General features: G+C 45.6%; 3 protein-coding genes across 3 annotated transcripts in view; 1 reads left to right on the top strand and 2 right to left on the bottom strand.

Moving 5' to 3' along the window:
- LOC140319796 (aryl hydrocarbon receptor-like) overlaps positions 1-32,543 on the bottom strand; it is a 42,477-nt gene extending 9,934 nt beyond the window's left edge. Inside the window, exons 1-6 of the mRNA XM_072397583.1 lie at positions 32,027-32,543; positions 25,756-25,943; positions 9,970-10,067; positions 2,756-2,845; positions 731-863; positions 233-366 (exon numbers count right to left, since the gene is read on the bottom strand). Of these exons, the coding sequence (XP_072253684.1) occupies positions 233-366; positions 731-863; positions 2,756-2,845; positions 9,970-10,067; positions 25,756-25,943; positions 32,027-32,067 (684 nt within the window). The 5' untranslated portion in view covers positions 32,068-32,543. The remainder of the gene's footprint in view (positions 1-232; positions 367-730; positions 864-2,755; positions 2,846-9,969; positions 10,068-25,755; positions 25,944-32,026) is intronic.
- Positions 32,544-46,044: 13,501 nt separating this feature from the next.
- Positions 46,045-88,565, bottom strand: LOC140319797 (aryl hydrocarbon receptor-like). Its single transcript, XM_072397585.1, has 11 exons — positions 88,119-88,565; positions 80,585-80,775; positions 61,016-61,122; positions 60,278-60,367; positions 60,087-60,201; positions 59,830-59,957; positions 59,547-59,743; positions 59,304-59,413; positions 58,426-58,567; positions 54,538-56,134; positions 46,045-50,246 (listed from the first exon to the last, which is right to left on the bottom strand). Exons 1-11 carry the CDS (start codon positions 88,175-88,177, stop codon positions 50,190-50,192), a joined length of 2,793 nt encoding a protein of 930 aa, XP_072253686.1. The 5' UTR covers positions 88,178-88,565; the 3' UTR covers positions 46,045-50,189.
- A 9,946-nt stretch (positions 88,566-98,511) lies between these two features.
- ndufa10 (NADH:ubiquinone oxidoreductase subunit A10) lies at positions 98,512-104,065 on the top strand. Its single transcript, XM_072397586.1, has 10 exons — positions 98,512-98,677; positions 99,367-99,535; positions 99,612-99,827; positions 99,907-99,993; positions 100,066-100,187; positions 100,750-100,829; positions 100,977-101,031; positions 101,110-101,195; positions 101,267-101,375; positions 103,893-104,065. The coding sequence occupies exons 1-10, from the start codon at positions 98,603-98,605 to the stop codon at positions 103,959-103,961; spliced, it is 1,068 nt and encodes a 355-aa protein (XP_072253687.1). The 5' UTR covers positions 98,512-98,602; the 3' UTR covers positions 103,962-104,065.
- Positions 104,066-144,179: the final 40,114 nt, after the last annotated feature.

Here is a 144,179-nt window from a genome sequence, read left to right on the forward strand (position 1 = left end):
TTTATTTTCTTGGTTTAAACTCAGACGAGATTAAGAAGCAACTGGTGTAGTTTTAAAGGAATATTCCTTTAATGCACTTTCTGAGCTGGAAGCACCTTTTCCTAAGCTGTAAAAAGGTATTTAGGGTGGAAATCAGGCTGAGTTCTATCTGTGCCATGAGCAGGATGAACAGCACCTGAGCTAAACCAAGCAGGCAGCTGCAGCTTTGCTTCGCAGGCTGTCAGAAACTCACCAGGAAGCCGGAGGAGTTGTCCAGCAGGCAGCGGAAACGACACACGAAGCTCCTCTCCAGGAAGGAGGAGTTCTCCGGAGGAAGCTGCTCAGGGTTGTAGGTGACCAAAGCCGAGCTGCTGTCAGGTTCCGTCTCTGTGTGACAGAAACACAACGGGCCACATTAAAGCCAGCGCTGCTGCCGCCTCTTACCTGGAGCCGACATTTTACCGCCGACCGCAGCCAGGTCAGAGTGTTTGGATCTGAAACAGGAACCAGTTCCTGAGAGCTGGACTGTGAGTGTTAGCCTAAACACACACAGCATCTTAAACCCAGAGACCTGAGGCAGGTCTTAGTTTAACACTGTTGATGTTTGGCTGTGTGCTCGCTAAAGAAGCTGAAGACACAACTTTAACTTGGCTGAACTTTGGATTAAGACTCTGAAGCCTGAGCTTAGAGCTTCGGACCGAATTAAAGCGGCAGATTTTTTGCCTCCTACAGAAGGACAGAGGCAGACCACCTTGAGGGGACTCCTGGGAAGCAGAAGATGCTGCAGGAGGAGGAGGATTCAGAGCCCAGTGCAGGTTTCTCCTGAGCTCCTGCTGGTCCTCCGTATGAACCAGTTCAAACACACTCTGGTGCATGACGTCAGTCTGAGGAAGAACAAGAGGAGGAATTAGCTTCTGCAGAAAGGAAAAAGTTACACAGAAGTAGAGAAGATTACACACAACCGCAACAGAACTACATGATTCTATAAAGTCCTCATTTCTTTATAAACTTCCATAAAAACAGGAAGCAGCTGCAGAGATTCACTGAAACATGTTAAATATGAACATAAACCCAGAATCTGAGGCAGAAACAGAGTTTTTTTATCAGTTCTCAACAGCTTTAAAGTGAATCTCTGGTCTGAGCTCCTTTATTCTCCAACACAGCCTGAACCCTCTGAGACAAGCTTTCTGTCATTTCTTTAAGGAGTCTTCAGGAATAGTTCTCCAGGCTTCTTGAAGGACATCCCAAAGCTCTTCTTTGGATGTGGGCTGCCTTTTGTTCCGTTCTCTGTCAGATGATCCCACACTGCTTCAATAATGTTGAGGTCCGGGCTCTGGGGAGGATTCATCCCTCCATAAGACCTGTTGCCACTGATTTTCAGTCCACTTCTTGTGTCATTTGGCACAGCTCAGCCTTTTCTCCCTGTTTCCCTTCCTTAAGAACGGCTTCTTGACAGCCACCCTTCCATGGAGACCATTTCTGATGAGGCTTGGGCCAACAGTAGATGGATCAGCTGAAGGTCCAGATGCATCTCTCAGGTCCTGTCAGGTCACAGCTGGATTTTTTCCTCTTTCTTAAGGACATCACTTTCAGATCCTGTTCATCTGCTGTAGATAGTTTTTTAGGCCTGACACTTCTTCTTTTGTCCTCCACTTGTCCAGTTTCCTCAAATGTTTTAAGGACACACTGCACACCATGCTGAGATATGCCAAGTTTTCAGCTAATAGCTCTTTGGGAATCACCTTGTTGCTGCAGAAATCCTATTTTCTGTCTGTCAAACTGTGTTTTCTTTGCTGTTTTTCATAGATGCAGCTAAAGAAATGGGAACAAATGATGTGTCTTTGTAACAAAGTGCCTAAAGATCCAGTTTAAAATGGCTTCTTTGCTAAGTTGTCTGTTCTGTGTCGACACAACACTGGTTCATCCCTTGAGTTAGGAGCCTTTTTTCTGCCTGAATGCTTCATAGCTCAGAGTTAAGTGGCTGAACAAAGAAAAAACACTGAAAATGCTCAGGAACAAGGACTGAAGATGAGGGAAAAAGCAGAAAATGTCCAAAGAAAAACTGAAAGAGCTTCAGAAAGCTGCAGAACTGTTGATCAGGACACTTTAAAGGTTCCAGGAAACAGATATAAAAGCTGTGCCCGTCTCTCCTCTTTGATGAACTAATGATTACAGAATAACACAGACACTGATCTCAGGACTTTATCAGTGTGTGGCGTACATCCCCTGCTCGCTGCATTATGTAACACACTTTTTACGGTGGCTGAATTCGTGCTACGAGGTCGAGGGTCATCAGCCCCAGCAGCATCACGCAGAGCCGGTCTCACGGCAGTCTGAGCTGGGCTGCAGCATCGTGTTGCTCTCTGCAGCACGCCGCTGTGACCGCTGCTTTCCACAAAAGGCCAACCTAATAATAGGCGAGGTCTCGTTGCAGTTGTCTAAGACGAGGAGGTTGCAGGAGACAGTGGAGACCCCTGAGCTGATCCTGCCACATGTTGCACGCAAACATCCATCTACACCCAGCCTCTGGTTGAGCCTCTGTGGCGTTTCACCCGTCTTCTGCCTGCAAACCTTTACACATTTCACCTGTTTTTAGGTTTACTTCCTTCCTGTCTGAGGCTGATCTGCTGGAGCCTGTAATTCATGGACTTTTCTGGGGTCTCAGTCTGTGATTTTCACCACATCAGGAGTGATTCTGTCTGAGTTATTCTGATTTTTACAGTTGAACTGAGGTCAAACTGAAGGTGAGTGGGGGGGGGTGCAGAGGACCAGATACCTGATGGAAGCCCAAATAGTCCTGGATGGTGTGGGAGGAGTAGAAGATGGCCCCACTGGCAGTGATGACCAGGACAAACCCATTGAGAGCCTGTGAGACACAGACAGACCCACACATTAACTACAGTTTCTGAATGAGATCAACATGTAGAGGTGATGGGTGCCTCCTCAGAAGGATGCTGCAGTTAACTCGAGCACGACCGATTTAAAGAGTCTTAACTAGAAACAACCTGCAGAGTTATTGAAATAGTTTCTGCCCCAAATCTACAGTTTAGGTCGGCTTTACAGACAAAAACTTCACTGTAATTCACAATAATTGTTGTGGACACACAGATGTATTAACCTACTGTGGATTACAGAGTTTTTACTGTGAATTATACAGTTTTTACTGTGGATTATATAGTTTTTACTGTGGATTGTACAGTTTTTACTGTGGATTACAGAGTTTTTACTGTGGATTATACAGTTTTTACTGTGGATTATACAGTTTTTACTGTGGATTGTACAGTTTTTACTGTGGATTGTACAGTTTTTACTGTGGATTGTACAGTTTTTACTGTGGATTATACAGTTTTTAGTGTGGATTACAGAGTTTATACTGTGAATTATACAGTTTATACTGTGAATTATACAGTTTATACTGTGAATTATACAGTTTATACTGTGAATTATACAGTTTATACTGTGAATTATACAGTTTATACTGTGAATTATACAGTTTATACTGTGAATTATACAGTTTTTACTGTGGATTATACAGTTTTTACTGTGGATTATACAGTTTTTACTGTGGATTATACAGTTTTTACTGTGGATTGTACAGTTTTTACTGTGGATTATACAGTTTTTACTGTGGATTGTACAGTTTTTACTGTGGATTGTACAGTTTTTACTGTGAATTACAGAGTTTTTACTGTGGATTATACAGTTAAATAAAATAATACAATAATTTGAACTCCTGTCTGGAGGATTTCCAGATGAGAAGGCAGAAACCTGAATAAAATAGCAACATTAGCTCATTTCTTAACGTTTCTCATGAGTCTTTTATGATTTTTTATCATCAAGTTAATCTTCAGTCCTGCTTTCTTTTCAAGGGACAGAAACATTTCAAGACCGAATGGATGAAAACTGAAAAACAAGAAGTCAAAGCTGTGATAGAAGCAGGTGAAATATGGCATCTTTATCCTTCCAGGGGACAGTTGGACATCCACACAAACCTCATAGATAAGTTCAACTGAATCACATCATATTGGAGCTTTTTAAAAGACTGAAACCTGAACCGTCTGAACTCAGGAGACACGGATCAGCCACAGCCGGGTGGGTCCTGACCTCATGCAGGTGAGAAGGTCTGACCGGCCTGCAGCCAAGACTAGTTTTTAAGGTTAAGTGATCTGTACATGAAAGCGTGAGCAGGAATCCTCCATCACATCAGCAGGCAGCTGCACTCAACTGAGAAAGCTTTGAAACCTGGTTTTACAGACCAGGAACCCACCATGAAGTCACTTCTGCTGAAGCTGCTTCTACAGGGGGTTCACTTACTTTTTCACACCCTGCTTCTGTGTTGTTCATCTGAGGTTGGATTTACCCAAAGTTCAGAGCTTGTTTGATACAAATTATTGAATCTTTTCCCATGACTTTGGCTTCTTTTAAATCTCTCCTAAAGACTCACTTTTGTCACCTGCCTTATTTTAATTTTTGTTTTATTTTGTTGTGTGATTACGATGTTGTGATGGATGTTTTGAGTTTTTAATCTCTGTTGTTCAGCACTTTGCTCCATAAATAAAGTCATTAGGATTCTCTCTCAGAAGGATAACAGTCAGTAAAATCCTCTGATGAGCAGCACTCTGACATGACGCCTGTTTCAGGTCACATGATGCTAACGGAGGAAGCTCAGAGCAGCAGGTAGAAACAGATAATCAGAGAGCTGCCCACACACAGTAACTGGGTGGTGAGGATCTGACAAAGCCTGAGCTGAACAAAGGAGCTAATATACTGAGGGAACTAACGAGGAAGTGGCAGCAGCTGTGACTGAGAACCAAGCAGAGAAACTGAGGACACACGGAGGCCAGAACTCAGGCGGGGAACTCAAAGGAAAAGATGAAAAAATGCAAGAAGAATAACGATAAAAAGACTAATTAAGACAGAATAATCTAAACCAATAACTTCTAGACAAACCCTAACAGCTAAAAAGTCTAATTTCAGATAAAAATCAGACAGACGATCATCACATTAATCATTTCCCACGATCAGTTTGGGATAGAACAACCTGGGGTTTTCCTTCCTTTACAACCCATAAACCTCTCAGAACCGAGTCATCGGCGTCAGGAACAAAGCTGCTCCCCAGAAACCACGGAAACATCAAACATGCTGCTCCTGTAAATGACACAATGAATGTGACTCTGTGCAGTTCCTCCTACATTTATAATGCATCTCTGCAGCAGTCGAGCGGAATAACGGCTGGATTAAAGAATGAAGGAGAGAAGGAAAGAAGGGGACAGTGGAACAGCTGCTGCAAAGCTTCCATCCCAGTAAATGTGCTCAGAAACAAAGCCACGAACATTCACCAAAGTGCAGTCCGCAGGGGAGTGACTAAGGCTGCAGACGCCATGTTTTTCCTTTAGATAATTCACCAGTGAGCTGCTATAATTATCTGCCACACTTCCTCCGCAGTAAACACAAACAACCAAATGTCAAACGGCCTCAGAGTGGATCTCAGCGACACGCTTCACCAGGTGAGACGTGAAGCGAGGCCGCCTCAACCCCCCGGTGCACCATCGGATCCCAGGTAGCACGGATGAGTTCTGCCAGGTTTCCTTCATTTTCTGAGTGTGAATAATTGATGCTCTCAGCTCTTCTATAATTCACAGCCATCTAAAGGTAAGAAGAAGTGGCTCAGAGGCCGAGGAGGGGCAACATTCACCTCCAGACTCTCATTACCCACGTTGGACACTAAGAGGAAACCTCCGTGCTGCAGCCGGGGGAAGAATGGCGAGCAGCCCGTTTCCTCTCATGGAACGCCACATTGGAAGGAACTGGACTGGAAAATCAATGACTGCAGCAAACCCCAAAAATATCTGGCAGCCAGCGAGCGCTCAGCCACACATGCACTGCTCAGGAAACAAAGCTCGTCTGCTGATGGGGTTTTCTTCCAAGCACCTTGGAACTGTGCAGGTTTAGGAGGACAGAGCCAACATCTGGATGCTGCTGTTACATTATCACATGATGACAAGCAGCGAAAGCTGAGCCTCTGCTTTAATGTGCAGCTGGAACTTATCCGAGGGGATTTTCTCCCACTCAGCCTCAGGGGCATTAGTGAGGCCTGACGTGGGCGGAAAGCACCGACCCACGAAGGAACCCACAAAGGAACCCACGAACCGACCCACAAAGGAACCCACGAACCGACCCACGAACAAACCCACAAAGGAACCCACGAACGGACCCACAAAGGAACCCGCGAAGGAACCCACGAACTGATCCACGAAGGAACCCTCGAAGGAACCCACAAAGGAACCCTCGAAGGAACCCACGAACGGACCCACAAAGGAACCCTCGAAGGAACCCTCGAACGAACCCACAAAGGAACCCACGAACCGACCCACAAAGGAACCCACGAACCGACCCACAAAGGAACCCTCGAAGGAACCCACAAAGGAACCCTCGAACGAACCCTCGAACGAACCCACGAACGAACCCTCGAAGGAACCCTCGAAGGAACCCACGAACGGACCCACAAAGGAACCCTCGAAGGAACCCACAAAGGAACCCTCGAAGGAACCCTCGAAGGAACCCTCGAAGGAACCCACAAACGGACCCACAAAGGAACCCTCGAAGGAACCCACAAAGGAACCCTCGAAGGAACCCACAAAGGAACCCACGAACCGACCCACGAACAAACCCACAAAGGAACCCTCGAAGGAACCCTCGAAGGAACCCTCGAAGGAACCCTCGAAGGAACCCTCGAAGGGACCCACAAAGGAACCCTCGAAGGGACCCACAAAGGAACCCACAAAGGAACCCACAAAGGAACCCACGAACCGACCCACGAACAAACCCTCGAAGGAACCCTCGAAGGAACCCACAAAGGAACCCACAAACGAACCCTCGAACGAACCCACGAACGAACCCTCGAAGGAACCCTCGAAGGAACCCTCGAAGGAACCCTCGAAGGAACCCTCGAAGGAACCCTCGAAGGAACCCTCGAAGGAACCCTCGAAGGAACCCTCGAAGGAACCCACAAAGGAACCCTCGAAGGAACCCACGAACCGACCCACGAACCGACCCACGAACAAACCCACAAAGGAACCCTCGAAGGAACCCTCGAAGGAACCCTCGAAGGGACCCACAAAGGAACCCTCGAACGAACCCTCGAACGAACCCACGAACGAACCCTCGAAGGAACCCTCGAAGGAACCCTCGAAGGAACCCTCGAAGGAACCCTCGAAGGAACCCTCGAAGGAACCCACGAACGGACCCTCGAAGGAACCCTCGAAGGAACCCTCGAAGGAACCCACGAACGGACCCACAAAGGAACCCACAAACGGACCCACAAAGGAACCCACGAACCGACCCACGAACAAACCCACAAAGGAACCCTCGAAGGAACCCTCGAAGGAACCCTCGAAGGAACCCTCGAAGGGACCCACAAAGGAACCCACGAACCGACCCACGAACAAACCCTCGAAGGAACCCTCGAAGGAACCCACAAAGGAACCCTCGAAGGAACCCACGAACGGACCCACAAAGGAACCCACAAAGGAACCCTCGAAGGAACCCACAAAGGAACCCACGAACGGACCCACAAAGGAACCCGCGAAGGAACCCACGAACTGATCCACGAAGGAACCCTCGAAGGAACCCACAAAGGAACCCTCGAAGGAACCCACGAACGGACCCACAAAGGAACCCTCGAAGGAACCCTCGAACGAACCCACAAAGGAACCCACGAACCGACCCACAAAGGAACCCTCGAAGGAACCCACAAAGGAACCCTCGAACGAACCCTCGAACGAACCCACGAACGAACCCTCGAAGGAACCCTCGAAGGAACCCACGAACGGACCCACAAAGGAACCCTCGAAGGAACCCACAAAGGAACCCTCGAAGGAACCCTCGAAGGAACCCTCGAAGGAACCCACAAACGGACCCACAAAGGAACCCTCGAAGGAACCCACAAAGGAACCCTCGAAGGAACCCACAAAGGAACCCACGAACCGACCCACGAACAAACCCACAAAGGAACCCTCGAAGGAACCCTCGAAGGAACCCTCGAAGGAACCCTCGAAGGAACCCTCGAAGGGACCCACAAAGGAACCCTCGAAGGGACCCACAAAGGAACCCACAAAGGAACCCACAAAGGAACCCACGAACCGACCCACGAACAAACCCTCGAAGGAACCCTCGAAGGAACCCACAAAGGAACCCACAAACGAACCCTCGAACGAACCCACGAACGAACCCTCGAAGGAACCCTCGAAGGAACCCTCGAAGGAACCCTCGAAGGAACCCTCGAAGGAACCCTCGAAGGAACCCACAAAGGAACCCACGAACCGACCCACGAACCGACCCACGAACCGACCCACGAACAAACCCACAAAGGAACCCTCGAAGGAACCCTCGAAGGAACCCTCGAAGGGACCCACAAAGGAACCCTCGAACGAACCCTCGAACGAACCCACGAACGAACCCTCGAAGGAACCCTCGAAGGAACCCTCGAAGGAACCCTCGAAGGAACCCTCGAAGGAACCCTCGAAGGAACCCACGAACGGACCCACAAAGGAACCCTCGAAGGAACCCTCGAAGGAACCCACGAACGGACCCACAAAGGAACCCACAAACGGACCCACAAAGGAACCCACGAACCGACCCACGAACAAACCCACAAAGGAACCCTCGAAGGAACCCTCGAAGGAACCCTCGAAGGAACCCTCGAAGGGACCCACAAAGGAACCCACGAACCGACCCACGAACAAACCCTCGAAGGAACCCTCGAAGGAACCCACAAAGGAACCCTCGAAGGAACCCACGAACGGACCCACAAAGGAACCCACAAAGGAACCCTCGAAGGAACCCACAAAGGAACCCACGAACCGACCCACGAACAAACCCACAAAGGAACCCACGAACGGACGTCTGACGGGCTTAAAGTTCGGCTGCACAAACTTTGTCCAAAGTGGGACAGAAGTTACCTCAGAGTAACAACACATGTTACACTGTGCCATTAATCATTAAACAAAAACTAAGTGAACCCCATCCTTCTTCCACAACAGCGCCGCCCTGCTGGCAGCAGACTGAGTCTTTCTTTCATCTTCTTCAGATTTTCTGCTGAGCTTTTTTCTGTGAGAACAGATTTCTGAAGCATTTCTGTCCATGTTGTCTGCTGAGAGTTCACCTGAGTTACCTGCTGTGTGACATCATCAGCTGAGTTGTTGCTAAGCTACAGAAACAGCAGCCCAACCCACTGATGGAGACCTCTGAAGGTTTCTACCTTCCTCTCTGCTGCACTTCAGCTGATTTATATTTTATTATCTGTAACAGCAGCTGATCTTTAATAATAATTAATGCAGCAGTGATTTTATCACAAAGAGTGCTTCAGCTCATTGAGGTTTGCAGCTTTGGTTTCTGCACAGCTCTCTTAAGGTCCCACCACAGCATTTCAGTCAGGCTGAGGTCTGGACTCTGACTGGACCATTGCAGCACCTTGATTCTTTTCTTTTTCCCACATTCTGCTGTAGATCTGCTGCTGTGTTTGGGATCTTTGTCCTGTTGATGAGCCAGTTTCAGCCCAGCTTTAGCTGTGGGACAGATGGCCTCACATCTGACTCTAGAATACTTTGGTATCCAGAGGAGTTCATGGTGGACTCAATGACTGCAAGGTGCCCAGGTCCTGTGGCTGCAGAACCAGCCCAGATCATGTTTCTGTTTGACCGTCTGTCGGGTTTTAAACTGCTTTTTTAGTTAAATACGGAAACCATATCAGACCAATGTGGTTAGAAACCAAAAGGCTGAAATCTTTTAGGGTAAATTGTCGTTAAAAAGTCATAAATGACTAAACAGCGAGGTAATGATTCATCAGGGCACAAATGTTGAGTGGCGTGCTGCTTCGTCTCTGGCATCAAACGGGTGCTTGTCCCATTAGAAAAGCAGCCGCCTCTGGCCTGGAACTAAGGATGAACACAGTAAAGATGGATCTCTTGTCAGGTTTGGTCAGAAACTGACCTGCAGCAGGAGTTCGCCCTCCGGGATCTTGCTTTCAGGCGCTGCCGTTCTGTTGTCATCATCGTGCACGCCGGCTGCGTTTCGGCTGGTTAGAGCGACTGTGGAGACACACAAACACACACGTATGTAAGCATGTTTCAGGCATGTTTGCACAGCAACGCGGCGACTGTCGGGACGCTTAATGTTCAGCAGCTCATGAAACATTCAGCACACGCAAGCTGAAAGTTTAACATGTTAGAGACAACAGAGAGACACAAAGCTGAACCACTGACTGACTGTCCTTCACTTTAAAGATGTTTAAAGAAACCAACACAGAGCAGTTTTTCCCTTCTGGGTCGTATTCGAAGCTTTAAAAGGAAGGATTGCTGTTATTTGGTAACCATATACAGCCTCCTTCACACAGGTTCTGCTCTCCAAGGTGTCGCTGTGCTGTTTAAACAAAGCAAACTCAAATCTTTAACAGACACCAACAGAAGAAGGGTGAGGACCCACAGCAGCCCAGACTTACAGAGCAAATAACAGACGTTATTTATACGAAACCTGGAAAAAAAAGGACTAAATCACAGAGGAAACCAGACCAGCAGGGAGCAGAACTACAGAAAGGATGTAGAGAGAAAAGGTGAGAATCTGGCAAAGACTGAGATAAACAAAGGAAATAAATACTGAGAACAGCTGAGGAGCAAACAGGGGATGTGAGACTGAATAAACCTGAAACTAAACTGAGACCACAACAGAACCGAGGTCCAGGCCAGGCTGAGACTGATAGATAGATATGAGACAAAAAGGCTAATAAAGAACAGACTGATGCAGACAGAATGAATCAAACCCAGACCTCCAAAATACAAGAAAACACAAAAAAACGAGTTTCACTCAGAGGAAACTGAAGTGATGAAACAGTAACAGAAAAAAAGAAACCAAGAACAAGAAGGTAAACCAGAGTTTAAATACTGAGATGAGCCAAAGGATGAGACAGTTCAGAGAGGAGCTGACGACCCAAACAGGAGGAAACTGGAAGAATGACCAGAGAATAAAACACAGGAAACACTGAAAACATCGACTGAAACCATGAAAACACGGGAAAATACTCCGAAATACTCCAGAATATGACACAAAGACAAGGAAATCCAACCCAAAGAAACAGGAAAAAGCCTGACGCTGAGCAGCTGTTCTGTAAATAGATCATTAAACTTTTTACCTTCAACAAGCAGCTGCAGCTCATAATTATCATTTCTCAGCTGTTTAAAAGTGTTTAAACTGCTTTAATCCTCTGTTCTGTCACTATTCTGCACACTCTGATAGCTAAATGTGGCGCTGAAAAGCTGAAAAGATGAAAAGATGAAAAGATGACTCAGACGTAGAAGCAACTCGAAGCTTTACTGTTTGTCTTTACAAAGTCAGAAACTTTCTTATGAAACTGAAAATAAAAATACAGAAAAAGCTTTGATAAACATTGCATTGTCAGCTTAAAACATGGAGTTACATGTTGCATACAATGAAATATTTATTTTAACCAATATGTCCAAAGTATGAAAAGGACAAATATTATATAATTAAATTATATTTAACAAACTCACAAACAAAGCTTCTCCGAGGCTCAGCGGTGGTGGATGAAATAGATCAAAGAAAAGATGCTGCTCTGGAGAACATTAACAGTCTTTATAGAGTTCAAGATGGCCGACCCCACCTGGGACTTTGCCCAGGTGACTTTAACAATCAGTGAGAAAAGCAAGAAGCTTCAAAATAAAAGAGACCCTTTTAAAATAAAACTCAGAGTCACTGCTGAGCCACAATGATGATATCAATGAAATATCGATGATAATATTAATGATAATATTAATGATACTATAGATGATAATATTTATGATAATATAGATGAAAATATAGATAATATTGATGAAAATATAGATGATAATACAGATGATAATATAGATGATAATATTAATGATAATATTGATGATACTATAGATGATAATATAGATGAAAATATAGATAATATTGATGAAAATATAGATGATAATACAGATGATAATATAGATGATAATATAGATGAAAATATAGATAATATTGATGATAATATAGATGATAATATTAATGATAATATTGATGAAAATATAGATGATAATATAGATGAAAATATAGATGATAATATAGATGATAAAATTAATGATAATATAGATGATAATATAGATGATAATATAGATGTTATTATGAGGGATATTTACTGAAATGCTGTGTTCTTTCCTTTTGGAGACGCTGGCTGATAGTTTGTGGCTGACAGTAAACATCAGAGATCATCAGATCTGTCAGATGCTGCCAGTCATGACAGAATTGCTCCTCTCCTGAAGTCAGGTGACCACCGGGTGTGATGTCATGAGAAAGCGAGCAGTGATCTGTGAGCATTAATCTCTGACCCCCGCCGGAGCGCCGCGCCGCGACCCGTGATGACCTCTGAAGGTGACGAACGATATGATTGGATGACGGATTCTGGGTCACATCTTTTGTTTCCTGCAAACGGGGTTAACGAGGAGTCCATCTGAGAGGCGGCGAGATGTTGGGAGTGTCAGAGCAGAGGCTGGGAGTCTGACGGGGGCTTGACTTTGGTTCGCTGACCTCATTCCCAAACAGACATCTCAGATCAGCTTCTGCAGGAGGACAAACGTCCATCGTGGCGAGGAAAGAGGGCGAGATAAACACTGCACACAGCTCACAGCTGGAGCAATAATCAATGCTGCAGCAGCTAAAAGCATAAATAACTGGGTTAGCTCTTTATCCAGCTGGATTGCTTCACATGAAATCAAAGACAAAACTCAAACTGCTGGAAACAAATCATGTGTTCATCAACCGAAAACTAGGAAAGTTAAAGTCACATATCAGCCTCCAGCTTCTGTGTTTCTGCTCGTCTTTGTTCCTTCACCACTGCTTATTTTACTCTGTCAGACTGCATTCTTATGAGTAAATAATCCACATTTTCACATACATTTTACTGGTCTTTATGTTCTGCAGCAACGAGGTGATTCCCAAAGAGCTATTAGCTGAAAACTTGGCATATCTCAGCATGGTGTGCAGTGTGTCCTTAAAACATTTGAGGAAACTGGACAAGTGGAGGACAAAAGAAGAAGTGTCAGGCCTAAAAAACTATCTCCAGCAGATGAACAGGATCTGAAAGTGATGTCCTTAAGAAAGAGGAAAAAATCCAGCTGTGACCTGACAGGACCTGAGAGATGCATCTGGACCTTCAGCTGATCCATCTACTGTTGGCCCAAGCCTCATCAGAAATGGGCTCCATGGAAGGGTGGCTGTCAAGAAGCCGTTCTTAAGGAAGGGAAACAGGGAGAAAAGGCTGAGCTGTGCCAAATGACACAAGAAGTGGACTGAAAATCAGTGGCAACAGGTCTTATGGAGGGATGAATCCTCCCCAGAGCCCGGACCTCAACATTATTGAAGCAGTGTGGGATCATCTGACAGAGAACGGAACAAAAGGCAGCCCACATCCAAAGAAGAGCTTTGGGATGTCCTTCAAGAAGCCTGGAGAACTATTCCTGAAGACTCCTTAAAGAAATGACAGAAAGCTGGTCTCAGAGGGTTCAGGCTGTGTTGGAGAATAAAGGAGCTCAGACCAGATATTCACTTTAAAGCTGCTGAGAACTGAGAAAAAACTCTGTTTCTGCCTCAGATTCTGGGTTTATGTTCATGTTTAACATGTTTCAGTGAATCTCTGCAGCTGCTTCCTGTTTTTATGGAACTATGGGAAGAAATGAGGACCAGTTGTTACAGCATTACTTTAAGATGCCGACGTGTCTCTTAACGCTCTCACAACAAACCTCAGATACAGAAAACTAAACATTTTTGAATCTGGAGAGACGGGAGGACAGAATGGAGAAAGCATTTCTCTGCAGTAGCAGTTTGATAATCCTTTAAAATGGTTTTATTCATGAGCAAAACTCCTCACAGTGTTTATTAGTCACCGCTGGTATACGATGGTTGTCTGATTCTACGCCTGAAGAGAAGATGGAGCTTCTGAGTGGTTAATCACAAGTTTCAGTCTCAGCTCCGACAGCAGCAGCGGAGATAAATCCCACACCCACTGAACGTCTCTCATTGTATTCCTGGCCTCACTGTTACCATCAGGCCTAAAAGCAGCTCAGCAGAAACCTTACGGGACACTGAACGCAGCTGATGGTTTTACCATCACTTATCGCATATTTCCTGATCATGAGAGAGTAAATTCTGCTGCGTTAGGTTCACTCGACGAGGCTCTCTGTGCAGTGGCAACAGTTCAGCCTGATGACCAGAGCCACTCTGAGAGCGTCGGTACTTCCCACATCAGAAACCAGGTACTCAGCAGCAACAACAGCGTAATCCAGCCAGAAAAAGTGGGCCAACACAAAGCCTCATGGATGGCCAGAGGAAGACAAAGAGCAGATCTTGTTATTAAGCTTCAGTGGGCACAAGTGTACATAATGAAAAATTCAACTTCACACAGCACCCACATACATGGAGTGTAACACCCAGAGGCACTTCCGATGAATTAAATAGAACAGCTTGACTTTCCCATGCATGCTTATCTTAGCATAACAGAGCTGGAACGTTCGAATGCACCATCCTTTTCCTCCTCCATCTATCGCTCCGTCCAAATCTGTTCGACTCAGTTTCATTCCCTGTTAAAACAGAGCCGCTCTGGTAGAAACCGCCAACGTTTCACCCCTGAGCTGCACTCTGAACACAGAACATTAAATGCAGAAACTCCAAAAATAACAAAACAACTCGATTTTACGCTACAGAAAGTACGAACACTAACACTCGATATGTGAGACAGCAAAGTGCCGCATTCAGCTTGTTTACTGCAGATTAAAAGACAATTATCTTCATGGCTGACGGAGCCTCGGATAAAAGAAGCCAGAGAAAGGCATCCAAAATAAACACACATGCCTGAGTCTGAACACAGACGTGAGGAATCTCACATCTCTGAATCACGCACTCTGCCCACAGCGAGAGAAACGAGTCGAAGCTTTTCACTCAACATCTGTGACGGCAGCAAGAAATAACCTGAAATCTGCTTCAGCAACAAACTGTTGGGTCCCACAGATCAGCCAATTATTGCCCTGCTTCCTGGAAGAAGGATTAAAACAGGATGATGTGAATGTTGTCAGAGAAACGGGGCGTTGTGTTCAGGTGCCGTGCGATACGTGGGAATTAAAAACTAAATAAACACAGGTGGATGGTGACTTTTCTATCCTCAGAGCTCTGATTTCATGGCTTCCTTTGGGGCACGGCAGTCAACCCCCCCGCTGCGGGGGTTTCCTCCACTGGGCCCCATTCGGGCCCTCAGCTAACGCATCTGCTCCAGACTTGACTGATGAAACCCGACAAACCAGCAGTGACCCTGAAAATCACACAGTTCCACATACTTCAGCCGGCTTTGGGGGGAAATCTTACTGCTTGAAGGTAAAACCCAGCTGGAACCGAGAGGTTGATCAGGATTACATAATAAATGACGTCAAGGCAAATTCAGGATCATGACTCTTTGCTTTTACGGATTAAAGTGGCTAAATATTGAGCAAATTCATCTCTGTGAATGTTGTGCGTCGGCCCATTTTGACCTGAATCCTCCATCACTGGTAAGTCCCACAGTTGGACTGAAGTGAAGTGCGTCATTCACAGAATCAATCGGCGCTGAGAAGAGACCAAAACCAGCTTCTTTTTAACAGAAAAACATTTTAAAAAGACATTTAAATGGACATTTCAGTTAAAAAGGTGGCGGCTTCTCAGTCAATCAGGAGGAAGGAGATTCCAGAGACTCACTCGATAGAATCAGGGGTAAAAAACACATGTTTGGGGCAGGACTTACATTTAGATAAAACATCTGCCCATCATGTCACATGGATGCTGCTCGACACAAAGGTGCATTCAGGTCAAACAGGTCAAAAGGACTCTGATGCTTATGGAAGAACAGCCTTTAAAGGGGAACTCCGGTGTTTTTAAACCTTATTTCTGGCATGAAATACGTTCATCTGCTCACAGAGAACAGTTTGGTGAAAGCCGGCGTCCTTCTGAAGATATTTAGATAACTGGAGATCCATATAACGGAGTGAACGGGGCTTAGAGGATGCAGCCTCTAAATAAGGCATTATCTGTCTTTATTTCACCAATACTTTAAGAAGAATGAATGAATGAACGTGTGCTATAGCTCTGTTAGCTCATAGCTGCTGTGTTGTTGTTATAGGAGGCTATCGGGGGGCTTATAGACTGCAGCACAGCTCATTCACTCCGGTAAGAACGTCCATCTTACTCAAAGTTGTCGTTCACGTCGTCTAAATCTGATAAATATCCTGCCATGTTGCACAAAACTATCAGCAGCAAACTCTGTGTGAAGTTAGCCGACTGTCACAGAGCACGGAGTGAATAAACTGTGCTGCAGGGGGGCGTGTGGATGAAGTGGTCCCAGTAGAGTGCCTGTGTAGAAATCCCTCCATTAGCTCTCCTATAGCCGCAAGTAGCCACATAACAGCAGCTATGAGCTAACAGAGCTATGAGCTAACAGCAGCTATGAGCTAACAGAGCTATGAGCTAAGAGCAGCTATGAGCTAACAGAGCTATAGCACACGTTCATTCATTCATTCTTCTTAAAGTATTGGTGAAATAAAGACAGATAATGCCTTATTTAGAGGCTGCATCCTCTAAGCCCCGTTCACTCCGTTATATGGATCTCCAGTTATCTAAATATCTTCTGAAGGACGCCGACTTTCACCAAACTGTTCTCTGTGAGCAGATGAACGTATTTCATGCCAGAAATAAGGTTTAAAAACACCGGAGTTCCCCTTTCAGGCTTTTCCTCCAGTCGGTGGGTGGAGTCCAACCAGTCAGCATCCAGCTGCATCACCGGTCAGCTGAAACCGGTGGGTTCACTTTCAGTTCGATCACAGCTAAATCAGATCGTTTGAGCAGAGACTTTCATGTTCAAAACTCCATCCTGAACTGGAGTGAACTTCAACATCAACAGTTCCCTCCAAAGATCCTGACGGGACCGTTTCAACACAGCGTTTAAGAACCGGCTGAAGAACTGCCAAATCAAATCAAGAGCAGAAGACTGAGAGCAGGATCCAGCTGGTCCTCCAGCATAAAGCAGAGACAGACGTTGGCTGGGGATTATCTTCCAAAGAAAAAAACACAAACACACTCAGCGCTCTGCAAATATTTATCAAATATTTGACCATTTTCAATTTGTCCCTTCATGCTATTTACAACAGGATTAACTGGACTTTATGTGCTTATGCTGCTTCAGTTTCCAGAAAAATCCCTACTTTCATCTGGGAGCAGTGCCACAGATCACCGTGCATCACACACACACACATGCACATGAAGCAGCTTGTGCACGGCTGTCTGTCCCTGTCTGACAGATGTTGTTACGCGTTCACACACATGTGCGTGCGCAGATGCTGATGGAAGCCGGCGGTTGATCCGCACCACTCCATGCATAACATCCTGTCAGGTGTCATGGCTCCTGTGCACAGTGTATGTGCGCTTAAGCCAGCGTTTTAGGGCTGGGGGGGGGGGGGGGTACAGAGCGCTGTGCTGCTCAGCTGCTGCGTTAATGCTCAAGATTAGACGGCGGGCTCCGCCCACAGACTGAAGGGAGGTCTGTTTTAGATCCTTTTTGTTTTACTCTCATGGACTCGAGGACAACGATCTCACAGCAGATTCTGTGCATCGAGCGCAGCTCAACAGCTATGTGTGAAACATTTGTTTCCTGCTTTTTGAAGTCAAGCCGAACGCGTTTTCACCAGGTCAGACTTCTGTCTGCAGCTCAGAAGCCTGGAAAGTCTTTGGACTCCAGGCTGGTGTTTGTGTGTAAAATAAAAAGCCAAACTTCCCTTTAAGCTTTAAAGAATAAGAGCTTCTGAGGCATCCTTTCACATTTAAAGATGCTACAATCATCATGAGGCTGCTCTCCAGAAACTAAAGCCTGTGTTTTCTGAACACGTGAAACATATTTCAACCTCAGTAGAGCAGCACATTTCTGAAAAGGTGGGCGATACGGCAAAAATATCACAACACGATTTTTAAAAAATAAAATCACGATTTCGATTTTATCACGATCTTAAATCGAAAAGTGACAAACAGACAGTGATGCAAAGTATTTTGGGCTGGGAGCTCGTACCGCGGGAACGCCTCCTTTTCTACGTCTTGAACGGTACCGATACTTTGCAAGATAAAAGGAAACTGCTTCTGTTTCCTCTTTCTATCGCTTGCTTGACTTGTCATAGGAGTGTCTTTGTCAAATGTTAATGTCTGTTTTGGTCTTAGCTGGCTGCTGCTTACGCTAGCTGCTGCTTAGGCTAGCCGCTGCTTACGCTAGCTGCTGCCTACGCTAGCTGCTGCCTCCCCTGCGGTGCCGCCGGGCCCCTCGCTGTTTGGCTCTCAGCATACTGTTTGGGATGCTTCTTCTTCAACTGATTGAACAGGTTCGTCCTGTTGCCACCCGACATGTGAACCGTTTCTGTGCAAACTTTGCAAATTACATTTGTTTGCGCTTGATCAGTTGCGTACAATCCAAACCAATTCCATATAATGGAGGCGTCCAGAAAACCACCAACTCCTCCGTTTGGCTTTCAGCCACGGCTCTCCATGCAGCTACACACAAACAAGGAGGCGGGTAAGAAAGCGCATCACTGCCCGTAGTTCGCTGTGATTGGTCGGTCAGGTTGATGATGTAACACGTCTGGTGCGTCGGTGCATCAGCATAGAACTGCAATTTATAAATGTGCCCGAGACGATCCCACGATCTCTGCAGTTTGACAGATCGTTATGGATCGTTTTCACTTTGCAATCGTTCACGATTTAATATCGTCACATCACCCCTAGCAGAGTCCAAAGTTCATTTCACTGCCATAAAAAACTAATTAAATCAGTTGAAAGGGTCATGTCCCACATGGATAAAACAGTCTCTGTTAGCAGGAATGAATGACTGGTTTAACGAGCCTCTTTAGACTTTAGACAGCAGGGATCTGGGAAGAGTTCTGCTCAGCTCAGGTGTTAATCTGGACCTGCTGGCAGCCGCTCAGGAAGCTGATCCAGCATCAAACATTAAAAGAGCAACGGGCTGCACGTCCCGATCAGCCGTCAGGGCGTTAAAAGCTGGAGGACAGACGGAGGGCGAGCCTCTGGGGTCGTGAAGCTGGCAGCCCACAGCCAGGAGGTGAGGCGGCGTCTCAGATAAAGCGTTGCTGTCAGGGAGAGTTTCATCGAAACAGATAATCTGAGCCGTCACGAGACAATCACCGCTTATGTAAGCGGCTGTGGAGCCGCAGCAGGATGTCGCTCCACCAGATATTTACAGCTCCATGCATGCAGGGGCCCGGCTGAGCTGGATGGTGTTAATTAACTCAAACAGATTTCTCTGGCCTCGTTTTGTCTCTGCAGCCACACTCTGTGAACATAACTCAGCTGATGTAACTTCAGAGGGTCTGAGGAGAGGCTGGAGTCAAGGCGAAGCGCTCAGTCTACTGCTCCATCTTTGCTCCAACCCTCACCTGCGCTCACAGATCTGGGTCGTATCTGAAAGAATTTAGCCTCCTTCCTGCGTTTGGGTCCTGATGATTCACACAGAATCCTACCGGGTTCAGGGTTCTGTGTCCTGATTATTGCCTCAGTTGCTCCTGTGTCTGTGGATAAAAGCACTTTTAGCACCTTGCTTGTGGAAAACTCATCTGCAGATTCATGATTTGGGACCAGATGCCGATTTCCCCATTTAGTAAATCTGGGCCTTTGCAGGACGTTTGCTGTAGTTTCATAAAAGATAAAGTTTTTACGGCCTGAAGCGATCATTTTCTTTTTCATTTGATGGATTGTTCACAGTAAATATTAGTGGCGAGCATCAAACATTGTGGACGTCAGTTTTAATATTTTCTCTGACCTCCCGCTCACTGCAGGTTCGAGCACGGCGGCCTCACGTGCGTCTCAGTGAGCTGTGGTTACGCAACAGCAGTCACATGACGCCAGGTCGGATTTGTGGCTGTAAAAGTGAGGAAACCTCTCTGCAAAAACATGAGCGGATCAGGTGGAACGGAGAGGGACACGGAGAGGAAAAAGGTCAGCAGAGGAGCCTGTCTGCAGGCGGTGACTCCTCCATGACACCTGGGAAAGGCTCTGTTGGCATAGTTGTGTCATCCAGGATCTCATCAGGTCTGCAACAGCTTCCTCCAAGGACCGAGGCTCAATATGGAGAATCATCACGGCTCATCTAACGAGAGGAAGCAAAGCGAAACAGTGGCCCTGCTGCTGTATGTAGGTCATGCTTTAAGGCGTCAGACCATTTTCTTCAGTCTTTGTCTCTGAGAAGGATGACAAACTGAGGTGCAGTTAGGTGATGAAGGAGGGGAAGAGGCTGGACACTGATTCCTGCGGCCTGGCAGGCTGTGAGCTTCCTTTAACACTGGCCAAAACAAACAGCCTCTCAAGTGTCCGACACACTCATAAGCTGCTGTTTTAACCCTCAACACATCTCCTGCCAAGAGGAGCATTTCTGAGCCGGTCCGTTTGTAGAGCAGACCGTGTGGTCTGAGCCTGATGCCAAGGATGAAAATCTGGATCCTGATAAATCTCTTCTGCAGTGGGCAGAGCTCCAACTCTGCCACGATTTTCATGCAGAACTTTCTGAGTTTAGCGGCTGAAAAAGCAACCGAAGCACGGATTGGAGATGGATGTGGTGTCATTAACGGAAGTGCCAACGATGGAACATCTCCTTCCACAGAGGTTCAACTTATCTCATAAAACACGGAGCTCTCTGTCTGGCTCGGCTGCTTCCTTTGGACGCGCTCCAACTCCTCGCTAAGTTTCATGAAAGTTGACTTGGGAGCATAATCCTGTTAAGGGACTTCATCCAGTTCTTAAGCTGCGCTTCCATCACAAGAACATTTTCTGTTTAGCTCACCAAGAACCTTCTGGGTGGGGCTTGCAATGCCAAAAATGTCCGATTGGTCGAGTGTTTGCAGCCTTTTGTCGTGTAAAATCTGCTGATTTTCAGAGGTACAAACTATTCAAACTCAGATCAGTTCAGATTCAACCAGCTGAGAGCTCAGAAGCTTTAATCTCAGGAACTGTTAGGTAACATGAAGCGTGTAATCTCAACAGCGAGCAACAAACTTAAATTTGCCTCATTTAAGTTCTCTTTCATGCTTTTTCTGTTGTTTCTGGGACTTCCCTGAAATAAAAGATGAACGTTCACAACAGGAAACCAAATATTGGACAAAAAGTCGCAGATGCTGCCAACAAGGTGCATAAATAAAGTCTGAAAGTTGCCTGTGAATCCTGCCAAAGTTTAAACGGTCTTTAAAGGAAGCTTTTTGGAAGATATCACAGTTCTGTAGAGGTGCTCCGGCCCAACAGGACCGAGCCTCTCACAGGCACATCCCTGGTTCTGCACGCCACGGCAGCAGGAAACGCTGCTCCTTCAGTTCAGAAAGGTTTCAAAGCTCCAGATGAAGCCGTCAGAGCAGGTTTCACAGCTCAGAGGAGCTTCTGAATGCCGAGGCTCTTCTGAACCAAACGGATCCCGTTCAGGGTTCAGGGTTGCATGAAAAAGACTTCTTTCAAACAAATCCCACGAGGGAAACGAGTTCCTTTGAACTGATTCTTACTTTTCTAATCATCAGAAACCAAAAAGAAAATCTTTAACAAAGAACGGTCGGAGTGGGACAAAAACAGAAGCCTTTCTTCGTCAGAGACGGATGAAATTTACTAGATTTATGAGCCATTCTCTGATTCTTCTCGGCTTCTTTTCAAGTAACAGAAGTTCTTAATGAAATGTACTCTTTGATTCTTTAGCAGGAGTTCTGGCTCTGAACAACACAACAATCCCTGTTATCATGAAGCTAACCTTTCTAACTTTAACGTTTCTCATGTTAACAAATGGAAAATTCTATCAGATTTGGATCCATTTCTTTTTCAGTTGTTGACGTCATTTTCACTTCAAACAGCTTTTTTTTATTCTTAGATCCACGATTTGTAAAATGAGTTGAGATTAATCTTATTTGTAAAATCCATCTATCCATCCATCCATCCATCCATCCATCTATCTATCTATCTATCTATCTATCTATCTATCTATCTATCTATCTATCTATCTATCTATCTATCTATCTATCTATCTATCTATCTATCTATCTATCTATCTATCTATCTATCTATCTATCTATCTATCTATCTATCTATCTCTCTCTCTGTCTCTCTCTCCATCATTAGCTCCTACACAGAAATGATCCAATGATACAGCAGTATGATGACGGTGTCCTACAGCTGATGACATCACACCTACAGTGAGGTCCCCCCCCCCCCCCCCCCCTTCATACAAGCTAACTGACAACAACAAAGATGGCAGCCTGGTGGGATAATACTGTCAGCCAGATTAGCAGAGCTTTGTTCATCTCCTGTGATGCATTCAAAGACAGGCGCATGTTTTCCCACATTCTTGCATCTTAAAAGTTTAAAAGGCCCTCGCTGCTCTGCCCCCCCCCCCACTTCTGCTGCTTCTGACAAGCAGAGTTTGTGCTGTTTACATACAACAAATTACAGTCGGGCACAGAGGACGCCTGGAGCCACAAAGAGCCACAGGGGCCGCGGAGCTGCTTCCTTAATGCAACAGCGATGAGCTCGCTAATTACTCTGAGACGATCCAGGAAGTAGACTGATGCAGACAGACGTGTGTCTGCAGGCGACGCTTTGACCATCACCAGCATGGAGAAACATGCAGCATGACGGCTGCAGGATTCACTGTGACAGCTGCAGGATTCACTGTGACGGCTGCAGGATTCACTGTGACGGCTGCAGGATTCACTGTGACGGCTGCAGGATTCACTGTGACGGCTGCAGGATTCACTGTGACGGCTGCAGGATTCACTGTGACGGCTGCAGGATTCACTGTGGCAGCTGCAGGATTCACTGTGACGGCTGCAGGATTCACTGTGACGGCTGCAGGATTCACTGTGACGGCTGCAGGATTCACTGTGACGGCTGCAGGATTCACTGTGACAGCTGCAGGATTCACTGTGGCAGCTGCAGAATTCACTGTGACGGCTGCAGGATTCACTGTGACGGCTGCAGGATTCACTGTGACGGCTGCAGGATTCACTGTGACGGCTGCAGGATTCACTGTGACGGCTGCAGGATTCACTGTGACGGCTGCAGGATTCACTGTGACGGCTGCAGGATTCACTGTGACGGCTGCAGGATTCACTGTGACGGCTGCAGGATTCACTGTGACGGCTGCAGGATTCACTGTGACGGCTGCAGGATTCACTGTGACGGCTGCAGGATTCACTGTGACGGCTGCAGGATTCACTGTGACGGCTGCAGGATTCACTGTGACGGCTGCAGGATTCACTGTGACAGCTGCAGGATTCACTGTGACGGCTGCAGGATTCACTGTGACGGCTGCAGGATTCACTGTGACGGCTGCAGGATTCACTGTGACGGCTGCAGGATTCACTGTGACGGCTGCAGGATTCACTGTGACGGCTGCAGGATTCACTGTGACGGCTGCAGGATTCACTGTGACGGCTGCAGGATTCACTGTGACGGCTGCAGGATTCACTGTGACGGCTGCAGGATTCACTGTGACGGCTGCAGGATTCACTGTGACGGCTGCAGGATTCACTGTGACGGCTGCAGGATTCACTGTGACGGCTGCAGGATTCACTGTGACGGCTGCAGGAACGTGCAAACAATGAAGCTCTAAAATGTTTGGAATGAATCTGGCAGCTTTGCCTCGTTTCTTCAGGGCGTCTGATGAAGCCAGCAGCCACACAGCAGAAGGATCCAGGCTCACATCAGCCCAAACTCTGCCTCCATTTCATGAATTCTTTAAACTCCACAGTTTCTCTCAATTATTCATGCTAAAGAGCATCAGACGGCCGCACTGCAGCATCCTGTCTGAGAGTTCAGCACCTGAAATAAGATCCATCCATCATCCATCCATCCATCATCCATCCATCCATCCATCATCCATCCATCATCCATCCATCCATCCATCATCCATCATCCATCATCCATCCATCCATCCATCATCCATCCATCCATCATCCATCCATCCATCCATCCAACCATCCATCCATCATCCATCCATCCATCCATCCATCCATCATCCATCCATCATCCATCCATCATCCATCATCCATCCATCCATCATCCATCATCCATCCATCCATCCATCATCCATCCATCCATCATCCATCCATCCATCCATCCATCCATCATCCATCCATCATCCATCCATCATCCATCATCCATCCATCCATCATCCATCATCCATCCATCATCCATCCATCCATCCATCCATCCATCATCCATCCATCATCCATCCATCATCCATCATCCATCCATCCATCATCCATCATCCATCCATCCATCCATCATCCATCCATCCATCATCCATCCATCCATCCATCATCCATCCATCCATCCATCATCCATCCATCCATCCATCCATCCATCATCCATCCATCATCCATCCATCATCCATCATCCATCCATCCATCATCCATCATCCATCCATCCATCCATCATCCATCCATCCATCATCCATCCACCCATCCATCATCCATCCATCCATCCATCATCCATCCACCCATCCATCATCCATCCATCCATCCATCATCCATCCATCCATCCATCATCCATCCATCATCCATCCATCCATCATCCATCCATCATCCATCATCCATCCATCATCCATCCATCATCCATCCATCATCCATCCATCCATCATTCATCCATCATCCATCATCCATCCATCCATCCATCCATCCATCATCCATCCATCCATCATCCATCCATCATCCATCCATCATCCATCATCCATCCATCCATCATTCATCCATCATCCATCCATCATCCATCCATCATCCATCCATCCATCATCCATCCATCATCCATCCATCATCCATCATCCATCCATCCATCATTCATCCATCATCCATCATCCATCCATCCATCCATCCATCCATCATCCATCCATCATCCATCATCCATCCATCCATCATTCATCCATCATCCATCCATCCATCCATCCATCCATCCATCCATCATCCATCCATCATCCATCATCCATCATCCATCCATCCATCCATCCATCCATCATCCATCCATCATCCATCATCCATCCATCCATCCATCCATCCATCCATCATCCATCCATCCATCATCCATCCATCCATCATCCATCCATCATCCATCCATCCATCCATCCATCCATCCAACCATCATCCATCCATCCATCATCCATCATCCATCCATCATCCATCCATCATCCATCCATCCATCCATCCATCCATCCATCCATCCATCCATCATCCATCCATCATCCATCCATCCATCATCCATCCATCATCCATCCATCCATCCATCCATCCATCCAACCATCATCCATCCATCCATCCATCCATCATCCATCCATCCATCATCCATCATCCATCCATCCATCCATCCATCCATCCATCCATCCATCCATCCATCCATCATCCATCCATCCATCCATCCATCCATCCATCCATCCATCCATCCATCCATCCATCCATCATCCATCCATCATCCATCCATCATCCATCCATCCATCCATCCATCCATCCATCCATCCATCCATCATCCATCCATCATCCATCCATCATCCATCTTCAGATGTTTTCACACCATCAGCAGAGGTGAAGAAGGAGGGATGGAAGGCAGCGATGTGCTTTAACTCATTAATCTGCTGACTGAGCTGATCGGGTTCACTGTTGGTTCCTGTGAACTCACCAGAGAAGAAGTTCTTGGCTCTCAGGTAGCTGACGCTCAGGCGGAGGATGGACAGTTTGTCCAGACTGGCGGTGACTTCCTCGGGGAAGGGCAGCAGACTGGCCAGCCGCTCCAGCTCGCCGTTCAGACGGTCCCGGTGCCGTTTGGACGGGTTGGATTTGGCCCCTTCGGCTGGGGGCGGCTTCACCCTGATCATCATCGCAGAATAAGAGAAGCTTCAGCATCAAGCAGCACATTTAGGAGTTAGATATAACAACAATATCATTTTCAATCAGTAAATATTAAACCTGAGCAGTTTAAAGATAACTGACCCAAAAACACCAAGGTCAGAAAAATCATTTCTTTTTCATTCTGTTTAGCTATAAAACAACTTTTCGTCACCCTTCGGTTCATATTCTTGAACCTCAGAAGTCACAGACGTGATAAGACTCTCAGGTTTCTGATCGTTTGCGGTTAAAGGAGGTTGAATAACGAGGTTTGAGCTGTTAAAGAGGTTCAGGGATCCAGCAGGAGATCCCAGACTGGATGTTTGAACTGTTTTAATCATCTTTTTCATCTGCACAGATGTGAAAACTGTGTGTCCGACAGGTTTTTAACTTCACAAATTACCACAAAATCAAGTGTAACACAATGAGGTGAGTTACTGAGGACTGATCCGCTGAAGTTATTCAGACATTTCAGAATGAGGGCTGATGTTCTTCCTGTGTTGTGGCTCCAGGTTTTTCTCTCTGGCTCCAAGCGTCCTTCTGACTGGATTCATCCAAATAAGTGAAACCACCTGTGAGCTTGTTAATAATACTCCATAAATCAGTCTGCAGATGAACTCCCAGAGGATGATGTGACCTTCGGTTTTCACAGATTCTACAGAACCAAACGTCTTCCCTTCATAACAAACCAGATTTCATGTAAACTGGCTCGAAATGAACCAGCTCCCAGTTTGGATGAATGACTGAAACGTTTTAAACCTCCAGAGAAGTAAAAAAAAAAACACGTTTTATTAGAATCTGCCAAAGAAATACCTGCGATTGAGCCTTTAAACGTCTCTGTGATCACTTTTATGCCACCGATATCATACAAACCGACCAAAGAGTTGATAATTCACATAATCCTGGAACACAGTCCTGGAAAATAAGGCAACATGTTTCAGGTCTTTAAACTCAAACTGCACCGGACAGAAATGACATGCTGACAGCAGCAGATGGTTTAATGAGATGATGTCGTTCAAATGGCTTAAATCTGATTATCCGAAGTAATCATCATATGATTAATTGATAATATTGTGGCAATAAATTCAGACGCAGTCGCCTTAATCAGCGCTGAGCAGATGTTACATCAGCAGGTGGTAAAATAGATTTAACCTCCTAAAAAGACACTGAACTTCACATGTTGACTGAATAAATAAATATTAAAATAATTTAAAATGATTCTTTTTTCAGTGTTTAGGAGACTTCCATCAGATTATTGAAAAGGATGTGAAAGACATCAGAAAACAGAGAGTCTGAGAGAGTTAAAGCTCCAGCCAATCACGTGCTTTAAATGCTGGCAGTGGGTGGAGCTTCGTGCTGATTGGATGAGGGATCAGCTCCTCTTCTGACATGTTTAGAAGCAGAAGGATGAAGAAGAAGAAGAAGAAGATGCCACCTTCAACTGATTTAAGCAACAATTAAGTCTGAAACGTGAGGCTTGAAAATATAGATTAGGAATAAAAACACTTGAAAGCAGGTGTTTTAAACTCGTTTAAAGCGTGAAACTAGAACCATGACTAGAACCATGACTAGAACCATGAATGGGACCATGACTAGAACCATGACTGGGTTACAGACTGGAACCATGACTGGGACACAGACTGGAAACATGACTGGGTTACAGACTGGAACCATGACTAGAACCATGACTTCAACCATGACTGGGACACAGACTGGAACCATGACTGGAACCATGAGTGGGACCATGACTGGAACCATGACTGGAACCATGACTGGGACACAGACTGGAACCATGACTGGAACCATGACTGGGACACAAACTGGAACCATGACTGGGACACAAACTGGAACCATGACTGGAACCATGACTGGAACCATGACTGGAACCATGACTGGGAAACAGACTGGAACACAGACTGGAACCATGACTTCAACCATGACTGGAACCATGACTGGGACACAGACTGTAACCATGACTGGGACACAAACTGGAACCATGACTGGAACACAGACTGGAACCATGACTGGAACCATGAGTGGGTTACAGACTGGAACCATGACTGGGACACAGACTGGAACCATGACTGGGACACAGACTGGGTTACACACTGGAACCATGACTGGAACCATGACTGGAACACAGACTGGAACCATGACTGGAACCATGACTGGGAAACAGACTGGAACCATGACTGGGTTACAGACTGGAACCATGACTGGAACCATGAATGGAACTATGACTGGGACACAGACTGGAACCATGACTGGAACACAGACTGGAACCATGACTGGAACCATGACTGGAACCATGACTGGGAAACAGACTGGAACCATGACTGGAACCATGACTGGAACCATGACTGGAACCATGACTGGGACACAGACTGGAACCATGACTGGGTTACAGACTGGAACCATGACTGGAACCATGAATGGAACTATGACTGGGACACAGACTGGAACCATGACTGGAACACAGACTGGAACCATGACTGGAACCATGACTGGAACCATGACTGGAACCATGACTGGGAAACAGACTGGAACCATGACTGGAACCATGACTGTAACACAGACTGGAACCATGACTGGAACCATGACTGGAACCATGACTGGAACCATGACTGGGACACAGACTGGAACCATGACTGGGAAACAGACTGGAACCATGACTGGAACCATGAATGGAACTATGACTGGGACACAGACTGGAACCATGACTGGAACACAGACTGGAACCATGACTGGGACACAGACTGGAACCATGACTGGGAAACAGACTGGAACCATGACTGGAACACAGACTGGAACCATGACAGGGTTACAGACAGGAACCATGACTGGAACCATGACTGGGTTACAGACTGGAACCATGACAGGGTTACAGACTGGAACCATGACTGGGACACAGACTGGAACCATGACTGGGAAACAGACTGGAACCATGACTGGAACCATGAATGGAACTATGACTGGGACACAGACTGGAACCATGACTGGAACACAGACTGGAACCATGACTGGGACACAGACTGGAACCATGACTGGGAAACAGACTGGAACCATGACTGGAACACAGACTGGAACCATGACAGGGTTACAGACAGGAACCATGACTGGAACCATGACTGGGTTACAGACTGGAACCATGACAGGGTTACAGACTGGAACCATGACTGGGACACAGACTGGAACCATGACTGGGAAACAGACTGGAACCATGACTGGGACACAGACTGGAACCATGACTGGGAAACAGACTGGAACCATGACTGGGTTACAGACTGGAACCATGACTGGGACACAGACTGGAACCATGACTGGGAAACAGACTGGAACCATGACTGGGTTACAGACTGGAACCATGACTGGGACACAGACTGGAACCATGACTGGGACACAGACTGGAACCATGACAGGGTTACAGACTGGAACCATGACTGGAACACAGACTGGAACCATGACAGGGTTACAGAATGGAACCATGACTGGAACACAGACTGGAACCATGACTGGGAAACAGACTGGAACCATGACTGGGTTACAGACAGGAACCATGACTGGGTTATAAACTGGAACCATGACTGGGACACAGACTGGAACCATGACTGGGTTACAGACAGGAACCATGACTGGGTTATAAACTGGAACCATGACTGGAACACAGACTGGAACCATGACTGGGAAACAGACTGGAACCATGACTGGGTTACAGACTGGAACCATGACTGGGAAACAGACTGGAACCATGACTGGGTTACAGACTGGAACCATGACAGGGTTACAGACTGGAACCATGACTGGAACACAGACTGGAACCATGACAGGGTTACAGACTGGAACACAGACTGGAACCATGACTGGGTTACAGACAGGAACCATGACTGGGTTACAAACTGGAACCATGACTGGGACACAGACTGGAACCATGACAGGGAAACAGACTGGAACCATGACTGGGACACAGACTGGAACCATGACAGGGTTACAGACTAGAACCATGACTGGAACCATGACTGGGTTACAGACAGGAACCATAACTGGGTTACAAACTGGAACCATGACTGGGACACAGACTGGAACCATGACAGGGTTACAGACTAGAACCATGACTGGAACCATGACTGGGTTACAGACAGGAACCATGACTGGAACACAGACTGGAACCATGACTGGAACCATGACTGGAACCATAACTGGGTTACAAACTGGAACCATGACTGGGACACAGACTGGAACCATGACTGGAACCATGACTGGGTTACAGTCTGGAACCATGACTGGGTTACAGTCTGGAACCATGACAGGGACACAGACTGGAACCATGACTGGAACCATGACTGGGTTACAGTCTGGAACCATAACTGGGTTACAAACTGGAACCATGACTGGGACACAGACTGGAACCATGACTGGGTTACAGTCTGGAACCATGACTGGGACACAGACTGGAACCATGACTGGAACCATGACTGGGTTACAGTCTGGAACCATGACTGGGACACAGACTGGAACCATGACTGGAACCATGACTGGGTTACAGTCTGGAACCATGACTGGGTTACAGTCTGGAACCATGACTGGGACACAGACTGGAACAGTCCTCACAGTTTAATCTGATTCTAACTCATGTTAAATCTGTTTACATCAGGCCTTTAACATCAGAAAAACTCAAATATCCATCCATCCATTTTCTATACCGACAGTTACATACATTCATGTTTTTGGATGGTGGGAGGAAGCCGGAGTACCTGGAGAGAAAACTCAAATATCATTAACTCAAATATCATTAACTCAAAAGTGTCTGTCCTTCAGATACAGAAACAACAAAATGAGGGGATGAAAATTATTATTACCCTTTATTTATGCATCTTTCATTCTTTAACAGAGAGCTAAGCTAACCAGAGAGTGATGCTAATTCTGATTCTGACCAAATTCATCTGTTTTATTATTCATAACTCTGAGATTAACTTTTTTTTTCAGGTTTCCTGGAGGATAATATAATATAATATAATATAATATAATATAATATAATATAATATAATATAATATAATATAATATAATATAATATAATATAATATAATATAATATAATATAATATAATGTAAGGTAATGTAATGGAATAGAATAGAATGTATTATAATATAATATAATGTAATAGAATAGAATAGAATAAAACACAATACAAAAGAATGTATTATAATATAATGTAATGTAATATAAGATAAGATAAAATAAGATAACATAATGAATTGAACTGGGATTAAATGTAATGATTTGATTATTAAAATCACACTCAAATCAAACACTGAAACATGAATTTAGAGTTTAAATGGCGGCGTGCACGCGTATCGCTCAGTTTATGGGTTAATGAGTGAACGTGTTTTCCTCCTGCAGCTGATTTTTAAAGCAGCCTTTAATTTATAATTCATCTGCAGTTTAGCTTCATTTTATTTTTCACTTATTAATTATTTCATCGGTAAAATGTTGAGTTTGAAGGTGCGTTTAAAAACGTTTCTGAATTATTTAAAGCAGCAAAAACACGCAGTTTTCACACATTATGACTTAAATCCCAAATAAACGTGTGATTTTACACAAAGATTCAAAGCAGCAGATGAAAAAGAACCGAACGGGCCGGCTGATCCTCTGCGGGGCGTCCAGACAGAAAATGGCGCAACAGCCGCCGGGGGGGTCCCGGTAAGGAGGCCGCGGATCACCGAGAGCACGATAACATTATATCTAAAAGCTTTAACTGTTGTATGGTCTGTTTTCAGGGGGAATGAGCAGGTTTTTAAAGGGAAGGAAAGGAAGCAGCGCTGCGGCTTAAGGCCGCTGCGGGCCTCTGAGACCCGAAAACATCCAAATTTACCCAAAAACCTGCCGGTTCAACCACTTCTCTGAGCCCCGAAAGCAGAAAGGCCTCCGAAGGAAACGAAATATTCACACAAAACCTGTTTTTAACGTGAGAAACAACACATGGAGGTTATTCCTGGAGCGGATTCACGCTCCTGGAGGATTTAAACGGTTTGATGAGAGTCAGAGAATGAAAACTGAGGTGACTCACGCTCTCTGGACGGGTTTTCTCCTCTTGCGTCCCGCATACATGCCGCTCCTCTTATATAACCGCACACAGATCTTTCAGAAACACGCACGTCCCGCTACAATCCTCCAGTTTTGCACCGTGAACTCATGCTGGAAATAAGAGAAATCACTGAAAACAGGAATGCGAGTCTCACGCGGGCCAAACTGCGCTCCTTCTGCGGCACGAACAGCAAGTGACGCAGCGGAGGAGCAGAAACGCGTCAGATTTGCACCTGATGAAGTTGTTCAAGTAAAGAGGCGCTGTTGGATCTTCATCCTGAGGAAGAGGAGTGCGCGCTCCTCACAAAACAGGTGCAGTTTGCGCCAGAATCTTGCGCATCTCACATCAGCATCGCGCACAAGGTTTGAACGTGTCACATCTCCGCTGCCTCCACTCCAACCGGCCCCGGACCGCAGATACGGGCGCGCGCATTCCACTGGCGGGCACGCCCGACACAGTTTTCTGTCGGGAGCGCGCTCAGTAGGCGTGTCAGTATTTGGGGCTCGGGACAGTGGACGCGCTGGCTTCATTCGCGCGGGCACGCGACAGAGTCTCCTGGAAACATAGGTTTAGCGTGTCCATGCGGGCGCGCTCCCGAGAGGGTGTCTCCGTCCAATCAGCGCGCAGATGGAAGATGGAGGCTCAGGCGGCAGAATGTGGGTCAGAGGTCAACCTTTAAATGATGAAGATTCATCTTCATCAGGCCCAAACAAGAAGGATCTACTTCAGGCGGGTCTGATCCGGGTCCTGAGGCCGGCCCAGGGGCCCAGAGGCCCCGACAGAAGCCCAGGGGCCCCGACAGAACCCCAGGAGCTCAGGGGCCCCGACAGAAGCCCAGGGGCCCCGACAGAAGCCCAGGGGCCCCGACAGAAGCCCACGAGCACGCACGGGTCGGGTGGGGTTGGGTTTTAATTTATAGGCCCGTTGAAAACCTAAACAGGATATAAAAATACACTCAGCGGCCACTTCCTGCTCAATTAACACAAACAGCTGATCAGCCAATCACGTGGCTGCATTTAGGCATGTGGAGGTGATCAAAACAGGTTTCTGTTCAAACCGAGCATCAGAATGTGGCCGAAAGGGGATTCAAGTGACTTTGAATGTGGCTGTTGGAGCCAGACGGGAACTCGTTCCAACCCAGGACTGCAGAACAGGTGGAGACCTGGAGAAGATGGGCTGCAGCAGCAGGAGATCTCACCGGCCGCCGCTGCTGTCAGCTGACAGCAGGAAGCTGAGGTCAAAGTTCACGCAGGCCCACCAAAAACGGACAACAGAAGACCGGAAAAAGGTTGCCTGGTCTGACGGGTCTCGGTTTCAGTGGAATTAATGACGGAAAAGTTCTGCTACCGGGTTCATTTGCTTTAATTTAGAGAGAATTAATTCAGACGTAATTAAAAATATTACTTAGAATTTCTCATTACTCATGTTTTGTTCGAACAGATTTGAGTTTAAGTGTTTTTTCTAAGTTTAAAAATGTTTCACTGATTGAATTAAGTACGATGCAGAATTATTTTGTTAAAAAATTATGCAAAAGTGATTCTAACGAACTAAGGCTGAAGGATCCAGATTTATAAAACTTAGTTTTGCATCTGTGATTATCAAAGATACTTTCAATGCATTTTATATCATTTTAAATGATAAATTCATATAGTTTACAATATAATGCTGAGGGGAACACAAGCTGTGTTGTAGACTTCTGCCTCTGTTCTCATCAGTGAGTCCTCAAATAATAAATCATTCATTTATGAAATATAAAAACACGCTTACAGTCGCCTCAGAGCCAGAATGTGTGCAAACAGTGATAGTTTGAGCCCAGCTGTGTTTAGACAGCAGACAAAAGCAGATATGTCTCCGTGTGCAGCCATGGGAACGCGTGCACCGGGTCACATGACCAGATCAGACCCTGCAGGACGCAGAACACTGGGTCACATGACCAGATCAGACCCTGCAGGACGCAGAACACTGGGTCACATGACCAGATCAGACCCTGCAGGACGCAGAACACTGGGTCACATGACCAGATCAGACCCTGCAGGACGCTGAACACTGGGTCACATGACCAGATCAGACCCTGCAGGACGCAGAACACTGGGTCACATGACCAGATCAGACCCTGCAGGACGCAGAACACTGGGTCACATGACCAGATCAGACCCTGCAGGACGCAGAACACTGGGTCACATGACCAGATCAGACCCTGCAGGACGCAGAACACTGGGTCACATGACCAGATCAGACCCTGCAGGACGCAGAACACTGGGTCACATGACCAGATCAGACCCTGCAGGACGCTGAACACTGGGTCACATGACCAGATCAGACCCTGCAGGACGCTGAACACTGGGTCACATGACCAGATCAGACCCTGCAGGACGCAGAACACTGGGTCACATGACCAGATCAGACCCTGCAGGACGCAGAACACTGGGTCACATGACCAGATCAGACCCTGCAGGACGCAGAACACTGGGTCACATGACCAGATCAGACCCTGCAGGACGCAGAACACTGGATCACATGACCAGATCAGACCCTGCAGGACGCTGAACACTGGGTCACATGACCAGATCAGACCCTGCAGGACGCAGAACACTGGGTCACATGACCAGATCAGACCCTGCAGGACGCAGAACACTGGGTCACATGACCAGATCAGACCCTGCAGGACGCTGAAACCCCCACAACCACATGTAGGGGGAAAAGTAGGCCAACATGCCGGCAGGTTGTGTTCATTTATTTCATGTCTGTTCGGGCTTCTGCTCGTCATGAGGTGTTAAAACTCAGTGAGACCGAGCTCAGATAAAACAACATGACAGATTACACCGTGTCATTAATTATGGAACAAAAACTGAGACAAAACACAGAAGCAGTGTGTGAAAAACTAAGTGAACCCCATAGTTCTCCCAGAACAGCAGCTCCGGACAGATCGAGTCTGGATGCTGTTGGAAGGACTTCTGCTGGTTATCACCATGGCAACAGGAAAGCTGTTAACCTGCGGGAGCAGCTAACTGAGCTTCCCAAAGACCAAGTAATGCCTGGCATAAGAGCTGAAGAGGAGACGTCTGTGCTGCAGAGCAGGAACAACATGGAGAGAAAGGAGGAGGAAGTTCAAACCGTTTCTTCCCCCGATCATCAGTGGAAATGTGAGATCTCTGGTGGATAAAATGGAATAAATAAAGAAAAATAAATAAAAAACGTGTTCCCCTTCGACTCAGTGGCCTACTCTGTGGCTCCTGTGTCTGAAGGACTCGTTGTTCTGCTGGTTAATAATATTTCCCCGTCCTGGCAGGTGACTTTGCTTTAACCATCCATTTTCCCCAGCTGTGCTCTGCTGGCTTCATGTTTAACACAACCCTCAGAAAAACGTTTCCAGTCTTTGAAGCCCGTATGAATGAATCTATCCTCATGAGCTGCTGCAGGTAAATGACGACAAGACTGGCAAAGAACAGCATCTCTCGAGACTTTTGAGCACCACCTGAAACTCCTAGCTTTCCCCGATATGTGTGGGTTTGGGCTGGTTTGGAGGCTCATCTATCGATGGCAGGTCCAGCAGAGGTTGTGACGGGTCTTCGTGGGGAACAGTGTTGGTGCTGAACTCTGTCTCCTTTAACACATAAAACGCTATCATAAGTTACCTCTGCCTGCTGCCAAAGTAGGGAAATGTGAGATCTCTGGTGGATAAAATGGACGAGCTCGGAGCCCTGATGAGGACAGAGCAGGAATATCAGGCAGAGACCTGGCTGCAGGAACAGCTCTAACAGCTCTCTGCTCAGCTTTAAGACTATCCGGGCAGACAGAGACTGCAGACAGAGCGCTAACAGTAAAGGAGGAGGATCACAGAGCTGGTTAACAACAGATGGAGGAATCCTGGACCTGGCTGCAGGAACAGCTCTAGCAGCTCTCTGCTCAGCTTTAAGACTATCCGGGCAGACAGAGACTGCAGACAGAGCGCTAACAGTAAAGGAGGAGGATCACAGAGCTGGTTAACAACAGATGGAGGAATCCTGGACCTGGCTGCAGGAACAGCTCTAACAGCTCTCTGCTCAGCTTTAAGACTATCCGGGCAGACAGAGACTGCAGACAGAGCGCTAACAGTAAAGGAGGAGGATCACAGAGCTGGTAACAATAGATGGTGGAATCCTGGACCTGGCTGCAGGAACAACTCTAACAGCTCTCTGCTCAGCTTTAAGACTATCCGGGCAGACAGAGACTGCAGACAGAGCGCTAACAGTAAAGGAGGAGGATCACAGAGCTGGTTAACAACAGATGGTGGAATCCTGGACCTGGCTGCAGGAACAACTCTAACAGCTCTCTGCTCAGCTTTAAGACTATCCGGGCAGACAGAGACTGCAGACAGAGCGCTAACAGTAAAGGAGGAGGATCACAGAGCTGGTTAACAACAGATGGTGGAATCCTGGAGCGTCTCTGCAGCCCAGATGTTGAACTGCTGGCTGTGAGTTTCTGTCCATGTTGTCTGCTGAGAGTTCACCTGAGTTACCTGCTGACGCTGTGTGTGACATCATCAGCTGAGTTGTTGCTAAGCTACAGAAACAGCAGCCCAACCCACTGATGGAGACCTCTGAAGGTTTCTACCACAGCTTCGTCTCTGCTGCACTTCAGCTGATTTATATTTTATTTTATTATCTGTAACAGCAGCTGATCTTTAATAATAATTAATGATGATGGAATAATGATTAATGATACAATAATTTGTTCTTGAACTGAACTTTTCTCCAACACTTAACAGAATGCAGTGAACATTTCTTCCTGTATGGAGTCATTTTCACATTGACATGCCTGAAAAAAGCAAATAACAGAAATATGTGACCCAGCTGTAGCTGAAACACAAACTGAATAACATCTCTGTGAACCTGTGAGATGTTCCTTTGACTTTGGGCTGAGCTGAAGCTGCTGATGTGTGTTTTTCACACCTCCTGGAGCTCAGGGTGGATTGTTCTGGGCTCAGAGAGAGTCTCTGTGTTTGTTTCCACCCTGAGTGTCCTGTGGGACAGCCTCTCACCACTGCTGTAAATGTGTTTTTCATGCTCTGAGCTCAGCAGAACGATGGGGGGGGCGAAGAGTGGCTGCTTTAGGTCGTCCATTCAGGGGTCAAGGTTGTCCTGTTTGACAGCAGAGGCTTCACTCTGATCAGATCTGTCACCCTGCTGCTCTCAGCATGAAGGAGAACTCAAAATCAAGTCAGATATGTTGAACGTGAAATAAAAGTGGAGCGTTTCACTGTCGGCTCATCCTGTTGGTGTCCATCCGCCTCCCTGTGCTCAGAAAATAGATCTCTGTAACATTTTGAAGGATGTTTCACTTCCTAAAAGTCACCTGGAGGAAGATTCTCTGGTTTTATAGGGACTTTGACTCATTATCTGCAGAGATCATAAATGGACTCTCAGATTTAACTGACTGTAGTTTAAAGGCCTCCGCTTATTTATCACCCAGGACAGCCCTCTGATGGCCCCTGGACCAGGGCTCCTGGACCAGGGCTCCTGGACCACAGCCCCTGGACCACTGCCCCTGGACCAGAGCTCCTGGACCAGAGCTCCTGGACCACTGCCCCTGGACTAGAGCTCCTGGACCAGAGCTCCTGGATCACAGCCCCTGGACCACTGCCCCTGGACTAGAGCTCCTGGACCAGGGCTCCTGGACCACAGCCCCTGGACCAGGGCTCCTGGACCACGGCTCCTGGACCACAGCTCCTGGACCACAGCCCCTGGACCACTGCCCCTGGACTAGAGCTCCTGGACCAGGGCTCCTGGACCACAGCCCCTGGACCACTGCCCCTGGACTAGAGCTCCTGGACCAGGGCTCCTGGACCACAGCCCCTGGACCAGGGCTCCTGGACCACAGCCCCTGGACCACTGCCCCTGGACTAGAGCTCCTGGACCAGAGCTCCTGGATCACAGCTCCTGGACCAGAGCTCCTGGACCACTGCCCCTGGACTAGAGCTCCTGGACCACAGCTCCTGGACCAGAGCTCCTGGACCACAGCTCCTGGATCACAGCCCCTGGACCACTGCCCCTGGACTAGAGCTCCTGGACCAGGGCTCCTGGACCACAGCCCCTGGACCAGGGCTCCTGGACCACAGCCCCTGGACCACTGCCCCTGGACTAGAGCTCCTGGACCAGGGCTCCTGGACCACAGCCCCTGGACCACTGCCCCTGGACTAGAGCTCCTGGACCAGAGCTCCTGGACCACTGCCCCTGGACTAGAGCTCCTGGACCAGAGCTCCTGGACCAGAGCTCCTGGACCATGGCTCCTGGATCACAGCCCCTGGACCACAGCTCCTGGACTAGAGCTCCTGGACCACAGCTCCTGGACCAGAGCTCCTGGACCACAGCTCCTGGACCACAGCTCCTGGACCACAGCTCCTGGACCAGGGCCCCTCACTGAAGGTGAATTAGCTGTTTGACCTGAGAAAGACCAGCTTGATGCTTTCATTGTGCTGCTGAGAACTTTGTGATGAGCTCTACGAATAAAGGAACATTACATGCAACACATGAACAGCGTGCACGTTATGAACAGCGTGCACGTTATGAACAGCGTGCACGTTATGAACAGCGTGCACGTTATTGGCTGATTCCTTAAAGAGTTTGGAGTCAGTCTTGTGCCAGAAAACAGGAATAATCAGTTTCTATGTATTCACCTTTTAAAGCCGCATTAACAAAGTCTTCTTCAGTTATTACAGCTGCAGGATTAAATCATGTAAAGGGTCCACAGGTTGAGTTTTAATTAGATTGTCTGGTTCTGTGTTGTTATTTGGGCTGCTGATGCTTTGGCTCTGGTGGTTCAGTCTTTGTTTTTCTTGCTGTTTTCAGCCATTTTCCCTCGATGGCCCGAGTTCCCACCATGCCCCCACCTGTTCCTTGTAATTCTCTTTAATCTGTCTGTAATTCATTCTCCTCACCCCCCCTCCCAGAGAAAAACAAACCGAGCAGAGCAACATGAGGCCCTGACACTTCCTGAAAGAAGCAGGGAGCTTAAAGGGGAACTCCGGTGTTTTTAAACCTTATTTCTGGCATGAAACCCGTTCATCTGCTCACTGAGAACAGTTTGGTGAAAGTCGGCGTCCTTCAGAAGATATTTAGATAACTGGAGATCCATATAACGGAGTGAACGGGGCTTAGAGGATGCAGCCTCTAGATAAGGCATTATCTGTCTTTATTTCACCAATACTTTAAGAAGAATGAATGAATGAACGTGTGCTATAGCTGCTGTTAGCTCATAGCTGCTGTTAGCTCATAGCTCTGTTAGCTCATAGCTCTTAGCTCATAGCTGCTGTTAGCTCATAGCTCTGTTAGCTCATAGCTGCTGTTATGTGGCTACTTGCAGCTATAGGAGAGCTAACGGAGGGATTTCTACACAGGCACTCTACTGGGACCACTTCATCCACACGCCCCCCTGCAGCACAGTTTATTCACTCCGTGCTCTGTGACAGTCGGCTAACTTCACACAGAGTTTGCTGCTGATAGTTTTGTGCAACATGGCAGGATATTTATCAGATTTAGACAACGTGAACGACGACTTTGAGTAAGATGGACGTTCTTACCGGAGTGAATGAGCTGTGCTGGAATGAATCAGACAAATGTGACTTAAAGGGGAACTCCGGTGTTTTTAAACCTTATTTCTGGCATGAAATACGTTCATCTACTCACTGAGAACAGTTTGGTGAAAGTCGGCGTCCTTCAGAAGATATTTAGATAACTGGAGATCCATATAACGGAGTGAACGGGGCTTAGAGGATGCAGCCTCTAAATAAGGCATTATCTGTCTTTATTTCACCAATACTTTAAGAAGAATGAATGAACGAACGTGTGCTATGGTTACATGCTGCGACACTTAATTTTTTATTAAACGTCCCGCCATTCCGACACTTTTTTCCTCCTATGGTCGGAATGGCGGTATGTTTTTTTTTTTAACATACCGCCATTCCGACAGTTCCTTTTAATAGCCTATGTTTTACCCAAAACATTTTACACTAATGATATGCCGGCGCGCGTATTTGCGCCGACATATCAGCCTCGCAAACAAACTTTAATAATCTATTATCAAAATCCCCTGAATTTCAAATATAAAAATACAGATATTAATGTAACTCTGGTGAGACTGAAACTGATTAAGCAGAAATACAGTGTCAGTGAGCTGTCACAGTAGCCAGCTGGAGCGGAGCTCTCCACAGAGCCCATGCGTCTTTTGCACGCTGTCATCATATGCAAAAGTAATAATTGCAATAACAGATCACGGCTACTGCACAGGACACAGTTGCGAGCACTCTGCCTTGCCTTGCCAATAGGAGAAGAGAGAAATGACAGCATAGAACGGAACGTATAAAACACAACAAAATGCAGTAAAAACGTTTATTCATGTTATTCACGTGATTTATGAACTCACTCCAATTATGGGAAGCGCGGATGGGCTTTGCGCATTTGGCACAAACACACAGCCGTTGCGCAAGGCTTTATACTGCCTGTTGATATCTTAAGGACCTAACTGGTCACACCTGGGAGTAAATGTCATGTAGAGATTGTTTTTACATGACATTACAGCTGAACATATAGCTTTCATCCACAAACCAACGTGGGAGAGCCCGAAGACGCATGTGCCAGACGCACAGAGGCATGCGTAAAACCAATTTTGACCACTTCATGCTGTTTATTTGCTTTCTTTTAGTTAACTTTCATTTCTTTTGGATTCTTGTGCGTGTTATGGAGCCGTTTCGGTCCATATTTGTAAGCCTTTTTTTCCTGGATTAAATTTTCGGAAGTTGAAACAAGTGGCATTGGAGTGTGTGATTGAAAACCACCGCGGACTGCTTCTCCTCCTCCAGTTGCCCAGACTTTGTGTTTTTAATAACGTTTATCTGTAAACATGTGTTAAACATATAAATTGCATGAACAGAAAGAAGGGACTCACCTGTTGAGTAACGCACATTTCCTTAAACTGAAAGCCTTGTCGGAATGGTGGGATGTCGGAATGGGTGTTGCCACCCGTGTGCTATAGCTCTGTTAGCTCATAGCTCTGTTAGCTCATAGCTGCTGTTAGCTCATAGCTCTGTTAGCTCATAGCTCTGTTAGCTCATAGCTCTGTTAGCTCATAGCTGCTGTTAGCTCATAGCTCTGTTAGCTCATAGCTCTGTTAGCTCATAGCTGCTGTTATGTGGCTACTTGCAGCTATAGGAGAGCTAACGGAGGGATTTCTACACAGGCACTCTACTGGGACCACTTCATCCACAGGTTTAAAAGTTCCCCTTTAAACACAGAGGAGACACTGGTGAATGAACAGGTAACACAGGTGAGTGAGCAGAGCAAAAGACCAGAAGAAGAAGAGAATTAGAAACTAAACTGAACAATATCAGACAAACTAGCCTGATTAAAAACAAACCCGAACACCCAGTTAACCCGAGTCAGCTCTAATTAATGCAGCTCACAGATGAAATGTGCTGGATTTAATCCGTTAATCATACTTTATTTTGGACATTTTCATTAAAATGCTGTTAGAAGCAGCGTGATGTGGGTCTGCAGCTCTGAAACTGCAGATGTTCAATAAATTAGCTTCAGATTACGCTGCATCATGCACATAATTTCAGTATAAAAACACCAAATATCACATTATTATCAGGAGTACAAAGGACAGAGAAAGACTAAAGAGAAGGAGCTGCCTGCTGCCCTCTCACAGCTACCTCCTCTCATAAAGGATGGTCCGGTGAGCCCTGAAGGCAGCACCGAAGCTCCTTTCAGGTACAAGAAGACTCGTCTGTGACCTTCCCTGACTCCAGAACAGCCAATCAGATGTCAGTATTCCCGTCTGAGTCTTTCTTTCACGTCCTTTAGATTTCTGAAACGTTTCTCTGAGCCGGTTTGGATGCTGTGCTGCTGGAAGATGAATAAAGTGTCGTTGAACTGGGAAGAGAAGGCTGTCGCAGCTCTAATAAAGCAGACCTGACCATGACCATCAGCTTCATGTTTCTGCCTCCATCCTGTGAAATCTGAACAGAAACACAGCTGATGACCTCAGTGTTTGAGCTCCTCTCTGCTGCTCATGTCTCAGGAAACGTCTGTAAAACCAGCTGAGCTTCATCTTCATTCAGCTGGAGAACAGAAAGGAAAACTGACACCAGATGAAATACAGTAAAGGTGAACAGAAAAGACGGTGAATCGGTTCTGAGACTAAGGAACCGGCTCAGTGTGGACGCAGGCAGCGTTTCAGCTCATGATGGACAGTGTTCAGGCTACTTCCTGAAAGGGTCACATGGCTCCTCGTGGTTCCTGGATCTGCGTTATCCTCCATCCCAACACTCCAAGCTCCCTGAACTCACTTTGTGAAGAGATGGGAACCGACAAAGCAGAGTGGAAAATCCGATGGTACAGTCAGCTGGATGTAATATTCCATCTGCACGCAGGCTCTCTGTCTGCTAACCCCAGAGTGAGTCTGCAGAGGACGAAAACAGGAGTTGTGGTTCAGTGAGCCATCCTTTGGATTGTGTTGGAGCAGGAGGAGCCTGTGATTGTACAGCTGCAGTAACAACATCTGGACTTCATCATTATTCTTCTCATTTTACACATAAAGCTGCAGTACGTCAGAAGTCCCTCCAGGAAGTAGTCAGATCCCTTTCAGCCAGGCTTACGGTGTGGGGCACAAAAAAAAGTTCCTGTTACTATGTGCTGAGGTTAGATTCATGGAGTCATCCTTTCACTGGGAAACATTCAGGCAGGAGAGTATCCGCCCCGGCTCTACTTATTATGGATGTCAAGCCTTCATCTGGCTGATATCACAGAAAGCTTCAGGTTCCAAAGAAGAGCTTTGGGATGTCCTTCAAGAAGCCTGGAGAACTATTCCTGAAGACTCCTTAAAGAAATGACAGAAAGCTGGTCTCAGAGGGTTCAGGCTGTGTTGGAGAATAAAGGAGCTCAGACCAGAGATTCACTTTAAAGCTGCTGAGAACTGATAAAAAACTCTGTTTCTGCCTCAGATTCTGGGTTTATGTTCATGTTTGATCATGTTTCAGTGAATCTCTGCAGCTGTTTCCTTGTTTTTATGGAAATATAAAGAAATGAGGGCTGGATCAGGACTTTTTGCTCTTCCTGAGTTGATTCATTCTGATTAACAACTAATTATTTACACAGACTGATGTTTTTAGAATCTTTAAACACGTTTAAAGTAGGTTTTTCCTGTTTTTCTACAATATAAACAGGAATATTCTTCCTCTGTGGAGTACGTGGAGGAGGGAGCCCCCTGCTGGACACGGGGAGTAATTTCAGCTGCGACTTTTTTCTCTTTACTGTGTCTGAAGAGACGAAACATTCTCCTCTGAATAAAGTAAAAACAGTATTTCATGTTGTAGAATAAACCCCAAACCTTGTAAAGCAGCGGGGCAGGTCCCACAGAGAGCTGCTGGAAGTGTTAAAGCCTCTTCCTCTGAATTTAATGTCAACTTTTCATAAAAGAGCTTTAAAGAACCAAAGAGCTCAAACTTGAGCTTTTGGTGGATGAAAATGATGAAATAGGCCCCACATCTGACTTGTTCTTCTCTTCTAAAGAACATGTCACAGTTTCCACATGATTTGGTAAACATTTTCTACTAGTTTTTTTAGAGTTTTATGATCCTCGTTTCCAGAAAACTGAAATATGTCATTTGTTCATTGCTTTGAACCTTTATTTAGCAGAAAGTAGAATCTGAAGCAGCAACACTCAGTGAAAGCTGTTCTGGAGCCAAAGAAAGACAGAAAGTTTATAGAATCTACAGCAACAGCTTCTGGAGCTTCTCCAAGCAGCAGGTTACCTGCTGACAGGTGAGGGTGTCAGGATTGGGTATAAAAGCAGCTTCCACCAAAGGTTCAGCCTCTCCAACAAGGATGGGTCGTGGCTCACCGCTTTGTGCCAAACTCCATCAGAGAATCATCAATAAGTTCAGGAAATATTCCTCAGAGTCAGACTGGAAAGAACTTTGGTCTTTCAGCATCTACAGAGCAGGATATTGGGAACAGATTCAGGGAGTCTGGGGAAGTCTCAGTGTGGAAAGTTGCTGTGAAACTCACCCACGGCTGCTCAGATGTGTGTTTTATTACTTTGGTTTCAAACTTTAATTTGCTTTAAACGCCAACAACGAGATAAAAAACCCTCAGAAACACAGTTAAAACAGTAAAAAACAATCAAAAACGAGCCCCAGAGTCAGACACAGCAGCAAGAAAAGTGTCACAGGAAGTGAAGAAGAAGAGAAGGAAGTGAAGAAGAAGAGAAGGAAGACAACAGGAAGTGAAGAAGAAGAGAAGGAAGACAACAGGAAGTGAAGAAGAAGAGAAGGAAGACAACAGGAAGTGAAGAAGAAGAGAAGGAAGACAACAGGAAGTGAAGAAGAAGAGAAGGAAGACAACAGGAAGTGAAGAAGAAGAGAAGGAAGACAACAGGAAGTGAAGAAGAAGAGAAGGAAGACAACAGGAAGTGAAGAAGAAGAGAAGGAAGACAAGAATAAACATCAGATGCTGGAGAGATCAGAGGAAAAGATGCAGAGAGAAAGAATTCTTTCTTCTAACATAAGCTCGAACCTTATCGTCTGTTAGCTCCAGTTTTATCTCATTTCACTCAGAAATCTAGTTTTCAGCCTTTCTAAATGTTCTTTCCAATCTCACACTGACACATATCGAATGAGAGAAAAACATTTCATCCTCCTGTTTTGTCTTTTCTGAGCAGGTTTAAGCTGCTTCACTGACCAGTTTCTATGTATTTGGAAAATCAAAAGAAATTAGTTTAATGCAGCAAAACACTCTAAAAGCTGCTGTAGAGTCAAATAAAGACAGAAAGTTTACAGAATCTGCAGCAACAGCTTCTGGAGCTTCTCCAAGCAGCAGGTTACCTGCTGACAGGTGAGGGTGTCAGGATTGGGTATAAAAGCAGCTTCCACCAAAGGTTCAGCCTCTCCAACAAGGATGGGTCGTGGCTCACCGCTTTGGGCCAAACTCCATCAGAGAATCATCAATAAGTTCAGGAAATATTCCTCAGAGTCAGACTGGAAAGAACTTTGGTCTTTCAGCATCTACAGAGCAGGATATTGGGAACAGATTCAGGGAGTCTGGGGAAACCTCAGTGTGGAAAGGCCAAGGACAGAAAGCCCTGTTGGATGAGCTCGGAGCCCTCAGGCAGCACTGCAGGAGAAACCGTCAGGCCACCATGATCCATACAGCCACATGGGCTCAGGAGGAGCTGGGAAAAGCATTTCCACTCAACACAGTCCACGGCTGCATCCAGAAATGTGAGCTGAAGCTGCATCACACCAGGAGGAAGCCATATATCAGCTCTGAGCAGAACCACGGCCCAGTTCTCTGGACTCCAGCTCATCTCAGAGGGACAGAAAGACAGTGGACACGTGTTCTGTGGGCAGATGAGTCCACGTTTCAGCTGCTTCTGGGGAAAACTGCTGAGAAAGAGCATCCAGCTGTTCTCAGAGACAGGTTTCAGCTGCTTTCATCCAGAAATGTGAGCTGAAGCTGTATCACACCAGCAGGAAGCCACCAGGTAGAAATACTACTTTCATTTCACATTTTCCTGCTGTGATAACTTCTTTTTTCTTAAGGCTTCTTTTGTTCTTCTCACAGCTTAAATACGAATAAACCTGAAAATAAAGACTGAAAAAGGATTGTTGTTTTAATCTCTGCATTATTTTCTTCATACAATAAAAGTTATTCATCAGTTTAACTTCTGAGTGTTTTTGCTGCAAATTCTTTTAATGGTGAAAACATTTAAGTTTTACTTTCATTTTAACCTCAGATTTCTCTGATCTATCGGCTTATTGACGGATTATTGATCCATTTATCTTGGTATTTATCGTGTATTTTGTCAGTTTCTGTTCAACATAAAAAACAACGACATAAAAATGTTAAATTAAAACGATGAGACGCAGTCAGACGGCAGGAAGGTCCCAGAATGTTCTGATGGGTTATGGATCCTCTCAGGGACAGATGTGGACAGATGTGGGAATGAAAGGAGCCAGACAACAGTTGAATGATTGCACACGTGTTTATGAAAAAGCATTTAATAGAACACAAAGGCTGGTTACTGAGTAACATATATTACGGTACAGATATAGTTTAAGTACTTGGCTAAATAAAAGTGAATAACGTTGAATTTTTTTCTCTTTTCTTTCGTTTTTTTAAACAAACAACAGAAATATGACAGCTGTCAGACTTTGAATCTAACGTTTGGCTCCAGGTTTTTCATAGTGGCTACAGTCATCACACGTCTGCTTCACAGTCCAACCCGCTGCGGGGGGTCGGGGGTCAGGGGTCGCAGCACCGTGGGCGCTGCAGTGAAGTCGTGACGGGGTCAGAGGAAATACTGAGTGGCGTCCTGCGGAGCGGCAGGACTCCACCGAAGCTGCCGTGTTGCTGCTGATCCAGCTTCATGAAACCGTCCACGCTGCCTCTGTAGTGATTAAAGACCCAGAACTCTGCCGGGCTCATTGCATCCAGCCGGGCTCGACTCCAGATCCCTCGCTTAAAGTGTCTGTGATGGAGAACCGACGGATCAGCCGGTGCACCTCAGAAAGTCCAGTTGGTTTAGTCAGAACCATGAGAGCTGCCGGTCCAGCCCGAGGCTGCAGGAGGAGGTCGGGTCCGAGCGTGTTCAGGTCCGGGGGGTCGGGTCCGAACACGTGTTCAGGTCCCGGGGGGTCGGGTCCGAACACATGGGGCGTGTTCAGGTCCGGGGGGTCGGGTCCGAACACGTGGGGCGTGTTCAGGTCCGGGGGGTCGGGTCCGAACACGTGGGGCGTGTTCAGGTCCGGGGGGTCGGGTCCGAACACGTGGGGCGTGTTCAGGTCCGGGGGGTCGGGTCCGAACACGTGTTCAGGTCCGGGGGGTCGGGTCCGAGCGTGTGGGCGTGTTCAGGTCCAGTTTTGCGTTCAGGTGAACCGAGGAGATCACAGCCTACATGACCTATGACATCATGACCTTTACAGCTAAATGCAGGAAGAAGTTTCCACCCTCAGGGAAATCCAACTCGTTTTATTCTGTTTCTGACTCTAAACGACTTTAAGTGCCTTAAAACTTTATATAAATGTAAAAATGATGTTTTTAGAGCTTCCCTTTAGCTGTTTTCATTTCATGAATCATGTGTCACATAGTTAGAGTGTGTGTGTGTGAGAGTGTGTGTGTGAGTGTGTGTGTGAGAGTGTGTGTGAGGAAGTATTTTTTTTCCAAGTCCAAGTAAAGTCTCAAGTCTTTGAGGACCAATAAGAAGTCGAGTCTGAAATGGCTGAAATGATCGTTTCATCAGACACATTCGGTCCAGATGAGACTTTGCTGCATGTTCTGAATTATCAATCGATGCAACATCATGATACGCTGCAGGATCTAAACCGATCGGTTACTTAAGAGGACTGTTTCAATCCAAAGGGAAGAAACGCCATGAAAGCTTGAAGTATAGAAATGTGTTTGGAAATGTGTGTGCTTGCTGTGCACCACAGGATACATCAACAGACTTATTAATAACTGGCTGTGCAGCCTGAACTTCTCATGCAAAACATTCTATCAGATTGTAAAAGTAGGCTATTTTAAAACAGCAGTTAGATTAACGTTAAGCTACATCCACGTAGACTTAGCTTAAAGATTAATCTGCTAACTGTTAAACTAAGCTACTTAACTACAGTCCTTCCCCAATTTCACAGGCTGCTGCAGATAAATCAGCAGCGCTGTGAAGTGAACAACGAAGCTATGATCTGCGTATGGTTTACAGTTTACTTTGATTAGCTTGCTAGCTGTCGCTAAGTTTCCCTTCTGCTGACCGTGTTTCAGGTGCCTGATGAAGCTGGCATAATCCATCCTGATACCACACACCGGCCGCTTGTTTTGTCTTGTTGTCTGCGTGAACGCTTTCTAACCAAAGACATGGATCCAGGTGAGCGTTGCCACGGTTACGTAGTAGTTTTGATATCAGAGGCTGTGTGTGTGCGTGAGGCGACGCTCAGCCTGCCGTCAGCCTTCATACATCAGAACTAATTAAATAAAGACAATTTCATGAAATGAAAACTGTTTACCAGTCCAAGTCAAACCTCGAGTCCCAGTCAAACCTCGAGTCCCAGTCAAACCTCGATTCCGAGTCAAGCCTGGAGTCCGAGTCAAGCCTGGAGTCCGAGTCAAGCCTCGAGTCCGAGTTAAGCCTCGAGTCCGAGTCAAACCTCGATTCCGAGTCAAACCTCGAGTCCGTGTCAAACCTCGAGTCAGACTCAAACCTCGAGTCCCAGTCAAGCCTCGAGTCCGAGTCAAACCTCGAGTCCGAGTCAAGCCTCGAGTCCGAGTTAAACCTCGAGTCAGACTCAAACCTCGATTCCGAGTCAAACCTCGAGTCCGAGTCAAACCTCGAGTCAGACTCAAACCTCGAGTCCCAGTCAAGCCTCGAGTCCGAGTCAAACCTCGAGTCCGAGTCAAACCTCGAGTCCGAGTCAAGCCTCGAGTCCGAGTCAAACCTCGAGTCAGACTCAAACCTCGAGTCCCAGTCAAGCCTCGAGTCCGAGTCAAACCTCGAGTCCGAGTCAAACCTCGAGTCCGAGTCAAACCTCGAGTCCCAGTCAAGCCTCGAGTCTTTGTTTGTGTGACTTAAGAGGCGTGTGAGTGTGTGTCTGTGTGTGTGTGTGTGTGTGTGTGTGTGAGTGTGTGTGTGTGTGTGTGTGAGTGAGTGTGTGTGTGTGTGTGTGTGTGTGAGTGTGTGTGTGTGTGAGAGTGTGTGTGTGTGTGTGTGTGTGCTGCTTCAGTTTACGCGAGGCAGCCGGTGACGCTGTGACCTTCAACCAGGAAGCTCTGGCAGGTTTGGCAGCTCCTCCCGGCTCACCTGAGGGCTTCTTTTGGAAGTAACTGCACTCTGAACAAGGTCAGCATTTACCTGCTGCCACCTTCAGGGTTTGACCCCTCGTCATCTTCTGCTAAACTTTGACCTCTCTGGGAAATGTCACGAGGTGAAGGGACGATGGAAGGAGGAAGCACATCGAGCACTAAACTTAACAGGTTAAAGTGTTTATAACTGATGCCTAAAACATCATGACCAGGGCCGGTCGTTTCAAAGCTAAAAGGCCGCCGTCCTTTTATTTATGAATCAGTCAGTTCAGCTGGATGGAAATGATCAAGAGAAGCTCGGATTTGTCTCCTTTCTTTCAAAAAAGGACGGTCCAATGTTTCCTAAAGGAGATAAAATCACGTGACCGGCTGCATCATTTCACTCGGTGAGGGTTGGAGCCTAGTGGCTGTTAGTGGTATTGCACGTTAAGGCACTTCCGTGTCAGCCTCACGTCTGACGGTGAAGAACTGCATCCTTTTTTTTATCAGTCTGTGGGAACAAAGGAGGAAATCTGGGCTTTAAAACCCTTTTAAGTGTTTCCAGCAGAACCTGAGAGCGGGAAACAGGAAGAAACATCTTTTCACGTGCTCCTGCTCGCCCTGAGCAGGCTCTGAAACGTTTCCTTCCTGATCGCTTTACCTCGTGTCTCCTGAGTGTTTCCTGGCTTCAGAAGAATGAGCAGACGGCGTGCGGCGGGGGGGGGTTTGGCGTCCGCATCATTCAACGGTCCCGCAGCTTTGGTCATCAGTTAGTTGCAGGATGAGCAAAGACAGCGAGGCTCAGAGTCTGAGGGGCGCTTTGCACACTGGGAAATAATCTCAATAACGGTCCGTTTATACTGCATACAGATGGAGGCGTGCACGGTGCAACGTGCACGGTGCAACGTGCACGTGTCGGGTTTCAAGAGCCGAAGCAGATCAGCACATTACAAAAGATAAATATACACTTAAGCAGTTCATTTAAAAGACACAGATGAGTTCATCTGGGATGATGCTCATCTGAAGGCACAGCTGTTTATTCCACAGATTCCTTCCAGAGCTCAGAGTGATGGCGTCAAACTCCGGTTTCCCTTATAAAAACGTCTTTGGTTGCCTCCGTCCAGCCGGCGGCGGCGGCTGCTTCCAGGTAAACGCACTTGTGAATTTATACTTCATTCTTATCAAGGTGTATCTTTGCTAAAGCAGCAGCTGAAAGCAGAGCAGACAGCGGATATGGTACACAGGGATATAATGTGTGGTAATAAGACAACGTAAGCGGCGTGGAAAAGCACCGATTCAGGCCAACTATACTGGATCTGAGCGGCGCGGCGGCGGCGCTACTCCATCAGGTACGCAGCGACGTCCAGAGCCGGAGCCACAAAGCCTCGGTTGGTCTGAGGGGAGACAGAAAATACAGAGTTTACCTGTGTGTGTGTGTGAGGTTTACCTGTGTGTGTGTGTGAGAGGTTTACCTGTGTGTGTGTGAGGTTTACCTGTGTGTGTGTGAGGTTTACCTGTGTGTGTGTGAGGTTTACCTGTGTGTGTGTGTGTGAGGTTTACCTGTGTGTGTGTGAGGTTTACCTGTGTGTGTGAGGTTTACCTGTGTGTGTGTGTGAGGTTTACCTGTGTGTGTGTGTGTGTGAGGTTTACCTGTGTGTGTGTGTGAGGTTTACCTGTGTGTGTGTGAGGTTTACCTGTGTGTGTGTGTGAGGTTTACCTGTGTGTGTGTGTGTGTGAGGTTTACCTGTGTGTGTGTGTGAGGTTTACCTGTGTGTGTGTGAGGTTTACCTGTGTGTGTGTGTGAGGTTTACCTGTGTGTGTGTGTGTGTGAGGTTTACCTGTGTGTGTGTGAGGTTTACCTGTGTGTGTGTGAGGTTTACCTGTGTGTGTGTGTGAGGTTTACCTGTGTGTGTGTGAGGTTTACCTGTGTGTGTGTGAGGTTTACCTGTGTGTGTGTGTGAGGTTTACCTGTGTGTGTGTGAGGTTTACCTGTGTGTGTGTGTGTGTGAGGTTTACCTGTGTGTGTGTGAGGTTTACCTGTGTGTGTGTGTGAGGTTTACCTGTGTGTGTGTGTGAGGTTTACCTGTGTGTGTGTGTGAGGTTTACCTGTGTGTGTGTGAGGTTTACCTGTGTGTGTGTGTGAGGTTTACCTGTGTGTGTGTGTGTGAGGTTTACCTGTGTGTGTGTGTGAGGTTTACCTGTGTGTGTGTGTGAGGTTTACCTGTGTGTGTGTGAGGTTTACCTGTGTGTGTGTGAGGTTTACCTGTGTGTGTGTGTGAGGTTTACCTGTGTGTGTGTGAGGTTTACCTGTGTGTGTGTGTGTGAGGTTTACCTGTGTGTGTGAGGTTTACCTGTGTGTGTGTGTGTGAGGTTTACCTGTGTGTGTGTGTGAGGTTTACCTGTGTGTGTGTGTGAGGTTTACCTGTGTGTGTGTGAGGTTTACCTGTGTGTGTGTGAGGTTTACCTGTGTGTGTGTGTGTGAGGTTTACCTGTGTGTGTGTGTGAGGTTTACCTGTGTGTGTGTGTGAGGTTTACCTGTGTGTGTGTGTGAGGTTTACCTGTGTGTGTGTGTGAGAGGTTTACCTGTGTGTGTGTGAGGTTTACCTGTGTGTGTGTGAGGTTTACCTGTGTGTGTGTGAGGTTTACCTGTGTGTGTGTGTGAGGTTTACCTGTGTGTGTGTGAGGTTTACCTGTGTGTGTGAGGTTTACCTGTGTGTGTGTGTGAGGTTTACCTGTGTGTGTGTGTGTGTGAGGTTTACCTGTGTGTGTGTGTGAGGTTTACCTGTGTGTGTGTGAGGTTTACCTGTGTGTGTGTGTGAGGTTTACCTGTGTGTGTGTGTGTGTGAGGTTTACCTGTGTGTGTGTGTGAGGTTTACCTGTGTGTGTGTGAGGTTTACCTGTGTGTGTGTGTGAGGTTTACCTGTGTGTGTGTGTGTGTGAGGTTTACCTGTGTGTGTGTGAGGTTTACCTGTGTGTGTGTGTGAGGTTTACCTGTGTGTGTGTGAGGTTTACCTGTGTGTGTGTGAGGTTTACCTGTGTGTGTGTGTGAGGTTTACCTGTGTGTGTGTGAGGTTTACCTGTGTGTGTGTGTGTGTGTGAGGTTTACCTGTGTGTGTGTGAGGTTTACCTGTGTGTGTGTGTGAGGTTTACCTGTGTGTGTGTGTGAGGTTTACCTGTGTGTGTGTGTGAGGTTTACCTGTGTGTGTGTGAGGTTTACCTGTGTGTGTGTGTGAGGTTTACCTGTGTGTGTGTGTGTGAGGTTTACCTGTGTGTGTGTGTGAGGTTTACCTGTGTGTGTGTGTGAGGTTTACCTGTGTGTGTGTGAGGTTTACCTGTGTGTGTGTGAGGTTTACCTGTGTGTGTGTGAGGTTTACCTGTGTGTGTGAGGTTTACCTGTGTGTGTGTGTGAGGTTTACCTGTGTGTGTGTGTGTGTGAGGTTTACCTGTGTGTGTGTGTGAGGTTTACCTGTGTGTGTGTGAGGTTTACCTGTGTGTGTGTGTGAGGTTTACCTGTGTGTGTGTGTGTGTGAGGTTTACCTGTGTGTGTGTGTGAGGTTTACCTGTGTGTGTGTGAGGTTTACCTGTGTGTGTGTGTGAGGTTTACCTGTGTGTGTGTGTGTGTGAGGTTTACCTGTGTGTGTGTGAGGTTTACCTGTGTGTGTGTGAGGTTTACCTGTGTGTGTGTGTGAGGTTTACCTGTGTGTGTGTGAGGTTTACCTGTGTGTGTGTGAGGTTTACCTGTGTGTGTGTGTGAGGTTTACCTGTGTGTGTGTGAGGTTTACCTGTGTGTGTGTGTGTGTGAGGTTTACCTGTGTGTGTGTGAGGTTTACCTGTGTGTGTGTGTGAGGTTTACCTGTGTGTGTGTGTGAGGTTTACCTGTGTGTGTGTGTGAGGTTTACCTGTGTGTGTGTGAGGTTTACCTGTGTGTGTGTGTGAGGTTTACCTGTGTGTGTGTGTGTGAGGTTTACCTGTGTGTGTGTGTGAGGTTTACCTGTGTGTGTGTGTGAGGTTTACCTGTGTGTGTGTGAGGTTTACCTGTGTGTGTGTGAGGTTTACCTGTGTGTGTGTGTGAGGTTTACCTGTGTGTGTGTGAGGTTTACCTGTGTGTGTGTGTGTGAGGTTTACCTGTGTGTGTGAGGTTTACCTGTGTGTGTGTGTGTGAGGTTTACCTGTGTGTGTGTGTGAGGTTTACCTGTGTGTGTGTGTGAGGTTTACCTGTGTGTGTGTGAGGTTTACCTGTGTGTGTGTGAGGTTTACCTGTGTGTGTGTGTGTGAGGTTTACCTGTGTGTGTGTGTGAGGTTTACCTGTGTGTGTGTGTGAGGTTTACCTGTGTGTGTGTGTGAGGTTTACCTGTGTGTGTGTGTGTGAGGTTTACCTGTGTGTGTGTGTGAGGTTTACCTGTGTGTGTGTGTGAGGTTTACCTGTGTGTGTGTGTGTGAGGTTTACCTGTGTGTGTGTGTGTGAGGTTTACCTGTGTGTGTGTGTGAGGTTTACCTGTGTGTGTGTGTGTGAGGTTTACCTGTGTGTGTGTGTGAGGTTTACCTGTGTGTGTGTGTGAGGTTTACCTGTGTGTGTGTGAGGTTTACCTGTGTGTGTGTGTGTGAGGTTTACCTGTGTGTGTGTGTGAGGTTTACCTGTGTGTGTGTGTGAGGTTTACCTGTGTGTGTGTGTGAGGTTTACCTGTGTGTGTGTGTGAGGTTTACCTGTGTGTGTGTGAGGTTTACCTGTGTGTGTGTGAGGTTTACCTGTGTGTGTGTGTGAGGTTTACCTGTGTGTGTGTGAGGTTTACCTGTGTGTGTGTGTGTGTGAGGTTTACCTGTGTGTGTGTGTGTGAGGTTTACCTGTGTGTGTGTGAGGTTTACCTGTGTGTGTGTGTGTGAGGTTTACCTGTGTGTGTGTGTGAGGTTTACCTGTGTGTGTGTGAGGTTTACCTGTGTGTGTGTGTGAGGTTTACCTGTGTGTGTGTGAGGTTTACCTGTGTGTGTGTGTGAGGTTTACCTGTGTGTGTGTGTGAGGTTTACCTGTGTGTGTGTGTGTGAGGTTTACCTGTGTGTGTGTGTGAGGTTTACCTGTGTGTGTGTGTGAGGTTTACCTGTGTGTGTGTGTGTGTGAGGTTTACCTGTGTGTGTGTGTGAGGTTTACCTGTGTGTGTGTGTGAGGTTTACCTGTGTGAGGTTTACCTGTGTGTGTGTGTGTGAGGTTTACCTGTGTGTGTGTGAGGTTTACCTGTGTGTGTGTGTGAGGTTTACCTGTGTGTGTGTGAGGTTTACCTGTGTGTGTGTGAGGTTTACCTGTGTGTGTGTGTGAGGTTTACCTGTGTGTGTGTGTGAGGTTTACCTGTGTGTGTGTGTGAGGTTTACCTGTGTGTGTGTGTGAGGTTTACCTGTGTGTGTGTGAGGTTTACCTGTGTGTGTGTGTGAGGTTTACCTGTGTGTGTGTGTGAGGTTTACCTGTGTGTGTGTGTGAGGTTTACCTGTGTGTGTGTGTGAGGTTTACCTGTGTGTGTGTGAGGTTTACCTGTGTGTGTGTGAGGTTTACCTGTGTGTGTGTGTGTGAGGTTTACCTGTGTGTGTGTGTGTGAGGTTTACCTGTGTGTGTGTGTGAGGTTTACCTGTGTGTGTGTGTGTGAGGTTTACCTGTGTGTGTGTGTGTGAGGTTTACCTGTGTGTGTGTGTGAGGTTTACCTGTGTGTGTGTGTTGTTGTCCAGGTAGTGCTGAATGTTGCGTGGGTGCTCTGTAGACGCCATCCCGGGCGCCGCAGTCAGACGGCCGATGTTGGCGTTCTCTGGGATGATGGCTGCTCCCCCCCCAGACTCGCTGCGACTCCACTGAGAGAAGCCGGGCCCCTGAGGACTCTGATCCAGAGACACGTTGGCGCCGCTGATGCCCGCGGCGAAGCTCTGCTCGTACATGCAGCTGCTCTGAGCGGCGGCCTGAGGGGCGGCGTGACCCCCCCGCTCAGCGTGGTTCAGTCTGGGGACGTCCTGCGGCCAGAATCCAGCATATGGGAATGTTTGGCTCTCTGGGTTTGGGCCCTGGAAGGCAGGCAGCGTCTCATGTCCGTTCTGCAGGACGCCGGCGTGCGGCGGCTGGCTCTGAGGCCACTGCTGGAGCGAGCCGTTCAGGAGCCGATTCTCCTGAAGGGGTGGAGTCGGGAAGCCAGCGGGGACCGTAGACGTGCTCGGGGAGCTAAAGTCTCTGCGAGGACCCGAGGGGCGCAGAATGTCAGCGACGGCTGGAGCTGCACTGGCTGGTTGAGCAGAGCTCTGCAGCAGCTGGTTTGGCTGCTGGACACGAACAGAACCGGCCTGAGGGCGGCCCGTGGGCCTCAGCGATGGCTGCTGGCAGGGCTGGAAAGTGGTGAAATCAGCTGATATGTTCGGAACCGTGAGCTCTGGCAGCTCTATGGACGGGCTGAAGATGTCCTGCAGCTGCAGCTGCTGCAGCGGCGGCAGGCCGCCGTCAGCCTGACCCATCGACTCTGGAGTTTGGGGGGAGGGTTTGACCAGGCTTTGCCCTCGAGTCACGGCTCCACCGGCCGCGACCTGCTGCTGCTGAGCGTAAAGGCCGTTCGCCGGGGAGAAAGCGTGATCAGAAGCTAGAGTCTGGAAGAGCTGCGGCTCGCACAGGTCGGCGGACGGGAAGCTGTCGATGCCCGAGAGGCAGCCGGCGGAAACGTTGCTCAGACAGTCCTCCCCCTTCTCCTGGAAAAACGTATCAATATAGTCTAAAATGTCGTTTGTGAAGATGCTGTCCAGCTCGGATCCCACGCTCCTCTGCCGATCTTCGCCGTGACTGAATCTCTTGATGGCATTTTCCCACTCCATCAGCTCCGCATCGTCCATTTCCAGATGATCCAAAACCGCATCAAAGTCACCGTTCCGTGTGCATTTCTCCAGGCTGTCGAGAAAAGCCACGGTGGACTGCTTGGCCTCATCCTTCACCACCACGGGCTCACCTGCTGGGGCCGCTGCCTCGCTCTCCTGCCACGAGTCGCTGGCAAAACTGACCAAGGCGCGGCTGTCCATGAACACCTGATCCACGGGCAGCGGAGAGTCCGCCGCCTGCGTGTAGACGCTCTGATCCTGAACCAAGAAGCAGTCCAGCAGAGAGCTGGGCATCGTGTCCTTCTTCATGTCTTTGCCGCTGGACGTTTTGTTGGACTCGAACTGCGTGACGCCGATGGTGGGGCCCGTGTCGTAGAGGATGGCCTCCCCCGTGGCGCAGCTGAAGGGCAGCTGCAGCCTGCGCTGCTGCAGACATTCCTCGCCCTCAGCGTTCCTGCAACACAGTCAACATCACGCGTTACATCATGGTCATCTCCCGCCTTCACTACTGCAACGCTCTCCTAACTGCTCTCCTAACTGGTTTCCTAACTGCTCTCCTAACTGGTTTCCTAACTGGTTTCCTAACTGGTCTCCTAACTGGTCTCCTAACTGGTCTCCTAACTGGTTTCCTAACTGGTCTCCTAACTGGTCTCCTAACTGGTTTCCTAACTGGTCTCCTAACTGGTTTCCTAACTGGTCTCATAACTGGTCTCCTAACTGCTCTCCTAACTGGTTTCCTAACTGCTCTCCTAACTGGTTTCCTAACTGGTTTCCTAACTGGTTTCCTAACTGGTCTCCTAACTGGTCTCCTAACTGGTCTCCTAACTGGTTTCCTAACTGCTCTCCTAACTGGTTTCCTAACTGGTTTCCTAACTGGTCTCCTAACTGGTCTCCTAACTGGTCTCCTAACTGGTTTCCTAACTGGTCTCCTAACTGGTCTCCTAACTGGTTTCCTAACTGGTCTCCTAACTGGTTTCCTAACTGGTCTCCTAACTGCTCTCCTAACTGCTCTCCTAACTGGTTTCCTAACTGGTTTCCTAACTGGTCTCCTAACTGGTCTCCTAACTGGTTTCCTAACTGGTCTCCTAACTGGTCTCCTAACTGGTTTCCTAACTGGTCTCCTAACTGGTCTCCTAACTGGTCTCCTAACTGGTTTCCTAACTGGTCTCCTAACTGGTCTCCTAACTGCTCTCCTAACTGGTTTCCTAACTGCTCTCCTAACTGGTTTCCTAACTGGTCTCCTAACTGGTCTCCTAACTGGTCTCCTAACTGGTTTCCTAACTGGTTTCCTAACTGGTTTCCTAACTGGTCTCCTAACTGGTCTCCTAACTGGTTTCCTAACTGGTCTCCTAACTGGTTTCCTAACTGGTCTCCTAACTGCTCTCCTAACTGGTCTCCTAACTGCTCTCCTAACTGCTCTCCTAACTGGTTTCCTAACTGGTTTCCTAACTGGTCTCCTAACTGGTTTCCTAACTGGTCTCCTAACTGGTCTCCTAACTGGTTTCCTAACTGGTCTCCTAACTGGTTTCCTAACTGGTCTCCTAACTGGTCTCCTAACTGGTTTCCTAACTGGTCTCCTAACTGGTCTCCTAACTGGTTTCCTAACTGGTCTCCTAACTGGTTTCCTAACTGGTCTGCTAACTGGTTTCCTAACTGGTCTCCTAACTGGTTTCCTAACTGGTCTGCTAACTGGTCTCCTCTGGTTTCCTAACTGGTCTGCTAACTGGTCTCCTAACTGGTTTCCTAACTGGTCTGCTAACTGGTCTCCTAACTGGTTTCCTAACTGGTTTCCTAACTGGTTTCCTAACTGGTTTCCTAACTGGTCTCCTAACTGGTTTCCTAACTGGTCTCCTAACTGGTCTCCTAACTGGTCTCCTAACTGCTCTCCTAACTGCTCTCCTAACTGGTCTCCTAACTGGTCTCCTAACTGGTCTCCTAACTGATTTCCTAACTGGTCTCCTAACTGGTCTCCTAACTGCTCTCCTAACTGGTTTCCTAACTGGTCTCCTAACTGGTCTCCTAACTGGTCTCCAGCCTGTGAAACCTCTGCAGATGGTCCAGAACGCGGCGGTGCGTCTGGTCTTGGATCAGCCTAAAAGAACACGCCCCCCCTCTGTTCATTGAGCTCCTCTGGCTGCCCTTAGCCGCCCGCATCAGATCCAAGTCCCTGATGTTAGCTACAAAGAGCTTAATGGAACGGCTCCATCTGCTTGGATGCTCTTGCAAAGGCTTCTGTCCCAACTGGGTCCCTCCGTTGGTCCCAGGATTGTCGTCTAGCAGCTCCTACACCACGCCTAAGACAATCCAAACTCTGTTCATGTGTCGTCCCACGATGGTGGAATGACCTACCGAGCGCTACCAGAACAGGGGCGTCCCTGTCTATCTTCAAGAAGCTCCTGAAAACCCAGCTCTTCAGAGAGCATCTCCTATCCCAGCACTTACCTTGTACTTCCCTCCCCCCTCTATCTCTGCACTTTATCTTTCTGCACTTCCTTCTATGCCTGCACCCTATCTCTACTCTGTCCCCTCTGACAGAGTCGGACTCCTGGGTTCCTTCTATGGAGCTTATTGTTAGCTTTTTGTTAGCTTATTGTTAGCTTTTTATAAAGCTGTTATATATTCAGTTGTAAGTCGCTTTGGATAAAAGCGTCTGATAAATACAGAAACAGAAACATCAACACCAAGGTCCAAGCCTCCCTGAGTCCTGGCAGCTGCTGTCGAGTTTATTAAAAGTCAAACACTCACGTCAGAGCCCTCTGGTACGCGATGATGAACTCGGGTCTTCCTCCTTTGTAGATCAGCTTGGCGTTGGACTTCACCCACACCCAGGTTCCCACCTTACTGAGGAGTCTGAACATAGTCAGACCGCTCTCACCTGTTTTAATCACTGTAAACACACACAAACACACACAGATGAAGGAAACACCAACTCTCGCTCATGTTTACGTCGTTTCACCTGCTAATTAGCAGATTTCTGACAACAAACAGCTGCTAAACACCAAGAATAATATGATAAAATACTCTTTAAGCATGGAAAGAAATCTGCTCTCCATTACAATAAAAGTCACACCAATTTATCAAAGTGGAGATAAAACTTCTTTCCCAGTTCTCCCACATGTTAGAGAAGGTGTTCTTACACAGGCTCGATGAGTTCAAAGGCTGTAAAAAGACTTAATAACAAGGAAAAAAGCCTCCGACACCATCGATCAGGGATCACTGATGAAAAAGATGGACGAATGTGACCTGTGGGGTACCACAGGGCTTCGTGTTGGGCTCCAAGCTGTTTGTATTGTACATAACGATCAATGTGATACGTCTACGGTGTCAAAGTTCATTTATTTGCTGATGACACTGATTTATTTTGCTCAAATAAAACAGCTTTTGAGTACAGTGGGAAAATAAATCAGCATATTTAGTCAAAATAAGGTCAAAATGATGATGAATAACGAAGAAACAGGAACCGGATTTATAGGTGTGATAACTGACGACAAATTATGTTGGAAATGTCCAACACCAGATAAAACTAAAGATATTTTCTATAAAACATCGTTAAACGTGCTGAATACGTGTCTGAAAGGCATTGGCTGCTGGGTTTCCCTGTGAGTTAAAGCTTTAAAGCTTACTGCGGAGATGGTTTTCAGCGCAGTACATCATATCAGCGGCATGGATGAACTGGTAGCCGGAGCCTTTCGTACACAGCTCAGTCTCTGAATAACCCAGGATGATCATCCCCCTGGAGAGACACAAAAAGACCAAACCTGAGGATGAATTTACAAGAAACGCACTTTGATTTCAGCTCATTTTCAGCCAATCAAAACCCGGGAGTTCATCAGGAGTCTTTGGAACCTGAGCCGATAAGAACTCACCTGCTATCCACACCGCAGGGAGTGAAGTCCAGCTTGTGCTTGGTCTGAAAGAGGAGCATTTTGGCTCTGATCTCCACGATGGACGGAGGCTGGACGGGTATGGCGATGGCGAACAGTGCCAGCTGATGCCGGCTCCCGTTGTCCCTCGAAAGGTTTTGGCCGTGGAGGTACTTCAGTCGCCCCTGAAACTTCATCGCCTGTTTCGGACAAGAAGACGCGTCACAAACTGTGTCGTTGTTGGTCTTATCTGTAGTTATTTTCCATTTGTTGAGTTCAGACGCACCAGGAAGCCGGAGGAGTTGTCCAGGAGGCAGCGGAAACGACACACGAAGCTCCTCTCCAGGAAGGAGGAGTTTTCAGGGGGAAGCTGCTCAGGACTGTACATCACCATCTTATCACAGCTCTGCGATACTGAGAAGGCAGGAAGAGATAAAACATGAGCTGCAGTCTGACTCCTGCTCAACTGAAGACACAAACATCAGATTTAGATTCTAATGGGTCTGTAGGATGGGTTAAACGACACGGAAGCAACGCCTTTACCTTCTCCGTCCACCGCCACAGGCGTAGGGTTCAGAGCGAAGTGCAGCTGCTCTCTGAACAAGGTCCGATCATCGGTGTGGATGAGCTCGAACACGCTCTGGTGGACCACGTCGGACTGCGACAGCAGAGCAGAACCTCAGCAACTAAACCCCAACTCTTTTGGTGGTGAATGCAGACGTGATGAAACTCACCTGGTGGAAGCCCAGGTAGTCTTTGATTGTGGGAGAGGCGTAAAACACCAGCCCGTCCGATGTGACCACGATCACAAAGCCGTTCAGGGCCTGAACAGGAGACACATGCACAGGATGAGTCCAACGGGCTTCTGCCTCCAACTTCTTCTACTTTATCGACTTTTAGTGGCGCCTTTGTGGACTTCTTCAGCACCATCTGAGAAAAACGTGCACTGTGACAGCGAGGCCTTCTCTTTGCTTCCTCTCTGTTCAATCCCGTGTTTTTTCCACCAAAAACACTCACAGTTCTGGTTCAGAGCCAGGACCGAGTTCAGAACCGGCCCTTTTTGCTTCCTGCCTCCAGGCCCAGAAAGGGATGCTTCAGCAGAACCGACTCTGGACCAAAGAACCGCTCAGATGGAGTCCAACCAAACCAAAGCTGTGACCATTAAAAAGCAGAGACAGCTGTCTCGTCTGCTTAATTCAAGAGAGAACAATGAACAACGGAGCTGGAAGATGAGCTCAGAGCTGCAAGTTGATGCTTGTGAACTTTCTGAAGTAGTTTCAGCAAAACAAGACAAACACTCGGTATTTTACTCAAAAATCTAATTACTGAGTCAGTCTGACTGAGGCTGGTGTTAAATCTGCTTCTGATTCACAGTAAAAACGTGTTCTGAGAGCAGAAGGAAGCAGCTGATGCTGGCGTTTGGAGCGTTTCCAGCTGTTTCTAACAGAGTGACGACATCAGGAGGATCATACCTGCAGCAGCAGGTCTCCTTCAGACAAAGCGCCGGCGTCCACGTTCTTCCCGTTCTGCCCGTTCACGCCGAGAGACAACCAGCTGCTGTTACCGCTCTTCATGGTCGCTGCGGGGAAAGAAAGAAGCCGTCAGCACAGCAGCATCCAAACATCTGCAGGACGAAAAAGCCAAAAAGCTGCGGTGGGCTGAACCGGGTGCTGCTCACAGACCTTAATCTGTTCCACCTCTTCACATCTCTAAGTTTCACTCTGAATTACATTCACATTACAGGAGGGTTCCACTGTGTAGAACCTGCTATATAACTCCATTTTTAACACGTTTCATCCCTGAAGCAACGTCTTACCAATAACTGCTGATTTTTAAGCTTTTCAGGGTTTTCTCACAGCTTGAAACAACCTATTAAAAGTGAAGCTGAGCATCAGAAAGAGGAAGAAGGTGCAGTGAAAAAGAGAATAAGCTCAGACTGGCAACAATAACCAGGTTTTTACACCAGATGTGTGCAGAGGAGCATCTCTGAGGGCACACAACCTTCCACGTGAACAGAAAAACGATCACGTGGTCTCAGCTGAAACATCAGCGCCCACAGCCTTTTCTTTCTTCCCTCGGATCCTGAATCAACTTCACTTGAAACAACAAATAAATGTTCTTCTCTGTAACTGAGTGCCACTCAGGAAAAGCCATCTTTCTTTAGTCTTTATTAGTTCTGTCTGCGTCGCAGTCCTTTGAACTGCTGGTGAAGAAGTTTCCCTGCAGGGATCAATAACTCTGTGTTCTGGCCCAGTTTGGGGTTCTCCTCGTCCACATCTGGAGGGGAAACTGTTCTCCAGCCACCGAAAACACCTGAGACAAGTCCGGTAACTTAAAGAAACGGCACATCGGTGAGCTGCCGGAGAACAAAGCCAGTTTAGACGACCGGCGTCAGGTACTGGATTACAGAAACCTGGCAGCCTTCTCGGGGCTGTGTGAGCTAACCGATACTCTTCCAGCGCCGTTTGTTCACTGTTTGCTTTGGACCTGCCTCGGCATCTCCTGAAAGCGCAGCCTATCAAACGGGGAAAGCCGCCTCTCAATGTTCCTCATTGTTCTCCGACATGCCAGGTCACGCTCACAGAGGAGCTTTGCTGTTCCGCTGCAGACGGCGGACAGGACGCCAAACACTATGCTGCATCACAGAAACTGCAAAGCAAGCCTCCACTGTTGCCCCCCCCAGAACAGGCGCACACACTTTATCGGGCATCTGCCTTTGGGGGAAGTTTTACAGGCAACAGCCACCAGGAGCCTGCCTTATCTGGACGGCCACGGCAGGAAAATCCCAGGATACGGCCTCTCCCAGCTCAGCCTCCGTGCAGCTCTGTCACGCAACGTCTTTCAGGAGGAAGGGGCCCCGAACGCTGCTCCTCACAGTGTTTACACAAGGCTCAGCTCAGCGGCCTGACACACTGCAGAGCAGCCAGAACAGGTTAGCAGCCATCTCACAGAAGAGTGGACTCTGTCAGAATACAGCTGCATGCAGCCCACTGCACTGTTAGATCTGCTGCTATCTGAGCAGGTGAGCCACTGGTTATCAGACAGAACCAACACCTGAGACAGATTCTTCATCAGGTGGCTCTGACCTTCAAGTCAAATCCCAGCATGTCATCAGACTGGAGCATCGAACTGGACCACAGGACCACTGAATCCAGTTACTGACTGGGGCTGCCTCTAACCTGGTCCATCTGAGTCCAGCTGAGCGTTTCCATGCAGCAGGGATTCAAACCCAGCTGGATCATCTGGGTGTGTCAGTCCAGCACCTTTTCATGCATTTTAAAATGCCCGATATGTTCTTGCTCCGCCCATTTTACCCACCTGGGGTGGTCCCAGAATGCACTGCGCTCCAGACAAATAAAACTGATGTTGGACCTGGATGATTTTAATGCAGCTGTTTAACCTTCCAATACGAGTTAAAGTCCATTTAAAATTCAGCTTTGATGTTTTCAGTCCTGCTGCTCAGCCTCATTTTGGATTATTTCTCTGTGGTGACCTGAGATGGCATTGGTTGTAATTTGGCTCTACAAATAAAACTGAACTGAAGTGAACTGAATTGAGTTGAAATGAATTGAACTGAACTGAACTGAATTGAACTGACTTGAACTGAACTGAATTGAACTGAATTGAATTGAACTGAATTGACTTGAACTGAACTGAGTTGAGTTGAGTTGAGTTGAATTGAACTGAATTGAACTGAACTGAGTTGAATTGAACTGAATTGAACTGAATTGAATTGAACTGAATTGAACTGACTTGAATTGAACTGAACTGAATTGAACTGAATTTAATTGAACTGAACTGAACTGAATTTAATTGAACTGAACTGAATTGAACTGAATTTAATTGAACTGAACTGAATTGAATTGAACTGAACTGAATTTAATTGAACTGAACTGAATTGAACTGAATTGAATTGAACTGAACTGAACTGAACTGAACTGAATTGAATTTAATTGAACTGAACTGAACTGAATTGAATTTAATTGAACTGAACTGAACTGAACTGAATTGAATTGAACTGAATTGAACTGAATTGAATAGGACGGTAAAACAAACCAACAACAACAGCATCTACCATCCGGTCCATTTTAAATGTTTATTTCTTGGTTTTGTTCTCCGCTCACTAACAACAAACACGACCACCTTCTGCTCATTTTGCCGCCATCGGTCCCTTTAAAAGCATCGATATTAATCATTAACTGTAATGTGTTTAAAATGAAAACGCTGCAGATGAAGCTGAAGTAACAGCCCAGTTTAGCTTCGTAAACTTGGTCCTCGGCGTACTTTGGAGGCCTGTCGCTTTCAAGCTGGAACTAATTCTAAATAAATAAAGCAAGAACCTCTCAGAAAGTCCTGAGTTCCCACCTTGCTGAGGTGAGGAGTCTTATTTCCAGTTACCGGATCATCACCAGGCCTTTTCTGCACTGTGTCTGTTGACCTTTCGCTGCAAAAGGTCAAGGTTGCTTCTTCCATCTATAAAAGGCAGCAACGAGCGTAAAAATCAAAGAAAGGCGGCACCTGCCAGGTAACCCTGGTAACCCTGGTAACCCTGGTAACCCTGATAACCCTGGTAACCCTGGTAACCCTGGTAACACACACCTCCTCTTCTGTGAACCGACTCTGGAGAACAAACCGGTGTCACACATGTAAAAGCGAAGCAGCAGCGCCTCCAAACCTTTGTTTCTGCTCACAGAAACGCTTTCAGGACATTATTCAGGCTTGCTGCTGGAAGCTCCGCCCCTTCCTGCACATCTGCGTGAGAACAGAGATCTCTGTTCAGGATCTACTGGAACTAAATGTTTTCAAATCAAGATAATATTCCCCCGTGCATCGCTGGCATGCTTTATACTACTTCTCTGAGTCTGGCAGCCCTCCAGCCCGTGACAGCATTTCCTTTTTCTCTCCTGAGTTTTAGCGCCTCGACTCTGCAGCACATCCTAAAACCTCTGCAGCATTTTACTTTTTCCTTTTTCACCCGTTTCTCAAAAACAGCCCAAAATGAACGAGTTTTTCCAGCTTTTCTTCAGGTTTTACAGACACAAGCTTCACTTCTGAGTCAGAGCAGAAACCCAATGAAACCCTGGAAAGCTTCGTCCTCTTTCCTTGAACGAATCGAGATGTTTGTCCTGCATCAAAAGCCTGCTCTGCACTTCCATCCATCCCATAATGAGCCAAAACAGGAAGCTGCAGTTCGATGCTGAAACGGGCCTCTCTTGGTGTCAGGTTACACCGACGTTTGAGGAGGAAAATCTGGAATCTTTGGGTTTTCTGCTGTACTCAGACAGCAGAACTGACTGCTGTTTCTGTCTCTTTATGGGATTTAGGGGATGAAGTTGTGATGAAGTCCAAAACAAACACAGATGTCAGAGAATAAAGCAGCAGCAGCGACTGACTCTGGTTCGGTCGGGGCAGAACCGGAGCAGAACCGGAGCAGAAAGGCTCATTTCTCTGAGAGCCCGGAAGGAAAGCTGCTTGTGCAGTGAAGGCAACACGGAAACGTATCAGTTAAATCCTCCTGATTTACCACAGACCTTCAGGCTGATCCGTTCTACATGTCCAGAAGGCAAAGCTGCTCGTTGAAGGCATCAGCTGCTCAAAAAACAGCAGGAATCATAGGAATTTACTGACATTACAAAACATCCAGCCGCTGTGACGATTTATGCAACAACAATGTGCTGAAATACGAGTATTTATACAACCTGACGGGGTTTTTATGTTCATGTTCCTCTACGACCAAATGAAATGACTTATTACAAGGTTCCGTCTGACATGTGTAGAAAATATTTACACAGAACTGATCTTTGTGGAGATCCTTTTGTTTATTTATAGTTGGTAACAAAGTTCTTTCTGCATGACAGAAACCACGGTTCTGTTGCTGTGTTTGATTCATATTTAGAGAAGAAGAAAAGGTTCATAAAAAGGAAGAGAAGAAGAAAAGCATCAAAAAGGAAGAGAAGAAGAAAAGCTTCAGAAAGGAAAAGAAGAAAAGCTTCATAAAAAGGAAGAGAAGAAGAAAAGCATCATAAAAAGGAAGAGAAGAAAAGTTTCATAAAAAGGAAGAGAAGAAGAAAAGCATCAAAAAGGAAAAGAAGAAAAGTGTCATAAAAAGAAAAGAAGAAAAGTTTCATAAAAAGGAAGAGAAGAAAAGCGTCATAAAAAGGAAGAGAAGAAGAAAAGCTTCATAAAAAGGAAGAGAAGAAGAAAAGCATCAAAAAGGAAAAGAAGAAAAGTGTCATAAAAAGAAAAGAAGAAAAGTTTCATAAAAAGGAAGAGAAGAAGAAAAGCATCATAAAAAGGAAGAGAAGAAGAAAAGCATCAAAAAGGAAAAGAAGAAAAGTGTCATAAAAAGAAAAGAAGAAAAGTTTCATAAAAAGGAAGAGAAGAAGAAAAGCATCAAAAAGGAAAAGAAGAAAAGTGTCATAAAAAGAAAAGAAGAAAAGTTTCATAAAAAGGAAAAGAAGAAAAGCTTCATAAAAAGGAAAAGAAGAAGAAAAGCTTCATAAAAAGGAAGAGAAGAAGAAAAGCTTCATAAAAAGGAAAAGAAGAAAAGCTTCATAAAAAGGAAGAGAAGAAGAAAAGCTTCAGAAAAAGGAAGAGAAGAAGAAAAGCTTCATAAAAAGGAAGAGAAGAAGAAAAGCTTCATATAAAGGAAGAGAAGAAGAAAAGCTTCATAAAAAGGAAAAGAAGAAAAGCTTCATAAAAAGGAAGAGAAGAAGAAAAGCTTCAGAAAAAGGAAGAGAAGAAGAAAAGCTTCATAAAAAGGAAGAGAAGAAGAAAAGCTTCATAAAAAGGAAAAGAAGAAGAAAAGCTTCATAAAAAGGAAGAGAAGAAGAAAAGCTTCATAAAAAGGAAGAGAAGAAGAAAAGCTTCATAAAAGGAAAAGAAGAAGAAAAGCTTCATAAAAAGGAAAAGAAGAAGAAAAGCTTCATAAAAAGGAAGAGAAGAAGAAAAGCTTCATAAAAAGGAAGAGAAGAAGAAAAGCTTCATAAAAAGGAATAGAAGAATAAAAGTTTCATAAAAAGGAAGAGAAGAATAAAAGCATCAAAAAGGAAAAGAAGAAGAAAAGCTTCATAAAAAGGAATAGAAGAAGAAAAGTTTCATAAAAAGGAAGAGAAGAAGAAAAGCTTCATATAAAGGAAGAGAAGAAGAAAAGTTTCATAAAAAGGAAGAGAAGAAGAAAAGCATCATAAAAAGGAAGAGAAGAATAAAAGCATCAAAAAGGAAAAGAAGAAGAAAAGCTTCATAAAAAGGAAAAGAAGAAAAGCTTCAGAAAAAGGAAGAGAAGAAGAAAGCTTTAAAAACTCAGAATAACCCAGATATTCTCCATTTTCCTCTTGTGGAAGTCCACCACAGTTGTCGTTGTTTTTCCTCCTCCAGCTACTTCTTCTGCTGAATTACAACCACCAGCAACGCAGCCTCAACACGCTCCACCCGGTTTATCCACTTCACTTTTCTGAGGGTCGCCTCAAATTAGCTGCGACGGTCGGCAGAAAAGTGACGAACGAGCTGTTAAATGTGGGTTTTCTGTAAAAATGACGAGGAACAGACGAACACGACGTGAAAACCGTCATGAAATCTTCAGGGAAAAGGTTCCATTTTGATGAGTTTTACTCCTGGCTCATAAACTCTGTCCTGAGGTTTAAATCCATTTGTTTTATGTTCATAAACTCCTGAAACTGACAGAAATAACTGGAACTGACAGTAAATCATTCATCAGCCATCCTGAAGCACATGGCTTCAAAAGATAAGAATGGAACATCAGTCCAAGAGGGTTCACCGGGTTCCTCTGCAGCCGAGTATCTGTAACCACGGGGGCGGAGCCTGCGGCGCCCGGATCCTCTGCCCACAATGCATCAGCCCCAGAGGGTGGGGGGCAGGTGAGAGCTACGCGGCGAGCAGCAGACCGATGACGAGGCCCCAGTAAACGCCCTCTCTGCTGTCATCGGCCACATCAGCAGCTGCTTTTCAGTCAGAACCCTGAACTATTCCTGGCTTTTTAAGTGTTCAACTGAGCTCAGAAACACACGAGGCTGGGCGCCGGGCGCTGGGCGCCGGGCGCTGGGCGGGGCCCACTTATCACCCACGAGATCCTTATCGGGCTCCCGGAGGTCAGTGAGCGCGCTCAGACGGGGGAACCGTCAACATCAGCTTCACTTTCCACATTTAGCCCCACAAACGGGTGTTAAGCTGCTGGATGAAGTGCGATCAACTCTGAGCCGTTTCAGCCGAGGTCCAATCAGACCCTAAATAAATATCCCGTGGTTCTGATCCACCGGCCAAGCTCTGAGTGGGACGACAGCTGATTCTGGTTCAGCACATAAACAAACAAAGCTCTTCTGGAAGAGCGTAAATGTCACAGAGAGCGCGGGTGGGCCAGCGGGGAACGGGTTTGAGGGGAGATGGAGCGCTGCGGTTCACAGCTGGAGCGGCCCGGATCAAACCTTCCAGAGGAGGGAAACCAGAAAGCAGGATTAAATCTGTCGGGTCTCACGACAGGCTGAGAGGCGGCCGGCCAGCGGCTCTCAGACCCCAACAGCCTCACCTGTCCCACCCACAGACGCCAAAACGCTGAACCACAGCCAAGAAAAGCTGTCGCGTTGCCGCGGCAACTGTGATTGCTAACAGGCCCTGGATGTTTTCCCTGGACTTGGAAAGTTACTCCACATTTTTCTCAAATTTCTACCAGCGTCACACAAATATGTCAGCAGCAGCAGCAGCGAGCCGCAAGCTTTCCAAAACACGCAGCGCGGCCTCAGAGTCACGCTATGGGGCCATCAGCCGCTTCCAGGCAGCCGGATAATGTTTCACTATCTGCTCTGGGAATCGCACCCCCGAACACGGCCGTTTGTGCCTCCCTCTGAACTCTTTTCTTTTACCTGACGGTTTGCAGGATCCCTATCTTGAATTCCCGGCATGCCCCCACTTGTGCACCCAGCGCTGGCTGCTGTGCCTGGGAGGGGCCCCTGGGAGCCCAGCACAGGGCTGCATCCCTGCTGCTGGTGCCTTCACGGACAGCCCGCCGTCAGGGACTCACACGTTTGATCCGTCCTCTGAAACATTACTCATCCATCCCAGCATGTTTTCCACATGTGGACAGAAGTCATCCATCATGTCTGCAGCGATAAATGAGCTGAAAACAGGGTCTGAGGAGGACTTTAACACAGCTAAAACCACTCAATCACAGCAGGAAGTAGCTTAAACCTGAAAAACTAAACCGGTCTTTGATTTCATGAACATTTGAGAATCTTTCTGACATGAAAACTGAGCTCCCGACTTGGTCCTATAATAATCTCATGAAGTGTGAGTCCATGCCGGTGCCAACAGGCTGCAGCTGGCTATATTTAACTGTTTTCAGTCCATATTTAACTGTTTTCAGTCCATATTTAACTGTTTTCTGTCCATATTTAACTGCTTTCAGTCCATATTTAACTGTTTTCTGTTTTCTGTCCATATTTAACTGTTTTCAGTCCATATTTAACTGTTTTCAGTCCATATTTAACTGTTTTCTGTCCATATTTAACTGCTTTCAGTCCATATTTAACTGTTTTCTGTTTTCTGTCCATATTTAACTGTTTTCAGTCCATATTTAACTGTTTTCTGTCCATATTTAACTGTTTTCTGTCCATATCTAACTGTTTTCTGTCCATATTTAACTGTTTTCTGTCCATATTTAACTGTTTTCAGTCCATATTTAACTGTTTTCAGTCCATATTTAACTGTTTTCTGTCCATATCTAACTGTTTTCTGTCCATATTTAACTGTTTTCTGTTTTCAGTCCATATTTAACTGTTTTCTGTCCATATTTAACTGTTTTCTGTTTTCAGTCCATATCTAACTGTTTTCAGTCCATATTTAACTGTTTTCTGTTTTCAGTCCATATTTAACTGTTTTCAGTCCATATTTAACTGTTTTCAGTCCACATTTAACTGTTTTCAGTCCACATTTAACTGTTTTCAGTCCATATCTAACTGTTTTCAGTCCATATTTAACTGTTTTCTGTTTTCAGTCCATATCTAACTGTTTTCAGTCCATATTTAACTGTTTTCAGTCCATATTTAACTGCTTTCAGTCCATATTTAACTGTTTTCTGTCCATATTTAACTGTTTTCAGTCCATATTTAACTGTTTTCTGTTTTCAGTCCATATTTAACTGTTTTCAGTCCATATGTAACTGTTTTCTGTTTTCAGTCCATATCTAACTGTTTTCAGTCCATATTTAACTGTTTTCAGTCCATATTTAACTGCTTTCAGTCCATATTTAACTGTTTTCTGTCCATATTTAACTGTTTTCAGTCCATATTTAACTGCTTTCAGTCCATATTTAACTGTTTTCTGTCCATATTTAACTGTTTTCAGTCCATATTTAACTGTTTTCTGTTTTCAGTCCATATTTAACTGTTTTCTGTTTTCAGTCCATATTTAACTGTTTTCTGTCCATATTTAACTGTTTTCAGTCCATATTTAACTGTTTTCTGTTTTCAGTCCATATTTAACTGTTTTCAGTCCATATTTAACTGTTTTCTGTTTTCAGTCCATATTTAACTGTTTTCTGTTTTCTGTCCATATTTAACTGTTTTCAGTCCATATTTAACTGTTTTCAGTCCATATTTAACTGTTTTCTGTTTTCAGTCCATATTTAACTGTTTTCAGTCCATATTTAACTGTTTTCTGTCCATATTTAACTGTTTTCAGTCCATATTTAACTGTTTTCTGTCCATATTTAACTGTTTTCAGTCCATATTTAACTGTTTTCAGTCCATATTTAACTGTTTTCTGTCCATATTTAACTGTTTTCAGTTCATATTTAACTGTTTTCTGTCCATATTTAACTGTTTTCAGTCCATATTTAACTGTTTTCGGTTTTCTGTCCATATTTAACTGTTTTCAGTCCATATTTAACCGTTTTCTGTTTTCAGTCCATATTTAACTGTTTTCTGTTTTCAGTCCATATTTAACCGTTTTCTGTCCATATTTAACTGTTTTCAGTCCATATGTAACTGTTTTCTGTTTTCAGTCCATATTTAACTGTTTTCAGTCCATATTTAACTGTTTTCAGTCCATATTTAACTGTTTTCTGTTTTCAGTCCATATTTAACTGTTTTCTGTTTTCAGTCCATATTTAACCGTTTTCTGTCCATATTTAACTGTTTTCAGTCCATATGTAACTGTTTTCTGTTTTCAGTCCATATTTAACTGTTTTCAGTCCATATTTAACTGTTTTCAGTCCATATTTAACTGTTTTCAGTCCATATTTAACTGTTTTCTGTTTTCAGTCCATATTTAACTGTTTTCAGTCCATATCTAACTGTTTTCTGTCCATATTTAACTGTTTTCAGTCCATATTTAACTGTTTTCTGTCCATATTTAACTGTTTTCAGTCCATATTTAACTGTTTTCTGTCCATATTTAACTGTTTTCAATCCATATTTAACTGTTTTCAGTCCATATTTAACTGTTTTCTGTTTTCAGTTCATATTTAACTGTTTTCTGTCCATATTTAACTGTTTTCAGTCCATATTTAACTGTTTTCAGTCCATATTTAACTGTTTTCAGTCCACATTTAACTGTTTTCAGTCCACATTTAACTGTTTTCTGTTTTCAGTCCATATTTAACTGTTTTCAGTCCATATTTAACTGTTTTCAGTCCATATTTAACTGTTTTCAGTCCATATTTAACTGTTTTCAGTCCATATTTAACTGTTTTCTGTTTTCAGTCCATATTTAACTGTTTTCAGTCCATATTTAACTGTTTTCTGTCCATATTTAACTGTTTTCAGTCCATATTTAACTGTTTTCTGTCCATATTTAACTGTTTTCAGTCCATATTTAACTGTTTTCAATCCATATTTAACTGTTTTCAGTCCATATTTAACTGTTTTCAGTCCATATGTAACTGTTATTCCAGCTCTTTGGATGAATCTACCGAAGCTATCTGCTTTTCTTTTCTTACACACTCTGTAAAAGCTCATCTGCTGTATTCAGACGAAGCACCTTTTAGTTTTTATCCGGCTGATAATGTCTGCAGCGAAGGATGCAAACATTCCAACAGATTATGTCCAGAAAACCTAATTCCAGCTCCTCCCCCTCAGTTTTCATTCCGACATGTCGGGCAGATGCAGCTTTTCTTTCGGGGTCTGTTCTAACCATCGAAATGCTTCCCAACACCAAAGAAATGAGGCAGCTAACCGCTGCAAACAGTTTAAAGCACGAGTCCAAGAAGCTTCTTCTTCTGCAGCCAAACCCAAATATCAACAACTGTCACATCTGCCAAGTTGTTTGTTCTCAAAGTATAACCAAGCACAATGTTCGAAGCAATAAACCACCGTAAAGCTCCTGAGGGCCCCACCGTAAACCTGCAGAGGGCCCCACCGTAAACCACCCGAGGGCCCCACCGTAAACCTGCAGAGGGCCCCACCGTAAACCTGCAGAGGGCCCCACCGTAAACCTGCAGAGGGCCCCACCGTAAACCTGCAGAGGGCCCCACCGTAAACCTGCAGAGGGCCCCACCATAAACCTGCAGAGGGCCCCACCATAAACCTGCAGAGGGCCCCACCATAAACCTGCAGAGGGCCCCACCGTAAACCTGCAGAGGGCCCCACCGTAAACCTCCCGAGGGCCCCACCGTAAACCTGCAGAGGGCCCCACCATAAACCTGCAGAGGGCCTCACCGTAAACCTGCAGAGGGCCCCACCATAAACCTGCAGAGGGCCCCACCATAAACCTCCCGGGGGCCCCACTGTAAACCTCCCGAGGGCCCCACCGGGGGCCCCTCCTGTGCAGGTAGCTGCAGCTCCACGCTGGCTGCGGCCCCCGTGGCTCCAACACTTTGAGATGAAGCTAAATGCCGTTAAAAGTCCGTTTCCACACATAAAGCTCCACAGTGCTGCGGTCCGAGTTCTGAACATGTTCGGGGATTATTCACTTCTGCAGGCCTCAGGCCTCAGATTTCAGACCACAGTGTAAACTGCTGGATGACGCATACCAAAGACTCTCTGCTAGCTGTGGAAACTCAACTCATCCATTGTTTTCTTATTCTGCACCATTAAGCTAACAGCTCACTTCCTGTTCTCCCACTGAGGCTCAGAAACTATCTTTTCAGTAAATACCCATTTCAGCACAGAAAGCAGAGAGCAGAGAGGTAACCACGGCTGTGTGGAGACATCCTGCCCTTTAAAGGCCAAATATCATGAAAAATTAACCTCTTTCTCTGCTTGGGAGCAAATATTTAGGTGTCTGAAGCGATTACCAAGCCCCAAAAACCCAAAAACCTCCCGCTTTGTTGGCTATAAACACTTAGAGGAGCTAATAATGCTCCAGCAGATCTTTGATCCTGACAGAATAAACATCAGATTCATACCAAACGTCCTGATCTGCAGAGACAATCTGCAGCTGGTTAATTCAAAGCGTTTAAAGTGAGTTTGTGGTGAAAATGATGGAACGAGAGGCCCCAACAGCTCGCTGTGAAGTAGGTCAGCGAGTTGGTTTCCCATGAAGAGCCCAGCAGAAGGAAACGTGGCTCGGTTTCTCTGCTTCTGCTTTTGTGTGGTTGAGTCACATGTTGACCTCTGACTGGGAGCGATGGAGAGCTTCGCCTTCGCCGGCTGCAGCCCGGCAACAGACTGCTGAGAGAAGCCGATTCTGCAGGAAAACGGAGCTTCAGTGCTGCAGCCCGGCAACAGACTGCTGAGAGAAGCCGATTCTGCAGGAAAACGGAGCTTCAGCGCTGCAGCCCGGCAGCAGACTGCTGAGAGAAGCCGATTCTGCAGGAAAACGGAGCTTCAGTGCTGCAGCCCGGCAACAGACTGCTGAGAGAAGCCGATTCTGCAGGAAAACGGAGCTTCAGCGCTGCAGCCCGGCAGCAGACTGCTGAGAGAAGCCGATTCTGCAGGAAAACGGAGCTTCAGCGCTTCAGCCCGGCAACAGACTGGAGCTGCTGAGAGAAGCCGATTCTGCAGGAAAACGGAGCTTCAGCGCTTCAGCCCGGCAACAGACTGCTGAGAGAAGCCGATTCTGCAGGAAAACGGAGCTTCAGTGCTGCAGCCCGGCAGCAGACTGGAGCTGCTGAGAGAAGCCGATTCTGCAGGAAAACGGAGCTTCAGTGCTGCAGCCCGGCAACAGACTGGAGCTGCTGAGAGAAGCCGATTCTGCAGGAAAACGGAGCTTCAGTGCTGCAGCCCGGCAACAGACTGCTGAGAGAAGCCGATTCTGCAGGAAAACGGAGCTTCAGCGCTTCAGCCCGGCAACAGACTGGAGCTGCTGAGAGAAGCCGATTCTGCAGGAAAACGGAGCTTCAACGCTGCAGCCCGGCAACAGACTGCTGAGAGAAGCCGATTCTGCAGGAAAACGGAGCTTCAGCGCGGCAGCCCGAAGGTTCAGGCTGAGCCGGTGGGAGTTTACGCCGGATAGCATGAAATATCCTGTTCAAAGGAGCAGAAGAGCTGGCAGACAGCCTGATGTCTGACCTCTGACCTCCAAATTCTTATCAGGTCAAGTCCAAAAGCCTGGAGCCTGCACCACGTTCACAAGATAAAGTCACTGGAAACCCTGCATGCTCTGGATGTTCCCTCCTTCAACACAGCTCACTCAGATCGAGGCTCCGGTGTGTTGGAGTCAGCGTACAGATATCCTACAGATATTCTACAGATATTCTATAGATATCCTACAGATATTCTACAGATATTCTATAGATATCCTACAGATATTCAGACACATTCAGCTTTTTATGTGGCTCCACAGCTTCATGCTTCAGCTGCCGGAGGTTCAGTTGGTCACGCAGCCCTCTGCCTCCTAAACGCTCGCCTCTGTGCTTTGCTACCGCAGACCTGGAGGATTCTGCAGCTGCCACAAACCGACAAATACAGACATTAAAAGGAGATCTGAACCGACACAGCACCTCAGAAAGGAATAAAACTTTAAAAGTGGAGCTGAGAGCAAACGTAGGATTTTATTCACCACATTCTGATGATAAAACTATGAAAAAGAGGAACCAGGTGAGCTGATTAATACCTTCAGGTAGGCACAACAAGGATTTTATAGACCCGCGTTTCCTTCCCTCAGCGGCCCAAACAGCAGCATGTAAAGGTCCAGTCTGTGTGGAACCGGTTTGGTTCTTCAGACCTGGAAGCTTCATCCTGTCCAGGTGCTACAGACACCTGCAGGTAACCTCAGAGGGAGCACTGTCAGTGTGTCCGTATGACAGGGGGGGGGCAGTGGGAGGAGCTTACAGATTAAAGACCTGTTGGACATTTATACGGTGGAAAAGCCGGGTTTATCCTCAGGATCAACACTTTGGACCCAGGTGCTGCCAGGCAGGAAGTTGGAAAAGGCTCATTTCACATTTTAAATGTTAGAATCTGGATCTGCGTTCAGGTGAAATAAAGGAATACTCTAAAGTAAAAGTCCCAAAGAGGAAGGAGGAGGAATCGATGCTGCTTCACAGCTCCTCTGCAGCGATCTGCCCCAACATGCAGACGGAGTTACTCAAACAGAAGCCGAGAGAGAGATCATGTTACAAGTAAACAGTTAAATTCAACATTCACTGCGATAAACGGTGTCGGGGGAAGTCCTCCCGATGGGACCGGTAAAGAAACGCTGAAGACGTTAACTGCACCGAACGATAAGGAATAAATCAGAAATAAAATGAGCCGTCTGCTCCCTCCGTCACAGGATGACTTCATTATTTCACCTCATCTGTACCTCAGACTGTTCCTGAACACCTGAGCAGAGAAATAAAGGTGGTGGTTGCTGGGTTACAGTCATGTGACGTCAGCTCAGAGGGAAACAAGCTACATCAAGACTGAAAAATATGAAGAAAAAAGATCAATTTAGAAACAAACATTTCTGTGTATATTTCCTCATTCACTTCCTGATTCAGATTTATTCTAATGTGTGAAGCGTCCAATCACAGCAGAGCTCAGATCGCTGCAGATATAAAAACATCCAATCAGCTTCCTTCAAATTCAGGCTTTTCTTCATGATGCAGAAGGAAGTTTTAACCATTTTCCTGACATTATATCAACAAATATCCTTTTTATCCACAGTCCCCCTCAGTTCAGGGTCCATAATGTTTGGGCCAGGTGTGTTCCAGGTGTGTTCCAGGTGTGTTCCAGGTGTGTTCCAGGTGTGTGTGGTTCCTCAGGTGTGTTTCACTGCTTCATCTGTGCAGGGACAAGATACCTCAGCTAATCTTTACCGTGACAACGGATCAGAACCAGCCTTCAGGAGGCAGGTGTGTCTCTGTCAGAGACGACTGTCCACAGAAGAGGCTGCGCTGCTACATGCTAACCGCTAGTTAGCCACTGCTACATGCTAACTGCTAGTTAGCCACAGAAACAGGACACATTACAGTTTGCCTAAAAGTCCTTAAAGGAGCTGCAGAGTTCTGGAAAAAGGTGTTCTGGACCCAGATGAAGCTGCATCAGAGTGATGCAGGAAGAAAGTGTGGAGACCAACAGGAACCAAAGTTACACAAGCTGCAGAAGGCTCGTCTGACGGTGTCCATTCACACTTCTCACACGAGGCATTCTGCTGCTCGTCTTCTGCTTTCATCACAGTCATCGCCTTACTCTGCTCACTTTGCAAGCCTCTGGAGGCATCTGACGGGTTTCAGATGTGGCAGCTTCATCCGTCACCGGTGAAAAATTAAAGATCGGACAGTGAGGATGTTCAGTGCCACATAAGAGATCTTCCTCAGGGTGGTGACACATCGTGACATTTATGACTCTCACATGACTTCAGCCTCAACGTTTGATCCTCACAAGCGTTGTGGAGGCTGTGGTGGGAGGTCAGAAATACCTCAAACTTCTCATTCTGCTGTCATGTGTCAGCTCCAGAGCCCAGTGAGAGTTCCCCTCTCCACACCGACCCCACCCTGCTCACATGACTTCATCCACAGTCATCACACCCATCATAACACACTGTGTGCAGGAAAGATGGAGAAAAAACTCTTGCAACACTTATTTTTCGTAAATATTTCAACACTTCATCATTCACATGCATGTTTAGTAACAACTTCCTTTCCTGCCTCTGTTTCCAAGCTGTTGAAAGCAAGAAAAGAAAGGAAAACTGAAGGGTGTAGAAAAGGCTGAAAGAAGCGAGATGAAGGGTGTAGAAAAGGCTGAAAGAAGCGAGATGAAGGGTGTAGAAAAGGCTGAAAGAAGCGAGATGAAGGGTGGAGAAAAGGCTGAAAGAAGCGAGATGAAGGGTGTAGAAAAGGCTGAAAGAAGCGAGATGAAGGGTGGAGAAAAGGCTGAAAGAAGCGAGATGAAGGGTGGAGAAAAGGCTGAAAGAAGCGAGATGAAGGGTGTAGAAAAGGCTGAAAGAAGCGAGATGAAGGGTGGAGAAAAGGCTGAAAGAAGCGAGATGAAGGGTGTAGAAAAGGCTGAAAGAGGCAGCGAAACACGGCCGGAGTCTGAGGGCGGAGCAGAGGAAAGAAGCAAGATGAAGGGTGTAGAAAAGGCTGAAAGAAGCGAGATGAAGGGTGTAGAAAAGGCTGAAAGAAGCGAGATGAAGGGTGTAGAAAAGGCTGAAAGAAGCGAGATGAAGGGTGTAGAAAAGGCTGAAAGAAGCAGCGAAACACGCCCGGAGTTTGAGGGCGGAGGAGAGGAAAGAAGCAAGATGAAGGGTGTAGAAAAGGCTGAAAGAAGCGAGATGAAGGGTGGAGAAAAGGCTGAAAGAAGCGAGATGAAGGGTGTAGAAAAGGCTGAAAGAGGCAGCGAAACACGGCCGGAGTCTGAGGGCGGAGGAGAGGAAAGAAGCGAGATGAAGGGTGTAGAAAAGGCTGAAAGAAGCGAGATGAAGGGTGGAGAAAAGGCTGAAAGAAGCGAGATGAAGGGTGTAGAAAAGGCTGAAAGAAGCAGAGAAACACGCCCGGAGTCTGAGGGCGGAGGAGAGGAAAGAAGCGAGATGAAGGGTGGAGAAAAGGCTGAAAGAAGCGAGATGAAGGGCGGAGAAAAGGCTGAAAGAGGCAGCGAAACGCGCCCGGAGTCTGAGGGCGGAGGAGAGGAAAGAAGCGAGATGAAGGGTGGAGAAAAGGCTGAAAGAAGCAGAGAAACACGCCCGGAATCTGAGGGCGGAGGAGTGGAAAGAAGCGAGATGAAGGGTGGAGAAAAGGCTGAAAGAAGCGAGATGAAGGGTGGAGAAAAGGCTGAAAGAAGCGAGATGAAGGGTGGAGAAAAGGCTGAAAGAAGCGAGATGAAGGGTGGAGAAAAGGCTGAAAGAAGCGAGATGAAGGGCGGAGAAAAGGCTGAAAGAAGCAGAGAAACACGGCCGGAGTCTGAGGGCGGAGGAGAGGAAAGAAGCGAGATGAAGGGTGGAGAAAAGGCTGAAAGAAGCAGAGAAACACGCCCGGAATCTGAGGGCGGAGGAGTGGAAAGAAGCGAGATGAAGGGTGGAGAAAAGGCTGAAAGAAGCGAGATGAAGGGTGGAGAAAAGGCTGAAAGAAGCGAGATGAAGGGTGTAGAAAAGGCTGAAAGAAGCGAGATGAAGGGTGTAGAAAAGGCTGAAAGAAGCAAGATGAAGGGTGTAGAAAAGGCTGAAAGAAGCGAGATGAAGGGTGGAGAAAAGGCTGAAAGAAGCGAGATGAAGGGTGTAGAAAAGGCTGAAAGAAGCAAGATGAAGGGTGTAGAAAAGGCTGAAAGAAGCGAGATGAAGGGTGTAGAAAAGGCTGAAAGAAGCAGCGAAACACGCCCGGAGTCTGAGGGCGGAGGAGAGGAAAGAAGCGAGATGAAGGGTGTAGAAAAGGCTGAAAGAAGCAGCGAAACACGCCCGGAGTCTGAGGGCGGAGGAGAGGAAAGAAGCAAGATGAAGGGTGGAGAAAAGGCTGAAAGAAGCGAGATGAAGGGTGTAGAAAAGGCTGAAAGAAGCAAGATGAAGGGTGTAGAAAAGGCTGAAAGAAGCGAGATAAAGGGTGTAGAAAAGGCTGAAAGAAGCAAGATGAAGGGTGTAGAAATGGCTGAAAGAAGCGAGATAAAGGGTGTAGAAAAGGCTGAAAGAAGCGAGATGAAGGGTGTAGAAAAGGCTGAAAGAGGCAGCGAAACACGCCCGGAGTCTGAAGGCGGAGGAGAGGAAAGAAGCAAGATGAAGGGTGTAGAAAAGGCTGAAAGAAGCAAGATGAAGGGTGGAGAAAAGGCTGAAAGAAGCAGCGAAACATGCCCGGAGTCTGAAGGCGGAGGAGAGGAAAGAAGCAAGATGAAGGGTGTAGAAAAGGCTGAAAGAAGCGAGATGAAGGGTGTAGAAAAGGCTGAAAGAGGCAGCGAAACACGCCCGGAGTCTGAGGGCGGAGGAGAGGAAAGAAGCGAGATGAAGGGTGTAGAAAAGGCTGAAAGAAGCGAGATGAAGGGTGGAGAAAAGGCTGAAAGAAGCGAGATGAAGGGTGTAGAAAAGGCTGAAAGAAGCGAGATGAAGGGTGTAGAAAAGGCTGAAAGAAGCGAGATGAAGGGTGTAGAAAAGGCTGAAAGAGGCAGCGAAACACGCCCGGAGTCTGAGGGCGGAGGAGAGGAAAGAAGCGAGATGAAGGGTGTAGAAAAGGCTGAAAGAAGCAGCGAAACACGCCCGGAGTCTGAGGGCGGAGGAGAGGAAAGAAGCGAGATGAAGGGCGTAGAAAAGGCTGAAAGAAGCGAGATGAAGGGTGGAGAAAAGGCTGAAAGAAGCGAGATGAAGGGTGTAGAAAAGGCTGAAAGAAGCGAGATGAAGGGTGTAGAAAAGGCTGAAAGAAGCGAGATGAAGGGCGTAGAAAAGGCTGAAAGAAGCGAGATGAAGGGTGTAGAAAAGGCTGAAAGAAGCGAGATGAAGGGTGGAGAAAAGGCTGAAAGAAGCGAGATGAAGGGTGTAGAAAAGGCTGAAAGAAGCGAGATGAAGGGTGGAGAAAAGGCTGAAGGAGCTGAGGACTGACGGAGTCTCTGCAGAAGTTGGGCGTCACCTCATACTCAGGCTGACCCTGAAAGTAGCTTTAATGTGAGTGTACAGAAGCAGAAAACTTTACCCAAGCTAACCATCGATTGATCGGGTATTGATCAGATTTAGCTGCTACAAACGCAGTAACAACCGTCTGTGTGACGTTTGACTTCACTTAAAGTCTCCGAACCACCAAACAGTCAGTTTTTTACAGCTTTCTGTTAAAACTGTGGTTAAAAGTTTGGTTTAAAATACAGTCAAAGGAAGCCGAAGAGCTTCAGGGTGACTGTAGTCAGACAGGAGGCGGAGCTACAGGAGGCGGAGCTACAGGAGGCGGAGCTACAGGAGGCGGAGCTACAGGAGCAGAGCGTGGAGACAGAACCCAAAGAGCTGGTCCCTGGAAGCGGGTCATCAGTGATGCTAACCAGGAGCAGATCACCTGCAGATCACCTGCGGATCAGCTGCAGATAACCTGGAGATCAGCTGCAGATAACCTGCACCAAGCAGCACCGACTCTGTTTCCTACAGCTTTGAGTCATTTGAACAGGGAGAGAAAGCAGAGCCCTGCTGGTTCATCCTGGTTTTATTCACATTTCTTCTCTGAATTTCTCTGGATCAGCAGTTTGGTTCTGATGGGAAGAAGCAGGAATGGAGCTCAGTGTGGATGGAAGCAGAGTTCTGCTCACAGAGAGGAAGAAATGCTCTGATTTCACTCAAATCTTATTACTTTTAATACATATAATCGTATATAATCTGTAAATCAACCTTTTCCTTTGCTTTCGTCTCAGTGAGGAAGTTAAAGAGTTAAAAACATTCGATGCAGCTGGGACGACCTCGTGTTTTTGTTGGGTAACTGTGGGCAGAACACGCTGCAGATAAATGGAACAAATGAATGAATTAGGCCCATTAAACGGTTTACTGCAGAGCGGTTGGGCTCCCAGAACCAAGACGTCTGCTCTCTGAGAGGCTTTTGTTTCCCTCCACAGGTGGTTCCTTTTGGGAAAGTCCTGAAAATATGATATAAAAAGGTTGACGTAACAGTTTAATGGGCCGGTGTTTCTCTGTTTCTCCCAGTAGAACTGATCTGTGGGTGGAAATGTGACGCTGGACCCTGCCTGAGGAGCCTGAGATTCTCCGTCAGGTCTTACCTTTGAAGTAGCTCTTGACCTTCAGGTATCCCACGCTGAGGCGGAGGACCGACAGTTTGTCCAGGCGGGAGCGCACCTCCTCGGGGAAGGGCAGCAGGTCCATCAGCCGGTCCAGCTCCCCGTTCAGCCGATCCCGGTGGCGCTTCGAAGGGTTCGACTTGACGACGTCATTGCTGTCGGGGATCTTCTTTCTGGGGGTGGAGAAGAAGGTTTGAGCTCAGTGAGGTGTGTGATCTGCAGCTTCACACCAGCACAGAAACTACAGAACAACCGCTTCAGCTTCTGCACGGGTCCAAACCGAAGGATTCTACAACCTGGGAAATGAGTCTGAGCTCTGACCTTAACTGACACCCAGCAGAGCCCAGACCAGCTCCTCAAAGGGCCTCAGGTCCCACAGAACATTTATTAGAGCTAATCAGCAGCAGCAGCCTGGTGGAGCTGTTGGTTTGGTCTGAGTACACATGACAAACACACGGTAAACAGCAGTCTGTTCAGGATAAACACAGCAGAACACGCAGGAAAAGATCCTCTCTGAGCCTTTAGACTGATAAAAACCTCCTGTTCTGACGACTTTAACTCAAGCTCTGGGGGGTTTCAGCTGATTTAACGTCTCTCATTCTGCCCCGGTCAGGCTTTAACGTGAGGCCCGATGAACGGTGCCGACGTCAGCGAGTTCAGAGTTTACATCTGTAACCATGGCAACGGCGTGGCAGGTTTGTGTGGACATGTTTGGGCTCAGGAGCTGGAAAAGACAGACTGTTTGCTAAACGGGGCAAAGACGGGTCGAACTGAGCTTAAAGCAAGCAAAGCCCGTCTCACCCACCTCAGAAAGGCTGGAAGTAAAACTCTGGGACGTTCCCTCTCCCTAAGCTTCTCTCTTTACACAAACTTTGCTTAATAACAGGCTATTAAATTACCTCCTAAAGTCGCTCGCTGCCCTCATACCCGAGCTCTACCTTCTCACAAAGGACTGATCTCACTGTGAAGAAATGCTCCACAGAGACAAAAGCCAGCATTCAGCCTGGTTTTTTCCTCCTCGGTTTGCAGGATCACGGGGCTGAGAGGCAGACATCAGGCAGACAGTGATGCTCTCACAAATCCTTCGGTTTCTATCTGGATTCCCCATCTCCACGGGACAAAAGCGTGGAAATGAACTCACAACGGCCAGCTGCAGCTGGGACGCCCCTGACACATCTGTGGGGGTGAGTCAGTGGAGGTTCTCTGCTGACAAACATCAGTTTACTGGGGCAGCCTCTGGCCTTTGGAGAACTTTTCCAGACAGAGCAAAAACAGAACAGGCTAAATAACATGTGCTGGATATAGATGTACGAGATGATGAATGGGTTACAGCCAGATCAGCTCCAGTTAGCAATATTCTGCAGAGCGGCAGCAATTACTGCAGAGCAGCCACAGCCAAGGCGCTTCAAAGGCACCAGAAACAGCAAAGATTCAGATTTAAAGCGAAAGAATCGACCCTGAAACAGGGAAACCCAGCAGAGGAGGCTCCTTCATCAGCTGTTCGGAGGAATCTCTGCTAAATAAATAACTGCTGTCTAAACTTTCCCCCTCTTTCATACCATAACCAGCTTCAGGAGGGGGGGGTCTGCATCTGAGCCAAATGAACCAGAATAAACTGTTAGAGAGTCACAGTTTTCTCAGGAGGACGGCGTGCTTCTATGAGGAAAGTGTGACCCTGCAGGTCCGGCTTCAGCTGCTGCATAAAACCACTGAAATGTTCTGATTCTGCACGACTCAGAAGAACATCTCTGAACAGCCAACACACCCAGAGCGCCGTTCCTCTTCCCTTCTTCGTCTGTTTCAGCTTTTTATTGTCTTTACTGATACTTTCCACACTTTCTTTCGTAAAGAGCTACTTTCGGAGGCAGTTCTTGGTGCTTTTACAGCTTTTAGCGGCTTGGTCTTTCAGGCTGTTTGGACAGTCCTGAACACGGAGAGTTTAAAGCCGCTGTCGCCTGATTGGTCGTATTCTGCTGGGACTTGTTATTTATGTTATCTTTATGCATTTAGCAGACACTTTTATCCAAAGCAACTTACAGGTAGGCAGGTAGGGTAAGGGGGTCTTGCCTAAGGACCCCTACTGGAGGATTTGAACCCAGGTCTCCCACATGGAAGGTGGCAATCACACCACTAAACTATCCAGTCCACTGTTGTTGTTATTCAGACATGAGCCCGACTCGTTCTGATGATTGGGAAGCAGGGACATTACTTTATGGTGCATTCATTTGGTGTTTTGTCCTTATATATTAGTTCCTAATATCCTCAGAGCTCTACTAACCTCTGAAGATGCAGGACCTGTCTTTCATGTCTTGTGTCAGAGGCTGAAGATCCATGTTGGCTTTTATTTCTATTCACATCTTTCATTTTTAAGGTTTTCTTTCAGAAAAAAGATCATTTTAAAACATTTCCTGCGTGTTTCCAACTTAAAACCAAAGTTCTCATTCACACTTCTCCCCGCTTCAGTACGATTAACCCAGACTGCCTCATAAAGACGTCTCACAGCGACCTGCAGGAACGCTGCCGTCACAGCACCGAAAAATTAAAGATGAGAAAGAACAACAGCAGGTTCTGAGTGACTTTTTACAGCATTCAGTCGTGCTGCTCCTGGAAAAGTGCACGGTGAAGGGGACGGCAACGTGCGCAGCAGGCGTCCCGGTAATAAAAGAGAGAATGTGGACGGGCAGCGCCGGCGTGGAATGAGTGGTGACCACAGCATTTTACACCCGGCTCAATGGGGCCTTTGTGCAGCAGAGCCCAGCTGGAAACCACAGCCTCACATCTCCAGAAGCAGACGTCTGCACACAGGCCGCCTCTTTCACTCAGCTCCAACACTCAGACCCAGACGACACTCAGAGGGAACAGTGGAAGGGAAGCTTTACAACGCTGTCTGCAAACGTCACGGATCAGAACCAGCCGTCAGGAGGCAGGTGTGTCTGTCAGAGACGACTGTCCACAGAAGACTTCATGAGCAGAAGCACAGAGGCTGCGCTGCAACATGCTAACTGTTAGTTAGCCGCTGCTACATGCTAACTGTTAGTTAGCCGCTGCTACATGCTAACTGTTAGTTAGCCGCTGCTACATGCTAACTGTTAGTTAGCCGCTGCTACATGCTAACTGTTAGTTAGCCGCTGCTACATGCTAACTGTTAGTTAGCCACAGAAACAGGATGGACACGTCACAGTTTGACAAAAAGTCCTTAAAGGAGCTGCAGAGTTCTGGAAAAAGGTGTTCTGGACAGACCGGACCCAGAAGAACCTGCATCAGAGTGATGGCAGGAAGAAAGAGTGGAAACATGGGGGTGTGATGGCGTGGGCATGTCTGGCTGCCACAGGTTCTGGCTGCCACGGGTTCTGCTGCCACAGGTTCTGGCTGCCGCAGGTTCTGCTGCCACAGGTTCTGCTGCCACAGGTTCTGGCTGCCACAGGTTCTGGTGCCACAGGTTCTGGCTGCCACGGGTTCTGCTGCCACAGGTTCTGGCTGCCACAGGTTCTGGCTGCCGCAGGTTCTGCTGCCACAGGTTCTGGCTGCCACGGGTTCTGCTGCCACAGGTTCTGCTGCCACAGGTTCTGGCTGCCGCAGGTTCTGCTGCCACAGGTTCTGGCTGCCACGGGTTCTGCTGCCACAGGTTCTGGCTGCCACAGGTTCTGGTGCCACAGGTTCTGGCTGCCACAGGTTCTGCTGCCACAGGTTCTGGTGCCACAGGTTCTGGCTGCCACGGGTTCTGCTGCCACAGGTTCAGGCTGCCACAGGTTCTGCTGCCGCAGGTTCTGCTGCCACAGGTTCTGGCTGCCACAGGTTCTGGTGCCACAGGTTCTGGCTGCCACGGGTTCTGCTGCCACAGGTTCAGGCTGCCACAGGTTCTGCTGCCGCAGGTTCTGCTGCCACAGGTTCTGGCTGCCACAGGTTCTGGCTGCCACGGGTTCTGCTGCCACAGGTTCTGGCTGCCACAGGTTCTGGTGCCACAGGTTCTGGCTGCCACAGGTTCTGGTGCCACAGGTTCTGGCTGCCACAGGTTCTGGTGCCACAGGTTCTGGTGCCACAGGTTCTGGCTGCCACAGGTTCTGCTGCCACAGGTTCTGCTGCCACAGGTTCTGCTGCCACAGGTTCTGCTGCCACAGGTTCTGGCTGCCACAGGTTCTGGTGCCACAGGTTCTGGCTGCCACGGGTTCTGCTGCCACAGGTTCAGGCTGCCACAGGTTCTGCTGCCGCAGGTTCTGCTGCCACAGGTTCTGGCTGCCACAGGTTCTGGTGCCACAGGTTCTGGCTGCCACGGGTTCTGCTGCCACAGGTTCTGGCTGCCACAGGTTCTGGTGCCACAGGTTCTGGCTGCCACGGGTTCTGCTGCCACAGGTTCTGGCTGCCACAGGTTCTGGTGCCACAGGTTCTGGCTGCCACAGGTTCTGGCTGCCACAGGTTCTGGCTGCCACAGGTTCTGCTGCCACAGGTTCTGGCTGCCGCGGGTTCTGGTGCCACAGGTTCTGGCTGCCACGGGTTCTGCTGCCACAGGTTCTGGCTGCCACAGGTTCTGGTGCCACAGGTTCTGGTGCCACAGGTTCTGGCTGCCACAGGTTCTGGCTGCCACAGGTTCTGCTGCCACAGGTTCTGCTGCCACAGGTTCTGGTGCCACAGGTTCTGGTGCCACAGGTTCTGGCTGCCACGGGTTCTGCTGCCACAGGTTCTGGCTGCCACAGGTTCTGGTGCCACAGGTTCTGGTGCCACAGGTTCTGGCTGCCACAGGTTCTGGCTGCCACAGGTTCTGCTGCCACAGGTTCTGGCTGCCACAGGTTCTGGCTGCCACAGGTTCTGCTGCCACAGGTTCTGCTGCCACAGGTTCTGGCTGCCACAGGTTCTGGCTGCCACGGGTTCTGCTGCCACAGGTTCTGCTGCCACAGGTTCTGCTGCCACAGGTTCTGCTGCCACAGGTTCTGGTGCCACAGGTTCTGCTCACTTATCTTCACTGATGATGGAGCAGCTCAATGAACTCTGAGCTGAAACATCTGATCTGCTCCAGCTCCAGTAAATGCCTCCAAAGCTTCATCCTGATCCAAACATCCTGCTGAGCAGCACCAGAGTTCCTCAGAGCTGAAACATGGAACATTCCCCTGAAACAGAACGATTCAGTTCACTCTGATACGGTTTCTGTTCCAGTTTTAACCAAAACAAGGCATTTCTGAGCTCTTCTTATAATTAGATCAGTGAATAATCAGGATAACTCACCTCTTCCACCAGCTGTTTAACTGTCTAACATGAAGAAGTGAGTTTGACGCCTCATAGAAGGAATATTAGTGGGTTAATAAAACACCTCAGACTCTGCCTTTATTTCTAAAAGCAGAGTTCATATAAACCCTGAAATGTGCCGTGTCATGGAAATAAGAGGAAAGGGATCCACCAAAGGAAGGGCCGACACAATGATGATAACGACCAAGCAGAGAGGCCCAACGACAGCTAGTTTCATCACTGTATTTAGCTCAGAGAAACACTCAGGAGACCTTCGTTTCCCCCAAATTAGAAAAACCCTGAACTTCAGGACATGAACACATCCCAAAGCTCGAGACAGCATGAACACCGAGTAAATCCCTCAACACATCATTAATGTGGAGGAGGGGGCGTTCATAAACTCTTCTGCTGCAGCTTCATCACCTCCTGGAAGATATTTAGACTGAAGCATCCGCTCATCATCAGCTCGTTTCCATCAGCTGGGGTGGAGTCTATCAACTGATCCACAGGTGGCGCTACAGGCTACGTTCCACATGGCTGCAATACGCAGAGAGGAAATTAAACTCCCAGAGGCTTTGGTCTACCAGAGAAAAGTGGTCAGCTGTTGAGATGATGAGCAGAAGTCATGTTTATTCTCCAGAAACAGGAAAAGCTGAAGGCTCATGTGATCAGTCAAGAGGGCAAAAACCATCCCGAGCAAGGATTATGTCAACATTTTCTGATAAAACACTTCAAAATGTGCAAAAAGAACACGCTCCATCACCTTATTTAGCTTCAGTGATACCCAACTGCCAAGTTTTCACCTCGATGGACCAACGTCTCATGATTAAAGGTGTGAAAATGTGCACAAATTAGAATATTTTGTTTAAATTGTCATGTTTTGGATGGAAAGCTGGCGTAACATGCATCCCACTTACGATAAATAAAGGAGAGCACGAATCATTCCTTTAAAGTAAAACCGTTAAACCTCCTAAACAGTAGGCGGCGCTACTGAGAAAGATGCCATACCGGAAATAAACCCTGAATATACAAACGTAACAAAGTTTAATTTTGAAGCGGTTTACAACAGTGGAAGTTTGATGGGTTTTGATGTGTTTTACCAACTCACAAATCCGCACTATCCCCCTGAAACACAGGCAACAGGTAACAAAAACAGACGTTATTGTGACGTCAGTTTGCCGAGTACGGATTAGCATAAACCAAACAGTACAGCTAGCTTAATCTTTAACGCATAAAGTCAAACAACACGCACACTGATTCGACTTCAATTTAAATAGTTTGTTCTTTAAAATGGAAAACTAGCCTCTGTGTCAGTTACTTGCATCTGAAAGCTTTCGATACTAACATTTGGTATAAAATGTTCAATATTTTACTGTGAGGCTACATTTAAAATGCTCTAAATGCTGCTTTAGTGGTGTAAAAGTGTCACAAAATTAAATTAAATTAATTTATGACTTTACCCAAAGCTGTACTTAAAACAAACAAACAATGGCGTCTGAAATTGGTGGAAGATTTGAAGTAAAAAAACTGAGTATAACTGCAGAAAAGTCTCAACAAATACACATTTAACCAAGTAAATGTTCAACGACCTAAACTTTACTGACGTAAAGCTACTTTTAAACTTTGTAGCGCCGTCTTGGTCTGATTTTAATCACTTTAAAGAGCTAAAAAGTCTCGACAACGGGCGGAAAGGAACGCGCACACTTTCAGCCCAGAACGGTCTCGCGCGAGGCCGTATCAGATTACAATAACACGCTCTGAGGCCTCGAGCCCCCGCCTCTACACCCGCCCTCCTCGGAGCATCGCGTGAGAGCAGCAGCCGACTCTCCAACTTGATTGTGATTAATGCGCGAGGGCAAGATGTCCATGCCAGATCCAGCTCGACGCATTCTTAAGGTGGTCCAAAAGATATGAGCCCCAACCGCAGCAGAGAGGGCAACTCCGAGCAGTTTAACTGTTCAGCTAAACTTTACTTAACTCGCGCTTTTACGAGACCGCGTAACTTTTCAGCTGCAACCAGGGGTTAATATGGCGATGATGCAAGTGTGCGGGAGCGGGCGGTCCACCTTAAACTCGTGTTGCCTTCATTTTCAGCACAATTTGATTTCATAACTCAATTATGAGCTAATCGACTTTCCATACGTTTGTAAAGACAACACAGCCTCATGCTGGCGGTCACTTAAGTGTAGTGAGAGCCATAAAAACAAGTTTACGGTCTTATTCACTGTTGTTATTTTCTCTTCCACTCAAACAACCACACAGCGTGAACGCATGGAGAGCAGCGCTCCGGCGGTCTTACTGCTTCAGGACGGGCTTCTTCCTCTTCTTGTTAGCGTAGATTCCCGGGTTACCCAACATGGTGTCACTCGGTTCAACTTTTTGGCAGGTTCACGTCCGGTCAGCTCCGCTGCAGTCGCTTTCTGCACTCGGTGAAAGTCGACGATCCGCCAGTCGTCCAGCCACTTAGTCCCAGGTTTATATATAAAAACTTGTATATATATATAAAAAGTAGAAAAATAAAAAAAACTCCGAAAAGTTGCCGAGATCCGCGGAGGTTCGGTGCCGCTCTGACAGCTCCCGGGGGCGGTCACTGCTGCTGACCTTGGTCGGTCGGCGGTGCGGTGAGGAGACCGCTGTAAGTTTGGTGGAGGAAATGGAGGTAAAGAAACGTAGGGCTCGGGATTCAGAGTACGTCCAACCCCTTCTCTTTGGATAAACAACGCCGCCTTATTATTTCTGTTCGGAGTTTCTTTCTCTCTCACACACACGGGGCGTTTTCAGGAAACGTGTACAGTGTGTCGGAGCTGCGTTTTAAGGTGGACTGAACCCTTTTTCACTGGAGACTGACTTTTTATGTGCTTTTGTAACGTTGGGTTCTCTTTTCCTTTTTTTTTTTTGTTCTGATTTGTGTAAAAAACTTCAGACATTTTAACCTAAAATGAACGCTAAACTTTACAGCTTATTGCAGATTTCCTCCTGGATGGAGTGGAGGAGTTCGAGCCGTCAGGGTAAAGTGCAGCAAAGTTCAAGAAGTTACAAAAGACAGAACAATAGTGGGAAAACAGGAACAGCCATAACAGCAGCAGTGATTCCAAAAAGCACAAGACTCACCGAATACAATAACACTCTGACACACGCAACCATTCAAGGAATGTCAACACATGTATTCATTGAATTAGGAAGAAAATGGATGACAAAGGCCTTAATGAGTCGATGCCGTTCAGGAGATTAAACTTTGGCTTTAAAGACTGATCTTTTCCTGGGCTTTTTTTAAAAATTCAGACTTTAATGAACTGGATTATGATTGTAAGACAGTGAACTGGCTTGAATTGGACCGTATCTCTGTGGCTTTCGCTGTGCTTTGGCACCAGATTGAGTTAAATTGTGAAAACGTAGCTCCGAACATACACAAAACATCAAAGTTTCCTTGAATAAGCCCGTGTTTTATAACCCGCCCCATCATCGGAACATGTTGATGATGGAAGGTGAGGAGGGGCAGCCCTGGTGGTAAACCAGACCCACAGAAGACCTTCTCCAAGGCCACAAACACATGTGGACTGGATGCTCAAACTCCCAGGACCCCCTCAGTGGGGTAAAGAAGTGGTCCACTGTTCCACGACCCGGATCAGAACCACACTGCTCCCCCTTTCCAACAGAAGTACTTCATATTTATTAGATTAATAAACTCTCTCTATGAGCTTTTGCTCCTCTAATTTGAATAAAAGTAGCTTTCCATCAGTGGTTTTACATTTGACTCCATCGGTGGAGAACGGGCTCCTGACAGAATAACTTTACACACTTAAGAGTAAAAGGATATTTTTATGAGCTGCTGGAAATAAACTTGAAACATTCACTCTGGAATATCTGCAATGAATCACTTCTGTGCTTCAGCATCTCGGTCAACATGACGGATTGTTGCCTCCAGGATCAGAGACCGTCTGTCTGAGCTCAGCCACGATCCACAGATCCTTTCTGTGGGACCAGACTTCAGTTCTTGGTGGACCTCGCTGTGAGCACAGGGGTGTTGCTGTGTTGAAACAGGAAAGAGCCCCCCCCAAACTGCTGCCACAGCACTGGAAACACACTATTGTCTGAACTCATTGTGTGGTGTTATATGAAGAATTCCATTTAAGTTTCTGGGAACCGAGGAGCCAAACGCAGCCATGAACCTCCTTTATTTGGATGTACAAACTTAAATCTGCAATCATTTAGTTCATTTAAACCTTTATGAAACAGATACAAGACGAGAGAAACGAGTGTGAAGCAGCAACACAAGAAAGACAGAAAGTTTATAGAATCTACAGCAACAGCTTCTGGAGCTTCTCCAAGCAGCAGGTTACCTGCTGACAGGTGAGGGTGTCAGGATTGGGTATAAAAGCAGCTTCCACCAAAGGTTCAGCCTCTCCAACAAGGATGGGTCGTGGCTCACCACTTTGGGCCAAACTCCATCAGAGAATCATCAATAAGTTCAGGAAATATTCCTCAGAGTCAGACTGGAAAGAACTTTGGTCTTTCAGCATCTACAGAGCAGAATATTGGGAACAGATTCAGGGAGTCTGGGGAAGTCTCAGTGTGGAAAGGCCAAGGACAGAAAGCCCTGCTGGATGAGCTCGGAGCCCTCAGGCAGCACTGCAGGAGAAACCGTCAGGCCACCATGATCCATACAGCCACATGGGCTCAGGAGGAGCTGGGAAAAGCATTTCCACTCAACACAGTCCACGGCTGCATCCAGAAATGTGAGCTGAAGCTGCATCACACCAGGAGGAAGCCATATATCAGCTCTGAGCAGAACCACGGCCCAGTTCTCTGGACTCCAGCTCATCTCAGAGGGACAGAAAGACAGTGGACACGTGTTCTGTGGGCAGATGAGTCCACGTTTCAGCTGCTTCTGGGAAAAACTGCTGAGAAAGAGCATCCAGCTGTTCTCAGAGGAAGGTTTCAGCTGCTTTCATCCAGAAATGTGAGCTGAAGCTGCATCACACCTGCAGGAAGCCACACTCTGGGGCAACTTTCACTGAGCGTTGATGCTTCAGATCCTCGTTGGGTTGGTCAGGTCAGGGTTGTAATTCATTAGTGAGCAGCAGCACATTCACTACTGTGGATTATAACTGTGAAAACTCCTGAAACTAAGCTGTAATGCAGCCAGAGTTGTACCTGCTGTGGAATCCTGCCTGATGTTGTGATTTGTGCAGTTATTTATAAAAAGCAGCCGTCTAAGCTGTGACAAAGGTGATTTATATCAGCTTACCACACACCAGTGACATGTTCCCACGGCGTCCATTCATCAGCCCGGCTCTGTAAACAGCCGTGCACGTCTCTGGCACACCTCACTTCCTCATAGCAGCTGTCTGCCACGTTCACATTCTGCACCTGAACTCTGTCCCTGCTTCAGAAGTCTGCTGCCCTGATCCCTGCACAGGGAATGCATGCTTGGGTTGTTTTCACTGCACTTCTTCCACTCATATATCCAGTCTTTCACACTTTTATGCCTTCACACCATCAAAAGATGTCAAATTTGCATCCGAACAAAGACATTTTTGTGCAAAGCGCCTGAAAAACAGGAGGAAACACTCGTATTTGCATGAGTTTCCTTGTAGCTGGTTAACGCAGAGGCGCCTGAGGGGGAGGCTGTGACACGCCTCAGTCTCTGTGGAAGGATCCCCTTCACCCTCAGGCAGCCGGATCGACAGCTAACAGTGTTCAGAGTGAGCTGCAAACAGACCGGATACAACAAGCAGCTGCAGGTACGTTCAGTAACACCTAAAGATGTTTCTGTTCCTTCTCCCAACGCTTCAGAGACGTTCTGACACCCAGGATATCGGGTGCTTCAGAGTTCCAGCTGTTATTTTGCCTTTTTTCTGGCCTGTACAGATCAGCTCTGAGGGCCGGATGCACAGTTTCAGGTTATCTTTGTTGCCTTTCAGGACAGGAGTATCTGTACCATGGTCATGTGACACGTGGTCGTGCTCATTTGTGTCATTTTTAGGCTAATATTAAGCTAATTGTCACAGTTCATGGTGTGAGGATGGAGTTAAAGGAGCTAAATGCAGGATTACCAGATGAGACAGGTGGGAGATGAACGACGGTTTTAGTGAAACTGAACTCACAGAAAAGCAGCAGAATACAGACTGAGGAAGTGATGAGGGGCAGTTAGCAGGAGGGGAAACACACAAACCCAAAGGCTGTGAACATGAACTTTCATTCATTTATTCTCACTGCAGGGACACTCCAGACAAGCTGCTGGAAACAAAGCTGCTGAACATCTTTGCTGCAGAATTAGAAACGCAGCCATCGGGGGGGAAAGAAAGCTGTGGACAGCAGGAACCCTCTGAGTGAACCAGAGTCGGGGAGGACGCCTGCCTGCATGGATACTGCTGCTGAGCAGGACAGCACCATGAGAAATGTGTTTATGTGCAGCAGCGCTTGGTGTGTGGTTGTTGGTGAGCGCCGAGCGTCTGCTCCCATGGGTTTAGCTTCATGTGTTGGTTTATTTGGCCCCGGCTCATTCCTGAGTGGCAGCACCAGCCTCAGTGTCTTTTTTTAATTCAGCCCAGCAGCGGTTTCACTCAGGCAGGCTGCCCACCTCTCTCAGGTTGGCTCTGTTCCTCACAGAGCTCTGAGTACACTGCAGGGAGCTGCTGTCTTCCACCTGTAAATGCATCATTTCACTGTTTTACGGTTAGATATTCAGAGCAGGCTGTTAGTGATGGACAGACAGAACACAGATATGTCCTGCACCACATTAAAGGAGCAGCTCCTCACCTTTTAATTCAACAGGCTCCTGTGAGGTAGGGCTGCAATATGTCAGCTTTTTCTGGGAAAGAAAAACACCAAACAGTGCTATAATATGCAGAAATCAAGTCTTCCAACAGCATGTGTGACGTGAAATAAATGTGAGACCAAGGCTGAGCTTTTTGGACACAATTCAAAAGGTCCGTTTGGTCCCAACACATCTCATCCCCAAAGGAACCCCAAACACACACTGAAGCACGGTGGTGGCAGCATCATGCTTCGGGCTGCTTTTCTTCACCTGGAACTGGGGCTTTAGTCGAGGTGGAGGGAATTATGACCAGATGCAGTACAGAAAGAATGACTTTATCAGAGGAAAACGAACGGCCCAGACCTAAATCCAAGAGAAAATCTGTGGGGTGACCTGAAGAGATGCCCCCCACCCTTCCTCCTCATCACAGCTGGGATCCGGCCCCGCCTGAGTTGGATGGAGCTGGAATAGAAACCGGATGGATGACTTGGTGTCATTCAGACAAGCACTGCAGCTGTTTCACATCCTGGGTTTGAAGATGTCTCTTCATCAGAGCAGCTCTGAATGTGGGGAGGTGCTCCAGAAAAGGCTAATATCTGTTAATGGAGCTGATCGATCGCTCGGTGGAACCAACCTTTGAATGATGTGGTCTTTGGTGACATTTAAGCAGTCAGAAAAGAGGAAGTGGCTGTGACCACGTAGACCGATAAGTCTGTGGATGCTGGAGGATTTCTGATGACTCATCATGCGAGGAAACAGCTCTGTGAGAGCCGTCCACTGCACTGACCACTATCCCTGCAGGGGTTAAGAAGTATGCCCAAATGTTCACACACTGGCTGATTTAGTTGTGACTCATGACACAAACCTCTCAGGGATGTGTGTGATGAATGCAGTGTTTTGTGGCTGCGGTGTGAGAGCAGCTGTCAGATATTCTGCTGGCCGTCAGCTCTCTGAGGTGCAGAGTCCTTTTCAAACAGGCCTCCTTGATGAGAAGCAGGACTGCTGCCCTCTGGGAGGAGGAAGAGTTGCGTGTGAAGAGCAGGAGGACAGTTTTTAACACAGCGAGATGTAACTGAGCTCTTTTACGCCCTCAACCGCAGCTCCATTAACATCAACATCAGGTTATTTAAAGCAGCCGCTGATTGTTTCTGCTCATTCGCACTTGTGTGGTCGGACAGCTGCGGTGTGATCTTATTAGTTGGGTATGGAAGTTACTACTGTGAGTCTGACAGTGAGCCAGAGACCACACCGCCACAGAAAAGGAGAACAGGGAGGTGGTTCTGAGACCTTTTGCCGGAAGAAAGCCCCAAATCACAACAAATGTCCTCTCAAGGCACTTCGAAAATGCAGTTCAAGTCATTATGATACAATTATAAGACAATTAAATCAGTTCAGTTCCAAATGAGTTAAATTCATACAGAGACAATCAAAAACAGTATCTGAGCTCAGACTGAAACTTCTCTCTGATCCAATCCTCCGTCCTGAGCTGCACGAGGCGACTGTGGGAAGAAAAAACTCCCTTTAACAGGAAGAAACCTCCATCAGAACCAGAACCAGGAAGAAACCTCCATCAGAACCAGAACCAGGAAGAACCCTCCATCAGAACCAGAACCAGGAAGGGTCCATCTGCCTGGACCAGCTGGGGCTGAGAGGACAGGAAAGAGGGGACAACAAGCAGCGTAACACCAGGCCAGAGACACCTGCTGAGAGAGAGAAACACAAGTTAATGACGGCAATGATGTCATCTGTACATGGAGGGAGGAGAGGTGCATCATGGGAGCTCCCCCAGCAGGCTGGGCCTACAGCAGCAGAACATGGAGGGAGGAGAGGTGCATCATGGGAGCTCCCCCAGCAGGCTGGGCCTATAGCAGCAGAACATGGAGGGAGGAGAGGTGCATCATGGGAGCTCCCCCAGCAGGCCGGGCCTATAGCAGCAGAACATGGAGGGAGGAGAGGTGCATCATGGGAGCTCCCCCAGCAGGCTGGGCCTACAGCAGCAGAACATGGAGGGAGGAGAGGTGCATCATGGGAGCTCCCCCAGCAGGCTGGGCCTATAGCAGCAGAACATGGAGGGAGGAGAGGTGCATCATGGGAGCTCCCCCAGCAGGCTGGGCCTATAGCAGCAGAACATGGAGGGAGGAGAGGTGCATCATGGGAGCTCCCCCAGCAGGCTGGGCCTACAGCAGCAGAACTCTGAGGCAGGATCTTCCTGATTTTAACAACATTACGAAGGTGAAAGAAGTCAGAAACCTGTTTTATATGAGAGTCAGAGGACAGAAATAACTCCAAAGTTCCTCACTGTAGGACCAGAATCCAGAAGTTTGGGACGGAAAATCAATAATTACTTTATTTATCTGTCATGTCAGATCGTGAACACCTGCGGTTATATATGTGAGTAATTAGTTATTATATCTATATGTTATTTGTCACTCACATTTACAGAGTTACTTTAGATTTCTTTACTTCACCAACAGAAAACGTGACGCTAAATTCAGAGGTGAAAAGTCCTATTTTCACTTCTTTGTTCAGGTGTTAGACACAGAAAACAAAGACGTACTTTTATGTAAACTTCCTGATAATTTGAAATCATTCAGAAACATTCAGGTTTCTGGATTAGAAAAGGAAATATCTCCGTTTCTGCAGGTGATTGCAGCAGTTTCAGCAGAGCAGGCTCCTGTGTGTGCAGGTGAGCAGCAGGGCAGCAAACGCTGGCTACCATTTTGGTTGCCATGCATTCGGCTGTTTTAATGACAAACAGTGAGCCTCCTCCCTGCCGCAGAGGAGAGAAATAAAACCTGCCGTAAAACCAGCGGAAATTTGGCAGAGTTGGATTGACCAAACCCCTGAGACGGCCTCACAGGGCCGCAGCCACCAGATCTGAATGTGGAGTGCTGTTGTTTTACTGCTGGTTAATTACTCAGGATCCTGTCTGAGTGGGAGTGAGTTCGGTTGAGCTCACAGAAAAGTGTGCTTCTGTAACTCTGAAGCTGCAGCCTTTTTCTAATGAGCCGAGGTGACTAATAAAGAAAACAGTTTAAAAAGAGCCAGACGTCTGTTTGTTATGTTTCTGTTTATGCATTTAGCTTTTATCCAAAGCAACTACAGGTAGAGCGAGGGGGTCTTGCCTAAGGACCCCAACAGGAGGCAGAACCTTTCATGCAGGGGATATGAACCCAGGTTGCTCACACAAAAGGTGGCAGTTATACCACAAGTTTACCAACTCAGCTTTAAAAACTTTCAAAACGGGTCCTTCATGTTAGAAACAATCAGTAACGACACTCAGTGGGTTCACATGATGAGATTAACTGGATTACAGCTACAGTTGGGTTCTGCTCCTTATCTGAGGGTAATTATCCTTGGATATATGGCGGCGAATGAATGGAATCACTGGCACAAAGCATGTCATACCCCGGTACGATAGGTGGCGCTGTCCCCATTTCAGCTATCGCTAATAGAGCCACTTCCGGTTGACGTCATCACCACAACAACAACAAACTCAGGCATTCAGAAAGATGGCGAACGCAGAGCGAGATGAAGCTGCGTCCCTCTCCATCTGTGATGAGCTGGTTATGGAACAGACGATGCACAACGTTCTCCATCGCCTTGTTTCTTTCTTTCTGACGACAACAGGAATATCGTCTCCTTCCACTTCCGGGTGACGACCGCGGGAAAAAATCTGGAGCATGCGCAGAACGCTCGATCTGATCCGCTGTCGTCTGCAGGCACGTTAAGTGGGCAATTAGATCGAGTTATCCTGGGGTCTTAATTCAATCGCGAGTAACCCGATCCGATTCGATTTCTTGTCGGATTAAGCTTGTTACATGAGCTGAATAACTCAATTTTATTGTAATTTAGTCATTAATCTGATCCGATGGCCTGCAATTAACTGACCAACTGACTGAGATTCTTCTCATTGATCTCATTTGTGAAAAGAAAATAGCATTTAGAACGCTAGAAACGACAGTCTAAACATGAACTTTATATCTATATTAGATTCTACTGGATTTGATCAGAGCGTTCACATTAAATCTACACACTGCAACAATGGATGTTAATGATGAAATGAAATGAAGTTGAGACTAAAGCTTAAATATTTTGGATTTATACTGTCTGCAAATGCATAAAAGTCCCAGTTAATGTATGAACATCACTGCGTTTTAGTGATTTAGTGTCGTACTGCAGATAAATACGCTGGAACTGCATCGGATTTGCTCCAAATGAGGACACAAAGGTCATCTGAGGTGGAAATATAAAAGTAAAACCTCCAGTGGAGCAGAAATCACCTGCAACATGTGAAAAGCCGTGTTCATTATATCAGAGATGCAGGGGGTTTCCTGTAAGATAAGCTGAGCAGTGAGTTACAAACATCTCTGAAAACACTGAAATCTGAGGCGCCGCAGCCGCCTGTCGGCTGAGTCATGTGACCGCGGACAGGTGGAGGCAGAGATGGTTCAGGTGTGACTGTGATGAGGTCGTAGCTGTGGGGGGGGGGGGGGGGGGGGGGGGGGGGGAGTGAAGGAGGGTGATTACCAGCAGTCAGACAGCTGAGTCACAAAGATCATTTTCAGCCATTTTCTGTTAACCAGCAGCAGCCTGTTCATGTTGGTGTGAACAGCAGCGTCTCCACCTAAACTCCACCTGTTTTACACTCCATGCTGCAGCTCTGAGGGGGTTTCTGTTTATAGAGGTGTGAAATAACTCACCTGCCTGCTGACAAGTAGTAAAGACAGACATGAGCCCTTTTTATTTAAGCTGGACAGGAGGAACATCCTGTCTTTGAGACTGGAAATTCTTTAATAAAACTCTTAAAAGCAGGTTTTATGCATCGTTTTACAGGCGGCATCGTTAAGGAGCTTCTGTGTGAACTTTTCAGACCTTTGTGATGCACCTGGAGCTCATTCAAGTGCAGCAAACACATGGTCAGATGTCAAGCTTCATTCAGAAGCACATTATGTGGAATAAAATCCAGACCAGAGTAAAAAAAACACGTGGCTGTTTTATCTGTGGTGTGATGATGAAGGGTGCAGTTCCCTGAGGGAGGCTGCAAGTGGCGTTACCTCCAAGAAACTAACATCTGACGGGAACAAACACATGTTCACACTTTCTGAAGGCTTCTGCAAAACAAACCAATACTGCCACCTGCTGGTAGAAAGATGGATACACAGCAGAATTAACTGCCATTAAGTCTTATAAACTCAAAAGTAAATCTTTCCGTCATTGTTCTTGATCTATCCACTCATTTATTTTTAGATTTCCATGAAAACAGGAAGAGATTCACTGAAACATGTTCAAACATGGATATAAATCCAAAATCTGAGGCAGAAACAGAGTTTTTTATCAGTTCTCAGCAGCTTTAAAGTGAATCTCTGGTCTGAGCTCCTTTATTCTCCAACACAGCCTGAACCCTCTGAGACAAGCTTTCTGACATTTCTTTAAGGAGTCTTCAGGAATAGTTCTCCAGGCTTCTTGAAGGACATCCCAAAGCTCTTCTTTGGATGTGGGCTGCCTTTTCAAACAATTTTAAATGGCTTCTTTGCTAAGTTGTCTGTTCTGTGTCGACACAACACTGGTTCATCCCTTGAGTTAGGAGCCTTTTTTCTGCCTGAATGGGTCAAAGGTCAGAGTTAAGTGGCTGAACAAAGAAAAAACACATTCCTCTGAAAATGCTCAGGAACAAGGACTGAAGATGAGGGAAAAAGCAGAAAATGTCCAAAGAAAAACTCTGAAAGAGCTTCAGAAAGCTGCAGAACTGTTGATCAGGACACTTTAAAGGTTACAGGAAAAAGTCTTAAACTATAATAATTAATTTGAAAATCGTGGAACCAAATCAGCACCATCATTTGTTTAAAAATAATCTAAACACTTCCCTCGGTTCATTGACGAAGAAATACATTCAGGCAGTAAATAGACAGTCCAAATGGTTAGTGCACGCGACGAGGCTAGCTAAAGACCCAGACGGTGACGTATTATTGAGTCGCCGGACTGTGGTGATTTTTCGGGTCAGTATTCGGAGGACATTTAAGATGGTCCTGAGGGTTATCCGGCTGCTGGTCCCGGCGGGAGCAGCTGCTCTCACAGCGGGGAACGTTGTTCAGAAGGTGAGCTCAGGAACCGCGCAGGTTCGGCTCGGTATCGGTCGAACCTGCGTCTCTGATCCACAAGGACAAGCTAACGCAGCTAGCCACTTAGCCATTAGCACCGCAGTCGGTCACCAGTAAGAAATAAACAAACTTGGTGTCGGTTTTTATTCACAGTTTGATACGTTGCTTCATGCACGCGCACACATCCGCAGTGGTTCTGAACGTGAAGTCACGTGGTTCTGTTCTGTGTTAAGATGTTAAACCTAACCACCGCGTTTACCTGCTGTGACGTCATTGACAGCCTGAAGCAGCTGTCGTCACAGATCAATATATACCAGAGACGGTTCTTTATGACGGCGTCCGGCCCGGTACCGGTGTTAGGAGGGATGACCCAAACACCCGCGTGACCTTTTCTATGGTCAACTGAGAGAGTCCGGTCAAATCAGTTCTTATTTAAAGAGGTTAGAGGTCAGATGTTTTCCAGATGTTCTACAGATGTTCACACAGCAGTTAAGCTGCAGCTCAGCCACGAACCATCAACACTTTTCTCCGGCAACACCAGAGTTCTCAGCTTCCTGCTTCCAGAGCAAAAACTGAAACCCAGCCAGAGGTTGTGTTCAAGCCCCAAAGCAGACTGATCAGAGCTTATTTTAAAGTGCACGTGGACCTGTGTCACTCCGTTTTCAGCCCTGCTTTGTGTCCTGCAGGCAGGCGTTCACACGAGCGCGGTCAGGAGCCTGCGGTACGGCTGGTGGGCCTACGCTCTGGGCGAGAGGACGACTCCACGCTTAGGACAGTACAGCAAAATCATCTCTGTGGATGGAAACCTGGCCTCAGGGAAAGGAGCGCTGGCCCAGAAGCTGGCTGACAAACTGGGTAATTATCTGTGCACGTGGGCCCTGACACACTCGGCTGCTGTTTCCTGCTTATATTCAGACTTCTGTGTCCACAGGGATGCTCTACATGCCTGAGCCGGACACCTTCTACCTGGACAAGATGACCGGGGAGAAGGAGCCCCTCCCTGTGGACTTCAACGGGATGTGCAGCCTGGAGAAGTTCTACACGGACCCCAAAGTGGCCGATGGCAACAGTTACAGGCTGCAGCTGTGGATGTACATCATGAGGCTGCTGCAGTACTCTGACGCCATCGAGCACATGCTCACCACAGGTAACGGTGCCCAGCGGCGCTCTGATCACATGACAGACCGCAGACCCTCTGACCTTCAGCCCCATCCTCTGCTTCTCAGGCCAGGGCGTGATCCTGGAGCGCTCCCCCTTCAGTGACATGGTCTTCCTGGATGCCATGTTCAAGCAGGGCTACATCAGGAAGGAGTGTAAGTAACGAGCAGCTTCCTGCTTTATCCTCGGATCTGAAATGCACTGACCGGCTTCTCTGTGGCCTGCAGGCGTCCAGCACTACAATGAGATCAAAAACATCAGCGTCTGCGAGTTCCTTCCTCCACATCTGGTCATCTACGTGGACCTGCCAGCTGAGGAGGTTCAGAAGAAGCTGAAGCAGAGCGGAAAGGTACCATTTAAATCTTTCTAAGGTTTCCACTGCTGGAGTCAGGAGCTCCAGAGGAGATATTTACCCCCCAAACAGCTCTGGTCAGGGTTAGGATCGCTGCAGTTTTACTTCTCTTATTTCCTCCCTTACAGTCGTGTTTAATCATGTGTTTAATCTGCTCCACTGCTTTAAAGTCTCTGGGTCAGCAGGTGAGATTAACGCATCAAATCAGAACTGAAGCGTTACTTTCTGATAACTTCAGAGGCTTCGTTCAAATGAGCTCAACACAACCCTGTAGGAAGGTGCCACGGTGCTGATTTGTGTGTCCGAGGACTGCTTTTATCTACCAGAGCAAACGCTCACAAGCACAGTCTGAAGGAATCTTCCCTGAGGATAAAACCTGGATCTGAATAGTTGTTGAGCAAAGACCAGAGCGGGCAGCCTCTTAGAGGAATTTACTTCCAGGACAGGAACTCCTAAAGAAGAGAAGAAGAATGAAAATAAAAACAGGACTCATTGGTTATTTAGATGCTTGGAACGGCCCCTCCTGCTCTGTACTAACATGTAATGTGATTACTTTCAGTCCCACCTGCAGAATGTTCCCCTGCAGTATCTGAAGGGCATTGAAGATAGCTACAAGAAGTCTTTTCTCCCCAAAATCAGGTAAGAAATGCTGATATTAGATTTCCGAGCGCTGTGAGCTTCAGGCTGAGTGCAGAGACGGACGATGAGTTTAGCTCCAGGATCGGTGTTAACCGTCTGAGCCGAAGCTGCAGCAGAGTATCTGACGCTGCTGTCTTTAACTTTCAGGGAAACCTCAGAGCTGCTGGCGTACAACGCGACCCAGGCTCAGGATGTTGAGAGGGTGAGAGGCGGCGCTCTGCCAGTACTTCCTGAATGGGACGTAAGATCCTAAAGGTGTCACTCTGGCTGCTTTCTGCAGGTGGTGGAGGACATCGAGTACCTGAAGTTTGAGAAGGGGCCGTGGCTGGAGCAGGATGATGTCAGCTACCACCACATGAGGATCCTGTGAGTTCTGCACATGTCTCGCTCTGATGTCACACGGGCCTGCAGCTGTAACACTTCAGCCCTTCTTTCAGAGTGGAGGACAAGCAGAGGGTGGCAACGCTGACCCACATCCCCAAGTTCCTGCCTGAGATCACGATCGGCGCCCACGACTACGATGAGAAATACTACGCCTACAGATCGGTAAGATCCTTGAAGATGGATTTACTGCTCCCAAGCTTTTCCATTTGTTCTTTTAAGGTTTAAAGATGACGGTCAGGTTTCAGGTCAGGTTTCAGGTCAGGTTTCAGGTCAGGGTTCGGGTCAGGGTTCAGGTCAGGGTTCAGGTCAGGGTTCAGGTCAGGTTTCAGGTCAGGAAACGGGTCAGGTTTCGGGTCAGGGTTCAGGTTTCAGGTCAGGTTTCAGGTCAGGGTTCAGGTCAGGTTTCAGGTCAGGGTTCAGGTCAGGTTTCAGGTCAGGTTTCAGGTCAGGGTTCAGGTCAGGTTTCAGGTCAGGTTTCAGGTCAGGAAACGGGTCAGGTTTCGGGTCAGGTTTCAGGTCAGGGTTCAGGTTTCAGGTCAGGTTTCAGGTCAGGTTTCGGGTCAGGGTTCAGGTTTCAGGTCAGGTTTCAGGTCAGGTTTCGGGTCAGGGTTCAGGTTTCAGGTCAGGTTTCAGGTCAGGTTTCAGGTCAGGTTTAAGGTCATGTCCCCTCTCAGATTGTCTCTGATTGTTGGGGGGTGAGACCTTCCTGCTGTCAGAGACTCTCAGCTTGGAGAAGGCAGAAGAAGAAGAAGAAGAATGAGGTTTCAGCTTCTCTTCAATCACAAAGGACACAATGACACATGCTGAACGACACATGTGTCGGGAACCAAAGGAGATGAAACCCACAGAGGGCTGGATTCAGGGACACCCTGAGATGCTCAGTGCTTTGTGTGGCCCTCAGGGGCCAGGCTCCTAACGAGATGACGGATCGTGTCCTGGAAAGCTCCTGGAAAGCTCCTGGAAAGCTCCTGGACAGTCTGAGGTGCAACCTGGTGGCGACAGATGGACACGTCCCAGAGGGGTCGAATGGGTTTGAATGATGTCACATTCATCCCTGAACCCCCCCCATCCTGCTCCTGGGAGCAGATATCAGGGCGTCTGAGGTCACCAGCAGGTGTAAAACTCCTTCTTCCTGCTCCTGGGAGCATATATCAGGGCGTCTGAGGTCACCAGCAGGTGTAAAACTCCTTCTTCCTGCTCCTGGGAGCATATATCAGGGCGTCTGAGGTCACCAGCAGGTATAAAACTCCCCAAAACACAAACCTGGGATTTATTTAGTTCCCCTTTGAGTGAAAGTTCCTCATTTAATGAGCTCTTTAAGCTGACTCCGCCTCCTCGGCTCATCCTCGATGAGATTCTGTCTCCGACGTCTCGATGAAAACGATGAAAAGTCACATTTCTTAAAGTCACCTTTCAGGTAGGAAAAGAACGTCTGTCTGATCTTAAAAAGTGTTTTCATGGTGAGTTTGTTGCTCGCTGGAGATGAAAGGATGAGTCAGGCAGCCCGAACACATGCTTTGTGTTGTTGTGCATCCTGAACCGGGCTCTGCTCCACACCTCAGAACAAACGCTTTGAAATGGAAAGGAAGCGTCCTCACAGAGGCAGAGAAAACCTGAGGATCCTCTGCCTCTGTGGCCTTTATTAAAAGCTACAGATCCTCTCTTTGTGGAAATCCTCTGTTCTTTCTCCCCACCCTTTCTGAGCCGCTGGAGCTGGTTTTCCTGGCCTGAGATATCGAGCCACTCGCAGTTACAAATGCCAGATGTGGGACTTCCCCCCCGCTTGTTTGTGTCGTCGGCCTCGTGGGGAAACATTGGGCTCTGACCTTTTCTGTTTATTGACTGGAGACGTTTTTGTCTCCCCCTGCTGCACGAGTCGTGCGGCGGCGTGCAACAGGAGGCCGTGACCTGACATTTCACTCTGAGCCGGCGTCTCAGAGGAGAAAATGAGCACGCCGACATGTGGCGGCGCAATCTGTCCCTCAGCACATTTCATCCGAGCGAGGAAAGTCAGGGAAGGGCGTTTGTAGCTCTGAAAGTGAGAGATTTAGTTTTCAGAGATCTGGAGGAACACGTTGACCCAGACTATCGGCACCATTATGTCACACTGTGTGTGTTTTTCATCTTTTTTAAAGAAACCAGCTCCTACACACCTGGGAAACATGGAAAGAAGAAGAAGAAACTGTTTTTTCCTTATTTCTGCCACTAAACTTGTTAAAAACGCCTTTAAAGTGAGCACAGCTGCTTTCCTGCAGAGAAGAAGAGGGACGCTCACACCTCCAGTTTGATTTTCATGAGTTCTGTTTGGCTGAGATATGAACAGCTGGTGGAAACTGAACGGACGCCGGCAGCAGCAGGAGATCCGTTTGCTTCCTGGTTGTTGAACACCTTACTTTCCTCACCAGGAAAACTTCCAGTTTGACTTCATTAGGCCTAAAAGGCAAATAAAAGAGAAATAAATAACGTGAGCTTCGATGACCAACGCAGAGCAGCTCGTGCTGCGTTCAGTGTGCCCTGATCAGCGTAGTAAACCACAGGTTGATGAGCAGTTATCTGGGAACACAACATTTTTACTTCATCAGACAGTAAATGTGGAAACTCTGGTGTCCTGATTAGGTCTGAAATGAGTTTGTTCTCCTCAGCCTGCAATAATGATCTGATGCGTTTGTGTCCCTGCAGCTGCCTGGGAAGAAGTACGCTCCCGGCTACAACGAAGATGTTGGAGACAAACACATCTGGCTGAAGTAAACTTCCCGGTCGTCGTTGGCTGATCGGCTCCATGAAGGCGGCCGTGCCGTTGTACATCCTAAATAATGTGTCTATTATAAGAATAAATTTTGAATTTAAGTGTCTTTGGCTGTAAAGTGTTCTTCTTACATGAGCTCAAGAAGAAGAAATGAGGAAGTGTTGAGTTCGAACGGTGCTCTGCAGCGCTGCTGAAGCCTCTTCGTGGTTTTCAGCCCGGCTGGCTCGGCATCAAACGTTGTTCCTTCAGAATGTGAAGCTTCCTCAGAACATCTGGTGTTTTTGTGATGAATCATGAGAAAAAGTTTCTGTCCGACACAAACGCTGCAGGCCTGATGGTCGCAGCTTATCCACAGAGTGGCAGCAGCAGCGCCACCATGTGGTTACAGGTGAGCTTCACCTGTTTATCTCATCAGCTTCATTTCATCTGGTAACAAACATCATTTCTACACCTCAGACCTGCAGCATCCCATAAAGTCAGTGAACCTTTTCCCACTTTGTTTCCTTCTGCCAACACTTAAAGCCGTTCTGACTCTGAGGAAACCAGGTGATGCAGAGCTCCAGCTGTTATTTTGTCCCATTCCTCCTTAAACAGGTCTTAAGGTGTGCAGCAGTGCGGGGGGGTGGTTGTTTCTCTGCTGGGGACAGGTCAGGACTGCAGGCAGCCAGTCCAGCACCCGTACCTCTTCTTCCTCAGCCAGGCCTTTGGAATGTGGCAGAATGTGGTTTTCCATGGTCTGCTTGAACAATGCTGGGACGTCCCAGGAAAAGATGTGGCCTTGAAGGCAGCATATGTTGCTGTAAAATCAGAACAACATGTGAAGCTGTAGCCGGCTGCTCTGAAATGTGCCTCCTGTGGAGCTCTCACCATCCATGAGCCACTGTTACGTCTGATTTTAACTGACTTTATATGCTGCATTCAGGGACTCGCCTTCCAGGCTCGAGCACCTATTACCACGCCTTCACTGTGGAGTAATGTGGAGTAACTTGGCTTTCAGTTATGACTCACAGCAGGAAAAGGATGGATGTTTGGAGGGTAAACAGAGAAAATAGAATCAGAAATAAACTCAAACACTGGAAGTGGACGAGGTTAACATCAGGCTTCTTTCCTGCACAGTAAAGCTTGTGAATGGAACTCTGTATTGTGGTGCTTGACAAAGGTTTCCACAGTAATCCCTTGTCCATGTGCTGCTATCAGCTGCTGATGAATGACGGTTCTTGATGCAGCGTCTGAGGGGTCAGAGGTCACGGGGTCCAGCTTAGGCTTGCTCCCTCGTCCTTTCCACTGAAACTCCTCCAGGTTCCCTGAATGTTTTAATGATATTCTGCTCTGCAGAGGCAGAAATATGCAGATCCCTTCCAGTCTTTCTCTGAGGAACATTGTTTTAAACACATTTGAGGACAAACTGGAGACTTCTCCTGTTTGAAATAACTTTAATTTGTCGTTGTGATTAGTTCCTCCTGATTCTCACAGGTTTTCTCCTGCTATTCGTGATGTTTAAATGATTAAATTATGGTTTTATTTCTGTCTGAATTACTCTCCATGTTTCCACTCGAACACCTGGAGGTAAACACGAGGCGCCTGCTCAAATTATGCTGACAGAGAAGCTGAAACGCTGCGGCGATGGAGCTTCCCTCTCAGCTTTCTGCTGGCCGTGAACGTGACCCGCTCCTCCGAACTCCTGCTTCTATATTTAAATATCATCTCAGCATAAATGAAGCGTCAGCATGTTGTAATGGGGATCTGCGGGTTCTGGTTTAAGGATTAGGGGATTCAAAGGGGCGCCCTGGACTTTGAAATTGAGAAGTGGTGATTAACTTCACCCCTTCCACAGCAGCTAATTATGCCAGTAAGCCAGCCTCAGACACTCCTCACCAGCTCTGCCTGGATGAAGTCCAACATGAGGTAAATTCCTCCAGTTCTCCTTTCTTACAGCGAGGCGATGCGCCACCGTTCTGCACAGCTCAGAGTGACAAAGACAAAGAAGTGGTTCCTGAGTAAGATGCCAGGTGAGTGGACCCGGGCAGTCAGTCCTCCCCGAGGCTCAGAGCTTGTTTACTCGCTGCCCTGTGGCCGAGCATCGGGCTGCTCAGACAAAGCAGTGGGAATATTTGACAGGATGCAGCCTGGAGCAGTCACACTGAACTAATGGAGGCTGGACAACATGAACTCTGTGGAGGGGAGCATGCCACTGTGTGCTGTCATGTTTAATGCAACACTGAGGTCTTATGAGCAGTGAGAACAGGCAGAGGAAAATTAAACTGTAACTCAGATGTTCCAGAAGCTCGTCTGGAAACTGGAGCTTAACAGGAAGGAAGCAGCAGCTGCGTCTCATATATATATATGAAATATTTCTAATACCTTTGATCAAACACATACATCAAAAGTGCAGCTTGATCAGAAGGGCTGTGATACACTAATCTCACGATACGATACACGGCATTCAGCCAACGATACGATTTAATACTCATCATTTTCTGAAAGATTTTAAAGGGACAGTGTGATTTGACATGAATCGTCACTGATTGGACTGCTGCTCCGACCTTTGAACCGGACAAACGGAAACAAACAAACATGTCTTCAGTGTACGCAGACTCGTGTTTATGCTGTGAATATTACATCATCAACCTGCTTCTTTTACCTGCTAAATACCATAAACACAAATCTAAATTCTCTAATCACAAGCCATCTCTTTGTATTTTTGAGAAGGAGCTCAAACAATACAACAATCCTACGTTCTATAAACAAAAAAGCCATTAAAACCACTGAGCTATACACTTTATAGAACTTTTTTATGAACTAATTTATCACCCCTGGCATTGTTTTGCATTATGTTAATGTTCTGTGTTTTAACCAATTGTAACGTCTGACTTTTAAAAAAATCGATACTTTATCAGGGAAATAAAATATCGATATGTATCGCGGTGGCGATATATATCGCGGTATCGATAAGTATATATAAGTATCGCGGTATCGATAAAATCGCTCAGCCCTATTGATCAGGAATTGTGTTCCCATAGAGCACGATGGGACATGACTGTAATTACTGAGAGAACTCGGCCCTCTTTGGAGCTCAGACAAACTTCACAGCAGAAACATCAGTCAGAGTTTGAAGGCATCACAGGAAACTGGACTTTTACCAACTGAATCTGTCTCCTCTACATATATAATCTACATCATAACACATTTTATCTTCTTTCACCGTCACTGCCTCACAGTTTTCTCTCAGATCACCCAGAGTGCACCCACTCAAGCTCCATTTCACTCCCATTATATCTGAATGTTCTCTTCAGGTGTCTTATTAACCTGCCATAAAAACTATAAAATACACAGTAGTTTAATTAAAAAATACACCTGTGTGTCCAGAACAAGATCCTGCTGCTCACAGTTCAGGAATTAGCTAAAAAAACGTGTTCGTCTAAGGCTCCTTCGGATATATTCCATCATGGACCTTTTTAATCTCAGTTATTGTGTCAATTTATTTAAGTCTAAATCACTTAAAGGGCCAACAGAAAGAACAGAAATTACCAGTAAAAGTGAACGTAAACCTCTTACTCAGGATATAACACCTGTTCTCCAACATTAGCATGAAGCAGGATCAGAGTCTCTGCAGCATAAAGGAGAGAATAATATTCTTATTTTTATCTTTTGTCGTTAGACTCTGATGAGCAGCAGCAGCATCTGGATGGAGACGGGAGCTCGCTGCAGTGTTAACACTGAAGGTGGAGGAGTCAGCAGACGGCTGAGATGTCCTGGATGAGGAGGAGGAAGATGCTTCTGAAAAGCTGTAACAGAACAACAACATTTTAAGAATGTTAAAATCTTTCTAACAGCGAAGGTGGGGAACAGACGCTGAACAGCAGAGTTACAGCTCTGGTTGGTCATTTTTAGGTGAAAATGATTATTCCAGTGATTTCTAAGTGAGGTTCTTTGACCTTATCAAAGTGAAACATGAGCTGCTTTATCAGTGTCTGATACATATATATGAGACGTGTTTTTAAAGCATCCCCTGCTGTGGGATTGTAAATGAACATGTTGTAAAAGCAGCAGGGTTTGTATTTCTGGATGAAGCCTCTGAAACATTTAGAGCCTTTAATCTTAAAGTGCAGATGGAGGCATGTTTTCCCCACATTATTCTGTCCTTCTACAGTCATTCGACACACTGTGCATGCAAATAGTTTCATCTGGAACAAATTATAGTTACCTTCCTGTCAGAATTCATCTATTTTGACCTTACTCCAACACATGCTGAGTATCCCACTCTGCGTCGCTTCGGCTCAGAGGTTCAGCTGCAGTGTAGCTTTAAATATAAATGAAGACGAGGAGATGGAAAAGCCTGTCATTAATCAGAGGGCTGAAGCAGATTTCTGGGGTTTGGAGTCAAACATGGCTGCAGGAGCTTTGCTACGAAGCTGACATCCCTGCAGAGCACTTAGCCCAAAGCCGACTTTAAACTTTCATATCAAACTCACAGCCTCCAGGATTAAAACTAATTTAACTCCGTACAGCCGGCCGATGTTGCTTCGAAGGCAAGTGTTGTTCTTTAAAAGTGCCCTGGGACTCAGTGATGAAGCTGAGGGGAGATGGTTGTGCCGGGGTTCATTTGTCGGCTGCAGCTAAGCGTTGCGGGGCCCCTGAGCCTCCAACAGACCCCCACAGCGGCGGGGAGAAAAGGGAAGTCAGCTGCTCAAATCAATGATTTCTTCGTGCTTCGTTCCCAGCCAGGAGAAGCCGGCCTGGTGGTCCCTGCAGGTGAGGAGGCAGCAGATGGCAGTGTTGCTGTCTGGATGCATGTGGTCTGTGAGGGCGGGGGGGAGCTGTTTCAACACAGTCTGGGTGTGTGTGCGCCAACATGCATGCTCCCAGATATTTGAGTTACTGTGTGAAATTAGCGTGGAGACCTTTCTCTCCTCACTCTGGCTTTTATTTGCAGAGTTGAAAAGTGAGAAGGAGCCTCTGGCTACAGAGATGCTGTCGCTGCTGCATCACATTCCCACCGTAAATATTCACTCTGATAGCCTCCACATGCATCAGGACAAAGGACGGGAGGAGCAGGGAATGAGAGATGGAAGGACAAACAGGCTGCAGCATCATTATGAAACAGCTGATGTGTGTTGGCGTCTGTGTGCTGCATTCAGGTTCAGATAAATCACCTGTTTTCAGTGGGAATGCCCTTAAACTGAGCAGCACCGGCACATTTTAGAGGGAGCTGCTGCACGTATTCATCGCCTCAGCGGTGACCTCATTTACGATCCACAACTTTAATAATTCAGCAGTTTAAATCGGTTATTTGAAGAGTAAGCTTCCACTTCAACACTTCGTGCAAATGAATCTAATGATGCCTTTAATGGCAAGAAAGAAGTCTGAGAAAACACCACCGGACATCGTCTTTAAAAACATAAAGAGCTGATTATCTGATCTGAAACATTTTCATCCTTTTTAACTAAATATTCCTGTTGTTACACTTTCTCCATCATTAAAGCTCATTATTCTGCTTTCACAAACGACTGTAAAACTTTAAAAAGTGATGTAGCACCTTTGCATATTATTTGGAAGGTGCTCATCACGCTTTCTAAGTTTAACACTCGGCTTGTTGGAGCGTCACACTGCAGCAGACTCTGAATAAGTTTGGATCTGAAGAGGTGAGAAAAGCTGTAAAAACGGGCTGTAAAGGTGTCCTGTTACTGATGGAAACAGTTTCTGGAACTATGAGCTAATGGTGAGCTACTTCATGTTGTATCAGGCAGCCTTCAGCCATTTTCATTCATTTTTTAAGATTTAATTGACAAAACAAACCCACCGGACCCACTCACATGGGGGGGGGGGGTGACTCCTCCCTGTTCACAACAAACAGAACTAATTTATCAGGATTAGGAAGGCCAGCGTGTCAGAAACAGCAGAGTCCAGAGAGGATCAACCCATTCAACAACCTTCCTGCACACGAATGACAGGCCTGATAGTTTAAATTAAACCATGTATTTTGTGACCCATTAATCAGGTTCTGACACTCCGAGCTCCTCGTTTTGTTGTGAGGTCGTTGTTTCCTGTGGGCAGCGTTCACCTTACATCACAGAATCAGAACAAATCAACACGTAAAAACTTCTCTTACAGTCCGATCGTGTGTTTTCATTCTCATGTGAGAGCGAAGCAGAAAAGCAAAGAATCACGAGTGGTTGGAAGAAGAAAAATACAAAAAGAGTTGAAAACATTGAGCACAAAGGTTCAAAGGTTCGTGATCAGCTTCATCTCGACCTGTAAACACCAGCAGCGCGGTGACATCATCCGTATGGTGCTGCTTCCTCTGCTTTTTCTTTAGATTTCCTACTGAGCTTTTCTTTTTTTTCCTTACATCTGTTATGATGCGTAACCATGGCAACGGGAAAGTTGTGGACGTGGACGACTTTAGCCACAGCGCGGTGACATTAGCTGGTCTCAGACCTGCAGGTGAGGCTTCTGGCTGCATCCAGAGCCGCTCTTTGTTCATCTGAAATCCCTCAAAAACGTCTTGTGTTTTTCATTGTTTCATTCGGCTTCTTCTCGTGTCGATTTAAGGAATTATTTCGGCTTGTTAGAAGCATTATTTCCACAAAGTTCAGATGGTAATATTAGCTTTGTGATGAGGTCAGAGTCGTGCTGTGATAACACAGAACGTGGTTTCAGCATCAATGAGGAGGTCGAGCAGCTCTCATGTTACACTTTATAGGTTCAGCAGAAGGATTCGAACACAATCAAACCGGGTTTGTCTCATAAGGAAGTAAAATATGATAAAAGGCTGCGTTCTCTCCCAAACTGAAGGACAGCAGGTTCACACTCCTGCTTCTAATGAATCTCATAACCTTGTTAATGCAGGTACGCTTGGTAAAATGAACCGAAATGAATCCTTTCTTATTGCTCTCCTTCAGAGCTCTGAGGGTCCAGCTCATTCAGAACCGGTCCAGGAGAGAACCGTAACTAAAGCAGAATGAATGCTGCCTCACCAGAGGCAGAAAATCTGCTTTTTCTTTAGATTTCCTACTGAGCTTTTCTTTTTTTTTCTTACATCTGTTATGATGCGTAACCACGGCAACAGGAAAGTTGTTAACCTTTTGGAGCAGCGAACTGAGCTTTACAAAGCCCAAGTAATGCCTGCAATAAGACCTCAAATCAATATGAGCTGAAGAAGAGACGTCTGTGCTGCAGAGCAGCAACAAAACAGAGGAAAAGGAAAAGGAAGTTAAAAGCATTTCTTCCTTTACTCATCAGGGGAAATGTGAGATCTCTGGTGGATAAAATGGACGAGCTTGGAGTCCTGATGAGGACACAGCAGGAATATCAGGCAGAGACCTGGCTGCAGGAACAACTCTAACAGCTCTCTGCTCAGCTTTAAGACTATCCGGGCAGACAGAGACTGCAGACAGAGCGCTAACAGTAAAGGAGGAGGATCACAGAGCTGGTTAACAACAGATGGTGGAATCCTGGACCTGGCTGCAGGAACAGCTCTAACAGCTCTCTGCTCAGCTTTAAGACTATCCGGGCAGACAGAGACTGCAGACAGAGCGCTAACAGTAAAGGAGGAGGATCACAGAGCTGGTTAACAACAGATGGTGGAATCCTGGACCTGGCTGCAGGAACAGCTCTAACAGCTCTCTGCTCAGCTTTAAGACTATCCGGGCAGACAGAGACTGCAGACAGAGCGCTAACAGTAAAGGAGGAGGATTACAGAGCTGGTTAACAACAGATGGTGTAATCCTGGACCTGGCTGCAGGAACAACTCTAACAGCTCTCTGCTCAGCTTTAAGACTATCCGGGCAGACAGAGACTGCAGACAGAGCGCTAACAGTAAAGGAGGAGGATCACAGAGCTGGTTAACAACAGATGGTGGAATCCTGGACCTGGCTGCAGGAACAACTCTAACAGCTCTCTGCTCAGCTTTAAGACTATCCGGGCAGACAGAGACTGCAGACAGAGCGCTAACAGTAAAGGAGGAGGATCACAGAGCTGGTTAACAACAGATGGTGGAATCCTGGACCTGGGAGTGGTTTCAAAACAACAAAACCACCAAATTTAATCATGAGAAAAGGGGTGAAAAAACATTCCAACCAAGGACCTTCGACCTTTGAAAGATTCTGGAGTCAGATTAACATCTGCTGGGTTGGATGAACAAAGACTCGCCTTTTTGGTACCAAATGGGTGAGGGGGGGTGGGGGTGGGGACATTACCAGTCTTATCTAAAGAGTTGTAAATGAAAACGTGACTCTCACCACCCGGAGGAAACCCAGGCCCTCTCCAGATGGATTAATGAATCTGTTACAAACAGGCATCATAACGGCCTACTAACTGTGAAACTAACAGCTCAAGCTTCCTTTTAAGACTTTCCACGACGGGAAAACCAGGAAAGTATTTATCCCGCCATAAGTCTCGTGTCGTGGAACCACAGACGAACAAATGAAATGTGTGTCACCACAAACCGGAGATCGAACCGACGGAATAACAGTCAGTGAATTAAACTGATGTGTGTTTTAAACTCACCATAATCAGCCCTCTTTTCTTATTTGAAGCTGTCAGCGGATTCCTGCTTACCTTGCTTCTGTTTCATGCCTCTGTGATAAATATGGTGTTAATGTATTCTCTGAATGTGCTTTGGGATGAGAGAGATCAGCTGTTCTTTTATTAGAGTTCATTTAAGAATGAAGCCCCTCTTTTCACTGGATGAAAACGAGTGACGAACCGAGCTTTTTTCTTCAGTTTACTGGACATTATTACTTTTTATTTACCCTTTTAGATCTTACTACACCTTTTCACCTTCTTTTACTCTGCCTTTATATTATTATGCTCTTTCGGGCCCTTTTATTCTCCTGAGACGTGTTTTTTTACCCTGACTCCGCTTATTTAATTTTTTGTTACCTTTTGAGACTCTTATTTCCTAAAAATCCACGTTTAGACTCAACCAATAATTAATAATTCCCCTTTGACAAAGTGTATTTAAACCCTATTTCTGGTTATTTTGACTCCTCACCGGTCCAAAGCCACTAAGACGGGACTGCCTTCTAACTGAGCCAGAACCAGAGACTGGACCACACGCCCTGAGGGACTCCGACTGATCCACAGTGAAGGGATTCCAGGATAACTCCTGGAAGACGGGGCCAATTCCTCTGTGATTCTGCTCAAATTAAGCTTGACCCATGTCTACCTCCCCAAGAACCTCAGGCTGTGGTTTGTAATAAATAAAACTTATTATTTAACTATTTAGTTGTTATTTAAGCGAGTTAAAATAACCAAGACCAATAAGTCCCATATCTCTCCTGTCCCTGGGCCATTTAACGGAAACTGTTGAGTCATTATTACAACATTACGTAAATGACCGTATATATATATATATATATATATATATAATCACGATCCGATAATTCTGGTGAATTCAGAGAAAACTCTGTCCTTCAGGAACGACTCTGATGCCTTCCTTCCAACTTGAATGGGAGGTGGTGCCCTGAGGAAAAATGTGATTTTTAATTTCATATCTAGAACGCTACAACTAATAATTCCCCTTCTGGGATTAAAGAAGTATGAATTTAATCGAATGAAGGGATTACAGGTGTTTCACTGAGTCCTGCAGGCTGTTCTGAGACAAGTTTAATATTTCTGACCGGACCTTCAGCCCACACAGCAGGGCAGAGGGAGCTGCCAGCTCCCCCACAGACAGGGAAACACATTATTCTGCTCTCGGTTTGTCTCGGAGTTGTTGCCGTCGGTTTCCGAGCCTCCATGTGAGACGTTATGGGCCATAAATGTGTTTCTGTGGAGAAAAAGTGAGCTGCCAACAGTGCTGCAGCCCCGAGCATTCAGAGACTCAGAGTTAGCATGTGCAGCTGAACGTGAGCGTAAAGAAGGCTGCTGAAAACTTAACCGAGTCAGAGTGGTACAAACGGAATAATCCTGGGCTCGTTCCCGGCAGCTGAAGACCTCCACACAAACCAAACTTTCTGTAATCATAGAATCATGATTTTTTAATGCAGAGCTGCCTGAGGGCCTGAATATGAGCTCAGTCCCTTGTGTTTAGAGGTCTGATTCTCTGAGTCTTGTAAAGAAATTATAAATTAAAGTTAATGAAATCCATAAATGTTTATGTGACGCTCAGAAACTATAAAAAGTATTAAGGTGGTAATGCAGTGTTGGGATATTATTACTCCATTGTTACCCTTTCTCACTGCATTTGTTGCCTGGTTAGTTTTAGTTTTGTTTGGCTGAAAATGGTTAAATGTGGAGTGAAAGAAGGAGGGAGAACATGGACCTGAGGAGGGAAACTGAATCAAGCTGCTGAGTGTCAGACCTGCTTATTAACACGCCAGTATGGTGCCGAAATCTGATCCTCCGCAAAACATGGCTCCATCATTTTGCCCAATTTACTCAAGCAAGCAAATTATAGAACCTCCAGATACGCTCAGTTTTATCAGCCACTATATTGATTTCAAGGATGTCTTTCAAACTTTAAACAGATGTAAATATGAAATGAAGTTAGACATTATTTCAGAGGCTGACTGCAGTTTAGGTGAAGAAACATGATCCTGAAGTTGGATTCAGGCTCAGATCCAGAGGGAATTCAATATGGCATCAAAAAAACTGACAGAACCCATTTTAAACTGGATCTTTAGGCACTTTGTTACCAGCAGCCTGTCACAAAGACACATCATTTGTTCCCATTTCTTTAGCTGCATCTATGAAAAACAGCAAAGAAAACACAGTTTGACAGACAGAAAATAGGATTTCTGCAGCAACAAGGTGATTCCCAAAGAGCTATTAGCTGAAAACTTGGCATATCTCAGCATGGTGTGCAGTGTGTCCTTAAAACATTTGAGGAAACTGGACAAGTGGAGGACAAAAGAAGAAGTGTCAGGCCTAAAAAACTATCTACAGCAGATGAACAGGATCTGAAAGTGATGTCCTTAAGAAAGAGGAAAAAATCCAGCTGTGACCTGACAGGACCTGAGAGATGCATCTGGACCTTCAGCTGATCCATCTACTGTTGGCCCAAGCCTCATCAGAAATGGGCTCCATGGAAGGGTGGCTGTCAAGAAGCCATTCTTAAGGAAGGGAAACAGGGAGAAAAGGCTGAGCTGTGCCAAATGACACAAGAAGTGGACTGAAAATCAGTGGCAGCAGGTCTTATGGAGGGATGAATCCTCCCCAGAGCCCGGACCTCAACATTATTGAAGCAGTGTGGGATCATCTGACAGAGAACGGAACAAAAGGCAGCCCACATCCAAAGAAGAGCTTTGGGATGTCCTTCAAGAAGCCTGGAGAACTATTCCTGAAGACTCCTTAAAGAAATGACAGAAAGCTTGTCTCAGAGGGTTCAGGCTGTGTTGGAGAATAAAGGAGCTCAGACCAGAGATTCACTTTAAAGCTGCTGAGAACTGAGAAAAAACTCTGTTTCTGCCTCAGATTCTGGGTTTATGTTCATGTTTCACATGTTTCAGTGAATATGTAAAGTAATGAGGGCTGGATCAGGACTTGTGCACAGCTCTATGAACTGAATATGTTTCCCCCCCAAACCCCCGCTGCAGCTTATCTCTGGAAGGCACCTATGAATAATTGGGACTCAGGCTGAATAACCACCTCCCACTCTACAGCCTCATACTGCTGACATATGTATGTGGCGAAGGCTCCCCTTCACACTCCGTCCTGCCATCACAGCAGATAAAGTTAATTTTAAATGCTGACGCACAGAGTGTGAAAGTAACAGCACCAGCCATCTGTTCGGATCACTAGAAGAACTCATAACAAACATTGTTGTGATGCGACATGACGGCGGAGCTCTCTGTCACTTCCTCTGACATGTCAGATAATAGGATTATTGATAATCTGTCACCTTTGGTGCTTTATGTGTCGCTCCGCTTCAGATGTGCTATTTGAGTGAAAAGTGCCTCCAGTGTTCATGGATGTGTCCACTGTACTGACGCCATGCTGCATTGATCCGATGTGCTGTGTTTTCACCCTGAAAGGGCCGTAAACTGAAACCTGTGCAGCTTGTGCCTGAAGAGCTGTGGGCTGAGCATTGATGGCTGCTGCAGGTCATATCAGGAAGATCAGGAGCAGCAAAACCTTCACCACAAAACCACCGATGGGCTAAAGCTGCATGCTCTGCCTCTATCATCTTCAGGACTCAACTTACAGTTTTAATCTGTTTCCTCCCGTGTGCATCTGCTTCAGCGTTGGTAAATATCTGGAGACTCGGGCCTTACAACCAAGTTCATAACCTTGGAGTGTTGATAGACTAATTTCTGACTTTCTGCAGCCACATCAAAGCTGTCACCAAGGCAGCTTTTTACCGACTCAGAAACACCAACAGAATTAAAGGTTTTCTCTCCCAAAAAGACCAGGAGAAACTCATCCAGTACTCAGCATTCATCTCCAGTAGACTCCATCACTGTAACGGTCTTTGAACCGGTCAGCTGGAGGAGGTTTGCATGCTTTACAGTAACTTTACTGTAACCTGTGCAGGACTAAAACTGTCACGACCCAAAATAAATCCAAAGATCCAAAGAAAATGTTGAGGTGGGCTCAGCTCCATCAGTCATCAGGCTGCTGTTTCCTCTGTTGGACACATCTGTTTTCCTTCTATAACGACCTTAACTTTCACACTTCGTTTTTAAAGTATTTAATTTGTCAGTCATCACCTGCTGGAATAATCTGTTTCCTGGACTAGAATAAGAACCGGACCCTACATCCTACAAACGAGGTAAAGGAAATCTCTTTTCAACTTATCCATCATTTCTATCGATTTCTATTTATTGTTAGCTTTTATATAGCTTGTTATATCTTCATTTGTAAGTCGCTTTGGATAAAAGCGTCTGATAAATGCATGAATATAAACATTCTATCCCACCATGGATATAAACAGGCCACTGATGTAAAATGCTCCTTCTGTAACCTTAAAGAAGATATTTGTCATTTATTTTAATTGTGTCTTTTTGCTTGTTCTGATGACAAAATACTTATTTTATTTTTATTGTGTTAGATACCCAGCTGCTAACATGTATTACATTAGAAACTTATAACTAGCTGCTAACTGTCACAACGGGAAAGCTGTGCTGTGGCAAAGACTTAGGACCCGGATGCAGATATTTATAAAGAAAAGATTTATTTTTAAACACAAACTATTCAAACAAAAGTCACGGCTGAGCCGGAATTCCAAAATATTTAACAAAAACAAGACCTGAAATGAACTATGACAACAAAATGAACAGTGAGGATCTGACCGTGACATGAGGAAACCTGGAAACTAAATACTGTGGGGAGGTGATTGGTGATGGAGTGCAGCTGTGAACAAAAACAGCTGAGAAGGATGAGCCTAATGACCTGCAAGAGTGAGTGGGGAAAACAAGGCAAGAAACTAAATACTAAACAGAAACCTGAAAAACCTAAAGTCATAACAGAGAAATCAACAAACCCACAGATGTGACACTAACATGTATTACTTAATAAACTTACTTCTTTTGCTGGCTGAATATCATCTTCACAAGTCTAAGTTTGCAACCTCCTGGCGTTTGATATTCTGTTCTTTGTATTTGTGTGTTTGTAAAGTTTGATTTTCTAAATAAAATTTGTTGAAAAATAAAAAAAAGATGGCACCTGAAACCGGAAGTTGCGACACTTCCGTTACTGAAGCTAAAATACATATAATTTAATAATCCAACAGATTAAAACAGCATGTGTTCTCTTAGTCACTAATTGATCTACTGAAATTATATAAAAGTCTTGTAAATGTAGGCTGCGTCACTGACTGCATTTAGGCCAAAGTTCTTACGGCAAATGAAGCTAGCTGCTAACGCGGTTAGCATCCCCCACTTCCGGTTTCTGTGGTGTTGTGAAACAGGCCTCATAAGATGTTTAACTTAGTTTTTGTTCCATTTATCATCATATAAGTGTATTTATTTAGCCATTTATATATTTTTGTATTTATTTTGGGTTATGGCAGTTTCAGTTCTTCATACCAACGATGATAGTTTTCCAACCCTAACCAAGCAGTGTTATTGCCAAACCCAACCAGAAAGTGGCAAAAGTTTTAAATATAATAACTCAAAAATAAGAAAACAGCTGTCATTTGTTGGTCTTGAACCCACAATCTATGCGAATGCCTATTATGAGGATTCTGCTGCTTGTTAAAAGAAGTTTGCTGCTTGTTAAAAGAAGTTTGCTCATGTGCTAATATGAGTCGTATTTTCCTCCTGCTGCTTGAAGAAGCGGCACTTCTAAGGATACAGTTATGGGTTGTATGTAAAGAAGCTTTTATAGTAGTGATTGGGGGAACTGTTGGGTAGAAAAACCCACTACACCATAGATATATTAAAAACAATAGGTTCATTCGAGGGTGATAAAAACAAAGAATACATCCAGACTTTTATGGTAAATGTTTTATAGCATCAGTGTCTGCTGCAGTCAAGCTTTGCTGCGACACATTTCTTTTGATGTAGGTGCAAATATAACTCGATATGTTGGAAACAAAGACTTCTTCTCCTTTGTGTGTTTCGATTCCTCCTCATGATTTTCAGATATGATGGAGGGTTACGGTCCTATACACACAGACAGCAGGTTTTCTTCTGCTAATTAATGTCCTGATAAAAACTCAAAAGATGAATTCACAGCCTGCTCCAGATAAAGCTGCAAAGACTGATAATGTGAACAGGAATCAACTTTGTTATCTTGTGACTGATTCAAATGGTTGTGTAGAAAATGCCATTTCCTTATCTTAGCCGTGCACTACCGTTTAAAAGCATTGCCTCTCATTTTTGTGGAGCAATAAGATCATGAGATGCATGACAACTATTCCTTTGTTTTATCCGTTTCTTTCTTTTCGAGCGCTATGGCGAGGATATTCCACGAGATGCAAGTGATGGACATGAGTGAGTGCCCTTTGCATCAGCTCGGAGAACAAAGCGGGGAAAAGGAGCCCTGAGTTGATGATTGACAAGCTGCAGCTGAGCCCTCTGCAGGGCTGTTAATCTTCCTCTGTGAATGCTGGAATTATCTCACCAGACCTTTCTGCCCTTTCTCTAAGAGTGAGAAGTCAAGTTTAGGAATTAGATTACACAAGGACGTGCTTCACCCAGTGAAAGCAGCAAAAAGAAAGAATTTTAGGTGAAATCTCATCCGTCTAAGTGCTCACAGCAGTTTAATTCAATCTGAGGCTAAGTAGAATTTACCAGAGCAGTGGGGTGAAGGGAACGGTGGGGGAGGAGGTGGAGGCTATTAGGCAAAGGTGAAACCCACCCGGGGAACAACCCGGTGTCAAAAACTTTCTTCTCTCTCTGCGATGATCACTACTTTAGGAAACAGCTAACCAACACTGAATAATGATGTATGGATGAAACAAACAGGGAGGCCTGGAGTTACCTGATGCTGCAGGTTACAGTTCCTCTCCTCAGCAGACGAGGATGTCTGTGCAGCTGCCTGAAGTTTGATGGACCTGCTGGATTCCTTCTTCTGACAGCTTTACGGTTGAACTCTTTTGTTTTTGTAACACAGGTCTGCCTCCCTCCACCTTCCTGAGCCCTCTGGCTGGAGACCGGGTTCGTTTTTTTCCCAGAACATCAATGATTCTTTTAATTTTTCAGTTTCACGGTCCCTGATGTTACAAAGCTGTAAAGAGCAACGGTTTCCAGAAATCAGTTGCTTCCAGCTAAACAAACAACTTGTCACAGCTCAGCACTCTCCAAGCACACAACACACCGGCAGTTTGCACTTTAATGAGTGAAGTTCAAACACAGGTACACAGCGAATGCAGCAGGCATCAGGTCCAAAAGCAGCCCAAAAGATCTCTGATGGTTTATGATGCATCTGGTATATTCAAACATATCAAACATATGATGTGAGGGAAGATGTGGGGCTGATCAGTGCTGTAACCACGCGCCTCTTCTAAAGAACTGCTGCTGAACAGAATACTAAAGCGATGGCAGGAGCAGAAGTGATGTACTGAAAAAACAAAGTTCACAGCAGAACTTTCATCTTTTACAACTGCTGCAGCATTCTGCTTCCTCCAGCTCTGTGAAGTCATGAATCTTCATTGTTTCAGCAGAGAACTTGTTCTGCACAGTGAACTTCAGGGATACACAAACACATAAAAGCAACTCCTGTTAAACACTGATAAGTTACTCTTCCACCACGAAGCCGTGCAGCTGGAGCTTTAACTGCTTTAACTGCTGAAATATGCAAGGCCTTCCCTGAAGAACAGCCAGATGTTACCAGACACTATCACAGACGAAAGATTTACTCATTTAACCCACTGCACACATTTGGTTGGTCGGTGACTGATGGCAGCAAAGCTAAATGATGTTTCACCATTTCTGTAAATACATTTCAGATGAACTGATCTCAGATGTTTCTCTGAATCTGTTGGTGGAATATTCAGTCTGAGGAACGTTTTTCTTTGTTTCTGAACCTCTTTTTATTGTTTCTGAGAGACTCTGCCTCTCTGAGGTGCTCTTTTGACACTCAATCCTGTCACCGACCTGTTGGTAATTCACCGGATCATGTTGGTCCAGCTGTTTCTGTTTAGAACCATTTCCAGACGTGTTGCTTCCATTTAAAAGAAAGTCTCACTTTCAGCATTTTACGTTTTCTTGGTTCTGTTGTGAATAAAATCCTAATTTATGAGATCTGTTTTGTTATTTGCATTTTAAACAACTTTCAGCGGCCCGAACTCTTTCATCATTCATCCTGATGTCACATTAACCGGCAGCCGTTCTCCGTGGAGCCATCATCTTGATTAAAAACACAATTAAAAGTCTGAAAACAGCGTCTGATGCCACATTCAGGTTTTATCTAAGGTGATGCCCCCCCGCCTCCTCATCTGTAAGGAGGCCCAAGCGGACCAGACCCCCCCGTCATGTCTGGAAGGCTTAATTTGTGTCACACTGCTGTGCATCTTCTCTCTGTTGGTCCTGATGACAGGAAAACACTCTGGTGTTGTTTTAGATTCAAATAATTACTTCTTCATGGTGAGAAACAGCTTGTATTGCTCACAGAATAATAATTTCTTATCCAGCGCCTGCAAACAAACGACCACAGAGTGAGCAAACAGCTGTATTAACAGCCTTGATCCGGTCGTTAGGCGCAGCTCGATGGAAATGTTGATGCAGTTGGTAATGAAACGGTTAATAAAGCTTTTAAAAGTTATTCCTGGCAGTTTGAGTTAGAAAGCAATGTGCTAAAGCTAATTAAAGAGCACGGTCCGAAATTAACCAGCCATTAAAGAGATTCTGATGTCACAAGATGGGTTTTAAAAGAGATGGATTCTGCCTTTTTTTTACAAGTTGACAGTTTCCTGAAGTGAAGGAAATGTCCACAACAGCTGCTTTTCAGCCACGTGTTCACGGCTCTGTTCACAGCAGCTGGGGTCCCTCTTCCCTGCAGGGTCACTTTGCTCTGACTCAGAAACCCTGAAAGAGCATCATGCTTTAAGCATGTTAGAAGCCAGAAACCCTGAAAGAGCATCATGCTTTAAGCATGTTAGAAGTCAGAAACCCTTACAGAGCATCATGCTTTAAGCATGTTAGAAGTCAGAAACCCTTACAGAGCATCATGCTTTAAGCATGTTAGAAGTCAGAAACCCTTACAGAGCATCATGCTTTAAGCATGTTAGAAGTCAGAAACCCTTACAGAGCATCATGCTTTAAGCATGTTAGAAGCCAGAAACCCTGACAGAGCATCATGCTTTAAGCATGTTAGAAGCCAGAAACCCTTACAGAGCATCATGCTTTAAGCATGTTAGAAGTCAGAAACCCTGACAGAGCATCATGCTTTAAGCATGTTAGAAGCCAGAAACCCTTACAGAGCATCATGCTTTAAGCATGTTAGAAGCCAGAAACCCTGACAGAGCATCATGCTTTAAGCATGTTAGAAGTCAGAAACCCTGACAGAGCATCATGCTTTAAGCATGTTAGAAGCCAGAAACCCTGAAAGAGCATCATGCTTTAAGCATGTTAGAAGTCAGAAACCCTGACAGAGCATCAGGCTTTAAGCATGTTAGAAGCCAGAAACCCTGACAGAGCATCAGGCTTTAAGCATGTTAGAAGCCAGAAACCCTTACAGAGCATCATGCTTTAAGCATGTTAGAAGTCAGAAACCCTGACAGAGCATCAGGCTTTAAGCATGTTAGAAGCCAGAAACCCTGACAGAGCATCATGCTTTAAGCATGTTAGAAGTCAGAAACCCTGACAGAGCATCATGCTTTAAGCATGTTAGAAGCCAGAAACCCTGAAAGAGCATCATGCTTTAAGCATGTCAGAAGTCAGAAACCCTTACAGAGCATCATGCTTTAAGCATGTTAGAAGCCAGAAACCCTTACAGAGCATCATGCTTTAAGCATGTTAGAAGTCAGAAACCCTGACAGAGCATCAGGCTTTAAGCATGTTAGAAGCCAGAAACCCTGACAGAGCATCATGCTTTAAGCATGTTAGAAGCCAGAAACCCTGACAGAGCATCAGGCTTTAAGCATGTTAGAAGCCAGAAACCCTTACAGAGCATCATGCTTTAAGCATGTTAGAAGTCAGAAACCCTGACAGAGCATCAGGCTTTAAGCATGTTAGAAGCCAGAAACCCTTACAGAGCATCATGCTTTAAGCATGTTAGAAGTCAGAAACCCTTACAGAGCATCATGCTTTAAGCATGTTAGAAGTCAGAAACCCTTACAGAGCATCATGCTTTAAGCATGTTAGAAGCCAGAAACCCTGACAGAGCATCATGCTTTAAGCATGTTAGAAGTCAGAAACCCTGACAGAGCATCATGCTTTAAGCATGTTAGAAGCCAGAAACCCTTACAGAGCATCATGCTTTAAGCATGTTAGAAGCCAGAAACCCTTACAGAGCATCATGCTTTAAGCATGTTAGAAGTCAGAAACCCTGACAGAGCATCATGCTTTAAGCATGTTAGAAGCCAGAAACCCTTACAGAGCATCATGCTTTAAGCATGTTAGAAGCCAGAAACCCTGACAGAGCATCATGCTTTAAGCATGTTAGAAGTCAGAAACCCTGACAGAGCATCATGCTTTAAGCATGTTAGAAGCCAGAAACCCTGAAAGAGCATCATGCTTTAAGCATGTCAGAAGTCAGAAACCCTTACAGAGCATCATGCTTTAAGCATGTTAGAAGCCAGAAACCCTTACAGAGCATCATGCTTTAAGCATGTTAGAAGTCAGAAACCCTGACAGAGCATCATGCTTTAAGCATGTTAGAAGCCAGAAACCCTTAAAGAGCATCATGCTTTAAGCATGTTAGAAGCCAGAAACCCTTACAGAGCATCATGCTTTAAGCATGTTAGAAGTCAGAAACCCTGACAGAGCATCATGCTTTAAGCATGTTAGAAGCCAGAAACCCTTACAGAGCATCATGCTTTAAGCATGTTAGAAGCCAGAAACCCTGACAGAGCATCATGCTTTAAGCATGTTAGAAGTCAGAAACCCTGACAGAGCATCATGCTTTAAGCATGTTAGAAGCCAGAAACCCTGAAAGAGCATCATGCTTTAAGCATGTCAGAAGTCAGAAACCCTTACAGAGCATCATGCTTTAAGCATGTTAGAAGCCAGAAACCCTTACAGAGCATCATGCTTTAAGCATGTTAGAAGTCAGAAACCCTGACAGAGCATCATGCTTTAAGCATGTTAGAAGCCAGAAACCCTTACAGAGCATCATGCTTTAAGCATGTCAGAAGTCAGAAACCCTGAAAGAGCATCATGCTTTAAGCATGTTAGAAGTCAGAAACCCTGAAAGAGCATCATGCTTTAAGCATGTTAGAAGTCAGAAACCCTGACAGAGCATCATGCTTTAAGCATGTTAGAAGTCAGAAACCCTTACAGAGCATCATGCTTTAAGCATGTTAGAAGTCAGAAACCCTGACAGAGCATCATGCTTTAAGCATGTTAGAAGCCAGAAACCCTGAAAGAGCATCATGCTTTAAGCATGTCAGAAGTCAGAAACCCTTACAGAGCATCATGCTTTAAGCATGTTAGAAGCCAGAAACCCTTACAGAGCATCATGCTTTAAGCATGTTAGAAGTCAGAAACCCTGACAGAGCATCATGCTTTAAGCATGTTAGAAGCCAGAAACCCTTAAAGAGCATCATGCTTTAAGCATGTTAGAAGCCAGAAACCCTTACAGAGCATCATGCTTTAAGCATGTTAGAAGTCAGAAACCCTGACAGAGCATCATGCTTTAAGCATGTTAGAAGCCAGAAACCCTTACAGAGCATCATGCTTTAAGCATGTTAGAAGCCAGAAACCCTGACAGAGCATCATGCTTTAAGCATGTTAGAAGTCAGAAACCCTGACAGAGCATCATGCTTTAAGCATGTTAGAAGCCAGAAACCCTGAAAGAGCATCATGCTTTAAGCATGTCAGAAGTCAGAAACCCTTACAGAGCATCATGCTTTAAGCATGTTAGAAGCCAGAAACCCTTACAGAGCATCATGCTTTAAGCATGTTAGAAGTCAGAAACCCTGACAGAGCATCATGCTTTAAGCATGTTAGAAGCCAGAAACCCTTACAGAGCATCATGCTTTAAGCATGTCAGAAGTCAGAAACCCTGAAAGAGCATCATGCTTTAAGCATGTTAGAAGTCAGAAACCCTGAAAGAGCATCATGCTTTAAGCATGTTAGAAGTCAGAAACCCTGACAGAGCATCATGCTTTAAGCATGTTAGAAGTCAGAAACCCTTACAGAGCATCATGCTTTAAGCATGTTAGAAGTCAGAAACCCTGACAGAGCATCATGCTTTAAGCATGTTAGAAGCCATGCAGAATCTAACCTGAGAGCTCAGATCACAGCTTCTTTTACCGGAAATATGGCCCCGAAGGAATATTTTCTGCCTTCTTTCTGGCTGTATTTTCACGCACAAAAAGGACTTTGTATGATCTGAAATCTAAATCTATTCCAGCTTTATGAGCATCATTTGTAAAGATTCTGCATCCAAATGCAGACAGAAGACGAAGTCATGTCCACAGATAACTTTTCTGTTCAGTTCAGTGGCTGTGAGTCTGTGCTTTGTCCGTCTTCCTGCTGCTTCGGTGCAGGTTGGGGAGCGCTGACAGGGAACCCAAACACAAACTCCTGCTCTGGAAACCAAAGAAGAGCTGAGAAGAACCGCAGCTGAGACCCGGGTTATGATTTAATGAGTGACTCATTCATTAGTTCAGCTTTCCTGACCTTAAAGTGATCTTTTTGTACACGTAAACGTGGCCTTTGTTTGAGAAATGTCCTGCAGCTTTTCCAGAAACACATATTATTATTCCAGTCTGCTCTGTGTCTGTGCTTTTGTCTGAGCTTCTCAATTTCTCACTTCCACTTGAGAGCAAGCTGTTGGTTAATTGGATTTTTCTTCCTCAGCCAGCGAGAGGAGGCATGCGGGTGTGTGGCAGGACACACACACACAATGCATACCAAATGCATTAGTATTTGGCCCGGACAATATGCTAATGGCAGCTGCTGTCCACTGGCTTCTTCTAATCGTTGTAATTATTGTGAGTGAGATGATGCTGGTTGATGTGAGAGAAGCAGGTTAGGAGTCAGAAGCATGCTGCCAACTCAACATCCAAGTGTGAATTAATATCACACTTTCACATTTTTCTGTGACTCATGTTCCAACATGAGGCTGCGTGAAGACATCAAGAGAAGGACGGCTGCTTTCATCTCTTAATGTTTCTCAGAGCAGATTTTTGGGGACTTTCATGTTAGCAGAAGAATAAATTAATGGTTACACTCTTTAATGAACGTGCACACGCACACAAGAGCAAACGCAGGCTGAAGTGGTTCCGGTTTCCAGAGTTTCCTCATTACACCGAGTCATTATTGACTGAACAAAAACTGAGACAAAACACAGAAGCAGTGGGTCAGAAACTAAGTGAACCCCTGATCCAGCAGCTTGCAGCAGTGAGTGAGAAACTAAGTGAACCCCTGATCCAGCAGCTTCAGCAGCAGTGAGTGTAAAACTAAGTGAACCTCTGATCCAGCAGCAGCTTCAGCAGCAGTGAGTGTAAAACTAAGTGAACCCCTGATCCAGCAGCTTGCAGCAGTGAGTGAGAAACTAAGTGAACCCCTGATCCAGCAGCTTCTGTGCTGTCATGACCTTTAACCTTTAACATGCTAACTGAGGCCTGTAGAGTCTGAGATGTAGCTCTGGGCTTTTTCACCTTGGGGTGACCTTTAACCTTTAACATGCTAACTGAGGCCTGGAGAGTCTGAGATGTAGCTCTGGGCTTTTTCACCTTGGGGTGACCTTTAACCTTTAACATGCTAACTGAGGCCTGTAGAGTCTGAGATGTAGCTCTGGGCTTCTTCACCTTGGGGTGAACTTGCTGGGACGTCCACTCCTGGGAAGATTGACAGCTGTCCTGAATGTTTTCCACTTGTGAATAATCTTTCTCTCTGTAGAATGATGGACTCCAGATAGTCTGGAAATGGCCTTATAACCCTTCCCAGACTGATGGGCAGCAGCAGCTGCTTCTCTGAGATCATTGCTGGTGTCTTTCCTCCTTGGCATCGTGTTAAACTGACAGAACTCCTGCTTTTATAGAGCTGCTCACACTGACTGAGGATCAATAATCAGAGCATTGATCAGTTAATCAGAGCATTGATCAGCAGCTCCTGGCTGCTTCTTACCCTCTTAGTTCCTGTGGAAGCAGTGAGGGTTCACTCACTTTTTCACACCCTGCTTCTGTGTTTTGCCTCAAAAAATAATGTCACAGGATTCTTTAATTATGTTTGATCCATAAAACTTCAGACCTATTTTCACACAAATGTAGATTCCATCTGATTCCCTGTTAAAACAGGATCAATATAAGTGAGAAACATCTGGAAGAGATGATCCAGATGATTTGACTGCACCTACTGCAGCCGAGGCGCTCTCAAAGCCTGAATCTGAAGCCATCCTTCTGTTTCTCATGGAGGAAGAAGAGCCAGGGCTCCTGTGCCTGTTGCCAGTAGCAACCACCCTGTCAGTTTCCTGTCAGGTTGAGCCCGGTTCACACTGGTGGGTTAACATCACCTGCCCTGGGCCGACGCTGTAATCCACGTGGATGTGAAAAATGTGCTTTTCCTCTTTTGAATCCTGCATGAATGAAGCTCTTTTTAGTCTGAATAAACGTGTAGAAATGTGTTTGCTGGAAACATGAATCTGAAATAAAATACCAAGAAATAAGATTATTTAAAGTAAGAAGTTTGTGATGCTGTAAAACATATTTTTACCACGATTTCTAAGCAGATTCATGGAAACATTCCTTTAAATCCCTCTGAGTGACATCAGTGTATCACATCAGCACATGAGGAAGGAGTGTGGCATGAGTCAGAGTCTCCTCTCGCAGTCGCTCTGCCTCACCTTTAACCGTGACTCCTCTGAGATGCTTCTGGCTTTCTCTTTTGGCTTTGTGCTGCAATCTGTCCAAATCTATTACATCCTGTCATTTCCTGCTGGTTAAAATCCCAACAACGAGTTGAATTACACTGCAGTGGATTTTTCATTCCCCGTCTCTCTATTATTGCTGCCCCATAAATGGGTCACATCTATCTATCTATCTATCTATCTATCTATCTATCTATCTATCTATCTATCTATCTATCTATCTATCTATCTATCTATCCATCCATCCATCCATCCATCCATCCATCCATCCATCCATCCATCCATCCATCCATCCATCCATCCATCCATCCATCCATCCATCCATCCATCCATCCATCCATCCATCCATCCATCCATCCATCTATCTATCTATCTATCTATCTATCTATCTATCTATCTATCTATCTATCTATCTATCTATCTATCTATCTATCTATCTATCTATCTATCTATCTATCTATCTATCTATCTATCTATCTATCTATCTATCCATCCATCCATCTTTCCATCCATTTTCTATACCCGTTTAATCCAGTATGTATAGTAATATATAATAATCCAATATATATAACTATATACATTTACAACTCATTCATTTCCTTCTCCCCACATCCTTCTTAGTTCAGTCCTGATGTGGCTCCAGCTGATAACGTTTATGTGAGTAAAAGCTTCGTGATGATTTCCCAAAGCTGTTTCCATCCTGCCTTCATGTCTCTGCATCAACTTTTGGTCCAAAAAAGCAAAAATAGCAAAAAACTTTTCTGAATTTTTCTATTTCCATCAACCTTTTCAAATGCACTTCTTAAAAATTCACCAAATTCATGGAAAATGTTTTTAATCAAACATTTAGAACAGTTTGTGGGGTTAATCATGACCAGTGATGGACACTGAAGTGAACTTTAAGCATCTAAAGAAGCACAGGAAGACGCTCGGGTTTCATCCCAAATAGCTAAGAACAAAAACCAAAGCTGGGGTCTTTGGAGGATAAAGCCACTTTTCTGCAGTTGTTTTAATAAATCTAATTTACATCTCTGCATTTCTCAAACCTTTCATTGGTCTGTGAGCAGAAAACGCAGGAAGCAGCAGTAAAAAGTGTCTGACAGCCTGTTGGATCTGCCCACAGGCAGCCAAGTTTGAGAGTTCTGGACTTTCCCAGCAGTCTTTGTATTTTCCTGAAACTTCCCCAGGAAGGATTTCACGCTGAGAGAAGCTTCTGTCACTTCCCTCAGTTCTACCTGCATTAAAGTGAGGATGGTTTCCCTCATCCTGACGGAAAGTGAAGCTCGTCCCAGCAGTTCTCTGCTGCTCTGTGCTCAGTGTGTGGTTTTAGATTAATTAGTTTGGCTTTTCTTTAGTTTGCTGCAGTTAATTAGTTGCTGTGAGTCTCAGCCCTGCTGGTCAGGCCGCCATCGGGCGAGAGAACCATCAAACAGTGGTGCAGCTCGCCTCCACAGTCTTCTGCAGCTGAGCCGATACGGCAGCACTGCAGTCATTATGCACATCTTTACACTGAATGCTCAAATTATTTAGTTTGCAAACTTAGTCAAGCAGCTCTTTCACAGGAAGCTGAAAGTGTGCTTAAAAGAGGATCCTCGCCGCCACATCTCATTAACTCAGTGAAACTTGTCTCCAACTTTTCTTGATGCTAAAAACAGCACCTGTACTCCCAGGAGAGTGTGTAGGTGGCCCTGAAGCCAAAACAGAAAGTACTGGATCTAATGAAGAGGCAACGGAAGTCATTCGAACTAACTCATCATTTCTCTGGGTTGTTAGACGGTGTGTGTGTGAGAGGGAAGAAACTCAAACGTTAGGAGGACAACAGTTGGTTAATGGGACACATGTGAACCCATCTGTGGGGATTTAAAATGAGCACCAGCTGTGAGGCTTCTCCGGCATGGAGTCATTACATTACTTTATCAAACTGATAGACGTTTACTCGTCACAATGTGTGTCTGCTACTCTCTGCCCAATTTAGCATGATTGGTATGGATGATTATGCACAGGAACCTCCATAAACGCAGATGGCGTCCTGTCACACAGCTCTGTGGTCTGAACAGCCCAGCGCAGCTTCGATGACAAGCACGGCCGCTTTGATATATGTGGCTCCAGGCCACGAAAATTAGCCTCTGGCTCATTCACATTCTGTAAACAAGAAGGAGCGGAGACGTGAGCAGCTTCTGTGGTTTATTTAAGCCTAAAATCAAGCAGGAAACGGCTGCAGCGCGAGGAAAAATAGAACCAGAGAGGATGGAAGATGTGTTTCTGTATTTAGCAGACGCTTTTATCCAAATGAAGATATAACAGCTTTATAAAGAGCTAACAATAAGCTAACAATAAGCTAACAATAAGCTACATAGAAGGAACCCAGGAGTCCGACTCTGTCAGAGGGGACAGAGTAGAGATAGGGTGCAGGCATAGAAGGAAGTGCAGAAAGATAAAGTGCAGAGATAGAGGGGGTAGGGAAGTACAAGGTAAGTGCTGGGATAGGAGATGCTCTCTGAAGAGCTGGGTTTTCAGGAGCTTCTTGAAGATAGACAGGGACGCCCCTGTTCTGGTAGCGCTCGGTAGGTCATTCCACCATCGTGGGACGACACATGAACAGAGTTTGGATTGTCTTAGGCGTGGTGTAGGAGCTGCTAGACGACAATCCTGGGACCAACGGAGGGACCCAGTTGGGACAGAAGCCTTTGCAAGAGCATCCAAGTAGATGGAGCCGTTCCATTAAGCTCTTTGTAGCTAACATCAGGGACTTGAATCTGATGCGGGCGGCTAAGGGCAGCCAGAGGAGCTCAATGAACAGAGGGGGGACGTGTTCTTTTAGGCTGATCCAAGACCAGACGCACCGCCGCGTTCTGGACCATCTGCAGAGGTTTCACAGGCTGGAGACCAGTTAGGAGACCAGTTAGGAAACCAGTTAGGAGACCAGTTAGGAGACCAGTTAGGAGACCAGTTAGGAGACCAGTTAGGAGAACAGTTAGGAAACCAGTTAGGAGACCAGTTAGGAAACCAGTTAGGAGACCAGTTAGGAGACCAGTTAGGAGACCAGTTAGGAGACCAGTTAGGAAACCAGTTAGGAGACCAGTTAGGAAACCAGTTAGGAGACCGTTGCAGGAGTCAAGGTGGGAGATGACCATGGCCTGCACCAGGAGCTGGGGGGCATGTTCCCATATTCCCAGATGGTGAGGACCCAGAGGACTTAGTTAAAAGCCTCGCAGCAGCGTCCTGAACAACCTGCAGACGTTTTACAGAGAATCCCAATAATCCAGAGCTGGTGGAATAAATGCAGGAAGAAGAGTTTCCAGCTCAGAGCCAGACTCAATGGGCCTGAACTGGGAAATATTTCTGAAGAGATAAAAACAGGAGAAGCAGAGATTTGCATCCAAAGTGAAAGCTGAGAGGAAAGTTAGCCCAAGGTTCCTGATAGAAGATTTATCAGAAGAAGCAGGAGGACCCAGAGTTTCCCTGAGCTGAGACACAGATCTGTGGAGCTCAGACTCTGTTTCCTCTTCATTAAGGTGCAGAAAGCTGTGGACATCCGACTTTTAACAGAGTCTGAGCAGCTGAGAAAGATGTCAAAGAGAAATACAGCTGAACATCATCTGCATAGCAGTGAGATTCATCCTTAACATATATAACAGGAGCAATAAAGGCCCCAGAACTGAACCCTGTGGGACACCGTAGGAAAGAGACGTGGAAGAAGAGCTGCAGCCACAGAAATGATGGTTCTATGACCCTGATACACCCACCCAGTATCCCAGCCTGTTGAGCAGGATGTGCTTTCAACATGTTGAAGGACGAAGGCCTGGAAGGAATTTAATGACCTGTTTTGTCATTTTAAAAAGGACATATTATTCTGTTACATCCCAGAACTCAGGCTCCAAGGAAGTTAAAGCTCTTAAAGCTAATAAACAGTTGACCTAAACAAGCTAAAAAAATACTTTATGGAGTTCCTGACAAAGAAATCCAACTTTAAGCTGGTGTTTTCTGTGACTTCTTTGAATGTTTCTAACTGTTTGTTATTAATCGCAGCATCGTTAAACAGGTGCAACAGGTGCTTTTAAACAGAGCCTCTGAAACTGCTCGTTACTTCTGTGGTTCTTTAACTTCCTTTAAACTCACGATGAGGTTGTTCCCAAAAGATGGATCAGAACCAACTGTAAGTCTCTGAGAATAAGACTTCCAGTTAAGTATTTTTATATTGCTTTGGTGAGTGAGAGTCTGAGCTCTCTGTAATTTATGTCTAAATTTATATTTGCACGGTGGCTCAGAGCTGTGCCACCAGTCTGAGAAGGGGGGAGTGGATCAGAGCATCCTCCAAAAACCAGCTGCTATAAACACACATTTCATCAAAAAAAGAGCAGAACGGGCCTCCTGTAAAGTTCTTCTTTTGTCCAATTAATTCTCCCGGCATGAAATAAACCTCCCAAAACTAACCTTTCTTCATTAATGTTACATATTTAATTTTTTCCGTGGAAATAATCCCCTAATGCTTTGGGCTTATTTAGTATTCTAGGATATGTGATTATGCAAATGATCCGGGTCTCTCTCCTCTGCTGCCCGCCGGCAGCCTGCAGCCCGCTCTGAAAGGCAGACGATCGGATCAACACCAGCAGAGCGTTGCCTTTCATGAGCAGGAGAAGAAAAGCCAGGGCTTCATTTGCTCATCAGAAGGATGCAGAACACAGGGAGAGCTCTTCCTGGGTAACAGTAACGCTACAGGGTGTCACCTCCAGTCACCTCCCTGTGGTTGCTTTGCTTCAGATGAACAAAAAGATGAGAAGATCAGCTACAACATGTGTTGGTAAATGGCAAAATGTGACCGACCCACTTCCTGAAGGTTAGCTTCGCCCTGCTGGTGTCGGCCATTTTCACAGCTCAGTTTAATGCAGTTTTATTCATATTGCACCAAATCACAACCAATGTCACCCTGAGCTGAAGCTTCTCTCTGATCCTGAGCTGCAGGAGGCGACTGTGGAGAGAAAAAACTCCCTTTTAACAGGAAGAAACCTCCATCAGAACCAGAACCAGGAAGGGTCCATCTGCCTGGACCAGCTGGGGCTGAGAGGACAGGAAAGAGGGGACAACAAGCAGCGTAACACCAGGCCAGAGACACCTGCTGAGAGAGAGAAACACAAGTTAATGACAGCTTAAACTCCCTTCTTTCCATTTAGCTTCGGCCCTACATCCAGACTACGTCTCCTCTTCAGCTAACCTAGTTTTTTATCTCATTCCAGGCATTAATTTGGCTTCGGAAAGCTCAATCAGCTGCTCCAACAGGTCTGCATCGACTCTTCTTTTAAATCAAATCATAAGACTTTCCTGTTCAACAATGCATTAAATAACTCTCACTGCATCACTCTTTGTTTTACTGTCTTTAAAATTGGAAAAAAGTGAAGCGTTCCCTCCGGGTCGGGCCTCAGCTGGAGCAGTTTCAGCATCTCTGGACCTGGTTCTGAACCTCCGGGTCGGGATGAGTCTCTGCCTCAGCTGGAGCAGTTTCAGCATCTCTGGACCTGGTTCTGAACCTCCGGGTCGGGATGAGTCTCTGCCTCAGCTGGAGCAGTTTCAGCATCTCTGGTTCTGGTTCTGATCCTCCGGGTCGGGATGAGTCTCTGCCTCAGCTGGAGCAGTTTCAGCATCTCTGGACCTGGTTCTGAACCTCCGGGTCGGGATGAGTCTCTGCCTCAGCTGGAGCAGTTTCAGCATCTCTGGTTCTGGTTCTGATCCTCCGGGTCGGGATGAGTCTCTGCCTCAGCTGGAGCAGTTTCAGCATCTCTGGACCTGGTTCTGAACCTCTGGGTCGGGATGAGTCTCTGCCTCAGCTGGAGCAGTTTCAGCATCTCTGGTTCTGGTTCTGATCCTCCGGGTCGGGATGAGTCTCTGCCTCAGCTGGAGCAGTTTCAGCATCTCTGGACCTGGTTCTGAACCTCTGGGTCGGGATGAGTCTCTGCCTCAGCTGGAGCAGTTTCAGCATCTCTGGACCTGGTTCTGAACCTCCGGGTCGGGATGAGTCTCTGCCTCAGCTGGAGCAGTTTCAGCATCTCTGGACCTGGTTCTGAACCTCTGGGTCGGGATGAGTCTCTGCCTCAGCTGGAGCAGTTTCAGCATCTCTGGACCTGGTTCTGAACCTCTGGGTCGGGATGAGTCTCTGCCTCAGCTGGAGCAGTTTCAGCATCTCTGGACCTGGTTCTGGACCCTCCGGGTCGGGCTGAGTCTCTGCCTCAGCTGGAGCAGTTTCAGCATCTCTGGTTCTGGTTCTGAGTGATGGTGAGTTGGATCAGAGATGGACAGACGGATCGGGGCTCCGTCAGCAGTAATGAGGGCGCTGCTCCGGTCCGTTTGGTGAAGCTGAGCCGGAAGGAGAAGCTTTCAGGTTCCTGCTCCATCTTTGTTCCAACCCTCACCTGAGCTCACAGATCTGGGTTCTGACCCAAAGAAGGAGGAGCTGGATACAAGCGGCTGAAATGAGTTTCCTTCAGAGGGGGGCGGGGCTCAGGCTTAGAGATAGGGGGAGGAGCTCCACCATCCAGGGGGAGGAGCTCCACCATCAGGGGGAGGAGCTCCACCATCCAGGGGGAGGGGCTCCACCATCAGGGGGAGGAGCTCGGAGTAGAGCCGCTGCTCCTCCACATAGGAAGGAGTCAGCTGAGGTGGTTCCTCTGGTTAGGATGCCTCCTGGGAGGAGGCCCCGGGTCAGAACCAGAACTCACTGGAGGGATTATACATCCCACCTGACCTGGGAACGCCTTGGGATCCTCCAGGAGGAGCTGGAGAGGAGGGCTGGGTTTATCTCCTGGACCTGTTGGTTCTGTGGCCTGACCCCAGATAAGAGGAAGATGATGGATGGGTGGATGAAGGGATGAAGGTGCCTGTAAAGCACTTTGAATCGTCCTGTTATTGAATTAAACTGTACAAATAAAGTAATTTGCCTTTAGACCAAATGTCTTCCATAAATTCGCTGCCAGCTGATAGTTCATCACGTTCTAATCTTATGTTGGTCTCTTAAATACGAGTTTCGTTGATAAAAATGCGGCTCACTCCGGTGCACACGTGCAGGCTGAGCTGGTGTTTAAGCGATCATAACCTGGTCCGTTTGATCCAGCTCAAACAAATCAACACTGTATGAACATAGAATGAAATAAAACTGGGTTTCCCCTGTGATGAAGCTCATCGTATGAACATCCTGATCTCTGATTCTCGCCCCCATGCACAGCGGTCACGGTACTTCTGTGTGAAGCTGCATTCATGTGCAGCCAGCTTAAGTTGATTAATGCAGGGAACAGCATGCAGAGACAACAATAAATAAATGGGCTCTCGTGGCTTGAACTCACCTCATTTCTTTTTATTTCTTCCCCTGAACGGCCAGTCGGACGAGTACGTCACCCAAGCAGAGAGATTATTACACTGATTAATAGACTGGCTTAGAGGACAGTGATTAACCACCACAACCCTGTAATTTATACTCGAGCCCTTTGTGAGCGGCACAATGCCTCTGACTTTATCCATGAACGGCTTCTGGCTGTGACTCTGCAGGACTCATCTGCACGTTAAACTGTGAACTTTGTGCATGTGCAGGAGGTTGTCTTTGTGCCTCCTCCTGACAGCTGTCAGTCTGCCGGCCCGTGCACAGACGTGTCCTGCGCACATGTGGCATAAAGGCCTTCAACAGGACCAACGTCAGCTCGGAGTATCTCCTTAAACCCCCAAAAACCTCCTCCTCCTGCTGTGATTGACACTTGCCTCCCTGCCTGAGATTTATTTAAAAAACCAATCCGTAAGTCATCATCCACACAGCTTTAAAAGGAAATAACATAAAATTCTGCCTTACATTTGTTCCCTTTAATCCTTCACAGCCATTTCCCTTCATCATTGCCTTCAAAGTGACCATCCGATCAGCTGTCAGTCCTTCATGTGCGAGCCGGCTCTGAAGTATAATTCCCGCTGCCGCACATGTGGAGCGGCGCGCCCCCGCTGAGCCGTAAAGTGCTCTATCGCTGTAACTTATGATAAGAGCATTCACAAGATTTAATGTGAAATTGCAGCCAATTGCAGACTTCCAATGAAATGAGTGCAGGCGAGCATGAAAAGAAGTGATTGATGGGAAGTGCATATCACAATAGAAAAATAGCAACTGACTTCAGCCCACATTCACTTTTTTTCTAACCTCCAAGAACGAACTCCAGAACAGAAAAGAAGCTGCACGGCTCCCTTATGAGCTTTATTAAAGTTCTACATCTAAAACCTGGAGTTGGATCATCCACATCTGCCAGTTAGTTTCTCAGAATAAGCCCCTGACCCAACTCTTCACACCAGTTCTCTTTCCCACGATGCTGGTCTGTCCAAACCTCTGGGACGTCACTGTCAGAGGAAACTAAAACAGCATGAAGGCGAAAACAAACTGGATCTAAAGACGTAACTTTCGGCTGAGGATTGAGAACAAAAGCTGGAAACCAAACAGGACCCAAAGAATACAAATTAGTGCAACATGAACCAGAATCCAACACGGGACTGACGGCTGAAACAGAGAAACAGAACCACCCAGCAGCACATTCAGCCGCTCTATGACCCACATTTTTACTTTCTCCTTGGAAAACTCTTTATGTAAATCTGCTTTCGACCCTGCAGAACAGAATAATTATTGGCTCATCTCCAACTCTTCTGACCTTGTCAAGGTTCTGAAATCCCTCATGAGTTAGCAAAGGAAGTTGATTCCATCCACATCAATGCATCATCGGGTTTTAGTCCTGAAATTCATCTCTTTCAGAGTCTTTTGGAAACACTCTGCATTTATTTATTTTTTTAGGTCTGTGTCAGGCTTCTGATGCAGTAAATATAACAGAATATATTACTATGTAACAGAATATATTACTATATAACAGAATATATAACTATGTAACACAATATATAGCTATATAACAGAATATATAGCTATATAACAGAATATATAGCTATATAACAGAATATATAACTATATAACAGAATATATAGCTATATAACAGAATATATAGCTATATAACAGAATATATAACTATATAACAGAATATATAGCTATATAACTATATAACAGAATATATAGCTATATAACAGAATATATAACTATATAACAGAATATATAACTATATAACAGAATATATAGCTATATAACAGAATATATAGCTATATAACAGAATATATAGCTATATAACAGAATATATAACTAAATAACATAATGTATAGCTATATAACAGAATATATAGCTATATAACAGAATATATAACTAAATAACATAATATATAGCTATATAACAGAATATATAGCTATATAACAGAATATATAACTATATAACAGAATATATAGCTATATAACAGAATATATAGCTATATAACAGAATATATAACTATATAACAGAATATATAACTATATAACAGAATATATAGGTATATAACAGAATATATAGCTATATAACAGAATATATAGCTATATAACAGAATATATAACTATATAACAGAATATATAGCTATATAACTATATAACAGAATATATAGCTATATAACAGAATATATAACTATATAACAGAATATATAACTATATAACAGAATATATAGCTATATAACAGAATATATAGCTATATAACTATATAACAGAATATATAGCTATATAACAGAATATATAGCTATATAACAGAATATATAGCTATATAACAGAATATATAACTAAATAACATAATATATAGCTATATAACAGAATATATAGCTATATAACAGAATATATAACTAAATAACAGAATATATAGCTATATAACAGAATATATAGCTATATAACAGAATATATAACTATATAACAGAATATATAGCTATATAACAGAATATATAGCTATATAACAGAATATATAACTATATAACAGAATATATAGGTATATAACAGAATATATAGCTATATAACAGAATATATAGCTATATAACAGAATATATAACTATATAACAGAATATATAGGTATATAACAGAATATATAGCTATATAACAGAATATATAGCTATATAACAGAATATATAACTATATGACAGAATATATAGCTATATGACAGAATATATAACTATATGACAGAATATATAGCTATATAACAGAATATATAGCTATATAACAGAATATATAACTATATGACAGAATATATAGCTATATAACAGAATATATAACTATATAACAGAATATATAACTATATAACAGAATATATAGCTATATAACAGAATATATAGCTATATAACAGAATATATAGCTATATAACAGAATATATAACTATATGACAGAATATATAGCTATATGACAGAATATATAACTATATGACAGAATATATAGCTATATGACAGAATATATAGCTATATAACAGAATATATAACTATATAACAGAATATATAACTATATAACAGAATATATAGGTATATAACAGAATATATAGCTATATAACAGAATATATAGCTATATAACAGAATATATAACTATATGACAGAATATATAGCTATATGACAGAATATATAACTATATGACAGAATATATAGCTATATAACAGAATATATAGCTATATAACAGAATATATAACTATATAACAGAATATATAGCTATATAACAGAATATATAGCTATATAACAGAATATATAGCTATATAACAGAATATATAACTATATGACAGAATATATAGCTATATGACAGAATATATAACTATATGACAGAATATATAGCTATATAACAGAATATATAGCTATATAACAGAATATATAACTATATGACAGAATATATAGCTATATAACAGAATATATAACTATATAACAGAATATATAACTATATAACAGAATATATAGCTATATAACAGAATATATAGCTATATAACAGAATATATAGCTATATAACAGAATATATAACTATATGACAGAATATATAGCTATATGACAGAATATATAACTATATGACAGAATATATAGCTATATAACAGAATATATAGCTATATAACAGAATATATAACTATATAACAGAATATATAACTATATAACAGAATATATAGCTATATAACAGAATATATAGCTATATAACAGAATATATAGCTATATAACAGAATATATAACTATATGACAGAATATATAGCTATATGACAGAATATATAACTATATGACAGAATATATAGCTATATAACAGAATATATAGCTATATAACAGAATATATAGCTATATAACAGAATATATAGCTATATAACAGAATATATAGCCTTCACCTTTAAAACATAACATCTTATCCCTAAATAAGATATTTTTGTCTGAACTCTTCAAACTAATCTGTGGGATCTGTCAGCAGTGATTTGTAAAGCTTCTGAAAGGCACCAACAATTGATGACGTCCTGTCGATAGTTCGGTAAACGAGAAAACAATCTGGGCTCACTTCTGCAGCTTTCCACGTTCCTCGTCAGCAGAATGACTTGCATTGATTCTCGTCCTGCTTCATTTGCTTGGAATCGACCGCTTCACTGTGTTTATTCAGCCCAAACCACCGACTGCACGTTAGCCGATCAACAGATGCACCGAGCGTGTCCGGCAGCTTCAGCTGGAACTCCACTTCTTTATTTCCATCAGCTTCTCTTCTTTATTTTCATCAGCTTCCCTCCACTTTCTAAGATTTAGAACAATTATTTAGCAGAATCATGAAGAAACACATCAAGTTTCTCAAAAAGATGATGAAAAACTGACAAACCTGCTGCATCTGTGGAAGAAACTCTGGCATATGCAAACAAACCGCTGCTCACTGACCTGTTTCACAACCTGAGAGTCCAACAGGACGAGCTGCCTGCAGCATAGTGACTGAACTTCTTAGAAATCATCTTTTTAGGAGGGAAAAAAGTGTTAAATCGCCCACTATGTTTTATAAAGAGATGATTATCGGGAGAAAAGTGATAGAAACATGCTTAAAGATGCGCTGAAACATGCTTAAAGATGTGCTGAAACATGCTTAAAGATGCTCTGAAACATGCTTAAAGATGTGCTGAAACATGCTTAAAGATGCTCTGAAACATGCTTAAAGATGTGCTGAAACATGCTTAAAGATGCGCTGAAACATGCTTAAAGATGCTCTGAAACATGCTTAAAGATGCGCTGAAATATGCTTAAAGATGCTCTGAAACATGCTTAAAGATGTGCTGAAACATGCTTAAAGATGCGCTGAAACATGCTTAAAGATGGGCTGAAACATGCTTAAACATGCGCTGAAACATGCTTAAAGATGCTCTGAAACATGCTTAAAGATGTGCTGAAACATGCTTAAAGATGAGCTGAAACATGCTTAAAGATGAGCTGAAACATGCTTAAAGATGCGCTGAAACATGCTTAAAGATGAGCTGAAACATGCTTAAACATGCGCTGAAACATGCTTAAAGATGCTCTGAAACATGCTTAAAGATGTGCTGAAACATGCTTAAAGATGTGCTGAAACATGCTTAAAGATGAGCTGAAACATGCTTAAAGATGCGCTGAAACATGCTTAAAGATGCTCTGAAACATGCTTAAAGATGCTCTGAAACATGCTTAAAGATGCTCTGAAACATGCTTAAAGATGCGCTGAAACATGCTTAAAGATGCGCTGAAACATGCTTAAAGATGAGCTGAAACATACTTAAAGATGCGCTGAAACATGCTTAAAGATGCTCTGAAACATGCTTAAAGATGCGCTGAAACATGCTTAAAGATGTGCTGAAACATGCTTAAAGATGTGCTGAAACATGCTTAAAGATGTGCTGAAACATGCTTAAAGATGCGCTGAAACATGCTTAAAGATGCGCTGAAACATGCTTAAAGATGCGCTGAAACATGCTTAAAGATGCGCTGAAACATGCTTAAAGATGCGCTGAAACATGCTTAAAGATGCGCTGAAACATGCTTAAAGATGCGCTGAAACATGCTTAAAGATGAGCTGAAACATGCTTAAAGATGTGCTGAAACATGCTTAAAGATGTGCTGAAACATGCTTAAAGATGCTCTGAAACATGCTTAAAGATGTGCTGAAACATGCTTAAAGATGCTCTGAAACATGCTTAAAGATGTGCTGAAACATGCTTAAAGATGCGCTGAAACATGCTTAAAGATGCTCTGAAACATGCTTAAAGATGCGCTGAAATATGCTTAAAGATGCTCTGAAACATGCTTAAAGATGTGCTGAAACATGCTTAAAGATGCGCTGAAACATGCTTAAAGATGGGCTGAAACATGCTTAAACATGCGCTGAAACATGCTTAAAGATGCTCTGAAACATGCTTAAAGATGTGCTGAAACATGCTTAAAGATGAGCTGAAACATGCTTAAAGATGAGCTGAAACATGCTTAAAGATGCGCTGAAACATGCTTAAAGATGAGCTGAAACATGCTTAAACATGCGCTGAAACATGCTTAAAGATGCTCTGAAACATGCTTAAAGATGTGCTGAAACATGCTTAAAGATGTGCTGAAACATGCTTAAAGATGAGCTGAAACATGCTTAAAGATGCGCTGAAACATGCTTAAAGATGCTCTGAAACATGCTTAAAGATGCTCTGAAACATGCTTAAAGATGCTCTGAAACATGCTTAAAGATGCGCTGAAACATGCTTAAAGATGCGCTGAAACATGCTTAAAGATGAGCTGAAACATACTTAAAGATGCGCTGAAACATGCTTAAAGATGCTCTGAAACATGCTTAAAGATGCGCTGAAACATGCTTAAAGATGTGCTGAAACATGCTTAAAGATGTGCTGAAACATGCTTAAAGATGTGCTGAAACATGCTTAAAGATGCGCTGAAACATGCTTAAAGATGCGCTGAAACATGCTTAAAGATGCGCTGAAACATGCTTAAAGATGCGCTGAAACATGCTTAAAGATGCGCTGAAACATGCTTAAAGATGCGCTGAAACATGCTTAAAGATGCGCTGAAACATGCTTAAAGATGCGCTGAAACATGCTTAAAGATGAGCTGAAACATGCTTAAAGATGTGCTGAAACATGCTTAAAGATGTGCTGAAACATGCTTAAAGATGTGCTGAAACATGCTTAAAGATGCGCTGAAACATGCTTAAAGATGTGCTGAAACATGCTTAAAGATGCGCTGAAACATGCTTAAAGATGCGCTGAAACATGCTTAAAGATGCGCTGAAACATGCTTAAAGATGAGCTGAAACATGCTTAAAGATGTGCTGAAACATGCTTAAAGATGTGCTGAAACATGCTTAAAGATGTGCTGAAACATGCTTAAAGATGCGCTGAAACATGCTTAAAGATGTGCTGAAACATGCTTAAAGATGTGCTGAAACATGCTTAAAGATGAGCTGAAACATGCTTAAAGATGTGCTGAAACATGCTTAAAGATGTGCTGAAACATGCTTAAAGATGTGCTGAAACATGCTTAAAGATGTGCTGAAACATGCTTAAAGATGTGCTGAAACATGCTTAAAGATGCGCTGAAACATGCTTAAAGATGTGCTGAAACATGCTTAAAGATGTGCTGAAACATGCTTAAAGATGAGCTGAAACATGCTTAAAGATGTGCTGAAACATGCTTAAAGATGAGCTGAAACATGCTTAAAGATGTGCTGAAACATGCTTAAAGATGTGCTGAAACATGCTTAAAGATGCGCTGAAACATGCTTAAAGATGTGCTGAAACATGCTTAAAGATGCGCTGAAACATGCTTAAAGATGCGCTGAAACATGCTTAAAGATGCGCTGAAACATGCTTAAAGATGAGCTGAAACATGCTTAAAGATGTGCTGAAACATGCTTAAAGATGTGCTGAAACATGCTTAAAGATGTGCTGAAACATGCTTAAAGATGCGCTGAAACATGCTTAAAGATGTGCTGAAACATGCTTAAAGATGTGCTGAAACATGCTTAAAGATGAGCTGAAACATGCTTAAAGATGTGCTGAAACATGCTTAAAGATGTGCTGAAACATGCTTAAAGATGTGCTGAAACATGCTTAAAGATGTGCTGAAACATGCTTAAAGATGTGCTGAAACATGCTTAAAGATGCGCTGAAACATGCTTAAAGATGTGCTGAAACATGCTTAAAGATGTGCTGAAACATGCTTAAAGATGAGCTGAAACATGCTTAAAGATGTGCTGAAACATGCTTAAAGATGAGCTGAAACATGCTTAAAGATGTGCTGAAACATGCTTAAAGATGTGCTGAAACATGCTTAAAGATGCGCTGAAACATGCTTAAACATGCCGTGCGCTGGTTCCTCTGGAGCCGTGACATCACTCATCATCTGAGACACAGGATGTGGCTGAAATAAGTATTTAAAGTTAGTTTTTCACTGGCTTTGTCCTCATAATGTGTTCCATCGCTTTAGAAAGCGACACAAACATTCATTTTCACAAAGTTTGCTGCTTCAGCGTTTTTAGCTCCTCCTGTCAGATGTGTCTTTGATCTTCTGAAGTATGATTCCAAGCATCAAAGGCTTTTATTGATAATTACATCGAGTTTATGGAAAGGGTCAATATGCAGAGTTGGCCCCTCTTTCTCAGGACCTCAGCAGTTCACTCTGGCAGCTGTCAGTCAGCTCCTGACACAGATCCTGACTGATGGCCCTTTGCTGCATACTCAGTGCTTCCTGCAGAAGCCTTTTCCTCCCCTTTCCTGCCAGCTCTGCCCTGGAGGAGCCTGATCCCACAGCCGGATCTTTGGTGCCCTGAAACCTTCTCAACAGCTGAACCTCTCCCTGAAGCTCTCGCTGATCCTAAATAGTCTTTCTAGCTGTCTGTGAAGCTCTTTTTATGCAAAGCAGCGACGCCTGGACATCTTTTTCCTGCAGGTAACCATGGTTACCAGAGGAAGAACAATGCTTTCAAGCACCGCCCTCCGTTTTAAAGCGTCCGGTCTGCTGTTCTGACTCCGTCAGCAGGACACTGCATGATGGCAGCAGGCTAAAGTTCATTTTCATGACTTCATCTGATCTCTCCTCAGAACATTTTGGACTTTATGCAAACTGCCGTCCTAAAAACTGAAGCAGCAAACAAAATGAATGTTTGAGTCATTCTCAAACCTTTTGGCCAGGACTGACATAACTGGCTGTTAAATAGCAGAGTGTAACTGATGGAGTGTAACTCGGCTGCCGTCAGGACTGTTCCGTTTGTTTCCAAACACAGAGAAGGACTCTTTCAGAAGGATGTGCTGTCAGAAAGTCCCTCTTCTACACTGAGCTCGTTAGGATCTGGTTTACTGGTGAGATCCAGTAAACTTTGACAAGACAGGAAGTAAAGCTTAAAGTAACTTATTTCCAGATGAAGTCAGGTGGTGAAAACAGGAAGAGGAAGCCTGATTTCATCTCCAGGCTTGGATCTCTGGGGGAGGAGGTGCTGGTTAGTGAAAGCTTCGGGTTTCCAGTAAAACTGATTTCTAGAATTTTGTGCTGATAAGTTGTTGGACTGTGACTTAGAATGACTTTTCTGTGGTGAGACTGGCTTGTTGTGGAGTGCTTTGGTTGAGGTGAAAACCAGAGAAAAAACATATTTAACCTTTATTTAACCAGGTAAAAGTCCTGTTGAGATCGAGATCTCATTTTCAAGGGCGACCTGGCAAAGAGGGCAACAAACAGCCATAAGATACAAATACATTACATGAATGGAACCACAGTACAATTTAAGTTAAAACAAAGTATAAAGAGCAAGCGGGGCGTGGAGGCAAAAACGGTCAAAAGCAGAGTTTCCCTTTGGAAACGACGGAAAACATTAAAAGATACGAGTTCAGCCTGGAGATGAAAAAACATGAGAGAATGAAACTTCCAGCCAATGCTGCGTCACTTCAGGACAACAAAGGAACTGGTGATGAGAGGAGAAAAGGATCAGCCTCAGACGATGAGTCATCAGGCCAC

Source organism: Leuresthes tenuis, unplaced genomic scaffold (genome assembly GCF_036924035.1).
Source record: "Leuresthes tenuis unplaced genomic scaffold, fLeuTen1.0.hap1 SCAF_12, whole genome shotgun sequence".
Classification (NCBI taxonomy): Eukaryota; Metazoa; Chordata; class Actinopteri; order Atheriniformes; family Atherinopsidae; genus Leuresthes; species Leuresthes tenuis.

What these genes read in the sequence shown, in the direction of transcription:
- LOC140319797 (XM_072397585.1), bottom strand. Translation starts at nt 88,177, where the DNA reads ATGTTGGGTAACCCGGGAATCTACGCTAACAAGAAGAGGAAGAAGCCC. An exon ending in GGTCAAGAGCTACTTCAAAG is followed by an intron (nt 61,123 to 80,584) that starts GTAAGACCTGAC and finishes CTTTCCCCGCAG; the next exon opens with CGACCATGAAGAGCGGTAAC. An exon ending in ACAACTCCTCCGGCTTCCTG is followed by an intron (nt 59,744 to 59,829) that starts GTGCGTCTGAAC and finishes TGTCCGAAACAG; the next exon opens with GCGATGAAGTTTCAGGGGCG.
- ndufa10 (XM_072397586.1), top strand. Translation starts at nt 98,603, where the DNA reads ATGGTCCTGAGGGTTATCCGGCTGCTGGTCCCGGCGGGAGCAGCTGCT. An exon ending in GGGCTACATCAGGAAGGAGT is followed by an intron (nt 99,994 to 100,065) that starts GTAAGTAACGAG and finishes TGTGGCCTGCAG; the next exon opens with GCGTCCAGCACTACAATGAG. An exon ending in TCTTTTCTCCCCAAAATCAG is followed by an intron (nt 100,830 to 100,976) that starts GTAAGAAATGCT and finishes TTTAACTTTCAG; the next exon opens with GGAAACCTCAGAGCTGCTGG.